The sequence below is a fragment of the Pongo abelii genome, chromosome 1 (genome assembly GCF_028885655.2).
Source record: "Pongo abelii isolate AG06213 chromosome 1, NHGRI_mPonAbe1-v2.0_pri, whole genome shotgun sequence".
Taxonomy (NCBI): domain Eukaryota; kingdom Metazoa; phylum Chordata; class Mammalia; order Primates; family Hominidae; genus Pongo; species Pongo abelii.
The window spans coordinates 100,310,364-100,449,276 of NC_071985.2; the positions used below are offsets into that span (position 1 = coordinate 100,310,364).

Below are 138,913 nucleotides of genomic sequence, written 5' to 3' on the forward strand. Positions count from 1 at the left end.
CCAGCTACTCGGGAGGCTGAGGTAGGAGAACTGCTTGAGCCCAGGAGATGGAGGATGCAGTGAGCCGAGATTGCACCACTGCACTCCAGCCTGGGCAATAGAGCAAGACTCCGTCTCAAAACAACAACAACAAAAATACCACCTTCATTACTGTAGCTTTATAGTAATTCTCAAAGTTGGGTAATGTCAGTCCTTCAACTCTACTGGATTTTTTTTTTCCTTGAGACAGGGTCTCACTCTGTCACCCAGGCTGGAGTGCAATGGTACTTCCCAGGCCCAAGTGATCCTCCCAGCCTCCCAGGTAGCTGGAACCACAGGCACATGCCACCATGCCCGGCTAATTTTATTTTTAAATTTTTTGTAGACGGGGTGCAGTGACTCATTGCTGTAATCCCAGCACTTTGGGAGGCCAAGGCAAGAAGATGACTTGAGCTCTGGAGTTGGAGACCAGCCTGGGCAACAAAGCGATATCTCATCTCTACAAAAAAATTTATAAAAACTAGCCAGGTGTGGTGGCATGTGCCTGTAGAGTCAGCTACTCCGGAGGCTGAAAGGTGGGAGGATTGCTTGAGCCTGGGACGTCAAGGCAGCAGTGAGCTGAGATCATGCCACACCACTCCAACCTGGGCAACAACGCGAGACCTTGTCTCAAAAAAAAAAAAAAAAGTTGCAGAGATGGGATCTCCCTATGTTGTCCAGGCTGGTCTCAATGATCTTCCAGCCTCGGTCTCCCAAGGTGCTGAGATTACAGGCATGAGCCACCACACCCAACCAGAACTGACATCTTTACAATACTGTCTTCCTACCATGAATGTGACATGCCATTGCATTTATTTAGTTTTTTTTATTAGAGTTTTGTAGTTTTCTTCATATAGATCTTATACATATTTAGATTTATCCCTAAGTATTCCACTTCCTTTTGGTGCTAATGTAAATGGAATTGCTTTTAATTTCAAATTCTACTTGTTTATTACTCGTATACAGGAGAGCAACTAATTTTTGTATTGTGACCTTATATCCTGCAACCTTACTATAATCATTTATTAATTCCAGCCAAAGAGTTTCTAAAACTCTTTCCAATGAAAATAAAAAATAAAGAAAAAAATGACTCTTTCCAAAACTAATAACTGCTGTTAACTAAACGTATTCAAAAAGGACTGGAAATAGGTGAAATTACCAAAATTCACAAAGTTTTTTTTTTTTTTTGAGACGGAGTCTTGCCCTGTCGCCTAGGCTGGAGTGCAGTGGCGTGATCTTGCTCACTGCAACCTCCGCCTCCTGGGTTCAAGCGATTCTCCTGCCCCAGCCTCCCGAGTAGCTGGGATTACAGGCGCACGCCTCCATGCCCAGCTAATTTTTGCATTTTTAGTAGAGACGGGGTTTCACCATGTTAGTCAGGCTGGTCTCAAACTTCTGACCTCGTGATCTGCCCGCCTCGGCCTCCCAAAGTGCTAAGATTACAGGCATGAGCCACCACGCCCGGCTTACAAAGTATTTTAAGTGATAACAGCATCCCCAGGTAAGAACTATCCTGAGAATAACATTCATTTGAAAGAACATATCTGTCCCTACCTCTTTATTGTACAAATGAGGCAATATACACTTAGTGGCTGAGTTTGGTCTGTACTCAAACAAATCTGGGTTCAAATTAAGCTCTACAACTTACTAAGTCATAACCTTGGGCAAATTATTTACTCTAAGCCTCAGATTCCTCACCTCTAAAATGCATATCTCTTGTAAGTTTGTAAGGAGAAATAAGGAGGTAATGCTTGAGAAAATTTAACAATTAACACCTGGAGGCACAGAGAGATGAGTTATATACTCAAGACAAGTTTGAGTCTCATGATGGGTACATTACAATAAACTATAGCATATTGTAATATAAATATTTCTTTTAGATCTTATGCAATCAATTCATTTTTGAAGTAGTGTGTAAATTATTTACACATATACTTGTAACAAATCCTTTAACAGAACAAAAACACTCATTTTTATGACAATTTTTCCCCTGCATTTGCTTAAATCAAGAAATACTAAAATAGCTAGTTCAATTCTCTAGCTCCCAAGTTTCACAGATATAATTACTAGTAAGCACTCAAAATCTTCATTGCTGTGTCCTGGTAAGCTAGAGTTATTTCAAAGATTTCATCCTGTACCATCCTTCAGATGATGAACCTCACTCATCTGGGTTAGTTTGCTTTTCTTTTTTTTTTTTTTTTTTTTTTTTTTGAGATGGAGTTTTGCTCTTGTTGCCCAAGCTGGAGTGCAGTGGTGCGATCGTGGCTCAGGGCAACCTCCGCCTCCTGGGTTCAAGCAATTCTCCTGCCTCAGCCTCCCGAGTAGCTGGGATTACAGGCATGCACCACCACGCTCAGCTAGTTTTGTATTTTTAGTAGAGACGGGGTTTCTCCATGTTGGTCAAGCTGGTCTCAAACTCCCGATCTCAGGTGATCCACTCACTTCAGCCTCCCAAAGTTCTGGGATTATAGGCATGAGCCACAGTGCCCAGCTGTGCTTATCTCTTTTTTTGGCTTTTTTTTTGAGACGGAGACTGGCTGTGTTGTCAGGCTGGAGCGCAGTGGCGCGATCTCGGTTCACTGCAACCTCTGCTTCCCAGGTTCAAATGATTCTCCTGCCTCAGCCTCCCAAGCAGCTAGGACTACAGGCGCGCGCCACAACGCCAGCTAATTTTTGTATTTTTAGTAGAGACGGGGTTTCTCCATGTTGGCCAGGATGGTCTCAATCTCTTGATCCGCCCGCCTTGGCCTCCCAAAGTGCTGGGATTAGAGGCGTGAGCCACCACTCCCAGCGTTTTTTTTTTTTTTTTTTTTTTGAGAAGGAGTTTTGCTCTCGTCGCCCAGGCTGGAGTGCAGTGACGTGATCTTGACTCACTGCAACCTCCGCCTCCTGGGTTCAAGCAATTCTCCTGCCTCAGCCGCCTAAGTAGCTGGGATTACAGGTGCCCACCACCACACCCAGCTTATTTTTTGTATTTTTAGTAGAGATGGTGTTTCGCCATGTTGGGCAGGCTGGTCTCGAATTCCTGACCTCAGATGATCTGCCCGCCTCGACCTCCCAAAGTGTTGGGATTACAGGCGTAAGCCACCAACCTCAGCTTGCTTATCTCTAAAAAAGGAGAATCCTTTGAGCTGGAGCTTAAAAAAATTAAAATCAGGCTGGGCACGGTGGCTCACACCTGTAATCCTAGTACTCTGGGAGGCCGAGGTGGGCAGATCACGAGGTCAGGAGATTGAGACCAGCCTGGCCAATATGGTGAAACCCCGTCTCTACTAAAAAATAAAAAAATTAGCCGAGTGTGGTGGCGTGCACCTGTAGTCCCAGCTACTCAGGTGGCTGAGGCAGGAGAATCGCTGGAACCTGGGAGGTGGAGGTTGCAGTGAGCCGAGATCGTACCACTGCACTCCAGCCTGGGCGACAGAGCGAGACTCGGTCTAAAAAAAAAAAAAAAATTAAAATTAAAATTAAGGAGAGAAGTTGCACTAGTTTTTCCTCAAAGCCCTGTGTGGTCCCCTATCTCTTCCCACCTCCTTGATGGTAGCGCTCCCTAATACTACCTTAAAGTTGGAACTCTGACCAGGACCTGAAATACAGATATTTTTTTAAAGGGAGTTAATTTTATAACACAGAATGTTTTAACTTCTTGTCAAACATCCATTCTCCAATACCAATTCACAGCATGCTCCACCTAGCAAGAAGGTATGGGAGCTCTATTGACTTGTTTGATTCATTCCCAACACAGGCAATATGAAACGGAAGGACAGGTATGGTAAAAATTTTGGACTTCAAATACTCCTAAAATCAAACCAGAAACATTAAATGCTGAAATAAAAACCACCCACATGTAGTCGGATTCATAGATAGAAAAAAAAAAAACTACACAATTTCTATTAGAAGCGGATTTTTAAACTAGTAAAAGACACAAAATGGGCTAAATTATTAAATCCTATTCCACTTTACAAACTGACCCATAGCATCCTCCTTGGACTTTCCCTGTATCCATTTCACCCACAACACACATTCCCACATATGCATCCCTTAGAGGAACTGATTTCCTGGAAAGACTACTTAGCCAAGTCCTGAGGTAATCTGTCTAACCTGGTGATTCTCTCGGTTAAGGGATGGATACTCATTTGTCCCTCCTTCCTCCCTTACCACTTTACACATCTCCCTGCTTCATTCTGCTCCAGGAAAACAGTATTTATCATTCTAGCTCCAGGATGAGATCAAACATTTCCACTAGACTTCAAAAATACACATCCATCTATCCATCCATCCATTCATCCATTTATATATATAAATAAATGTCAATGACAAAAAATGTTTTTTTTCCTACAGCAATTGCTAAAAGTCTGGAAAAAAGATCACCTGGAGACCCAAACTCTAATACTTACGAATGTGTGAAAAATATCACACCAAGTTTAAAAATAACTCTTTAATCATATGCACATAAGGGGAATAAAGGGCAACACCAGGCTGACTCGGGAGGGGAGCAAGATACTCTCCCTTTGTCCCAATGTCTGCTTGGCACAGTTCTGAGATCACACAAACAAGTGGGAGTGGGTTGGGAAATAGAATAAGTGAGAGGACTGAAGAGACAAAGGCAAGAGGGGAGAGGCAAGGGCTTGCAGTAGTCTCAATCAGTGGACTCTAACACAGATTCACTCAGCGCAAGGTCCCAGTAGTGTTCAGCCCCATGCTTTTTGAAATGCTCACGAGCCATGTTCTCTGTAGGACACTGTTTAAACTTCATCTCTCCAAAGCTCCGGTCTTTGGCTGTACCCTAGAAAAGAGATATGTAATAAAACACTTCAATTTCTTATTTAAATCAGATATAATATTCTTTTATAAGAAGACCTAGTAACATTTGTGAGACATGTGCCCAGCTGAACGTGATTTTATGGTTAAAAAAATTGTGACCTCCATTTCCTTGGATATGTGTTTTTTTCTGAGACAGAGTCTCGCTTTGTCGCCCAGGCTGGAGTGCAGTGGCACGATCTCGGCTCACTGCAAGCTCCGCCTTCCGGGTTCACACCATTCTCCTGCCTCAGCCTCTGGAGTAGCTGGGACTACAGGCGCCCGCTACCGCGCCCGGCTGATTTTTTATATTTTTAGTAGAGATGGGGTTTCACCGTGTTAGCCAGGATGGTCTCGATCTCTTGACCCCGTGATCCTCCCGCCTTAGCTTCCCAAAGTGCTGGGATTATAGACGTGAGCCACCGCGCCTGGCCTCCTTGGATATTTGTATGAGTTTTTACGAATTCATATGCATAAAACTTTTAGTTTTTTGAAATGAGGATGAGGAATTATTTGCTCTGGTGCCTGGGTGGAACAGCAAGTCAGGAAGAACTATGGAAGGTGGAATGAGATAAACATCTCCTACCAGACCTTAAGGACTAAATTTGGGCCTTCAAAAAAGCCCCAGAAACGATTTATACAAGCAGGAGGCTTTGGGGCCCAGCAACAAAGAACAACTGCGGGCGGGGAACAGAAGAAGAGCAGGTACCAGCAAAGAATTACAACAGAAAAAGATAGTACTGGGCAGAACGGCATTCCTGCCAAAGTTACCAGCAGCAATGGCAGTCATAAAGCAATACCTCAAGAGGCTTTCAGGGAGTAGACTCCAATAAGGAGGCTGGAGCAGAACTTGGCTTATTTCTGAACATGAGAGACAATTCCTGAAAACTAAATTCCTACAACATTAATACTGGTTCTCTAAGAAGCCGGGACTTTTTCAGTAAGTACTCTTCAGAGATAAATAGAAGAAAATTGAAAGATGAGGGCGCTGAGATATGTGAAGGTAGGGCTGGGCACAGTAGCTCATGCCTATAATCCCAGCAGTTTGGGAGGCTGAGGTGGGAGGATCACTCAAGGCTAAGAGTTCAAGACAAGCCTGGGCAACATAGTGAGATCCATTTCTAAAAAAGAAAAAAAAAAAAATTAGCCAGGCACAGTGGTGTGGACCTGAGGTCTCAGATACTTGAGAAGCTGAGACTGGAGGATTGCTTGTCTCTAGGAGTTCAAGGCTGTAGCGAGCTATGACTGCACCACTGCACACCAGCCTGGGCAACAGAGCAAGACCCTATCTCTAAAAAAAAAAATTGATTAAAAAAAGATAACAAATATGCAGGTGGGAACTTATACAACAGAGAACAAATACTATGGTTATTATCATCTAATTTGTATGCATAAATTGAAGAATCTGGGATAAGGCAGGATACATGAAAACCTTTTTTTTTAAATTTTTATTTTTTGATTGCTCCTTCAAAAGAAAAACTATTAATAGCAATTACCTATAAAGACTGGTCTGAAGAGATCAGCGAATAGGAAGAGACTTTTTTTTTGAGACACAGTCTCGCACTGTCGCCCAGGCTGGAGTGCAATGGCACGATCTCGGCTCACTGCAACCTCTGCCTCCCAGATTCAAGTGATTCTCCTGCCTCAGCCTCCCAAGTAGCTGGGATTACAGGCATGGCCACCACGCCCAGCTAATTTTTGTATTTTTAGTAGAGACTGGGTTTCACCATGTTCCAGGTTAGTCTCGAATTCCTGACCTCGTGATCCGCCCACCTCAGCCTCCCAAAGTGTTGGGATTACAGTCGTGAGCCACTGCACCCGGCCTGAGACTTTTTCTTTTTTTTTTTTTTAAGACAGGGTCTCACTCTGGTGCCCAGGCTGGAGTGCAGTGGCACAGACACAGCTCACTGCAGCTTCAAACTCCGAAGCTGAAGCAGTCTTCCCAACTCAGCCTCTCAAGTAGCTGGGACTACAGGCAGATGCCACCAGGCCAGGCTAATTTTTGTATTTTTTGTAGAGACAGGGTTTCGCCATATTGCCCAGGCTGGTCTTGAACTCCTGAGCTCAAGTGATCCAACCACCTCAACCTCCCAAAGTGCTGGGATTATAGGCGTGAGCCACTGTGCTGGGTCTCAGTAAGTACTCTTTTGTATAATTAGAATTTGTTTCTAATCTTAATAAACATTTACTATTTTTGTAATAATGTACCACTTTTATAATAAAGAATTCATTAATAGTAATAAGCACATTTTACTGCTTGCTTCAGCAGGACATATACTAGAAATAAGCACATTTTAAAAATAGAAGATATATGGCTGGGCGCAGTGACTCATGCCTGTAATCCCAGCACTTTGGGAGGCCAAGGCAGTCGGATGACCTCAGGTCAGGAGTTCGAGACCAGCTTGACCAACATGGCGAAACCCCGTCTCTACTAAAAATACAAAATTAGCCAGGCGTGGTGGCTCATGCCTGTAATTCCAGCTACTCGGGAGGCCGAGGCAGGAGAATCGCTTGAACCCAGGAGGCGGTGGTTGCGGTGAGCTGAGATTACACCATTGCACTCCAGCCTGGGCAACAAGGGCAAAACTCTGTCTCAAAAAAAAAAAAAAAAAAAAGAAATGGAGGGGCTGGGCACAGTGGCTCATGCCTGTAATCCCAGCACTTTGGGAGGCTGAGGCAGGCGGATCACCTGAGGTTGGGAGTTCGAGACCAGCCTGACCAACATGGAAAAACCCTGTCTCTACTATAAATACAAAAATTAGTTGGGCATGGTGGCGTGCGCCTGTAATCCCAGCTACTTGGGAGGCTGAGGCAGGAGAATTGTTTGAACCTGGGAGGTAGAGGTTGCGATGAGCTGAGATCACGCCACTGCACTCCAGCCTGGGCAACAAGAGCAACAAGAGCAAAACCCCATACCGCCCCCCGCCCCCCCCGCCAAAAAAAGATATACATGTACTATACCTAAAAGCAAACATGAAAACATTAATACTGGTTTTAATACTGGTTCCCTAAGAAGCCTTCAGGGGTTAAAGAACTAGATAACCATAAAAAATATTCCACTTGAAGAGTGAATTAGTCACATTTTATGAAGCACTATCACATAATTATCTAATTTCATTCTCAAAAACTTGACAATATAGAGAACAAATCATATCCACATTTTATAGCTAAGGCAACAGAATTTGACATTAAGTGTCTTGCCCAGATTGCACAGCTAATAAGCAGCACTGCCCAGCCTCCTAACTTTATATTCTTAAGTCTAGTACTTCCTTCGCTATATCCAAAGGTAAATCCCACAATTCATTCCTGTTTCCAAGTCTCATATTCATGACTGTGAAATAAATAATTTTCGGTAGAGAATTTGTATTCCTGCTACCAGCAGCACTGTCCACGCACTTCCCCAGATAGCATATACTAAATACTCACCAATTTAATTAAACAGATGATCAGGAAGAATTTACTGCCAACCATTTAAAAATGGATTCCAAAAAGAAACATAAATTATTTAAGGCATTATTCACTGATTAGATCTTACATTCCATTGCTCTACTTAAATAGTATAAATAATCAGGAGTTGGCTAAAGTTTTACAATGTTTTACAAAGGATCACCTACCTCCCAGACTAGTACACATTTGTTGGTTTTCTTCACAGCTTCCTCATCAGACTCCTCATCATCTGGAAGAGAAATCTTGTTATAGACTTAGACTTGAGATTCAGGTTCTAAACAAACAATATTCAAGTCTACCCAAACTCTCTAAAATATTGTCACCCTTTTTATGTTTTGGACCAAGTGTTTTCTTTTCTGTTGCTCTTTATTTTCCCCAAATTAGACCTGAAGCTCCAAGTAGGCAGTAATATTAATTGATACAATTAGCATTTACTTAGCACTTGTTATGAATCAAGAGCTCCACCAGGTACTGGGAATAAGGAAATAAAAGACAAGCAGTCAAGAATAAAAACTTGTCCTAGGCACTTTGGGAGGCAGGCTTCATATGTCAACGTCATATATTACTCTCAAAAAACTTTCGCCCAATGGAGGAGGAGGGCAGATATACCAAATCAAAATTATCAGCCAGCATGGTGGCTCACACCTGTAATCCTAGCACTTTGGGAGGCTGAGGTGAGTGGATCACTTGAGGTCAAGAGTTTGAGACCAGCCTGGCCAACATGGCGAAACCTCATCTCTACTAAAAACACAAAAATTAGCCAGGTGTGGTGGCAGGTGCCTGTAATCCGAGCTTCTCAGGAGGCCGAGGCAGGAGAATCACTTGAACATGGGAGGCGGAGGTTGCAGTGAGCCAAGATGGCGCCACTGCACTCCAGCCTGGGCAACAGAGCAAAGACTCCATCTCAAAAAAAAAAAAAAAAAAAAAAATGCACGTGTAAAACAAAATAAAGTATTTTTTATTCTCAGGTATCTTAAGATGAACTCTCTGCAGTTTTATTTATATTTTTATTTTTTTGAGACGGAGTCTTGCTCTGTCACTCAGGCTGGAGTGCAGTGGTATGATCTTGGCTCACTGCAACCGCTTCCCAGGTTCAAGTGATTCTCCTGCCTAGGCCTCCCGAGTAGCTGGGATTACAGGCACACGCTGCCATGCCCAGCTCATTTTTGTATTTTTTAGTAGAGACGGGGTTTCACCATGTCAGGCTGGTCTCAAACTCCTGACCTCAGGTGATCCACCCGCCTCGGCCTCCCAAAGTGCTGGGATTATAGGCATGAGCCATCACACCAGGCCTCTCTGCAGATTTTAAATGCTAATCCAGGTCTTCAAAGACGAGAAGAATGAACACTAATGGGAGTATGATGGCCAGAAGAATGTAAAATATAGACAGTCCTTGACTTACAATTTTTTGCCTTGAATATAGTGGGAAAGTGATAAATATTTAGTAGAAAATGTACTTCAAATTTTAAATTTTGAGATTTTCCTGGGCTAGCAATATGCAGTAAAATACTCTTACATGAGACAAAAATAGGCTTTGTGTTAGATGATTTTGCCCAACTGTAGGCTAATCTAAGTATTCTGAGAAAGTATAAGGAAGGCTAGGTTGTTATGATGTCCTGTAGGTCAGATGTATTAAATGCATTTTTTTTGAAATGGAGTCTTGCTCTGTCGCCTAGGCTGAAGTGCAGTGGTGCGATCACAGCTTACTGCAACCTCCGCCTCCCAGGTTCAAGCGATTCTCCTGCCTCAGCCTCCTGAGCAGCCGGGATTACTGAGGCCCACCACCACGCCCCGAATTTTTGTGTTTTTAGTAGAGACGGGGTTTCATCATGTTGGCCAGGCTGCTTACAAACTCCTGACCTCAAATGATCTGCTCGCCTCAGCCTCCCAAAGTGCTCGGATCATAGGTGTGAGCCACTGCGCCTGGCCTTAAATGCATTTTTGACTTAACAATATTTTCAACTTATCTTAGGTTTATTGGAACTAACCCCATCATAAGTTGAAGAGCATATGTGTGAGTATGTACATGTACATGTATGTGAGTGTATTGTGTATGTGTATGTGTGTGTGTGTACGTGTATGTGTGTATGTGTGTGTATGTATGTGTATCTGTGTGTGTATATATGTATCAGGCAAAAGAAATAGTTTGATCAAAGCAGAGCTTTTTTGACCTGAAGATCTTTTTGGCTTCAATCCTTAAAAAAAAAATCAAATAATAATATAATATAGACACTGTACACATGAATGTATAGCTTACTAGATTTGCTTTTTCTTTTTTTTTGAGACAGGGTCTCATTCTGTCACCCAGGCTGGATTGCAGTGACACAATCACAGCTTACTACAGCCTCGACCTCCCCAAGCTCAAGTGATCCTCCCACCTCAGCTTCCTGAGTAGCTGGGAATACAGGTATGTGCCACCACATCCAGCAAATTTTTGTACTTTTTGTAGAGATGGGGTTTCACCACATTGTTTGCCCAGGCTGGTCTCGAACTCCTGGCCTCAGGCAATCTGCCTGCCTCAGCCTCCCAAAGTGCTAGGATTACAGGCATGAGCCACCATGCCTAGCTGCCTGCTGAATTTTTAAATACTGAATAAATTAATGTAACCAGTACTCAGATCCAGGACAGACAAAGAAACCAGCTGGTAGAAAAGCCTTAAATGATAGGCAAAAAAATAACTTTCATTCATGCATATAATCATGTAGTAAATATTGTATGAATGTCTAGGAGGCTCAAAGTCTAAATGGGTCTTTCTAAAATTCCTGAACACTATCTAGTGTTATCAAGAGTGTCACAGGGAGGGAATAAGATGAACGGACAGATGCACCATCCCCACCTCCCACAGCTCTCCCACTTAATCCCCTCTAACCCCCATTCACCATCTCCCTTCGTGTTAGATGTCTGTTCATCCCACTTTATCCGATGCAGCATAAGACGCTTAAATTTCTTCTGGGCCTTGGGGCCTGGAAACAGAGAAGAAGAATTTTGCCAGAACTGTGGAAGACGATGGGGTAGAAAGAACCTCTGAGCTCAGACATTAATGTGGTAGTTGAAGCAATCTCAGGAACCACATCTTAGGGCCTTCTACTCCAAAAAACACAGACGCAGAGACCTAGCATATTATATCAGATATGGCACTAAAATACTATCTTTTTCTCCTTTCTCCCCACAATGCTAATCACTCTAAGCCTAGGGTTGTCTGGGGACAGTCTCCCTCAAGTTTTTCAGACTCACCCCCTTCCACTACTACCACGTTGACATCCTTGTGCAGTACCACCACCCCTGTCAGGTACAGTTGCCCAGCATTGGCTTCAATCTTGAACTTCTTGGCTGGGTTGCTCAAATTTCGAACTCTGGAGAAGGGAAAGTTTAGTTATGTCTTCCATTTTAGCATCAGCAGCTGCCTGAATGGAGTGGCAAGTAAAGAGATGAATCCAAAAAGGGTTCCTCTCTATAAACAAAGGCCTCTGGAGTAAACAAATAGATGAATGCTTAAAAGGTAGAGTTGATGAGTCTAGAAATATTTCCACACTCTTACATTTCTTCAAAGTCTAGCACTTTACATTAACCATTACATTACTAACCAAAGTTTACTCTAAGAATCAGGGAGAGGTATTTACTATCATCCAAAAATACTTACAATCTCATCGTTCTTGACAATGTAAAGACCTACAGACTTTTTGTCCTCTAGACCCTTAGACTCTTATAACATAGGGTTACTTGGCTGGGTGCGGTGGCTCACGCCTGTAATCCAAGCACTTTGGGAGGCCAAAGTGGGTAGATCATGAGGTCAGGAGTTTAAGACCAGCCTGGCCAACATGGTGAAACCCCATCTCTACCAAAAATACAAAAATTAGCCGGGCGTGGGGGTGCGTGCCTGTAATCCTAGCTACTCAGAAGGCTGAGGCAGGAGAATCGCTTGAACTTGGGAGGCAGAGGTTGCAGTGAGCCGAGATCGCGCCATTGTACTCCTGCCTGGGCAACAAGACTGAAACTCCGTCTCAAAATAAATAAATAAATAAATAAATAAAATATATATATATAGGATCACTATATAGGCATGAAAATTTTCTAGGACGATATGCGAAAAACTGTTAATAGCAATTACCTAAAGAGAGTGGTTCTAAGGGATCAGAGAATAGAAAGGAGACATTTTGAATAAGTGTTCTTCTGTGTTGTCAGACAATTTTTTAAATCTTAATAAGCATTCACTATTTTTGTGATAATGTACCACTTTTATAATAAAGAACTAGTTAATAGAAATAAGCACATTTTAAAAATAGAATATACACATGTACTCAACATAAAAGAATAAAAACATTAAATCAACACAAAGGTAGAAAAATATTTATAACATGTAAAATGCATTTTGGAATGAGGATGAAACACAGCAATACATCAGGGTAAGGATATGACTACTGAGGAAAGAAAATTTGTAATGCTTCCATGGATGTTGGAAGCAAACTCAGACCATTTAAAAAAAAAAAGATGAAAAAAAATAGAATGATATTTTATAGTTCTCAAAGGACATACAATCTTTAGCTCACATCTTGGCCTGAACAAGTACATTGATTTGTTCATTTTTTCAGAACTAATATTCCAGTTAAAAAAAAAGAAGACTTGAGAGGGAAGAACTGGGTAACCATAAACATAAGTCATTAACCCTCGCTATTTTACAAGATTTACTAGCTCTTGATCCACACTAGGGTCATTAAAAGAGAGTAGGAACTGGTGTTAGGTATGCTTTTAGGCCACAATGATTCTGCCTCAAGCACTTGGAAAATGTTTTAGTAATTCTAAGGGGAAGTTTGGCCCAGTATGGACACCTACCTATATACAGATATGTGTACCCCCTGTGAAATGTCTTCTTTAAGCTTTTTAATTTTCTTGACCTTTCTCTGTTCTGCTGTGAGTTTTCGGGCAGCATTGGCCTCTTCATGCGCTCTGTCGTGACAGGAAGGACATCCACAAGTGAGAAAGGCATTGAAGATCAGAGGCAGGGCTGAGGGAAAGAGAGAGCAACGGAGAACTCTCCCCTCCCTCCAAATATGGACCCCCCATAAGAGTTTGGGAAAGGTACTTGCCCGAGGTTTCCACCCAATCCCATGGCACTTACTTCTGTCTTTTTGCCATCTGAGCTCTGACGTGGGCTTCTACCTTCGTGGGGTCTTGAACAGCTTCTGTTCCTAATACTCGCATCAAATTAGAAATTCTCACTGCAGTGAAGAGAGGACAACAATCAATCTTTGATGTCACTTCTCCAGCTGGAGTAACTTGTTATTTCTTCCATACCAATTCACATTATTTACCTATTTCAAATCTCTGCTCTAAACTCTCTTCCTCCAATAACTCCTATCTTGAAAATCCCACCCAATCACTTCAGCATTTGCAGAAGTTCACACAATTAAGTTGAAGATTGGTATGCATTTACATTATCTGAAAATTTATGAAGATGTGGAACTTAATTTCTTTCATATTTTTCACACTGATCACAGCATCTAGTGAAAGAGCTTATACATAATAGTGCTCAGTCAAAATACTGCTGAACGAGAATGTAACTACAGGGGCAAGTTTTTTATCCTGTACTTTCATTGTAAAAATTAAAACATTAAGAATTATGTACATAAAAAGTCTACGCAAATACTGCAACTACTATCTCCATGAATTTGAAGACCTGTATTCTCCCAGGAAAACCAGAGTGTTGTATGATCAGTATGCTTAAAAATAAGCCATAAATAGCCTCTATAATGAATGTGTTGACCTATCTTAATATGAAAAGATGGTAGAAAACTTGGAGAAAAAAGACCCCAAGAATAATTCTTAGAAACAGAAATCACTCAAACAGAGAGAGATGTTAAAGTTCCTCCAGGATTAAAGACATAAACTTGCCACTCTTTTTAACAGCAGAGGCCACTGAGAAATGCACCTTTGGGTTCTGGAGGAGGCATCAGGCCCAGCCTGACTTTTTCTTGTAGTTCCTTCTGTGCTTCCCTCCTTGTTTGTCTCCGAAGTTTTTTCTGTTCCTTCTTGGTAAGATACACTCCCAGAGTAACTGGTGTGTCATTGTCAACTGTCAGGCAGAGATATTAGTATACCAAAGCAATAAGAATACATATATATATATTTTTTTCTCCCTCACTCTGTCACCCAGGTTGGAGTGCAATGGCACGATCTCAGCTCACTGCAGCCTCTGCCTCCTGGGTTCAAGTAATTCTCCTGCCTCAGCCTCCCGAGTAGCTAGGATTACAGGCACACGCCACCATGCCTGGCTAATGTTTGTATTTTTAGTAGAGATGGGGTTTCACCATGTTGGCCAGGCATGAGCCACCAGGCCCGGACAGCAATAAAAATATTTTAAAAACCTAGGTAAATATCAATATCATTAAAAGAAACTTTAGGCTGGACGCAGTGGCTTATGCCTGTAATTCTAGCACTTCGGTAGGCCAAGGTGGGAGGATCGCTTGAGCCCAAGAGTTCGACACCAGCCTGGACAACCAAGTGAGACCCAACTCTATTATAAACATTTTATGTAAAAAATATATTGATGCAAGGTGTGGTGGATCACGCCTGTAATCCCAGCACTTTGGGAGGCAGGGGCAGGCAGATCACGAGGTCAAGAGATCGAGACCAGCCTGGCCAACACGGTGAAACCCTGACTCCACTAAAAATACAAAAATTAGCTGGGCGTGGTGGCACACACCTGTAGTCCCAGCTACTCAGGAGGCTGAGGCAGGAGAATCACTTGAATCCGGGAGGTGGAGGTTGCAGTGAGCCGAGATTGTGCCACTTCCCACTGCACTCTAGCCTGGCAACACAGCGAGACTCCATTTCAAAAAAAATATGTGTGTGTGTGTGTGTGTGTGTATAAACTTTAAATAGAAAATGAAGAAAACTCGTTAATAAGGGATCAGTAAGATTAAAATCAGTTCAGGCCTGGTGCCCGGCAGTATGGCTATGTTTTTAAAAAACATTCTTATCTTTCCTGTTATTGAGATGGAGTCTCGCTCTGCTGCCCAGGCTGGAGTGCAGTGGCGCAATCTCAGCTCACTGCAAGCTCCGCCTCCTGGGTTCACGCCATTCTCCTGCCTCAGCCTCCTGAGTAGCTGGGACTACAGGCGCCCGCCACCACATCTGGCTAATTTTTGTATTTTTAGTAGAGATGGGGTTTCACCTTGTTAGCCAGGATGGTCTCGATTTCTTGACCTCGTGATCCGCCCACCTCGGCCTCCCAAAGTGCTGGGATTACAGGCATGAGCCACCTCACCCGGCCTCTTATCTTTCTTAAGTAGTGTTCTTAGTTGTTTTCCTTTAAGCTGTTAAACCCCCTCATTCAATGATACCTAGCAAATGTAGAAAACAAAATTAGGGCCAGGTGTGGTGGCTCACGCCTGTAAACCCAGCACTTTGGGAAGCCTAGGTGGGCGGATCACTTGAGATCAGGAGTTCAAGACGAGCATGACCAACATGGCAAAACCCTGTCTTTACGAAAAGTTCAAAAACTAGCCAGGTGTGGTGGCAGGCACCTATAATCCCAGCTACTCTGGAGGCTAAGGCAGGAGAATCGCTTCAACCTGGGGGGGTGAAAGTTGCAGTGAACGGAGATCGTGCCATTGCACTCCAGCCTGGGTGACAAAAGCGAAACTCCATCTCAAAAAAAAAAAAAGGCCGGGCACGGTGGCTCACACCTATAATCCCAGCACTTTGGGAGGCCAAGGCTGGCAGATCACTTGAGGTCAGGAGTTCGAGACCAGCCTGACCAAACATGGTGAAACCCTGTCTCTACTAAAAATACAAAATTAGCTCGGCGTGGTGGCACATGCCTATAATCCCAGCTACTCAGGAGGCTGAGGCAGGAGAATCGCTTGAACCCAGGAGGCAGAGGTTGTGGTGAGCTGAGATCATGCCATTGCACTGCAGCCTGGACCACAAGAGCGAAACTCCTTCTCAAAAAAAAAAAAAAAAAAAAAAAGAAGCAACTTTGTTTCCCAGTTTCAACTTTGGGAAACTAACAAAAAGCCCTTTAGAGTTAGCATCCCTCACAGTGGGTAGTGGAGCATATCACATCTAATAACACACCAACCCAAGAGTTTAGCTCTTGCATTTGCATTTAGCTGTGGATGCCACAACATGTGGATTCTATAAAAGGACCAAGCTGACGGCTGTTTCCTAGGAACAATCAGGGAACTGTAAATGTAAAGCTTCATGAAATTTTGGGGGTTTTTTTCTTTTTTTTTTTTCTGAGACAAGGTCTGGCAGTATCATCTAGGCTGGAGTGCAGCAGCACCATCTCAGCTCACTGCAACTTCCACCTCCCAGGCTCAAGCCATCCTCCACACCTCAGCCTCCCAAGAGGCTGGGACTACAGATACACACCACCATGTCCGGCTGATGTTTTATTTTTTGTAGAGATGGGGTTTTGCCATGTTGCCTAGATCTCGAACTCCTGAGCTCAAGCAATCTGCCCACCTCAGCCTCCCAAAGTGCAGTGATTACAGGCATGAGCCACCATACCCAGCCAAATTTTTTTTCCTTGAGATGGGTCTCACTGTGTTGCCCAGACTGGTCTTGAATTCTTGGCCTCAAGCAATCCTCCTGCCTTGGCCTCCGAAAGTGTTTGGATTAGAGGCATGAGCCACCATGCTTGGCTGTCTCATGAAATTCTAAGCACAGGAATATGCACTTAAAATGTATGTTCACTGGTCAAACCACAAACTATTGTCAGGAAAAAACTGAATTAAAAAAAAGAATTACACATGGATAGTGGCTATTGTATTGAACAGCACAGATACAGAACATGTTCCTCACTGTATAAATTTCCAGTGGATAATGCTGCTCTAGAGACTTGATTCAGGAATCTATACATTACCTGGAGGATTGAGCTGGGCTGGATGTTCAACAAGATTTGTGATTCCAAAATAATCTTCTCTCTTGGGATTTTCCTCTGTACTAAAATTGTAGGAAGAAAAGAAAACACGATACGTGGGTAGAGATGATTCTAAGAGAGGAGTCTCAGAAATACAATGAAAAAACCCATTCTCTATAATGGGTTCTTGTGCTTGATATACCTAAAATAGCACTTATGTACCTAAAATATATAGTTAAATTACACATAATTTTCATGATGAGAAAACTGAGTCCCTCTATGGTTGAACACACTCTCCACAGCAATCATTCTCAACCTTTTTTCTACCATGCCACAGCTGATAGACGCTATGTTCTCTCATTAGTGACAGTAAGTCCCTGGAACAGTGGCTGACAAAGAATGGGCAAGGAAAGGCTAAGACAAAATCTACTAAAGCCATGTATCAGAATGATGGAGCAGGGCCAGGTGATATGGCTTATGCCTATAATCCCAGCAGTTTGGGAGATGAAGGCAGGTGGATCACCTGAGGTCAGGAGTTTGAGACCAGCTTGGCCAAAGAGTGAAACCCTTGTCTACTAAAAATATAAAAACTGGCCAGGTGTGGTGGTATTTGCCTGTAGTCCTGGATACTTACGAGGCTGAGCTAGGAGAATTGCTTCAACCCAGGAGACAGAGGTTGCAGCGAGCCGAGATCGTGCCACTGCACTCCCAGCTCGGGCAACAGAGCGAGACTCTTAAAAAAAAAAAAAAAAAAAAAAAAAAAAGGCCAGGCGTGGTGGCTCACGCCTGTAATCCCAGCCCTTTCGGAGGCTGAGGCGGGCAGATCACCTGAGGTCGGGAGTTTGAGACCAGCCTGACCACCATAGAGAAACCTCGTCTCTACTAAAAACACAAAAAATCAGCCAGGCGTGGTGGTGCATGCCTGTAATCTCAGCTACTTGGGAGGCTGAGGCAGGAGAATCACTTGAACCTGGGAGGCGGATGTTGTGGTGAGCCAAGATCGCTCCACTGCACTCCAGCCTGGGCAACAAGAGTGAAACTCCGTCTCAGAAAAAAAAAAAAGATGAAGCAGATATATTTAAAGCTCTTCAAATGTGTCTTATATCCTTTTTTTTTTTGAGACAGAGTTTCACCCTGGTATCCAGGATAGAGTGCAGTGCTCATGATCAAAGCTAACTGCAGCACACACCCTCCTGGGCTCAAGTGATTCTCTCACATCAGCCTCCTGGGTAGCCAGGACTACAGGTACAAGCCACCATGCCCAGCTACTTTTTTTTTTTTTAATCTTTGTAGAAATGAGGTCTCACCATATTGCCCAAGCTGGTCTTTAACTCCCGGGCTCAAGCAATCCTTCAGCCCTCAGCCTCCCAAAGTGATAGAATAACAGGTGTCAGCCACCGAGCCCAGCCTTATATGATATATTTACTATTATCTCACCTACCAACTAATAATCCTTGCTCTATCACAATGAGATCTTTAGGAAAGGTAAACACCTATAATATGTAGCAAAAGAATGTAATTAAGGAAAATAATGCTAAAAACAGGCAACAATGTGTAACAGAGCAAAAAGAATTCTAGACTTTGCTTTTGTAGATTGTGTCCCTGGTTATCCTACATTAACCCCAAAAGCTAAAAACAGCCTATATGATACATCACTTACAAATGCAGGAGCTTGGCCAGGTGCAGTGGCTCATGCCTATAATCCCAGCACTTTGGGAGGCTAAGGCGGGCGGATCACCTGAGGTCAGGAGTTTGAGACCAGCCTGGCCAACATGGCAAAACCCTGTCTCTATCAAAAATACAAAAAGCAGATGGGCGTGGTGGCACACACCTGTAGTCCCAGCTACTCGGGGGGCTGAGATTCAAGGAGAATTCAAGGAGAATCTCTTGAACTCGGGAGGTGGAAGTTGCAATGAGCTGAGATCGTGCCACTGCACTCCGGCCTGGGTGACAGAGTGAGACTCCCTCTCAAAAAAAAAAAAAAAATACGGGACCTTGTGTACAGTTACTTATCTCTCTTGGATTTAAAAATTTTAATTAATGAATGAGTACCATCCTTCCCACTAAAACCATAGCTTTACTAAAAGGTATTAACTTGAATCTTAAACTCAGCTGATTAAAAACTGTTTTTTTAAAAAGGTACTAAAACAAACTCACAGATCAAAGCCATTGGGGATTATGTAAGAGTCCCACCACTCAATTTCAGGAATATCTCCTTCCTTTAGCTCCTTCTTAGGAGCAATGAGGGCAAGCCTAGTCGAAGTATGGATGCCTGTTTTTCGAGCTGCTTGTGAAATCTCTGCCTGTAGCTTCTCCAGTTGAGCCTAAAAACAAGATAATCCAAGACAGAAAGATAAATTGGAGTCATAGAAAACAGAATTTGTAGAATCTCCATTTTTTTTTTTTTTTTTTTTTTGAGACGGAGTTTCGTTCTTCTTGCCCAGGCTGGAGTGCAATGGCATGGTCTTGGCTAACAGCAACCTCCACCTTCCAGGTTTAAGCGATTCTCCTGCCTAAGCCTCCTCAGTAGCTGGGATTACAGGCATGTGCCACCACCCTCAGCTAATTTTGTATTTTTAGTAGAGATGGGGTTTCTCCATGTTGCTCAGCCTGGTCTCAAACTCCCGACATCAGGTGATCTGCCTGCCTCAGCCTCCCAAAGTGATGGGATTACGGGCATGAGCCACTGTGCCTAGCCAGAATCCCAGTTTTTTGTTTTTTTTTTTTTTTTTTTGAGACAGAGTCTTGCTCTGTCACCCAGGCTGGAGTGCAGTGGTGCGATCTTGGTTCACTGTAAGCTCCGCCTCCCGGGTTCATGCCATTCTCCTGCCTCAGCCTCACGAGTAGCTGGGACTACAGGCGCCCATCACCACGCCCAGTTCATTTTTTTGTATTTTTAGTAGAGAAGGGATTTCACCATGTTAGCCAGGATGGTCTCCATCTCCTGACCTAGTGATCCGCCCACCTCGGCCAAGAATCCCAAATTTTAAAACACTTCCGTGTTGAACTCTTTACACCTAACACAAGTTCATAATTTCTGAAAGCTTAGAAAGGAGTTGTTCTGCTTTATTTTATCCTTTATTTAGTTCATTTACATAGATCTCACCTTCAACCCCTCCCTTTACTCCACAGTATATGCCTGCAGTAAATACACAGAAATAGAATTTTATGGCTGGGTGTGGTGGCTCACCCCTGTAATCCCAGCACTTTGGGAGGCCGAGGCGGGAGGATCATGAGGTCAGGAGATCGAGACCATCCTGGCTAACACAGTGAAACCCCGTCTCTACTAAAAACACAAAAAAATTAGCCAGGCGTGGTGGCGGGCACCTGTAGTCCCAGCTACTTAGGAGGCTGAGGCAGGAGAATGGCGTGAACCCAGGAGGCGGAGCTTGCAGTGAGCTGAGATCGTGCCACTGCACTCCAGCCTGGGTGACAGAGCGAGACTCCGTCTCAAAAAAAAAAAGAATTTTATGAAAACCTCACTTTGAGAGGATAAAAAGAAGGCAAAGGTCATTCAATATACAATCAATTCAACTCTCCAGGTGCACTGTCTGCATTAAATTTTAACTATAGGCAAGCCTTCCTTAGTCACTCAGAATGTTTCAAATTGTTTCCCTCCACTTAGTTGTATGTGGAGAATTTTCAAACTCAATTTCATAATATTTCCACTTATGTAGAAACGAATTAGGAAGTAAAATCTGCTAAAAAAAATTACGTATTATAGAAATAAATATATATACATATTTTTTGAGACAGAGTTTCACTCTTTTGCCCGGGCTGGAGTGCAGTGGTGCGATCTCGGCTCACTGCAACCTCTGCCTTCCAGTTTCAAGTGATTCTCCTGACTCAGCCTCCCAAGTAGCTAGGATTACAGGCACCCGCCACCACGCTCGGTCAATTTTTGTACTTTTAGTAGAGATGGGGTTTCATCATGTTGGGCAGGCTGGTCTCGAACTCCTGACCTTGTGATCCACCCACCGTGGCCTCCCAAAGCGCTGGGATTACAGGCTTGAGCCACCTTGTCCGGCACATTTTTCAAAGTATTCATTGCTTTAAATCAGGGGTCCCCAACCCACCAATCTGTGGCCTTTTAGGAACTGGGCTGCACAACAGGAGGTGAGCAGCAGGCAAGCCAACAGAGTTTCATCTGTACTTACAATTGCTCCCTATTACCTGCATTATGGCCTGAGCTCCACCTCCTGTCAGATCATCCGTGGCATTAGATTCTCATAGGAGCGCGAACCCTATTGTGAACTGTACATGTGAGGGGGCTATGTTGCACATTCCTTATGAGAATCTAATGCCTTATGATCTGTCACTGTCTGCCATCACACCCAAATGGGACCGTCTCAGCAGGAAAACAAGCTCAAGGCTCCCAGTGATTTTATATTATGGTGAGTTATATAATTATTTCATCATATGTTACAATAAAATAATAATAGAAATAGGCCAGCACAGTGGCTCACGCCTGTAATCCCAGCACTTTGGGAGGTCAAGGCAGGCAGATCACAAGGTCAGGAGTTTAAGACCAGCTGGGCCAACATAGTGAAACCCTGTCTCTACTAAAAATACAAAAAATTAGTCAGGCATGGCAGCGCACGCCTGTAGTCCCAGCTACTCAGGAGGCTGAAGCAGGAGAATCGCTTGAACCCAGGAGGCAGAGGTTGCAGTGAGCTGAGATTGTACCACTGCACTCCAGCCCAGGTAACAGTGCAAGACTCCATCCCCCTCTCTGCCCAAAAAAAAAAAAAAAAAGGCGGGTGCGGTGGCTCACGCCTGTAATCCCAGCACTTTGGGAGGACAAGGTGGGCAGATCACCTGAGGTCATGAGTCCGAGACCAGCCTGACCAACATGGAGAAACCCCATCTCTACCAAAAATACAAAATTAGCCAGGCGTGGTGGCACATGCCTGTGATCCCAGCTACTCGGGAGGCTGAGGCAGGAGAATCACTTGAACCTGGGAGGCGAAGGTTGCAGTAAGCCGAGATCGCACCATTGCACTCCAGCCTGGGCAACAAGAGCGACACTCCATCTCGAAAAAAATAATAATAATAAAGTACACAATAAATGACAATAAATGTAATGTGCTTGAACCATCACGAAACCATCCTTACTCCAGGGGAAAAATTATCTTCCATGAAACGAGTCCCTGGTGCCAAAAACGTTGAGGACTGCTGCTTTAAATGACCTATTTATCTAATTTCCTAGAACATAGAGATTCAACAATGTTTTCTTGTCAGCTTCTTAACTTTTTCCAAATTCTGTGTTATACTCTAAGCCAGATACCTTTGTCCGTAATCGCTGAGCAATCTTCTCAAATTTGCCCTTGTCATGGAATTTAAAAGTGCGTCTCTGGCGCTGGGAAGGGGCAATGGAGACTCGGGGGTCAAAAAAGGTATTGGATTCCATGTCTTCTGATGGCTTTTCCTTTAGTTGTTGCTTGAATTGTTCCCTCTTCACAGCACGAATATTGGCTTTCAGAGTAGGCATGCGGTGTGTCAGCTCAATCTCCTTGCCTGTTGCATCTACAGTGCGCCCTTGCTCATCCAGGATCAGTGGTGTAGGTTTTGTTTGGTCTTTTAACTCCACCTTCCTGAAAAATAGCCCACAAAGAAATAAATCCTGTATGGAACACTAAGGCAAGCAAAAAACAAAATAAAGCCAGGCGTGGTGGCTCAAGCCTTGAACCACAGCATTTTGGGAGGCCAAGGCAGAGGGATCACTTGAGCCTGGGAGTTAAAGACCAGTCTGGCCAACACAAGGAGACCCCATCTCAACAAAAAATTTAAAATTAGCTGGGTGTGGTGGCATATACCTGTGGTCCCAGCTACTCAGGAGGTTGAGGAGGATCACTTGAGCCCAGGAAGTCGAGGCTGCAGTGCCTTCTCTATAAGAGTTATTTGGATGGACGGGCGTGGTGGCTCACACTGTAATCCCAGCACTTTGGGAGGCTGAGGCGGGTGGATCGCTTGAGCCCAGGAGTTCGAGACCAGCCTTGGCAACACAGTGAAACCCCATCTCTACAAAAAATACAAAATTTAGACGGGCACCTATAGTCCCAGCTACTGAACCTGGGAGGCAGAGGTTGCAGGGAGCCGAGATCACTGCACTCCAGCTTGGGCGACAGAGTGAGACTCCCTCTGAACAACAACAAAAAAAAAAAAAAAAAAAAGAAAAAAAAGGACAATAAAATAATTCTAGGGAACAATCTCATCAGTGAGTAATACCACCTTTTTTTTTGAGACATGGTCTCACTGTGTTGCCCAGGCTAAAGTACAGTGGCACAATCACAGCTCATTGCAACCTCAACCTCCCAGGCCCAAAGAAATTCTCCCACCTCAGCCTCCTAAGTAGCTGGAACTACAGGCATGCTCTACCATGCCTGGCTAATTTTTGTATATTTTAGAGAGATGGGGTTTTGCCATGTTGCCTAGGCTGGTCTTGAACTCCTGAGCTCAAGCAATCTGCCAGTCTCGGCCTCCCAAAGTGCTGGGATTACAGGTGTGAGCCACCGCGCCCTGCCAATAGTACCTTGATTAAAAATATCAAAGTGGATATTTCAGTAGACAGGACAACCGAATGAAATGAGTTGATAAATTATATGAATTTATAATCCTATCTTTCATTATCCCTGAATTCTTATGTCAGTCATGGGATGCCAGACCATTGACTAGTTGCAGAGGAACCTCAGATCTAATCTCACACAATGTGGTTTAATGGATAAATCTGAGTTTGAAACCAGGAAGGAAACCTGGCTCTACTCCTAGCTCCAATATTAGATTAATAACCTCAATCTCAGTTATATCAATCATAAGAAGATAATAAACCCTGCAACAGGGAAGACAGAGAAAAAATTCAACTGGTTAATCAATCACACCTAAGAAATATGAAACTGTGAGAAATGATCTAGGTTCTGTGGAAAAAGAGGATCAGTAATATTTTGTTTGTTGTTTTCTTTGAGCCAGAGTCTCCCTCTGTCACCCACGCAGTGGCACAATCTCAGCTCACTGCAACCTCTGCCTCCTGGGTTCAAGCGATTCCCCTGCCTCAGCCTCCCACGTAGCTGGGATTACAGGCATGCACCACCACGCCTGGATAATTTTTGTATTTTTAGTAGGGATGGGGTTTCACCATATTGGCCAGGTTGGTCTCGAACTCCTGACCTCAGGTGATCCACCTACCTCAGCCTCCCAAAGTGCTACGATTACAGGCCTGAGGCACCGCGCCCAGCCAGATCAGTAACATTCAAAGGTATTTATTGCTTCTCAAACTTCAGAAATGAAAAGGTATTCTATGAAATAGAAACTCACGGGGGAGCAATGCCCATGGCATGGAGATTAGCCAGGCCCACCATGTTGGCATTGCCGATGAGTCCTGGCTTCAGTGCCAGCTGGGCTTGGATTCGAGCTTGTAGTTCAGCTGCTTTCCTTGCCTTCTCAATGGCATCGTTCATGAAAGTGGCAGCCTGGGAGGGCTGAATAGTGTTGCCAATTGGAAGTCGCTCTGGTTGGGAGGAAGAAGGAGTCTTTGGCTGTGAAATAGAGAAAAAGAAATCAGAGGAATTAAGACAGGCAGACAAATACACATACATACACACAGATACACACACACATCGTGGTAGACTGTAGCAGATAATTATGAAGTGAAACATGCAGTCACCTCTTCTAGTCTCTCATTTTGAGTGGATGGCAAGAAATTCTGTGCCAAAGATTATTCTGTTCAGAGTAATCTAGACACAATACCTGAGGTGTAGGGGGGCTAATGAAGCTCAGCTGTTTTTTCCTCTCCTCGATTTGTCGTGTTGCTGCCTCCATCATCTGTTTGATCTGCTCTCCAGGAAAAAAATTGAAAAACTGTTATTTCTCCTTTTTACTTCTCCCATTCAGGTTTTTAAACCCATAAGGCTCTCAGGTCTAGACACTTAAAATTTTTTGAATGACTATACCACATTCTGCCTGCACCATAGTGCAAAAAATGTAGTCAAGATAAGTGAGCACTGGAATTTTTCAACCCATGTTCCTAAAGCAAGATTAGCATATTAAGTAGTAATACAGTGTGATGATTGAGACTCTGGAGTCAGAGAAACCTGAGTTTGAATCTTAACTCTGCCACTTAATGCCTTTGTTACCTTGGATAAGGAACTTAGTCTCTAAACCTCCTAAGTGTCTAGAAGGGGGAAAAAAACAGTACCTACCTTATAGGTCTAGTGTAACCACTTAAATAATGCATGCAAACCTAACAGAACCTACACAAAATATTATACTTAATTTTTTTTTTTTTTGAGATGGAGTCTCGCTCCGTCATCCAGGCTGGAGTGCAGTGGCGCGATCTCGGCTCACTGCAAGCTCTGCCTCCCCGGTTCATGCCATTCTCCTGCCTCAGCCTCCCAAGTAGCTGGGACTATAGGCGCCCACCACCACGCCCGGCTAATTTTTTGTATTTTTAGTAGAGACGGGGTTTCACCCTGTTAGCCAGGATGGTCTCGATGCCCTGACCTCGTGATCCGCCCACCTCGGCCTCCCAACGTGCTGGGATTACAGGTGTGAGCCACCACGCCCAGCCTATACTTAATTTTTTTAAAAAATCATGATATTAGTACTTGAACTACTAGTTTGGGAAACAAGAGACTATGGTGCAAAGACCTGCTCCCTAGTCTCTATAAACCCCTTCTGTCCTAAAGAAGTTCAGAATGATAAGCTTTGAGGGTATGGCCAAACAACTCCTCTTGCATTTTGCAAAACAGACCTGTTCTTAAACTGCTTCAAGATATTTTTAAACATTTGTCTTTAACATTTTTTCTTGAATAGGTGATATATTCAAAATTCAAAAATTACAGAAGGGTCAGGTATGGTGGCTCACGCCTGTAATCCCAGCACTTTGAGAGGCTGAGGTGGGTGAATCACTTGAGGTCAGGAGCTGAAGACCAGCCTGGCTAACATGGTGAAACACCGTCTCTAGTAAAAATACAAAAATTAGCCGGGTGTGGTGGTGGGCGCCTGTAATGCCAGCTACTCAGGAGGCTGAGGCAGGAGAAGCGCTTGAATCCAGAAGGCTGAGGTTACAGTGAGCCAAGATCATGCCACTGCACTCCAGCATGGACAACAGAGGGAGACTCCATCTCTAAATAAGTAAAGAAAGAAAATAAAAAAATTAAAAATTACAGGGCTGGGCGTGGTGGCTCAGGCCTGTAATCCCAACACTTTGGGAGGCCAAGGCGGGTGGATCATGAGTTCAGTTGTTTGAGACCAGCCTGCCCAACATGGTGAAACCCCATCTCTACTAAAAATACAAAAATTAGCTGGACATGGTGATGCACATCTGTAATCCCAGCTACTCAGCAGGCTGAGGCAGGAGAACTGCTGGAACCCAGGAGGCGGACGTTGCAGTGAACTGAGATCACGGCATTGCACTCCAGCCTAGGCAACAGTGCAAGAGCGAGACTCCGTCTCAAAAAATAAAATAAAATAAAATAAAATGAAAAATTACAGGCTGGGCCTGGTGGCTCACATCTGTAATCCCAGCACTTTGGGAGGCTGAGGCGGGCAGATCACGAGTTCAGGAGTTCGAGACCAGCCTGACCAACATGGTGAAATCCCGTCTCTACTAAACATACAAAAAAATTAGCTAGGCGTGGTGGCGCGTGCCTGTAATCCCAGCTACTTAAGGGACTGAGGCAGAAGAATAGCTTGAACCCGGGAGGCAGAGGTTGCAGTGAGCTGAGATAGCGCCATTACACTCCAGCCTGGGCAACAGAGTGAGACTCCGTCTCAAAAAAAAAAAAAAAGAAAGAAACATAACAAAAGGATATGTTGTGAATACGTCCATCCCCATTCTCCATAAAAAACATCATTGGGCCTGGCGCGGTGGCTCATGTCTGTAATCCCAGCACTTTGGGAGGCCGAGGCGGGCGAATCACGAGGTCAGGAGATCAAGACCATCCTGGCTAACATGGTGAAACCCCATCTCTACTAAAAATACAAAAAATTAGTCGGGAATGGTGGTACGTACCTGTAGTCCCAGCTACTCAGGAGGCTGAGGCAGGAGAATGGCATGAACCCGGGAGGCAGAGGTTGCAGTGAGCCAAGAACGCGCCACTGTACTCCAGCCTAAGTGACAGAGCGAGACTCCATCCCCCCCGCCGAAAAAGAAAATAATCGGCTGGGCGTGGTAGCTCATGCCTGTAAGTCCAGCACTTTGGGAGGCTGAGACAGGAGGATCACTTCAGCCCAGGAGTTCAAGACCTGGGCAACGTGGTGGAACTCTATCTTTAAAAAAAATACAAAAATCAGCCAGGCATGGTGACCTGTAGTCCTAGCTACTTGGGAAGCCAAGGTGGGAGGATCACTCAAGCCCGGGAGGCAGAAGTTGCAGTAAGCCAAGATCTCGCCACTGAACTCTAGCCTGGACAACAAAGTGAGACCTTGCCTGAAAAACAAAAACAGGCTAGGCACGGTGGCTCATGCCTATAATCCCAGCACTTTGGGAGGCCAAGGTAGGCAGATCACTTGAGGTCAGGAGTTCCAGACCAGCCTGGTCAACATGGTGAAACCCTGTCTCTACTAAAAATACAAAAATTAGCCAGGCGTGGTGGCAAACGCCTGTAATCCTAGCACTCTGAGAGGCTGAGGTGAGTGCATCACCTGAGATCAGGAGTTCAAGACCAGCCTGGCCAACATGGTGAAACCCCGTCTCTACTAAAAATACAAAAATTAGCCAGGCTTGGTGGTGGATGCCTGTAATCCCAGCTACTCAGGAGGCTGAGACAAGAGAATTGCTTGAACCCGGGAGGTGGAGGTTGCAGTGAGCTGAGATCACGCCACTGTATTCCAGCCTGGGCGACAAGAGCAAAACTCCATCTCAAAAAATAAAAATTAAAAAAAAAAATCCACAATAAATACAGACCCATGCACCTTTTGCCTCTTCAACTCACAAAACCACTTTGCTTCCAGTACCTAATTACTAACCTGGAGCTTAGTCAGCATGCCAGGGCTCTCTGATGGAGGCCCAGGGATCACCTCTGGCTCTTCTTCCACCTCCTCAAAACGGGGTATTCGTCGCTTCTTTACTCCTGATGATTCTTTAGAGATCTCAGAGTCATCACCAAACACCTCCTAAGGGAACCCAAGATGAAAGAAAAGCTGTATCCCTCCCCGTGGGGAGAAGGGAAGAATTATCCTAGCCCCTACCAGCATTTTCTGGCTATTCCCAGGGGAATATGACACAACCTTGCAAATAGCCACCTGCCAGAAGCAGGGTCTACTAGACTCTCCACCAAGTGGACCATCTCACCCAACTTCAACATTCTCCTAATCCAGTCAAACAAATTTCATTCCCATGTTCTTATAAATGTTCCCATCTCAAGGTCTTTGCAAATGCTACTGCCCACATTTATAATGATTTCTCTCAACTTTTCCACAACCCCTGTTCCAAATCCTGGCTAAAACTCACCTCCTCCAAGAAGTTTTCCTCATTATAACCTTATCCCACTCTGATTAAACTTTTGTTTCACATTCTCTTAGCATGTAAGAGTTTGGTTCATATTAGGTTAAATTACATTGTTGATATTCTGTTTGCCAAGTGTTAAGTATTTCAATGTTAGTATAGTTTTCCCAACTAAGTCTAAGCTCTTCCAGGACAGGGGCTTTCTCTTTCTTCTTCAGTAATCCCCATTAACACTTTGTTTTCATCAAACAATGGGAACTCAAATATGATGACTAATTTGCAAGGTGAATTTAACAGGACCGAGAGTGGCCAACTGGAAGGGACAATGGGAAAAAGCAAATGTACACACCGGTGGTAGGCTTTGGGTGACATCCCCTCTTCACTAGGAGGGCTCGTGTTTTGCAAGGACATATCCTCGGCCAGGGGCGAGCGCTTCCTGGAACTCCTACAGTTCAAGAAAAAGGACTCTCCCATAATATATTGTGTGGGGTGGGGACCTGAATGGACCAAAAATGGGACCCGTATCCCAAGGCTATCTAGACACCTCCTTCAAGAAGCCATTTTTATTAATCCCACCCAATGTAGTCACTTCATTCACAGCATGCCCTCAAGCACTCATACAGAAGTATGCCCTACTGGCCAGGCGCAGTGGCTCATGCCTGTAATTCCCGCACTTTGGGAGGCCGAGGCAAGTGGATCTTGAGGTCAGGAGTTCGAGACCAACCTGATCAACATGATAAAACCCCATCTCTACTAAAAATACAAAAATTAGCCAGGCATGGTGGCATGTGCCTGTAATCCCAGCTACTCAGGAGGCTGAGGCAGGAGAATCGCTTGAACCTGGGAGGGGGCGGTTGCAGTGAGCCGAAATTGTGCTACTGTACTCCAGCCTGGGCAACAGAGTGAGACTCACCCTCAAAAAAAAAAAGAAAAGAAATATGCCCTATCGTGATATAATCTTCACTGTACAGATCTGTGTATACTGTGGATCAATCATTCCACCTTAAATATAACACAATTCAACATAGGTCTGAAATTCTATAACCAACCCTAAAATTTACATGAAACTGCTACTTAGATTTTTTAATACGTGAATATATATTTTGTGATACCCCTGCCTCTTCTAAATTGCAACTCCTGGGCCCAAGAGATCCTCTTGCCTCAGCTTCCCAAGTAGCTAGGATTACAGGCATATGCCACAGTGCCTGACAAATTACAAATTGTTTTAAGGCAAGGACTATCTCTCCTTCTCTGATCACCCTACAGTGCTCCAAACACAAAGGGCACAAATCTCTCTGTTTTTTTTTAGCTCCATAGCCTGGCCAGGGGACCAAGCAGACATTACTTATTCATTCTTTTCTCTCAGGAAAAGTAATGGGATAGCCAAGGTATCAAAAGAACTTTGGAAGGTTTGATAGGAGTCACAGAACATTTTTGTTTTCTAAAGAGAGATACTGGGAAATGAGTAAAAAGATAGGCTACTTGATACTGCTAATACTGAAAGAGGCCAGGATCAGTCGGCAACTACAGAATAAAAAGTGTAGTAGTTAAGGGGGTACTGACAACTCCTCCAAGTGTTTCACTCATGGCACCAGAGGACCAGCAATATGCCATAGAGCAAATGGTAAGCTCTCAAGAATATAATAAATAATAGTTATTTTTTGGTATTCTATCTACAAGTGCATTGCAGAGAAACCTCTACAAAGAAGCAACAATGAGGTCTACAGCTCAGGTACCAGTGGAGTCACATTCTAAAACAACTTATTAGGCCTCAAATAAATCAAACATAAAATCTTAGAGCAGTCAGTTTATAAGTAACAGCAAGAAGGAAAAAAGGAAATATGGAGAAACATGAGAACCAAAACTCCTGTTATCTAAAAAAAGACAAAGCTGCCAATTATTTCTTTGGATATTTCAACCCATGAACTTAGAGGTAGTTCAGATGGTGATGACACAAATTCACCTCTCCTACTTCAATGTCTAAGTACCTCTCTTGAACATTTGCTGCTCTAAATAGAGGATATCAACGTGTGAACTGGTAAGCTCAGCAACTCTGTTACCATTCAAAACAGTCCTGAGCTCATTAGACAGTAAATTATAACCTACCTTTAGCTCTCGTTTTCTGCTCCTGTCACTGCTAGACTTGGAATGCCTAGAGCTTCGGCCTTCCTCCACAGCCTCAAACAGTTTGTCCACAAATCGGAGAGTAGAATCATCAAGAAAAGGTTTCAGATGATCTGACAGGAAGAAAGGCGGTGGTAGGGTTGGAAAGGTAAGAGTACATAGTCTAATACTAGGCCTATAACAGGTACCAACACTGGAATTTTATTCCCAGGAGTGAAACAAATTTTAAATTTTTTGTAGGATTCCCATCTCTCCTACATTGAATGACCTTGCCCTGTGAGATGAAAATAGTTATAATTTTTTGAAATGGGAAGTGGTGCAGTCAGAGCAACCTGTTTACGTTGAACATCAAGTTTAAGATGAATAACCACCCTCACCTTTCCCAAATAGCAAGTTGTAGAAGACTACCATTAACAAAATCTACCTCCTTCAAGCTTTTTCATGTATTTCGTAAAGATTTTTATATGTTGAGATGTTCAATCTGAATCTGAATATGCCTATCTGACTTAAGCATACTTCCTAAGTAAATTTAACTTAGGTGACTTAGTATGGTAGCCAAAGGAAGATTTAAAATCTATCACAATAACATAAAAAATAAGCAATAAAAGAAAAAGCAAATTATTATTTAGCCTATTTTCACTATAATACAGGTGAAAATAAAATATGGCCTGCCCTTTTTTTAGATGTTCCCAACAGAGAGAACTTTGGGGAAGTTCAAAGCAGTGTTTGGGGTCACCCTATATGTTAAGACAAAAGATGCAGAAAGGTACATACCGGCTGCCTTCTTCTTGTCCATGCCCTTCCCCACACAGTTCAATGCTGCTGTGACCACTGTAGGCTCTGAGAAACCCAGGACCCTCTTCACTGTCTTCTCTATCCATGGTTTCAGCTCATCCAGCTCCCTCTTTGACAGTGCCATTTTTCAGGAAAAAGAGAACAATAGCTCAAACAGGACTCAATACTATACCTAAAAAAAAAAAAAAAAAAAAAAAGTTAGAGAATAAGAAAAGACTAAAGTGGGCTCGGTGCAGTGGCTCATGCCTGTAATCCCAACACTTTGGGAGGCCAAGGTGGATGGATTGCCTGGGGTCAGGAGTTCGAGACCAGTCTGGCCAACATGGTGAAACCCTCTCTCTACTAAAAATACAAAAAAATTAGCTGGGCGTGGTGGCATGTGCCTGTAATCCCAGCTACTCGGGAGGCTGAGGCAGGAGAATAACCAGGGAGGTGAAGCTTGCAACAAGTCAAAATCGCACCACTGCACTCCAGCCTGGGTGACAAAGCGAGACTCTCTCTCTCAAAAAAAAAAAGACTAAAGTGATCCAGGGAAATGGTTAGTACATCAGGAATGCATTCCCCACCCCTATTCTCAATCCCTAGACAAGTTTTTCCAACTCATTTGAAGGCAAATATTTTCCCCAAGAACCATATCTCAAAGCAGAAAGAGATCCCATTTGATTTTTAATTCTAACTCTTAAGTTGATCAATGAAATCTGCGGAATAAACAAACTTTGTGAATAAGCTAAGTCTGAGAAATTAGTTCTAGCTTCTTTCTTGATCCTGTCATATCAACAAGGACTTGCAAACCTAGTAACACTAAAACAGAACTAAAAAAGCCAATCCAGAGGCCAGCTTTTCCATTCTTCCTACTTCCAGGCAGGCATTCCCTAACCCAACCCTGACTTATGTAGGATTCCCTTCTTTTAAGGTATGCAAGTAAAAGAGGGTTTATCTAGGTCAGTCATCCTAGATATTAAATTAAATCTCATGATCTTTAAGAATGTTCTGGCCGGGCGCGGTGGCTCACGCCTGTAATCCCAGCACTTTGGGAGGCTGAGGCGGGTGGATCACGATGTCAGGAGTTCAAGACCAGCCTGGCCAAGATGGTGAAACCCCATCTCTACTAAAAACTACAAAAAAAAATTAGCTGGGCATGGTGGCAGGCACCTGTAATTCTAGCTACTCGGAGGCTGAGGCAAGAGAATCCCAGGCAGCAGAGGTTGCAGTGAGCCGAGATCACGCCACTGCACTCCAACCTGGGTGACAGAGTAAGACTCCGTCTCAAAAAAAAAAAAAAAAAGAATGTTCTGTCACATTTCTCTGTGGTCATATTCATCCCAGTGGGAATTCTGCATACAGGTAATTATCATGTTCAATCTACAGGGTCTCCATCAGCTGACTTGATGATCCTTCAGCTCAGAAAAGAATACCCTCATTTTTCTTTTGAGACAGAGTCTCACTCCGTTGCCCAGGCTGGAGTGCAGTGGCGTAATCTTGGTTCACTGCAACCTCCATCTCCTGGGTTCGCTTGATTCTCCTGCCTCAGCCTCCCAAGTAGCTGGGACTACAGGCATGCACCACCACGCCTGGCCAATTTTGTAGTTTTAGTAAAGACGCGGTTTCACCATATCGGCCAGGTAACTCCTTACCTCAAGTGATCTGCCCACCTTGGCCTCCCAAAGTTCTGGAATTACAGGCGTGACCCACTGCACCTGTCTCTACTAAAAATACAAAAATTAGCCAGGTGAGGTGGTGGGCACCTCTAATCCCAGCTACTTATAAGGCAGAGGCAGGAAAATCACTTGAACCCAGGAAGCGGAGGTTGCAGTGAGCCAAAATCATGCCACTGCACTCCAGCCTGGGTGACAGAGTGAAACTGTGTCTCCAAAAAAAAAAAGCCAGGTGCGGTGGCTCACGCCTGTAATCCCAGCACTTTGGGAGGCCAAGGTGGGTGGATTACCTGATGTCAGGAGTTCGAGACCAGCCTGGCCAACATGGTGAAACCCCATCCCTATTAAAAATACAAATATTAGCTGGGCGTGGTGACCTGCACCTGTAATCCCAGCTACTCTGGAGGCGGAGACAGGAGAATCCCTTGAACATAGAAGGCAGAGGTTGCAGTGAGCTGAGATCGCGCCACTGCACTCCAGCCTGGGCGACAGAGCAAGACTCCGTCTCAGGGAAAAAAAAAATGTGCGTAAATGGGAGTCAATAAATTGACTGACCTCAATTTCCAAGCTCAGCTATTCCCAGCAGTGCCACTTATCAAAGATCTGGTCTTACAAGATGTTTTAAGACATCTTTTCTCCAAAAAATCCAGTCTGATTAACTTCTACATTCTTGGTAGGTTTAGCCTCTATACTAGAGTCTGTAAGACTTGCTGCCAGATAGACTCACTTTTGGTATATCCAAAGGAAGCTAGTAGATTGAAGTGATGAAACTAAGACTGAAAGATTTTCTGCCTCAGTGACAAGTTACGTGAGTAATTCTATGGTGGCTCTATTACCCCACAATGAGTAGACAGACATACAGCCTACCACTTTCTACATATTACACATGTATTGCACAAAAGCGGCATATCCAGACGCCATAGAAAGTGAAAACAAGAGTTCACACAGAAACAGCTGGGACACTGAGCTCCACCATTTACAAGCCCTTGGGCAAGTTAATTAATTCTTTGGAGCCACAGTTTACTCATCTTACAAAATGAGGACTGCCATATTTACATTTTAATTCATTCAATAAATAGTTATTGAGTAACTAAGTGTCAACCAATGTACTAGGTGCGGTGGATACATAAAACAGTGAGCAAAACTAACAAGAATCCTCACCTTAACTGGTCTTATATTCCACTAGAATTGAATGATAGGCTAGAAAGTATAGGCAATTTGAAAGCCCAAAGCAATAAATGAGGTGCCATTGTTACCTCCATAAGATGATGTGCAAACTAAACAGCCAATGGACAAAAAAGTTTCAAACGGTAATTAGTCTTGTCACTAATCAAATGCTCAACAATAACTGCGAGGTGCGGGGGTACTGGGGGTGCGGAGGGAGAGCGAGGTACAATGATCTCTCCTCTTAATGAACAGGCAGCAGAATCCAAATCCAGTCTTCTGAAGGAATTCCTTACTCCGTGCTCTTGTTTGCTACAACCTGAGTTTCCCTCTGCAGCACCCCCCAATCTTCATTTTTACTCTCTCCGTCACTCCAACCAGTCTCTTACTCTACCTTGTTCTACCTAAACTCCTCACCCCAGAGCTGGTCTCCCCCACCCGGTCTCCTTCCCGCCCCCGCCCTTTTCCTCTCAACAATCTCATTCCAACCTCTTCTCCCACCAAACCAGGTACTCCTTTCACACTCCTTCCCGCTGAACCCTCCCGCTTCGGTCCTCCCCTTGGACTGAGCCCCCGGCCACAGTGGAGCGGACTGGAATTACCCTCTCTGGGCCCGGGGCCACTACTCACCTCAAAAACTTCAGCCCCTGAGACGGAGCTCGAACGTTACACCGGAACCGGAAACCTTCTGACCGCCCTACGGCCTGCCGTAGCTACCGCCACCGCCGCCGCCACGCCGCTGTCTCCCAACACGTGACCAAGGAGGGCCGGGCCGCCAATTCGCGCAGCCGTATTTGCCACTTTCTTGGAGGCTGAACGCATGCGTCGCAGAACCGAAAAGTCTCCCTGAGCAAGTTCCTTGCTTTCTGTTTCCCAGGCTAAACCTATTAGCTAGATTTCTGCCAAGGTTTAATTTTTTTTTTAATTTTTTTTTTTTTTTTTTTTTTTTTTGAGACGGAGTCTCGTTCTGTCGCCCAGGCTGGAGTGCAGTGGCGCGATCTCGGCTCACTGCAAGCTCCGCCTCGCGGGTTCACGCCATTCACCTGCCTCAGCTTCCCGAGTAGCTGGGACTACAGGCGCCCGCCACCACGCCCGGCTAATTTTTTTGTATTTTTAGTAGAGACGGGGTTTCACCATGTTAGCCAGGATGGTCTCCATCTCCTGGCCTCGCGATCCGCCCGCCTCAGCCTCCCAAAGGCTGGGATCACAGGCGTGAGCCACAGCGCCCGGCCGATTTCTGCCGAGTTAATGTCTTTAACTACCTGAAGCGGAAATTGGGCTACTTGCTGTTTTCCTCATGTGGAGAATAAGTGCGCAAAAGTAAACTCAGGCTAGAATGAAGAGCGAGGCTTCTGCGTTTGTGTTCAAACACAGCCTTTCTGGTAGAAAGTAAACCCTTTCACAGTCGTGATCACTAGAATTAGCCATCCCTCCTTAACCTTTCTCCCTAATTTAACAGTGGTGTCAGGCGGGGCGCCGTGGCTCACGCCTGTAATCCCAGCACTTTGGGCTCAATAAATGACAAGTGAGACCTACCAGTATTGTTTTCTCCATTCTATCAATAGGTCTATGTATTAACTTTTCTCCAAAATGAGGCTCGAACCTACTGACCCTTTATTTTTTATTTATTTATTTATTTTTTTTGAGACGGAGTCTCGTTCTGTCGTCAGGCTGGAGTGCATTCGGCTCACTGAAAACTTCCGCCTCCCGAGTAGATGGGACCACAGGTGCGCGACCACCACGCCCAGCTAACTTTTGTATTTTTAGTAGAGACGGGGTTTCACCATGTTGGCCAGGATGGTCTCCATCTCTTGACCTCGTGATCCGCCCACCTCGGCCTCCCAAAGTACTGGGGTTACAGGGTTGAACCACCGCGCCCGGCCCCTACTGACTCTTTAAATCAATGATTCATAACAACATGTGTGAGGGCAAAGATAGTTTGGAAAAAGAATGTCCAGTATTATGACACAATTTCTTATATGAGAAATGGAAAAAATTCCATTATTTTTATATTATAAACTATCCAAACTAAAGTTCCAAAATATCTTCTTGGTGGTAGGCTCACTAGAAGATGCAGTTGTTCTTCAGAGAGGTTATTCACATTCCCAAGATAGTAGGAGATTTTTGTATCTAAAGATAACAATGTACATACCAAGCCCCACCTTCCCTGATGGGGCAGCATGACATAACAGGATAAAGCCTGGCTCTGAAGGAACAAGTTGGGGGAGTTTGAACATGCTGCTCAACTTATTCACAAATCAGTTTCCCCACCTACAGCTTCTAACACCAATGTCTCACAAAATATTCACTCAAAAAGTCTGTTGAATGGGTTTATGAGTTTCAGCGTTGCAGGGTTGTTGTAAATTTATTTTGTTTTAGTGCTTCTAACGGTCTGAGTTCAATTCCCTGTGGAGAAATGTGTTTCTAGAAACTGATTTTAGGCCAGGTGTGGTGGCTTATGCCTGTAATCCCAGCACTTTGGGAGGTCGAGGCGGGTGGATCACTTGAGGTCAGGAGTTTGAGACCAGTTTGCCCGACATGGTGAAACCCCATCTCTACTAAAAAAATGCAAAAATTAGCTGGGTGTGGTGGTGGGCACCTGTAATCCCAGCTACTCAGGAGGCCGAGGCAGGAGAATTGCTTGAACCTGGGAGGTGGAGGTTGCAGTGAGCCAAGATCGCGCCACTGCACTGCAGCCTGGGTGACAGAGGGAGACTCCATCTCAACAAAACAAAACTGATTTTATTTCCAGTTTTTAGAATTGGATACATTTAAACTGTAGCCTTCTGGTTACTAACTGTGTTTCCTTCAGGTAATTTTTTCTGAGATTGTTTCCTCAATTATAGAATAAGAATCTCTACTTCAAAAAGGTATCGTGAGGATTAAATGTAATGTGTAAGACACAGTGTGGTACTGGCATAAGAACAGGCAGGTAAACCAACAAAAGAGAATAGAGGATCCGGCGCGGTGGCTCCCGCCTATGATCCCAGCACTTTGGGAGGCCGAGGCGGGCGGATCACGAGGCCAAGAGATCAAGACCATGCTAGCCAACATGGTGAAACCCCATCTCTACTAAAAATACAAAAATTAGCCGGCCGTGGTGGCATGCGCCTGTAGTCCCAGCTACTCGGGAGGGTGAGGCAGGAGAATCACTTGAACCCGGGAGGTGGAGGTTGCAGCCAGCTGAGATTGCACCACTGCATTCCAGCCTGGCGACAGAGCGAGACTCTGTCTCAAAAAAAAACAAAAAAAAACAAAAGGAGAATAGAGAGCCCAGAATAAACACTCACATATATGGTCAGCTGATTTTTTTTTCTTTTTTCTTTTTTTGAGATGGAGTTTCGCTCTTATTGGCCAGGCTGGAGTACAATGGCGCGATCGCGGCTCACGGCAACTTCCGCCTCCCAGGTTCAAGCAATTCTCCTGCCTCAGCCTCTGGAGTAGCTGGGATTACAGGCAAGCGCCACCACGCCAGGCTAATTTTGTATTTTTTTTCTTCTTTTTTTTGAGATGAGTCTCGCTCTGTTGCCCAGGCTGGAGTGCAGTGGCACGATCTCAGGCTCACTGCAACCTCCGCCTCCTGGGTTCAAGCGATTCTTCTGCCTCAGCCTCCCGAGTAGCTGGGACTACAGGTGTGTGCCACCACGCCCGGCTAATTTTTTGTGGTTTTAGTGGAGACGGGGTTTCACCATGTTAGCCAGGATGATCTCGATCTCCTGATCTCGTGATCTGCCCACCTCAGCCTCCCAAAGCACTGGGCTTACAGGCGTGAGCCACCACGCCCGGCCTCATTTTGTATTTTTAGTAGAGATGGGGTATCTCCATGTTGGTCAGGCTGGTCTCGAACCCTCGACCTCAGGTGATCTGCCTGCCTCGGCCTCCCAAAGTGCTGGGATTACAGGCATAAGCCACCGTGCCCGGCATTTTTTTTTTTTTTTTTAAGACGGAGTCTCCCTCTGTTGCCCAGGCTGGAGTGCAGTGGCACAGTCTTGGCTCACTGCAACCTCCGCCTCCTGGGTTCAACCAATTCTCCTGCCTCAGCCTCCCGAGTAGCTGGGACTACAGGCGCATACCACCACACCCAGCTAATTTTTTTTGTATTTTTCTTAGGGGTTTCACCATATTGGCCAGGCTGGTCTCAAACTCTTGACCTCGTGATCTGTCCACCTCAGCCTCCCAAAATGCTGGGATTACAGGCATGAGCCCCTGCGCCTGGCCATGGTCAGCTGATTTTTGACAAAGGTGCCAAGACTATTCAATGTGGAAAGGACAATCTGTTTAACAAATGATGCTGGGAAAAGCAGATATCCACATACATAAGAGTTAAGTTGGACCCCCTACCTCATACCATATACAAAAATTAATTCAAAATGGATCTAAGACCTAAATCTAAGAAATATACAAAAACTAGAGGTCGGGCGCAGTGGCTCACCCCTATAATTTCAGCATTTTGGGAGGCTGAGGCTGGAGGATGACTTGAGGTCAGGAGTTCAAGACCAGCCTGGCCAACATGGTGAATCAATCCCTGTCTCTACTGAAAATAGAAAAATTTACCAGGTGTGGTGGCACACTCTTGTAGTCCCAACTACTTGGGAAACTGAGGCAGGAGAATCGCTTGAACCCAGGAGGCAGAGTTTGCAGTGAGCTGGGATCACGCAACTGCACTCCAGCCTCGATGACAGAGGGAGACCCTGTCTCAAATAAGTACATACATACATAAAAGTAGGGCTGGGCGCAGTGGCTCACATCAATAATCCCATGCAACTGCACTCCAGCCTGGATGACAGAAGGAGATTCTATCTCAAATAAATAAATGTAGGGCTGGGCGCAGTGGTTCATATTTGTAATCCCAGCACTTTGGGAGGCTGAGGTGGGTGGATCACTTGAGGCCAGGAGCTCTAGACCAGGCTGCGCAACATGGTGAAACCCCATCTCTACCAAAAAGACAAAAATTAGCTGGGCATGGTGGTGCATGCCTGTAATCCCAGCTACTCAGGAGGGAGGCACTAGAATCTCTTGAACCTGGGAGGCAGAGGTTGCAGTGACTCAAGATCGTCCCACTGTACTCCAGCCTGGGCCACAGAGTGAGACTCTTTTTTTTTTTTTTGGAGACACAGTATCGCTCTATCCCCCAGGCTGGAGTGCACTGTTGCGATCTCGGCTCACTGCAACCTCTGCCTCCCAGTTTCAAGCAATTCTCATGCCTCAGCCTCCCGAGTAGCTGGAATTACAGGCGCCTGCCATCACGCCCAGCTAATTTGTGTATTTTTAGTAGAGATGGGGTTTCGCCATGTTGGCCAGGCTGGTCTGCAACTTCTGGCCTCAAGGGATCTGCCTGCCTTGGCCTCCCAAACTGCTGGGGTTACAGATGTGAGCCACTGTGCCCAGCCTGGGGTGAGACTCTTGTCTCAAAAAACGCCTAAAACTAAGGAGCAATAACTGTAAAACTCTTAGAGGAAAACACAGGAGAACAGGAGTGTATCTTTTTGACATTGGATTTGGCGATAATTTCTTGGATGTGATGCCAAACATACAGGCAAACAAAGGAAAAACAGATGAATTGGACTTCATCAAAATTTAAAGTTTTGTGCATTAAATGACACTATTAACAGAATGAAAAGGCAACCCACAGAATGTGAGAGAATATTTGCAAGTCATATATCCGATAAGAGATTAATATCCAGAATATATTAAGAACACTTACAACTCAACAACAAAACAACCTAATTCTTTTTTTTTTTTTTTTTTTGAGACAGAGTCTGCTCAGTCACCCAGGCTGGAATGCAGTAGCACAATCTCGGCTCACTGTAACCTCTGCCTCCCAGGTTCAAGCAATTCTTCTGCCTCAGCCTCCCGAGTAGCTGGGATTACAGGCGCATGCCACCAGGCCTGGCTGATTTCTGTATATTTAGTAGAAACAGAGTTTTGCCATGTTGGCCAGGCTGGTCTCGAACTCCTGGCCTCAAGTGATCCACTGGCCTCGGCCTCCCAAACTGCTGGGATTATAGGCATAAGCCATCGTGCCTGGTCAAAACAACCTAATTCAAAAACAGGTAAAACACTTGAATATACGTATGTTCAAAGAAGACAAAAAATGGCAAATAAGCACATGGAAAGATGCTCCACAGCATTAGTTATTAGGGAAATGCAAAGCCAAACCACAAGGAAATACCATTTCACATCCAGTAGGATGGCTACTATAAAAATAAAATAAAAGAGATCAGGTGCAGTGGCTCATGCTTGTAATCCCAGCACTTTGGGAGGCTGAGGTGGGTGGATAGCTTGAGCCTGAGAGATCAAGGTGGCAGTGAACTGTCATCATGCCACTGCACTCCAGCCTGGGTGACAGAAAAGGAAGGAGGAAGGATCCAGAGGGAGGAAGGGAGGAAGGGAGCGAGGGAGGGAGGAAGGAAGGAAGGAAACAAGTTGGAACCCTTGTGCCCTATTGGTAATAATATAAAATGGTGCAGCTGCTATGTAAAACAGTATAGTAGTTCCTCAAAAAATTAAAAATAGAATTTTCAGATGACCCAGCAATTCTACTTCTGGGTATGTACCCCAAAGAAATGTAAACAAGGTCTCAAAGAGATATCTGTACCCCTGTGTTTATAGTAGCATTATTCACAATAGCTAAATAATGGACCCAACCCAAGTGTCCATCAACAGATGAGTAGATAAACAAAATATGGTATATACATACAATGGAATATTATTCAGCCATAAAAACAAATGAAGTACTGATACATGCTACAACACAGATGAACCTTGAACATCATATGCTAAGTGAAATAACCTAGACAAAAAGGGCAAATATTGTATGATTCCACTTTCATGAAGTAACTAGAATAGCCAAATAGAGACAGAAAGTAGAATAGAGGCCACCAGGGGCTGGAGAGAGATGAGTGGGGAGTTAATGCCTAATGAGTACAGAGTTCCTGTTTTGGGTGATGAAAAGTTTTGGAAACAGTGGTGATGATTATACAACATTTACTTAATGGTACTGAATTGCATACTTAAAATTATTAAAATAGAAATTTTGTGTATGTATATTTTATCACAATAAAACAAAACATATTTAGGACTGGGCCTGGCACATATTAAGACTTAGTAGATCGTATCTGTTGTCATAGATTCCTTCAATAAATATTTACTGAGCATTTAAATGTTGGGCATTATACAAGGCACTGGGAATACAGTGGTAAAAAAGGCCAGGCATGGTGGCTCATGCCTGTAATCCCAGAACTTTGGGAGGCCGAGGTGGGAGGATCACCTGAGGTTAGGAGTTTGAGACCAGTCTGGCCAACATGGTAAAACCCTGTCTCTACTAAAAATACAAAAATTAGCCAAGCGTGGTGGTGGCATGGGCCTGTAATCCCAGCTACCTAGTAGGCTGAGGCAGAATAATTGCTGGAACCCAGGAGGCGGAGGCTGCAGTGAGCTGAGATCTCCAGCCTGGGCAACAGAGCAAGACTCCATCTCAAAAAAAAAAAAGAAAGAAAGAAAGAAACTGTGCTATTATAGAAGTAAACTTATAAAGGTAAACTCAAGACATTAAAAAGATAATACAAAGTTGGTAAAGGCATCAAGGAAGGCATGTTAGAAAACATTCCAGGGTCAAGCGTGGTGGCTCACATCTGTAATCTCAACACTTTGGGAGACGGAGGTGGGTGGATCACTTGAGCCCGGGAATTCAAGACCAGCCTGGGTAAAATAGCAAAACCTCATCTCTACAAAAAATAAGAAAATTGGCTGTGTGTGTTGGCATGCGCCTATAGTCCCAGTTGCTTGGGGAGGCTGAGGTGGGAGAATCACATGAGCCCAGGAGGTCAAGGCTGCAGTGAGCCATGATCGTAGTACTGTACTCCAACCTAACGAACAGAGTAAGATCCTGTCTCAAAAAGAGAGAGAAAAAAAAAAAAAAATCCAGCTGAGAGCTGGTGGACTGGGGAGGAGAGAAAACAGCATGTGCTGTGATCCAGAAGTGCATTTGAGGGGAAAAATGGGTAGAGAGAAAAGCAGGGTTCAATCACGAAAAGCCTTAAATGCCATGCTAAGTGGTTTAAAGTGGTTTAGATTTTGTTTTGAAAGCAATGGGAACCAATGGTCAGTTTAAGCAGGAAAGTGAAAAGATCAGAGTTGCATTTTAGAACAATCACTCTGGCCATAGCGTGAATAGATTGAAGCCAGACAACACTAAGGTAAGCCGATAGTCAAATAGCTGTTGTAGTAATCCAGAAGAGTCATGATGGTAGCTGGGAGTAGGGTTGTGTCATTTAATCATAGAGATAGCCAGAAGGGATTAAACACATGCTAGTCATGGCTGAATGGGGAGGAGGAATCAAGGATCAGGTATCTGGGCTGGGCACAGTGGCTCATGCCTGTAATCACAGCACTTTGGGAGGCCGAGGCAGGCAGATCACTACAGCCCAGGAGTTCAAGACCAGCCTGGGCAACGTGGTGAAACCCCATCTCTACAAAAAATACAAAAATTAGCCAGGTCCAGTGGCGTGCGCCTGTAGTCCCAGCTACCTGGGAGGCTGAGGCAGGAGAATCACTTGAGCCTGCGAGGCAGAGGTTGCAGTGAGCCAAGATCAAGCCATTACACTCCAGCCTGGGTGACAGGAGTGAAATGCTGTCTCAAAAAAAAATAAAAATAAAAATAAATAAATAAATAAATAAATAAAATCAGGTGTCTGGCTGGCACAACTAGGGGACTATAATTAATTGCTCACATCCATTGTGTTCTGTGTGCCAGACACTGTGCTAAGTACTTGACATGCATTCCATTATTTCATCCTCATTAAAAAGCTATAGATGCTGGCCTGGTGAGGTGGCTCATGCCTGTAATCTCAACACTTTGGGAGGCCGAGGCAGGTGGATCACTTGAGGTCGGGAGTTCGAGACCAGCCTAACTAACATGGAGAAACCTTGTCTCTACCAAAAATACAAAATTAGTCGGGCATGGTGACGCATGCCTGTTAATCCCAGCTACTTGGGAGGCTTGAGGCAGGGGGCAGAGGTTGTGGTGAGTCGAGATCACACCATTGCACTCCAGCCTGAGCAACAAGAGCAGAACTCCATCTCAAAAAAAATAATAAAAATAAAAATAAAACATAAAACAAAAACTATAGATACCATTATCCTTATTATTACTATTATTATTTTTCAGACGGAATCTCACTCTGTCACCCAGGCTGGAGAGCAGTGGCACGATCTCGGCTCAATGCAACCTCCACCTCCTGGGTTCAAGCGATTCTCCTGTCTCAGCCTCCTCAGTAGCTGGGACTACAGGTGCGTGCCACCACACCTGGCTAATTTTTTGTATTTTTAGTAGCGACGGGGTTTCACCGTGTTAGCCAGGATGGTCTCGATCTCCTGACCTTGTGATCTGCTCGCCTCGGCCTCCCAAAGTGCTGGGATTACCGGCGTGAGCTACCACGCCCGGCCCCATTATCCTTATTTTACAGGGGACACAACGGTTTATGTTAAATAAGGTACCAAGATCATGATGGAATCCAGATTTTTTTGACTAAGTAAAAATTATATATGTAAGGTAGCTGACACATAGTGGAAGTTCCAACATTTTCTTTTCTGTTCAATTACCTACGTAAACACTATTCCTTAACCTTGTTAATATACAGTGAGTGATTATTCCTTAGCATTCTCACTTCACATACAAACTCTTATTTTGTACTTGGTGCACTTCTGAAAACTTGAAAGTGCAGTGTCAAAATTACTCAACAGAGCCAGACACGGTGGCTCACGCCTGTAATCCCAGCACCTTGGGAGGCTGAGGAGTGGGGATCACGAGGTCAGGAGATGGAGACCATCCTGGCTAACACGGTGAAACCCCGTCTCTACTAAAAATACAAAATATTAGCCGGGTATGGTGGCAGGCACCTGTAGTTCCAGCTACTCGGGAGGCTGAAGCAGGAGAATGTTGTGAACCCAGGAGGCGGAGCTTGCGGTGAGCTGATATCGGGCCACTGCACTCCAGCCTGGGCGACAGAGTGAGACTCCGTCTCAAAAAAAAAAAAAAAAAAAAAAAAAAATTACTCAGCAGAGTCCCAATTTTAAAGGGGTAGCTGATTCCAGAGCACTAGATTACGAGATCTTTAAATTATGATTGGAGCAGGCCTGTCAGAGGCACTTCACTAAACAGGTAAGAGATTTCATAGGTGCCCAAGTTTAGGGTAGGAGGTACTTATCTATCATCCTGTAACTGGGTAAACAGCAAACCACCCCTCCTCTGAAACCAATGCAGGGATTAAAGGATTAGTGCAACCCCTACTCATTAAACTACCATGCAAATTATCTTCTAGCTTCCCAGAGCAAGGAGTGGAAAGTTTTTCTCCCTATCATCACAGCATAAGCAGTGGAACTTTATCCAGCCACCTATCGCATTTATGAGGCCTCTCAACTGGCTAGCTGCTAAAACCCATCATTGTTCACTGCTCTAGGGGAGCACGGGCAATAGGACTGAAGATTAAAACAAGCGGGGGATAATTTTTAGAGACAAAGAAAATTTCAAATCTCAGCCACCTCGTAGTATTTTGGAGGGAGCTCAGAAGCAACTTTAGCCCCAGGAGAATAATGCCAAGTAACAGGCCTGATTCTGCTATCACAAACATGCCTTACCACTGTGGTAGATGACACTATGTTATGGCTCAATATCATTAAAATGTACTAAAGACCAAATTCAGATTTATTTTATTTTACTTATTTATTTTTGAGACAGAGACTCGCTCTGTCACCCAGGCTGGAGTGCAGTGGCGCCATCTCGGCTCACTGCAAGGTCGGCCTCCCGGGTTCACGCCATTCATCCTGCCTCAGCCTCCTGGGCGCGGTGGCTCACGCCTGTAATCCCAGCACTTTGGGAGGCCGAGGTGGGTGGATCACGAGGTCAGGAGATCAAGACCATACTGGCTAACACGGTGAAACCCCATCTCTACTAAAAATATTTTTAAAAAATTAGCCGGGCGCGGTGGCGGGCGCCTGTAGTCCCGGCTACTCCGGAGGTTGAGGCAGGAGAATGGCGTGAACCTGGAAGGCGGAGCTTGCAGTGAGCCGAGATCGTGCCGCTGCACTCCAGCCTGGGCAATAGAGCGAGACTCCGTCTCAAAAAAAAAAACAAAAAAAGAAGAGACGGGGTTTCACCGTGTTAGCCAGGATGGTCTCGCTCTCTTGACCTCGTGATACACCCGCCTAGGCCTCCCAAAGTGTTGGGATTACAGGCGTGAGCCACCGCGCCCGGCCTCAAATTCAAAGGTGACTCAGAAGTGTCGTATCTTGTTTGTTAAGACTAGGTTGTATAAAGGGAACAAAGTTGAAGGCAGCCTGTATACAGATTTTCTCCAAAATGAGGGAAAGGAGCAGATCTATTTCTTCCCCCCCCCCCGCCTTTTTTTTTTGAGACGCTCCGTTGCCCAGGCTAGAGTGCAGTGGCGCGATCTCGGCTCATTGCAAGCTCTGCCTTCCGGGTTCACGCCATTCTCCTGCCTCAGACTTCCAAGTAGCTGGGACTACATGCGCCCGCCACCATGCCTGGCTAACTTTTTTGTATTTTTAGTAGAGACGGGGTTTCACCATGTTAGCCAGGATGGTCTCGATCTCCTGACCTCGTGATCCACCCGCCTCGGCCTCCCAAAGTGCTGGGATTACAGGCGTGAGCCACTGCGCCTGGCCAGCACCAACTTTTTTATTTTGAGACTGAGTCTTGCTCTGTCGCCAGACGTGATCTTGGCTCACTGCAACCTCCGCCTCCCGCGTTCAAGTGATTCTCCTGCCTCAGCCTCCCAGGTAGCTGGGATTACAGGCGCCTGCCACCACGCCCAGCTAATTTTTTTGTATTTTTAGTAGAGAGAGGGTTTCACTATGTTGGCTAGGCTGGTCTCAAACTCCTGACCTCGTGATCCGCCTGCCTCGGCCTCCCAAAGTGTTGAAATTACAGGCGTGAGCCATGGCACCCGGCCTGGCACCAACTCTTAATAATAGCAACATGGCTGTCAGCCAACCAATGGTGGAGAAAACAGCAGGAGAAAAAGAAGAGCAGCTGATCTTCCCACAGTGGTCAGTTTCCTCAGCTGTCAAGAGTAAAATAATCAGGAGTGCCTGCTGGGTAGAGGCAGTGATGGTGGGAACGTCCACATGAAGTCTCTTTGAGTACTGCAAAGGGAAGTGGTTCTAACTCTAGCCGGCATCAGAATCACCTGCAAGCCTTGTGAAAATAGATTGCTGGGCTCCAACCTCAATTTCCAATATCGAAGACCTAAAGTAGGGTCCCATAATTTGCATTTCAAGCAATCCCTCTGGTGAAATTGATGCTGCTGATCTGACACTTTGAGATGCACTGCTTGTTGGGTATTTCTGGCTCTGTGCCGTTCTCTCTCAAAACTCCATTCCCTCTTTCCTACTATCTACTGAGTCCCACCCATCTATTGCTTTATTTCTTCCCCACCATCCCTCTCTTAGTCTCTGTTAGGAAAACTAAAAGGACAGAAAACAGGAATGAACATTAGGGTAGATTTAAGAATTTCTTTGGGCAAGGATTCCAGCACTCTAGTCTGGTTGATAGGTGTTTTCAGAAGCAGAATTTATTCCAAATACATACATGCATCTTCTCCTCTCTAACACGGAACAATTTAATAAAAAGTAACAGATGCTTTCTCAATAAGATTTTGCTTGGGGATTCAAAAAAATTGGGTAGGAAATAGTAGACGTATTTCACTACATTAAAAAAATTTTCCGGCCGGGCGCGGTGGCTCACGCCTGTAATCCCAGCACTTTGGGAGGCGGAGGCAGGCGGATCACGAGGCTGGGAGATCGAGACCACCCTGGCTAACAAAGAGAAACCCCGTCTCTACTAAAAACACAAAAATTAGCCGGGCGTGGCGGCGTGTGCCTGTAGTCCCAGCTGCTGGGGAGGCTGAGGCAGAATGGCGTGAACCCAGGAGGCGGAGCTTGCAGTGAGCCGAGATTGTGCCACTGCCCTCCAGCCTGGGCAACAGAGCCAGACTCCATCTAAAAAAAAAAAAAAAAATTTCCGGCCAGGTACGGTGGCTCATGCCCGTAATCCCAGCACTTTGGGAGGCCGAGATGGGCGGATCACCTGAGGTCAGGAGTTCGAGACCAGCCTGGACAACATGGTGAAACCCCATCTCTATTAAAAATACAAAAATTAGCTGGGCGTGGTGGCAGGTGCCTGTAGTCCCAGTTTCTGGGAAGGCTGAGGCAGGAGAATCACTTGAACCCAGGGGGCAGAGGTTGCAGTGAGCCAAGACTGCACCATTGCACTCCAGTCTGGGGGACAAGAGCAAGACTTCCTCTTAAAAAAAGAAAAAAAAAATTCCTTACTTCTCCTGGACTTTCAAAAAAGTTTTTATTGTAGTTAAAACATAAAATTTATCATCTTAACCATTTAAGGGTATAGTTCAGTGGCATTAAGTACATTTACCTTTTTGAGCAACCACCATCACCATTCATCATCCATCTCCGTTTTTTTTTTTTTTTTTTTTGAGATGGAGTCTCACTCTGTCGCCCAGGTTGGAGTGCAGTGGCATGATCTTGGCTCACTGCAACCTCTGCCTCTCCAGTTCAAGCAATTCTCCTGCCTCAGCCACCCAAGTATCTGGGATTACGGGTGTGCACCACCACATCCGGCCAATTTTTTTTTGTATTTTTAGTAGAGACGGGGTTACCACATTGGCCAAGCTAGTCTCAAACTCCTGGCCTCAAGTGATCCGCCCGCCTCAGCCTCCCAAAGTGTTGGGATAACAGGCGTGAGCCACCATGCTGGGCCATCATCTCCTGAACTTTTTCATCTGCCCAAACTGAAACTCTGTACCCATTAAACAATAACTCCTCATTGCCCCCTCCTCCAGTCCCTGGCAAATACCATTCTACTCCTAGAGTACTTTCAGACTCAGTTTCTTCTTTCACTTAATAAAAGACAGGGTCCACTGCTGACTATATTTGGAGGCCTTCTTGCAGACATGTGATTTGAGTTTATTGCAGAGAACGGTAATAGGAAATGAGATTGTACAAAGAAAAGAGATGGAGACAAAACTGGATGAGGGTTTCGCACTGGTTGTCCCATCCACAGGCCTCAGCAACCCTGCCACGGATCTGCCCGATTCTTTCGCATCAAGAAGTTGATCTTGCGAGCCATTTCCATGTTGTAGATCCGCCGGCACCTTTCATAGCTTTCCCTCTGTCGCCGGCGGCAAGGCTTCTCATAATACCGCCGATGCTTAATGTCCTCAATGAGCCCATCCATAGTGAGGATTCTGTATAAAGGCAAGCAATGAGGTTAGACATTTGGGATCATCATTATTCATAAATAGTCAGAAGTCGATTGGCCAAACAATTGGTATTTATAAAAATTACAGTGGGAAATGGTGGCAATAGAGCATTAACTGCCTACTTACAGAGGCCTCAATAAGAATCTGTGGGCCGGGTGCAGTAGCTCATGCCTGTAATCCCACCACTTTGGGAGCCCAAGGTGAGCAGATTGAGCCCAGGAGTTTGAGACCAGCCTAGGCAACATGGCAAAATCCTGTTTCTACAAAAAATAAAAATAATTAGCCAGGCTTCGTGGCGTGTGTCTGTAGTGCTAGCGACTCACGAGGCTGAGGTGGGAGCATCACTTGAGCCCAGGGGAGACTGAGGCTGCAGTGTGCCGTGTTTGCACCAGTGTACTCCAGCCTGGGTGACAGAGTAAGACCCTGTCTCAAAAAAGAAAAAAAATATTGTTCAGCATGGGCAACACGGCAAAACCCTGTCTCTGCAAATAATACAAACATTAGCCAGGCATGGTGGTACACGCCTGTAGTCCCCTCTACTCAGGAGGCTGAGGTGGGAGGATCAATTGAACCTGGGAGTTCGAGGCTGCAGTGAGCTGAGATCCTACCACTGCATTCCAGCCTGGACAACAGAGTGAGACCTTGACTCAAGGAAAAAAAAAAAAAAAAAGGCTGGGCACAGTGACTCATGCCTGTAATCCTAGCACTTTGGGAGGCCGAGGCAGGTGGATCACCTGAGGTCAGGAGTTCGAGACCAGCCTGACCAATATGGTGAAACCCCGTCTCTACTAAAAATACAAAAATTAGCTGGGCATGATGGCTGGCGCCTATAGTCCCTCCTAGCTACTCAGGAGGCCGAGGCAGGAGAAGTGCTTGAACCCGGGAGGTGGAAGTTGCAGTGAGCTGAGATTGCACCACTGCACTCCAGCCTGGGCAACAGAGTGAGACTCACCCTCAAAAAAAAAAAAAAAATTGGGGAAATAAAAAAGCAATTAATTACATGGCCCTTACTCTTGGAGAGTTTATAGTCAAAGTTATGTTCTCAAACCTATTCTACCACAACACACCTGAGGGATATGATACAGTACCTTAAGAACATGTCTCCCTACAGCAATGATTCTCAACTAATGGGGCATTTCAGAGACGTCAACTGGGGAGAGCCATTTTCAGTAAGAACAGAATCACTAGGTGTGATTCTTAAGGTGATTCTCTTACTTCAAGTTTCATCCTGTCAGGCGCGGTGGCTCACACCTGTAATTCCAGCACTGTGGGAGGCCAAGGTGGGTGGATCACCTGAGGTCAGGAGTTTGAGACCAGCCTGACCAACATGGAGAAACCCCGTCTCCACTAAAAATACAAAATTAGCCGGGCATGGTGGTATATGCCTGTAATCTCAGCTACTCGGGAGGCTGAGGCAGGAGAATTGCTTGAATCCTGGGGGCAGAGGTTGCGGTGAGCCAAGGTCGCGCCATTGCACTCCAGCCTGGGCAACAAGAGCGAAACTCCAACTCAAAAAGATCACTTGAGGTCAGGAGTTCGAGACAAGCCTGGCCAACATGGTGAAACCCCACCTCTACTAAAAATACAAAAATTAGCCAGGCGTAGTGGTAGGTGCCTGTACTCAGTAGGCTGAGGCAGGCGCCTCAGCCTTGAACTCTTGCACTCTTGAACTCGGGGTGGAGGCTGTAGTGAGCCGAGATGGTACCACTGCACTCCAGCCTGGGCAACAGACACTCTTGTCTCAAGGAAAAACAAAACAAAAACAAACTCACAGGAGGCATTAAACCTGAACTTGAGAACAAGAAAGTGGTTGTGAAGGGATCCTAAAGAACAACTCATCTGAAATGTGAATAAGTAGGTTGCCCTATTTTCCACTCTCTTTTCCTACACCAATTATTGTCCTAAAACATAAATCAGATCATGTCACTCTGGTGCTAAAAAATCTTTCCTAATGTACAGAATGGCCTAAGCCACTAAAGTTCCCAGAATCATCTGCACATCAGAACTGCCCAGGGATCTTTTAAACATTCCGAACCCTGGGCCACACCCCAGTCCAATTAAATCACAAAGGAGAGGGAAAGGGACATGAGCAGGTTTTTAAGTTTCTAAGGTGATTCCAATGTACAGACAGATTTTGGAACTACTAGTCTAAGCTCAAAGCCCAAACAATTGCACCCTATATATATATCTTTAATAACCTGCCCTACTGATCACTTGAGGTCAGGAGTTCGAGACAAGCCTGGCCAACATGGTGAAACCCCGTCTCTACTAAAAATACAAAAATTAGCTGGGCATGGTGGTGCCCACCTGTAATCCCAGCTACTCGGGAGGCAGAGGCAGGAGAATAGCTTGAATCTGGGAGGTGGAGGTTGCAAGGAGCCGAGATCAAGGCACTGCACTCCAGCTGGGCAAAAGATGGAGCTTCCGTCTCAAAAAACAAAAACAAAACACCTGCCCTATAATGTCTATGCTCTAGTCACACTTAAGTATATGCAGTTCTCCAAGCATCCTACATACTTGTTTTTTTCTTTGCTCATGATGTTCCCTTTACTTGGAATATCATTATTTTCTTTTTCTTCCCGATGAAATCCTACTTGTTCCTCAAAGGCCCAAATCAATTGTTATCACATCTGTAAACTAGTTCAGGTGAAATCAAACTTTGGCATGCAGTAGTCATCTGGAAAGCTTGTTAAAACAGGGATTGCTGGCTGGCCATGGTGGCTCACACCTGTAATCCCAGGACTTTGGGAGGCCGAGCTGGGAGGATCGCTTGAGCCCAGGAGTTTGACACTAGCCTGAGCAACATAGTGAGACCCCCATCTCCACAAAAAATAAAAAATTAGCCAGACATGGTGGCACACACACCTGCACTCCCAGCTACTTGGGAGGCTGACGTGGGAGAATGGGAGAAATGCTTTATCCCGGGAGGTTGACACTGCAGTGAGCCATTGATTGTGGCACTGCACTCCAGCCTGGGCAAGCAAGACCCTATTTCTTTCTTTCTTTTGAGACGGAGTTTCGCACTTGTTGCCCAGGCTGGAGTGCAATGGCGCAATCTTGGCTCACTGCAACCTCCGCCTTCTGGGTTCAAGCGATTCTCCTGCCTCAGCTTCCCAAGTAGTCGGAATTACAAGCACCAGCTAATGTTTGTTATTTTTAGTAGACACAAGGTTTCGCCATGTTGGCCAGGCTGGTCTCGAACTCCTGACCTCAGGTGATCCACCCGCCTCAGCCTCCCAAAGTGCTGGGATTACAGGCGTGAGCCACCGCAACCTGCCTTTTTTTTTTTCTCAGACAGAATCTCGCTCTGTTGCCCAGGCTGGAGTTGCAGTGGCACAATCTCGGCTCACTGCAACCTCCGCCTCCCGGGTTCAAGCGATTCTCTTGCCTCAGGCTCCCGAGTAGCTGGGACTACAGACACACACCACCACGCCCAGCTAATTTTTGTATTTTTAGTAGAGACAGAGTTTCACCATATTGGTCAGGTTGGTCTTGAACTTCTGACCTCATGATCTGCCTGACTTGGCCTCCCAAAGTGCTGGGATTACAGGCATGAACCACTGCGCTTGGCTGTGAAACCCTATTTCAAAGAACAACAAAGACTGCTGTGCCAGTTTCTGATTCTGTAGGCCTAGAGTAGGGGCCAAGAATTTGCATTTCTAACAGTTCCCAGCTGATATTGCTGCTGATGGTCCAGGGACAACCAACACCATGGCACACTTAATGTCTCCCTTTTTCTTTTTTTTTTTTGAGGCGGGGCCTCGCTCTGTTGCCCAGGCTGGAGTGCAGTGTCACCATCTTGGCTCACTGCAGCCTCCACCTCTCAGGTTCAAGCAATTCTCCCGCCTCAGCCTCCTGAGTAGCTGGGATTACAAGGGCGTACCACCACACCTGGATAATTTTTGCATTTTTAGTAGAGTCAGGGTTTCACCATGTTGGCCAGGCTGGTCTAGAACTCCTGACCTCAGGTGATCCACCCGCCTCGGCCTCCCTAAGTGCTGGGATTACAAGCGTGAGCCACCACGCCCGGCTGATGTCTCTTTTATAGCACTGATCAAACAGTATTACATTGAACCCCTCATTGGGTTGTGTCTTTTCTAAGGTTAGAGATCAAATCTGTATTCACTTTTGCACATAACAAAATACTTGGCGAAGAACAACTAGGAAATGTATGCCAAAAATGAGTCCTCTAGATGACTAATAAATGTCCATAGCACAAGGGATTAAGTGACCTTACAATATATACAGTTATTGGGGATATTAGCTCAGAAAGCCTCAATAGTATGACCTTTACTACTATGGCATATTAGAGTTTAGATAGCATTTTTACATCCATCATCCTAACTACACTCCTATGAAATTGTTTAGGCAAATAATGTCCTCTTTTTATAGATTAGGAAACTGAAGTTCAGAGAGGCTGACCCACCCAAGATCACAAAATGGAACTATAAGCAGAATTCAGGTCTTTAGTAAAGTGCTCTACAACAGTATTCTGCTTCTCAAACAAAAACCACCAATTTCAGAAGACAAACTGTTGCAGTATACATGGGTAAAAGAGGGAGTGAAGAGCTGGGCTAAACTCTTCAATCAGAGTAAAGAGGAAATGGAAGCCGATATGGTACACTTGGAGAAAAGAATGATCTAAACATGTAAACATTTATTTCTGCTGAGACTTGTGTTTAATACTGTCTAATGAAGGTTGCTTTTTGGACTAGAAAGTAGTATATTGGAGAAAATATAGAAAAAAGCCCCTGAAAGAAAAAGATTGGATACACAATGTAAAAAGTACACGGAGACTGGATTTGAGAGAATATAAAAAGGACAGAGACCCTGAATAAATATGACCTAGGAAGACGAACCTATTGGAATGACAAAGACAGTTTAAAAGTAGGATGAAACAACACTGCAAGAGGAGGAAGGGGTTGAGTATGACTCAAGGAACCGTACTGGAGTTCCAAAAGGCTTCTAAAACAAAGGTGATCATCTTACCAAGGAAATGCCTGTACTGTCAGGCAAAAGGGCAAAACAAGGAAAAAGAATAACAAAAGAACATAAGAATGGTGAAGGGAAAAGAAAGAATATAATGATGGGGGTTGGTAAATGGCATTCCCTGGATGTACTACTTACTTCCAAAACACAGACCAAATAAATTCCAAGATGCCAGGTGAGGATTCCCTCCCTTACCCGGCATGTTCTAGTCATACTAAAAAAGGCACAGATTATCTTCAAATGCCCCAGAGTCCCTATAGTAGAGGTATCTACTCAACTTTACCTCTAACAGAAAAGGATGCAAGAAAAGCTTTGTAAAACACAAGAATAGAGGGGGTGTTACTAATGATGCTTCCTTCTGCTTCCAAAAGTAGTTCAAGGACTAGCACATCAAGAGCTTTAGAGTAAACAGATCAGCCTGGAGTTCGGGCGCCTGGCAACCTAATACTGAAGGAGAAACCAGCTGCCAGTTTTAGTGAAATTCAAATGATTATGTAAAAGGAGCCAAGCTGCCTGGAGCGGGGGGAGTTGCGGGTGGCAGACTCACATGTCGGTGTAGCCAGTCTATGTCAGGACAGATGTGTATGCAGAAGGACTCAACGGACCCAGAAGGTAGCCCACTAGGAGTAAAAGGAGTCAACAGGGCACGCTTCCAGTGTACTCGCCTTTCTTTGCTTGGGGGCCAGCCAATCATGCAGGACTTCCTAGCAACCCCCACTCTCCACTTCCTCATCCCGGGCACCAGTGAGGGCCCCCAGTTATATAACAGGCATTTTGTGGTGGCCTCACTGGCCAGACACATAGGCTGTTTCCTTTGTAAGACTCTCTCTGTACTCCAAACATGGTAAAGCTTTAATCACCTCCCTCTAGGCTCATTTGCTCTCCTACCTATTGTTGTAATTAGACCACAGAACAAGCAAATTATTTTTAAACTACCAGCTATGAGAAAGCTGAAAGAGATCAGGAGAGGCCTGGAGTGTGAGAAAGATATACAGAAAAAGTGGCCAGAGAGAGGACATTTGGGAAAAGCAGAGAAAAAGAAGAAACAGAAAAATGCATCAGTCAGAAAATGTGTTTAACAGGCAGCGGAAAACAGAAGATTGGATCACTCCAAAATCAGTCTGCTCACATATGCAAGCTTAAAAGTCCTTACCTAGAAAATTATTCTAAGAGGTTGGGCATGGTGGCTGATGTCTGTAATCCCAGGGCTTTGGGAGGCCGGGCGGGCCAATCATGAGGTCAGGAGTTTGAGACCAGCCTGGCCAACATGGTGAAACCCCGTCTCTACTACAAAAAATTAGCTGGACATGGTGGCAGGTGCCTGTAATCCCAGCTACTCGGGAGGCTGAGGCAGGAGAATCACTTGAACCCGGGAGACAGAGGTTGCAGTGAGCTGAGACCACGCAGTCTGGGCAACAGAGTGAGACTCCGTCTCAAAAAAAAAAAAAAAGAGAAAATTATTCTAAGGCTGAAATATTTGTTCATTTCCCCCCTCCCCCTTGGAAGCTATAATACAATTTATGGGACTCTGAGTCTATGGGACTTGAATTTCTTTTTTTTTTTGAGACAAAGTCTCACTCTTGTCCCCCAGGCTGGAGTGCAACGGCGCGATCTCGGCTCACTGGAACCTCCGCCTCCTGGGTTCAAGCGATTCTCCTGCCTCAGCTTCCTGAGTAGCTGGGATTACAGGCACCTGCCACCATGCCCGGCTAATTTTTTTTCTTTTGAGACAGAGTCTCGCACTTTCGCCCAGGCTGGAGTGCAGTGGCGCTATCTTGGCTCACTGCAAGCTCTGCCTCCCGGGTTCACATCATTCTCCCGCCTCAGCCTCCCGAGTAGCTGGGACTACAGGCGCCCGCCACCACGCCCGGCTCATTTTTTGTATTTTTAGTAGAGATGGGGTTTCACTGTGTTAGCCAGGATGGTCTCGATCTCCTGACCTCATGATCTGCCCGCCTCAGCCTCCCGAAGTGCTGGGATTACAGGCGTGAGCCACCGCACCGGGCCAATTTTTGTATTTTTTTTAGTAGAGACGGGGTTTCATCATGTTGGCCAGGCTGGTCTTGAACTCTTGGCCTCAGATGATCCACCCACCTTGGCCTCCCAAAGTGCTGAGCTTACAGGGGAGCCACCGCGCCTGGCCAAATTTATTTTTCTAACCACTCCTCTTCTTTCTTAAAAAGAAAAGAATATAATTCTTTTCTTTTTAAGCAACATAAATTGCTTTTTTCCAAATCCTACTCCTACTTTGGTGTTTTAATCCCTGAAGAAAAAGTAATACTGTGCTTCTTAACTAGGGTACTTAACAGAATGCCAAGGGATACAAAAGTTTCTGGACAAATTTGATGCATCTGCCTGGAGCACCAATTTTAACTCGAGGGAGTGGGGGTGTTACCCATAAAACAGATGCAATGGCAACGAATACGAAGTTCACGTTACATTTTAATTTAGGGAAGCTTCAAAGAAATTCCATGTTTGCTTGTAGTAGCAGAACCCCTATAGTTCATTCACTCTCCTCTGCTGTTAACGACACTTCAGTAAAAAAGTTTGACAAACATTAAATAAGTGACAAAAAAGATAAAGGAACATTTATGTTCATTAAGTAGACATTTAATGAGAGCTTTGGATGTGCTAGACACTTTGGTAAATCCAAGAGATATACAAATGAAAAAGCATAGGTTTCTGTCCTTAAGGAGGCTACAAGCCTTTTTTTTTTTGAGACAGGGCCTCACTTTGTCACCCAGGCTGGAGTGCAGTGGCGCGATCTCGGCTCACTGCAACCTCCACCTCCCAGGTTCAAGCGATTCTCCTGCCTCAGCCTCCCGAATAGCTGGGATTACAGGTGTGCACCACCATACCCGGCTAATTTTTATATTTTCAGTAGAGACGGGGTTTTACCATGTTGGCCAGGCAGGTCTCGAACTCCTAACCTCAAATGATCCACCCACCTCAGCCTCCCAAAGTGCTGGGATTACAGGCATGAGTCACTGTGCCTGGCCAGGAGGCTACAAGTCTATTATAATAATTTTCAATCCTGGTGAAATCTCATGGTATGTTTTTTAAAATGCTGCCATCCAGGTGCCAACCCCTGGAGATTCTGATTCATCTCAGATTGGGCCCTGGCATTAGTTTTGTTTTCTTGATGGTTCGTTCCCTAGGCAATCCTAATAGGCAGCCAGCGTTGAAACCACAGGGTGTCACACTGACCACTCTCCGGCTGTCTAATATTAACACTTCGACCCATGAAATAGGTTTGTGTGAAATGCCAGTCATCAATAAAAAGAGAACCATAAAAGTAGTATGTGGGTTGGGTGTGGTGGCTCATGCCTGTAATCCCAGCACTTTGAGAGGCCGAGGCGGGTGGATCATCTGAGGTCAGGAGTTCGAGAGCAGCCTGGCCAACACGGTGAAACCTGTCTCTACTAAAAATACCAAAACTAGCCAGGCGTGGTGGCAGGTGCCGGTAATCCCAGCTACTCGGGGGGCTGAGGCAGGAGAATCACTTGAACCTGGGAGGCGGAGGTTGCAGTGAGCCGAGATCATGCCACTGCACTCCAGCCTGGGGGATAAGAGCGAGAAATCGTCTCAAAAAAACAAACAAACAAAAAACAGAAAAAAAAACAGGAAAAGCAAAAACTGAGTGTTGATTTAAATTAAAAATATAGTGGCTGGGCAAGGATTTTTAAAAGAGGCAGATAAAAAGGGGTATAGACAATCTTAGACAAAGAAATAAGAAGAGTCTTCTCTCAAAAGATAAGAGCTGGCCTTATATTTTCTGCAAACCTGGTATCAATGAAGAGATGATCAGGAAGGAGATTAGAAATATTTTGTTTCTCAGATTCTGTTTCAAATTTTAAGTGTAAATGGGGATGCATTCCATATATGATACGGGGCATCACTGCAGTTTCTGCCTCCCGGGTTCAAGTGGTTCTTCTGCCTCAGCCTACCGAGTAGCTGGGATTACAGACCTGTGCCACCATGCACAGCTAATTTTTGTATTTTTAGTAAAGATGGGGTTTCGCCATGTTGGCCAGGCTAGTCTTGAACTCCTGGCCTCAAGTGATCCACCATTCTTGGCCTCCCAAATTGCTGAGAATACAAGAGTGAGGCACTGCACCCAGCCGCTACTCTCTTGATACAACTGTAACAAATGGTTCAGCTGGGCATGGTGGCTCACGCCTGTAATCCCAGCACTTTGGGAGGCTGACGTGGGCAGATCACGAGGTCAGGAGATCGAGACCATTCTGGCTAACATGGTGAAACCCCGTCTCTACTAAAAATACAAAAAATTAGCCGGGGTGGTGGCATGCGCCTGTAGTCCCAGCTACTTGGGAGGCTGAGGCAGGAGAATCGCTTGAACCCGGGAGGCAGAGGTCACAGTGAGCTGAGATTGTGCCACTGCGCTCCAGCCTGGGCGACAGAGGGAGACTCCATCTCAAAAAAACGGTGGTTCAATAAATAATACTGTACCACAAATTTTGTTGTTCTTTGTCAAAGTAGCTAATTTTCTAAAAACAAAATTCTTGCTTCTGTGTTATCTATACTTTAGGAATAAGGGAACTAAAACTGAGCCTTTTGGAAATCTGTTTTACCATTAAGTAACAGCTATCCTTTAATCTTTCAATAACATAAACATCTCAACAACCATGGCCAGAAGACCCATCTAAATCTACCAAAATCACACAGAAAAAGATTTACAGGGAGAAGTCAGAAACGTAATACATGCCTTTTCCCAAATTCAACATTCATCTCACTAGCTAACTCACTACAGGGTCTGGATGTTACCTATAAAGACGTTCATTTTAGGCCAGGCGCAGTGGCTCAAAACTGTAATCCCAGCACTTTGGGAGGCCAAGGTGGGTGGATCACGTGAGGTTGGGAGTTCGAGACCAGCCTGACTAACATGGAGAAACCCCATCTCTAGTAAAAATACAAAATTAGCTGGGCGTGGTGGCGCATGCCTGTAATCCCAGCTACTCAAGAAGCTGAGGCAGGAGAATCACTTGAACGTGGGTGGCAGAGGTTGTGGTGAGCCGAGATGGCACCATTGCACTCCAGCTTGGGCAATAAGAGCAAAACTCTGTCTCAAAAAAAAAAAAAAGTTCATTTTGTACTTCCAAGATAGCAAAATAGGGCCAGAAAAAGGTCATTAGACATAATATACTTCTCAGACATGCCACCAGAAGGTCTGAAATAGGAGAGTTGGAAATGAGGAGAAATAGAGAAAAATGAAACAGGATACCTTACAACCTAGTACTTATCTTTACTCTCAGCATAGGTGACAATGTAGAGGGAACAGCTTCAGCCCAAGGATATAACTGCTATGCACACAGAATGAAGTGATGCGGCTGACCCCAGACCAGATTTTTTTTTTTTGAGTCTTACTCTGTGGCCCAGACTGGAATGCAGTGGCATGATTCTGGCTCACTGTAGCCCCTCTTTCCCAGGTTCAAGTGATTCTCCTGCCTCAGCCTCCCAAGTAGCTGAGATTACAGGCGCCTGCCACCACATACGGCTAATTTTGGATTTTTAGTAGAGACGGGGCTTCGCTATGTTGGCCAGGCTGGTATTGAACTCCTGACCTCAGGTGATCCACCGCCTGAGCCTCCGAAAGTGCTGGGATTACAGGCATGAGCCACCATGCCTGACCCTAAGACCAGATCCTTTTAAAAGACATAGAAACCATTCTGAGCCTGCAACTGCTTCTCATTTGCACAGCTTCTGACAGCATTTTTTTCTTTTTTTTCTTTTTTTTTTTTTGAGACAGAGTCTCGCTCTGTTGCCCAGGCTGGAGTGTAGTGGCGTGATCTCGGCTCACTGCAACCTCCGCGTCCCGGGTTCACGCCATTCTCCTGCCTCAGCCTCCCAAGTAGCTGGGACTACAGGCGCCCGCCACCACGCCCAGCTCAATTTTTGTATTTTTAGTAGAGACGGGGTTTCACTGTGTTAGCCAGGATGGTCTCGATCTCCTGACCTCATGATCCGCCTGCCTCGGCCTCCCAAAGTGCTGGGATTACAGGCATGAGCCACGGCGCCCGGCTGACAGCATTTTTTTCCTCACTAACTGTGGTCTTCTGCCATCCGGCCTTCCACACCTAAAACTCTCTGCTTTGCTAAGAACTACGTTCCCTTTCCTTTGCCCTCTCAGTCCTCAAGAACCCTACCAATATTTAAACCCAATCAGATGAGGATTCTGTTTTTTTTTTTTTTTTTTAAAGCGACACCTGCTGAAATGAGATGATAAGGATTCTAAATTGGAAAATGAACCACCATAAGTCTCTCCATTTCTAGTAAGACTAGTAAATAATTATTAAAGAACATTGCACTAAAAAGATGTGCTTTAGGCTCCTCTCCACCATTCAATAATTGCATAACTCAATAAAGATAATCTGATCTTCCAAGGCTTCCCTTACTTGTGAAATAAAGCTACCACATTAAAGGCCTTAGCGCAGCCCATGCAATATCTTTCCTACATTTTTTTTTAAGAGACATGGTCTCACTATGCTTCCTAGGTTAGAGTGGAGTGGTTATTCACAGGCACAACAAGAGTGCACTCACACTACAGTCTTGAACTCCTGGGTTCAAGCAATCCTCTTGCCTCAGCCTCTGGAGCAGCTGAGACTACAGGAGCCCCTTCCTTACAATTCTTTGATAATTCAACTCAACAAGTGTTTGTTTCTCCAAAAGTTACTTCACATTGGGAAAAGAAAATGACGAGTGAGTCATACCAGAAAGTCAAAATCCAAACAACTGGTGAGAAGGGAAGGCTAAGAACTTTTTGCTTGAGAATTCAGTGGTAAAGTATTACTAGGGCTGGGTCGGATGCAGTGGCTCACGCCTGTAATCCCAGCACTTTGGGAAGCCGAGGCAGGTGGAACACGAGGTCAAGAGATTGAGACCATCTTGGCTAACGTGGTGAAACCCCGTCTCTACTAAAAATACAAAAATTAGCCAGGCGTGGTGGCGGGCACCTGTAGTCCCAGCTACTCGGGAGACTGAGGCAGAAGAGTCTCTTGAACCCGGGAGGCAGAGGTTGCAGTAAGCCCAGACTGCGCCACTGCACTCCAGCCTGGCAACAGAGCAAGACTCCGTCTTAAAAAAAAAAAAAAAAAGTATTACTACGGCTCTTCTACATCTCTTAGCCTGGCATTCAAAAATTTTCAATAAAGCTATAAAGCTCCTCCACCCCAGCTAGTTCGTTTGCATTTATGTATTTTTCCTTATGCTGTATCTTTCCTCAAAACTTGTAAGCTTTCCCATCTTTTTTTTCCCTTTCTTCTTAATATTTTTAGAAATGGGGTCTTGCTATGTTTACCAGATTGGTCTTGAACTCTTGGCAACAAGTAATCCTCCCCACTAGGATTCCCAAAGTGCTAGGATTACAGGTGTGAGTCATCCCACCCAGTGAGCTTTCCCATCTTTTGCCTGCTTCTCTAGCATGCCAATCTGAATTCACCTTTTCCTTTAGCTTTGTCCCACACCAATCACTCCCTCAGCTTTCTATTTATCATACTATGTTCCTGCTTCCTAGCAACTTCACATCTTGATTTTCCCTTTGGGCTCTTTTCTAAGTCTTCTAAAGAATTCAGGTTCCTCATAAAAGGAGTCATTACGCTCGGGCAACATGGCAAGACTCCCTCTGTACAGAAAATACAAAAATTAACTGTGGTGGTGGCGTGCGTCGCTAGACCCAGCTACTCAGGAGACTGAAGCAGGAGGGTTGTTGAGTGACACAGCAAGACCCTGTCTCAATTTTTAAAAAGCGGGGCCGGGCGCTGTGGCTCACGCCTGTAATCCTAGCACTTTGGGAGGCAGAGGCGGGCAGATCACTTGAGGTCAGGAGATCGAGACCATCCTGGCCAACACGGTGAAACTCCGCCTCTACTAAAAATACAAAAATTAACCGGGCGTGGTGGCAGGCCTGTAGTCCCAGCTGCTCAGGAGGCTGAGACAGGAGAATGGCGTGAACCCGGGAAGCGGAGCTTGCAGTGAGCCGAGATCGTGCCACTGCACTCCAGACTGGGTGACAGAGCGAGACTCTGTCTCAAAAAAATAAATATTAAAATTAAAATTAAAAGCGGGGAGGTGCTGGGGGTGATTACTTGTTGAATACAATTCATACAGTTAGGTTTGAGGAAGAGCTTTTTTTCTTTCTTTTCTTTTTTTTTGAGACAGAGTCTCACTCTTGCCCAGGCTGGAGTGCAGTGGCTCGATCTCGGCTCACTACAACCTCTGCCTCCCGGGTTCAAGCGATTCTCCTGCCTCAGCTCTCGAGTAGCTGACATTACAGGCGTTTGCCACCACGCCCGGCTAATTTTTGTATTTTTAGTAGAGACAGGGTTTCACCATGTTGGCCAGGCTGGTCTGAAACTCCTGACCTCATATGAACCACCCGCCTCGGCCTCCCAAAGTGCTGGGATTACAGGCGTGAGCCACCGCGCCCGGCCCAGAACTTCATTTTTAAGATAATAAACTGAGGGGCTGAGACGTTTTAAGAGACTGTGAACACCTGGGCTGGCACTGTTTTGAAGACAATCAACGAAAGGGGAAGGGAGAGAATAACCACCGCACTTCCCAGAGAGTCTAGGCATGATTCTGGTCCCTTAACAGTTACCTGTTTAGGGTCCTGTATGCGCTTTCCACGTTCCCTTCCTGCACCATCACAGTCCTGGCGATGAACTTCAGATGTTTTGCCATGACCTTGGATTTAAACCTTCACTCTGCAGAGCCTAAGGGATGACGGAGAAAGGGCGAGGAAAGTATAAAGAGAAACGCAACATAATACAAACTACACCGATTTGGACATTCAACATGCTCAGGAACGCGCGAGATGGAGCACATGGAAGTCATCCTAGAAAGCAGACGCGAATCGTTATCTCTTATTCTCACTGCCAATCCAAATCCTCGCATAGAGAAGAAAAGAGATGGCAGCAGGGCGTTACCACAAAGACGCGTCGCCAGGCATGACGACAGGAGCGACAAGGAAGCGCCACAGGGTCCCAACCACCACACATAGTTCCAAAAGGGGTTGAGTTGGGAGTTAGGGAAGGACTCTTTGTTGGTCTTTGGAAAAAGGGGCGAAAGCCCGCAAACCTGCCCTCTCGCCAAGCCAGCCTTCCTTTCCCCAAACCCTGCACAACTCACCTGGCGCGCTCAGTACCCAGCCGACCGGAATGGTTCTCACTACCGGAAGCGGAAACTACGGAATCGCCAGCGCCGCGCAAAGGAACAGGCTGAGGGAGACAACCAGCGTGGAAACCATAGCAACGTCCTTTCTGGCCTCTCTTGACTGCCTCTCTTCCCCGGGCCTGGACTCTACACCTGACAAAGCAAAATACTCATGGACTTAAATTCCCCCGAAACACGTTTCTCGCCCTCTCATGGAGTCGAAGTCCTTCGGCCTCTGAGAAGGTCAGCCCAATTTCATACCCCTTAATCCTGTGAAATCCTTGATAAATATTTGAGCCATTTCTTTCTCGATGGAAAACAGGAGAAGTAGGCACTTCCTGAGGATGCTTCCTGTTTTCTCTTCGGAAAGGACAGACTCTTTGAGATCTGCTCTCCGGACAAAAAATAGATTGATTAATACACGTCATCTGCCTAAGTGCTAAGGAAAAGAAATAAACATACTGTGAGTTTCCTATATCTTCCCACTAATTTAACTACATAAAGTGAAATCAATAAAGATATGGGAAACACCTGCAGGGTTTAGAATAAAAAATTATGTCAGCTTCTATGCCTTTTCGTGCTAGTGAGACCTACTGAAAAACCTCCTTTTAAATTTCTTCTTCACTGTGGAGACACCCGTCCTCTTATTTGTATGCTACCTGTACATATCCATTTATGGTTATTCACGTAAGTTAACATCTAATGGCTGTAGGAAAACGTACCTCCCTGAGAGAGACAGTGCACGCGCACGCGCGCGAACACACACACAGACACAGACGTGTGCATCCTCATCAGTTGATGCTAATAACTTACACTAACACTTAAGCCCACCTCAGAGTAAGCCAGGTCCAAAGTAACGAAATAGAACTAGATTGGGACATTATTATGCTTGTCAACAAACTTCCACTGAATGACTACTCTGTGTCAGATACTGTTGATACCACTCTAGTGCCTCCTGGACCACTAGGACCACATAAAAGATACTAAAACGAGGTAGTATATAATAAATGCAAAATAAATTATATGGGCTGGGCGCGGTGGCTCACACCTGTAATCCCAGCACTTTGGGAGGCCAAGGCAGGCGGATCACTTGAGCCCAGAAGTTCGAGACCAACCTAGGCAACAAAGCAAAACTCCGTCTTTACAAAAAATATAGAAATTAGCTGGGTGTGGTGGCATGGCCTATTGTCCTAGCTACTTGGGAGGCTGCGGGGGAGGATTACCTGAGCCTGGAAGGTCAAGGCTGCGGCGAGCTTTGATCACACCACTGCACCCTGGCCTGGGCAATAGGGTGAGAACCTGTCTCAAAAAAATTAAAAATAAATAAATAAATAAATAAATAGGGCCAGGCGCGGTGGCACACGCCTGTAATCCCAGCACTTTGGGAGGCTGAGGAGGGTAGATTATCTGAGGTCAGGAGTTCGAGACCAGCCTGGCCAACATGGTGAAACCCTGTCTCTACTAAAAATACAAAATTAGCCAGGTGTGGTGCCGCATGCCTGTAATCCCAGCTACTTGGGAGGCTGAGGCAGGAGAATCACATGAACCTGGGAGGCAGAGGTGGCAGTGGGCCGAGATCGCACCATTGCACTCCAGCCTGGGCAACAAGAGTGAAACTCCATTTCAAAAAATAAATAAACAAACAAATAATAAATAAAATATGCCACAGCATAAGGTGGTGAAAGGCACTGGCTTCAAGTTGGGAGATCTGGATTCTATCCCAATTCTAATACTCATCAGGCCTATAACCTTGAAGAAGTCATTTAAAACCAGGGGTCTGGAGACTACAGTCTACAGGTCAAATCCTGCTCCACCTGTTTTTGTAAATAAGACTGTTGAACTACAGACATGCTTGTTTGTCTGTGTGTTATGTATAGCTGCTTTGGGCTACAATGGCTGAGTTGGGTAGTTGCAATAGAGACATAAAGCCTACAAAGCCTAAAATATTTACTATCTGGCCCTTGCTAGACTCACTCTATTTCCTCATCTCTAAAATGGGACTAATTTTGCCCTGTTCAGTCTCACAAAATTTGTCATGGGAATCAAATAGAATAAAATATGAAGATATGCCGGGCACGGTGGCTCACGCCTGTAATCCCAGCACTTTCTGAGGCTGAGGCAGGTGGATCACCAGGTCAGGAGATCGAGACCATCCTGGCTAACACAGTGAAACCCCGTCTCTACTAAAAATACAAAAAATCAGCTGGGCGTGGCGGTGCTCGCCTGTAGTCTCAGCTACTTGGGAGGCTGAGGCAAGAGAATCACTTGAACCCTGGAGGCAGAGGTTGCAGTGAGCCGAGATGGTGCCACTGCACTCCAGACTGGGTGACAGAGCGAGACTGTCTCCAAAAAAAAAAAAAAAGAAAAAGAAAAAAAAATATGAAGATACTTTGAAAGAAAGGAAGGGAGCAAGGAACTGATGTTAATAACTTCTGTTAACCACTACCATTGGATCAGCTGGAGAGTAACATTTTTGAGAGCCTACTATATACTAAACCCTGTACTAGGTGGGTGTTTTTTGTTTTTGTTTTTGTTTTTCTGAAGCAGAGTCTCACTCTTGTTGCCCAGGCTAGAATGCAGTGGCATGATCATAGCTCACTGTAGCCTGGACCTCCTGGGCTCAGGTGATCCTTCCACCTCAGCCTCCCGAGTAGCTGGGATTATAGGGACATGCCACCACGCCTAGCTAATTTTTTGTATTTTTAGTAGAGACTAATTTTTTGTATTTTTAGTAGTTTCACTATGTTGCCCAAGCTGGTCTCCCAAAGTGTTAGGATTACAAGTGTGATCCACCCCACCAGGCCCCAAACCCTGCACTAGGTATTTTATGTACATGATTCCATTTAATGGAGTAAAGGGCCAAACACTGAGTGTATAGATCATGTTTAACAGAAAGAATGATAGGATGGACTTGAGTTAGTCATTGAAAGAGGGCAGGGTTTAGATAACAGAAGCAGGAAAGGTTTGGCAAGGTGAACAGCATGAACAAGAGCTTAGGGGCAAAAAGGTGTAGTGTTCAGGAGTCAAAACAAAACAAAACAAAATCTGCAACAGAGAGATCATGCAGGGGAGCACAGGGAAAAATAGAGACTGTGACTAAAGATTCTAGACTTTCTTCTCAAAGCATTGGACAGCCATTGAAGAATTTGAATAGGATATGATATGCAAAGCACTGTTCTAGGAAAATTAACTTGGTTATCAGTGAAAAGGGATTAGAAGTAAGAGAGACTATTGGTATAGTGAAGTCTAGACCAGACTGGTGGCAATGGAATGGATAGGAAGAAATGGATTTTAAGAGATACTCCAAATAAAGAATAAAAAGGATTTGGTGAGTAGATGGCACCAAATTTTAAGCCTAGTTATCCAGAAGAAAAACAAAAACAAACAAACAAAAAACTATGGTACTTAGTGATACCACAGGTAGCACTAACAGAAGAAGAGACTGTAAAAAGTGGTAGCTGGCTGGGCACAGTGGCTCACGCCTGTAATCCCAGCAGGTGTGGGATTGGGAGGCCAAGGTGGGTGGATCATGAGGTCAGGAGTTCAAGACCAGCCTGGCCAACATGGTGAAACCCCGTCTCTACTAAAAATACAAAAAATAGCTGGATGTGGTAGTGGGTGCCTTTAATCCCAGCTACTCAGGAGGATGAGGCAGAATCATTTGAACTTAGGAGGCGGAGGTTGCAGTGAGCCGGGATCGCACCATTGTACTCCAGCCTGGGTGACATGGTGAGAGTCTGTCTCAAAAAAAAAGAAAAAAAAGTGGTAGCAGGACATGTTTTCAGGAAAGAATAATTTGATTGGTGATTACTGGAAAACACATCAGACTGGAAACCGAGTTCTGTTCCACACATTGTGTTGTTGTCCTACATAAGTCTCCTAAGTTTCGTTTCGTTTCTTTTTTTTTTTTTTTTTGAGACAGAGTTTCACTCTTGTTGCCCAGGCCAGAGTGCAATGGCTTAATCTCAGATCACCGCAACCTCCACCTCCCAGGTTCATGGGATTCTCCTGCCTCAGCCTCCAGAGTAGCTGGGATTATAGGCATGCACCACCACGCCCAGCTAATTTTTTTTTTTTTTTTTTTTTTTTTTAATACAGACGGGGTTTCTCCATGTTGGTCAGGCTGGTCTTGAACTCCCGACCTCAGGTGGTCCACCTGCCTTGGCCTCCCAAAGTGCTGGGATTATAGGCGTGAGCCACTGCACCTGGCCCTAAGTTTCTTTATGTATCAAATGAGGAGTTCGGGTTGAATTGGATATACAAGAGGCATTTTTTTTTTTTTTGAGAGGGAGTCTTACTCTGTCACCCAGGCTGGTGTGCAGTGGCGCATCTCAGCTCACTGCAACCTCTGCCTCCCGTGTTCAAGCAATTCTCGTGCATCAGCCTCCTGAATAGCTGGGATTACAGATATGCACCACCACTCCCAGCTGATTTTTGTACTTTTAATAGAGACGGGGTTTCCCCATGCTGGCCAGGCTGGTCTTGAACTCCTGACCTCCAGGGATCCGCCTGCCTCTGGTGTGGGATTACAGGCGTGAGCCACAGCGCCCGGCCAAGAGGCATATGTTGGCTCTAAAACACTGAAAGTTTCAATAATGTTTAAGTATCAGCAATATGTAAATAAAACTGTCCAACAGAGATTTAAACAGTATGCCATCTCAGGGGAAAGACTGGGACTAGAGATAAAGCTGTAGCAGTCTTCTAAATTGAAGCAATAATTAAAGCCATGAAAGGATGTAGTCAGAGAAAAGGGCCAAGGCCTGAGTCTAGGGGAACGCCCACACTTTGGAGTAGGTTGAAGTGGGGCCCTTAAGAGACCTAGACATTGCTGCCAGATAGGTAAGAGGAAGATTAGGATAGTGTGCTGTCATGGGATCTGAGGGCGGAGAGTTTGAGTAGGCAGCATCGAGTGTCAAATGATACAGAGAGCATAATGTACATAGCCTTTGTAAAGGGTATAGCTGTTGATTAGGTGGAAGCTAGATTATAATACTGGTTCTGTGGGCTCATTAGTGACCTTGGAAGGTGCAACAAGGTGAAAGCAGCAGAAGCTAGGCTGCAAGGGGTTAAGGACTGAGTGGCAGAAAGGAATCAGAAAGAGTATAAATAGACTACATTGTCAAGAAGTATGGAGAAAATAAGAGGACAATCAGCCTTAAGAGATGTTTTCAAGGAGGAAGGATCTGATCATATTTGTGATCAAACCATTCCATTGCCACTACTCTGGTCTGATCATACTTGTGATACTTGGACAAATAATTATTGTTGGGACAAACTGAAGTTACAAGATAAAGAGGGGATATGTGACACAGCAAAAGTTCCAGAGGTGAAGGTAAGCAGAAGCACAAATTGATAGGTTTGCCTTTAAAAGGAGGTCATACTCTCTGAAAATAAGGCGAGGCAATTATTCACTGAGAACAGAAGACTTGAGAAATGGGGGAAAGATGTGTAACTACTTATGAGAAACACACTAAAGAGCCAATAAGCGATGACTAAGTTGTCAGAGAAGCCTGATGCCCTACAAAGGATTAGGTTGGGAGAGGAAATGGTTTTGGTGGAAAGTGAGACAAATCAGAAAGAGGATAAAATACAAAGAAGGGTAGTTACAGATCCATTCATGGTCTTCATTTTTACCTCCTTCTAACGCTGAGTTGCCTCCCTTAGTCTAGCATACATCTAGCACCTGCAGCTTTTTTTTTTTTTTTTTTTTGAGACAGAGTCTCACTCTGTCATCCAGGCTGGAGGGCAGTGAACCTCCACTTCCCAGGTTCAAGTGATTTTCCTGCCTCAGCCTCCCGAGTACCTTGGATTACAGGCACCCACCACCATGTCCGGTTCATTTTTTTATATTTTTAGTAGAGACAGGGTTTTACCATGTTGGCCATGGCTTGTCTCAAACTCCTAACCACAAGTGATCTGCCCACCTCAACCTCCCAAAGTGCTGGGATTACAGGCATGAGCCACTGCGCCTGGCCTAGCTGCAGCTTTTTGAGCAAGTATGAAGCTTAGTGTCTTGAGGTGTTCCCACATCTGACAATTCTAAGGAGCCCTTTCCTCTTTAAAACTGGCAACCACAGTGGCTGTTTTGGCTCTTGTGTTCTTCCTCTGGCAGCAGAAACCTACATATGCATTTACCACGGGCATCAACAGCTCCCATCAAAACAAATAGCTAGCCCGGAGCAGAAGAACCTGCAAGTCTGGGCCAGCTGGAAGATTACAAAGGTGTCAAAACAAGGGGAAAGGTAGAGTCTCTGAGCCCTGAATGAAAACATAAACCCGGCTGGGCGTGGTGGCTCACGCTTATAATCCCAGCACTTTGGGAAGCTGAGGTAGGTGGATCACTTGAGGTCAGGAGTTTGAGACCAGTCTGGCCAACGTGTAGTGAAACCCCCTATCTACAAAAATATAAAAATTAGCTGGGCATGGTAGCATGTGCTGTAACCTCAGCTACTCAGGAGGCTGAGGCCTGAGAATCGCTTGAACCCAGGAGGTGGAGGTTGAGTGAGCTGAGATCGTGTCATTGCACTCTAGCCTGGGAAACAGAGCGAGACTGCATCTCAAAACACAACAACAAAAAACCCCCATAAACCCAACTCTGAACTCTGTAACTGTTTCAAGGATGTTCCCTAGGAAAACAGCAGCAGAGTCCCCTTCTCCCACAAGTCTTATATTGTCATCCAGACTCTAACTTGGTAGAGCTCATGTTCACAAACATCCCCATCCCTTTTCTACTTTTCTGCAGCTCAGAGGATAAGGATTGGTTTTGGAAGCAGAAAGTTTTCTATTTCCCCCAATCAGCAAACTGTTTAGGTATAAAAAAATTTCTTTAATCAGAAAGGATTTGTCTTCCCTCAACACAAATGCACACATTAAAAGTAAAAATACATATATACATAAATATTTACACAAATTAGAAATCACAGTGGACAGCTGTATGCCCTGGGCTAGAGGTTGAGAAGATGAGCATCAGGAGCAACTGGAGGATGGCTTCTCTGCTGCTCCCGGTGTCCTATGGTCATCTTTCTGGCCAAGGTGGGTAGACTGGGAGGGGATAGGGTATAGCTCCACTCTGATGGCAGAGTTACTGGCAAACTGTAGCAACGAGGACCCTCTCCAGATAGTTTCATAGGCTTACCAGGGATAACAGGAGATGCTGTAGTAGGTGGGACTGGGGTGGTTGGGGCAGAGTGGGTGAAGGGTTGCACTCCATGCTGGAGGAAAAGAATGACGCCAATGCCGGTTCCAGTGCCTAAAGGACCATGGCTAAAGGAGATAGTACCTGGGGAGCTGAGAGGGGGGTTGCAAATTGGGGTGGTGTGGATCCAGGTGAGGTTCATAGCTGGCCATTCTGTGAGGTGCCAAGGCTGCTTTGGTTTTAAAGCTAGATATCCTAGCTGTGTCTGGTCCATCTTTTCCATAGGAGATGCAGGAGAGGAAGCAGCTGAATCACTATGGTGGCTTGGAAAATGCTACGGAGGGGAGAAATGAGAAAAAAAGAAATGTGGAGAACGCTTTCAGATGAGCTCCACCTGGCTACTTAAACCTTTGCATTCCTTGGGGACTCAGTTTGCAATGCAAACATACCTCATTTTATGCAACAGATATGATCTTGCCAGGCCATGATTAAGTAAAAGTTTTGGTAACTAAATTATACTTTCATTTATTTAAAAAAATGGCCTACTATGGACCATATACTATATTAGACACTGGATATCCAGAGATGAACAAAAAACAAACAGTTCCATAGGTTCTCACTATTTATAAAATAATCCCTTTTAGAATTTCTTTGAAAAGAAGTCTATTTTTAATTGGAATCATCATTTCCCAAATTCTGTATTTAAATTCGAATATGCTATCTTGAGTTCTTTAAGAAGTGTAAATTAATATTCAGGCAAGATCCTCCAACTGTTTTTTTAAAATTTTATATTTGAGACAGGGTCTCACTCTGTCAACCAGGCTGGCACAATCATGGCTTACTGCAGCCTCGACCTCCCAAGCTCAAGAGATCCTCCCACCTCAGCCTCCCACCCAGCCTCAGCTGGGACTACAGGTGCACGCCACCATGCCCGGCTACTTTTCATATTTTTTGTAGATACCGGGCTTCACCATGTTGCCCAGGCTGGTCTCAAACTCCTGGGCTCAAGCAATCCTCCTGCTTTGGCCTCCCAAAGTGCTAAGATTACAGTGAGCCACTGTGCCTGGCCTACTTATTTTTTAATAGATTAGTCACAGCAATAATAACCATGGCTGATTGAAAATTAGGACTGGTGATTATCTACAGGAGACTCTCCTTCTCCATCATTTGAATGCCCTCTACATACCCTGTTATTTGAGGACAGAAAATAGGTCACTTCCTTTTTTTTTTTTTTTTGATGGAGTTTCACTCTTGTCTCCCAGGCTGGAGTGCAATGGCACGATCTCGGCTCACTGCAACCTCTGCCTCCCGGGTTCAAGCAATTCTCCTGCCTCAGCCTCCCAAGTAGCTGAAACTACAGGCGTGCGCAACCACACCTGGCTAATTTTTGTATTTTTAGTAAAGACGGGGTTTCACCATCTTGGCCAGGCTGGTCTCGAACTCCTGACCTCATGATCCACCCGCCTCGGCCTCCCAAAGTGCTGGGATTACAGGCGTGAGCCACTGCTCCTGGCTGAAAATAGGTCACTTCAATACCAGGTCTAAGAAGCTATCAACATTGCTGCTATTGGTGCCCCCCTCCCCCACTTCCAGTGAGGGACCAGTCCTTGAAACCCAGTGTAGACTCAAAAACTGTCAAAGGGTTTGGCACAAGGATACGTGGGCAGAAATGAAAAGAAGGAGAGGGGAAGGGTTTGGGGGCAGTAGGGAAAAGAGAGAAGCTGAGGTGTCTTCCTGCATGAATCATTTGGCCAGGTAAAAAGCCTTTTGTATCTATGCAGAAAACAGATAAGCTGTGGCACAAGGGATAGGATTAAACTTCATGGAGTTCCTCCCAGTGATTCAAACAAAACAACAACAACAACAAAAACATGTAGGAATCAAGACAATGCAGAAAGTTTAGGAATTTTCTTCCCTGAAAAGAAACTTGAAGAAAAGATTCAAAAGAAAATGGCAAAAGGGGCCATTTCTGCATGCACATTTCATTTTCTTGGCTATTTTCCCACCTCTTCCTCGTGTTCTTAAGTTCTTACCTTGGTCAGCTGATGCTTGTCACCACCCAATGATGACTTCTGGGCAGCTATATGTGGAAACCAAGTCTTTAACATCCCTTCTACCTGTAGCAAGGTTCCTAGGTAACGTTCCCTGTGAAAATGACATTGCTTTAAAAAACCAGCAACAGGATTAGAGAAATCTCCTTTTTATGAAGACCCAAGCAAAGAACCAGGGGGACTTACCCCATCTGTGGCTTCTGCAAAACACCTACAATACGCTGGATCCTGTCCATTGCCACACTCTGCTGAAAACTGCTTAATCCTGGGGACAGGGACAGAGAGACATTAAGGATTGAGATTCAAGCATGTAGTCAGGTAAAGGAAGAACAGGAGGGGGTTAAAATTGATTGATCTAAAAAAATTAAGTCGGGCCAGGCAAGGTGGCTTACGCCTGTAATCCCAGCACTTTGGGAGGCTGAGGTGGGCGGATCACCTGAGGTCAGGAGTTTATGAGACCAGCCTGGCCAACATGGCGAAACCCCATCTCTACTAAAAATAACAAAAATTAGCTGGGCGTGGTGGTGGGCGCCTGTAATCCCAGCGACTGGGGAGGCTGAGGCAGGAGAATCGCTTGAACCCAGGAGGCGGAAGTTGCAGTGAGCCGAGATCGCGCCATTGCACTCCAGCCTGGGCAACAAGAGCAAAACTCCGTCTCAAAAAAAAAAAAATAATAATAATAATAATAATTAAGTTATAGTAACAAAAAAGGAGTAATATAGGCCCCAAACAAGAACTTAAGAGAAATACACGTCAAAAGAGGGAAAGAGAAAGAGAAATGAACCCAGCCCAAATGAATGCAACAATGAGATTACCTCTCTCAAAACGACCCATCTTCAGCCCATTGAGTAGGTCTGTGAGAGGAGGTATAAATCCTTGGAGTTCTTTACACTGTAGGAAAACAGGACAAAGGCTGTGAGAAGACCAAGAACTGCCCACACCAGCAGTGGCTCTTCCTTCACCTCCAAATCTGGGAGTCAATACTGTCCTCATAGGGTCCTTATCAACCAGCTGGGTGCTAACCCACTCCAGGAGAGTCTCCTTTCACTTGCTTTCTCTTACCTTCTGGGCAAACAGCAGGTCTCCCTCTGTGGTACAACCTTGGATGTTTAGACTGGTCTCCAGTTCACCATCTCTTGATCTTTTCGCCCCAGATCCTGCCATAGGAGAAGCCGAACCCCGCTGTTCCGGATGAGATGGTGTATGCTGGTTACCGGAAACCTTCGATCGATGCCTGCAGCGGATAGGACCCGGGCTGGGCCGTGAACCTCCCCTCTGCCCAACAGTGTCTGGCCTGGGCCCATGGGCCCTCTTGTCCTCCCTCTCACTATCAGAGGGGAAGCCAAAGTCACTGTTCACTGGGGAGATGGGAAAAGACGAACAGAGAGAGTAGGAGGAATAGGAAGAAACGCTAGATGGAGAATCCATAGGTCCAGAAGCAGGGGCTGTAGAGCAGCTCCTGGAGTACCCAAAGATCGGAACCTGCAACTGAAGAGCAAAGTGAGGGAGTTTGAAACCGGAGTTTAAGGATTAGGAAATGGACTGGGAGATTGGGGTGTACTGCGTGGGATAATACTTGTTCTCCCCCTCCCCAATATTACCCGTCTCAGACACAATAGAAAAAGACATTTCTACCGCCACCCCGCCCATTAAGAACCTGGGATCCCCTCTCTGGCCGCCGCAGAGCAGCTCTCAGCCTGACGCGGCCTCCGTTCTTTTCTTCCCTCAGTTCAGAGTAAATACCGACTTGAAAGACATCTTCCCCTCCGCCCGTTGTTCGCCAGGGCTGTTTGCCAGCCTGAGTCCGCAGCAAGCCTCTCCACCTGAGGCCATGCCACCCACAAGCAGTCAATCTGGGCACGCGAACCCACCTGGTGATCCTACGTGAACTGCCCCCATAGAGACTGGCCTCCTGCCCTCTCCCAATCTTTCAAGATCAGGATCCCTGCGCGGGTCTCTCTGGGCTCGCACCTGCCACGTGATGCAAACCCTCCCAATACCAAGATCTGCATTCAGCTCCCAAATACTCCCTAACAGCTCGCTTTGTCCTCCGAATCTCCTTACCTGTTGTCAGCCGGCTCAGCCCTGGCTCGGTTTCCAGCTCCTTCTCGGTCTCTCCGGGTCTGTCTACCCACCTCCGCCTCTCTCAGCGGGCCCCGCCCCTTCCCCCCTCCCAGACACGTGCGGCCCGGCACGTGCCTCCCCCTGCTTACATAGATCTCGCGCCCTCATTGGTTGTGTCGCCGGTAACACGTGACGCTCGTTACTGAAGTCCATAGCCCATTTGCTACAGTACAAAGGGGCTCAGCCAGTAGAGCGGCAGCCAGGTGATGATTGGCTGTAAGGGAGGCATTCCGTGCTCCTCCCCTACATGCGGCTGCTGGAGAGGACCCGGTGATGAGAAAAGGAGGAGGATGGAAAAAGAGTGGAAAAGAAGAGAGGGGAGGAAAAGGGCGGAGCCCGTGGCCTTAAATAGGATGGTGATGCGCCAGAGATGCGCGGTTTGAGTGTTCAGAGATTGGTTGTGCTACTGAAGGCGTGCGCCTCCAGACGTGGGACCCCGGGTTCTGTCTCGGGAAGTAACTCATCTGCCCCCTCTTTGAACACCTCCGCTCACGAGCGCAACACGTGGAAACCATCAGTGATTTGTGTCTGCAACGTGTGTGAGAGAATGGAGGTGTGTGACACGGTATATTCTCCCGCTCTCGGCGGCCCAGCCCTCGTGACTCTCCGGTCTCTGTTTCACCTCCCCCACCCCTTTCTCCTCCAAGTTGGGTGCCTCCTGCCCTGCTGGGTGAGGAGGGTGGGGATTGCAGCCGAGAACACCGCGTCCTCTCTGGCTCCCGCTGGGTCGGCTCCTCCAGCCCTTTTCTTACATAACCTACCACGCACGTTACCAGCTCAGATGCCAGCCCGCCACGACGCTAGAGGTCAAAACGAAACTCAGTTCTTCCTGACTTTTTTGTCCAGGCTTCTCGGGCTCGGCGTCCTGAATTATCTGATTCCAAGCACGGGGAACAGAACGGGGTAGGTCCCTGATCTAGGTTATGGTTTTGTCCAGCTTCAGTCCCTTCATTTGTCCCCTGGAGAAGATTCGAAAGACTTTGAAGGAGGGGAGGGAGGCAAGTCCAGAGTTTAGAGAGTCTCAGAAGTAACTGGGACGTTACTACTGTCGTTGCGCCTTGCATTTTGAGAGTACAATGGAGAGGAGAGCAGGGCCCAAGGACTGTGAGCTGGTTGAAGATAGGACGTCGGAGAGACCGCAAGGGGGCAGCCCAATTCTGATTAGGGTCCCGAGGATAGCGAATTAAAAAAAAAAATTTAAGTGAGTTTGTCCCTGCCATAATTACCAACTGCAAAAGGCACATTGTTGGACAGAGGTGTGGGTGGGGGTGGGTAGGTGTGAATATTTTAAATCTATTCTAAGTAGTTTTTGATATTTTACCTTATGTTTTAACAATGTGCTTATTCTTATAAAAAGAAAAAAAGATTCTAAAACCTCAACGTCGTTTCCCCAATCACACTGTTTTAACACCATACTTAATAAAATAAAACAAGAGAATTACCAATATGGACTGAGAATAAACCTGTCGTCTGTGGGTGCCCTTCTCCAGTCTTCTCCAAACTGCAGGTTTATTCAGTCCATAATGCCCTCTAATTCAATTGTCACCCGACTCCCCTTCCAATCTACGCTTGCTGCCTCTAAATCCTGGCGCTCTCTTTAGTTGTGACTTTAGAACAGACTCATGAAGGAGTAGATGGTAACCAGATTATTTCACTTATTATTTATTTTATCTTCCAATTTCCTCTTGCCAGACTCCCATCCAAAGAGTCATAGCAGCCTTCTCCCACCTAAAAAAGGAGAGAAAGAAAGAAAGAAAAGAAAAAGAGTCAGGAGACCCGAGAAACCCCTTCATGCCCCCCACACTCTATGGAAACTCCCCAGATACTCTGAGCTGGGATTGCTCTGTGATAGCTCCTGGGAAAGATGTGTGTGTACCCCTCTCCTCCGCAGTCCTTTCGCCTCCTGCTGAATCTCTCTATGCTCGATGGTTATTTAGCATCCCAATTTAAAAATTCTCTTCCTATAATACAGCTTTCTCTTCCCTTCTCCCCCCTCCCCGTACATCAGAGAACCACCACCTGTTCTGCCTCTGAACTTTGCCTCTTGACTCTACCAGGTTGTAAGACCCACCCACTTTGCCCTCTGGCATTCGCTATGACTTGAAACGTGGCCAGGCTGGAACTAGCTTTGATTGTTCCAGACATTTTGGAAGCTTGGAGAAGTATTCCCCCAACCCCATCATCTACCTGCTCTAGGAGATCCTGAAGTTCTCTTAGTTCAGAAAAATTAATGACTCATCACAAAAGTCTGCCTCAGCATCTCCTAAACTTCTTTAACACTGAATAAGATTTTTCTAAATGTGATCCCTCTTCTTTCATTTTACTTGTTATTTTTTGAGACAGAGTCTCACTCTGTTGCCCAGTGGCAACAGTACAGTAGCCAGATCATGGCTCACTGCAGCCTCCGATTCTTGGGCTTAGGGGATCCTTCCATCCCATCCCCCCCAATAGCTGGGACTGCAGGCCTGTGCTACCACACCCAACTAATTTTTATTTTTAATTTTTTTAACCTCTTGTAGAGGAGTTCTTATTTATTTATTTATTTTTAATTTTTTTGTAGAGACTAGGTCTGTTGCTCAGCCTGGTCTCAAACTATGTTGCTCAGCCTGGTCTGCAACTCCTGGGCTCAAGTGATCCTCCCACCTCAGCATCCCAAAGTGCTGGGATTATAGGGATGAGCCACCATGCCTGAATCTCTTCCTTCAGTGGCTGATAATTGACCAGGCTGGAAACACTAGCTAGAGATACTGGTAAGAATTACTTCGGTTTAGTGTGGGAAGTTAAAAAATATTATTTCACAGACTCCCCCAAAGCCAGTGGCCACACTCTTACCTTCTACATGAAATACATCCCCGCCTGAACAAAGGCACACGACAGGAGGAGGGGAATAGGACTTCGCAAACTGGACACGGCATCGTTCAGATCTGGACTCTGCTAAAATACAGACATCCCCACACAGTAGGCTGGTGTCATTCCTCTTACCACTTCTCTGTCCCCACCCTCTGTCCACCTCTTTACAACAACCTCTGTCTTCCTTTCCTTTGGGCTTAGAGAAAGATCCATCCTTCCCCATCACTGTAAGGAGTCCTTTCTTCTGTGCCTTTCAGCTATCTCTGACCATACCAGGGAGGGCAATTCAATTCAATTATTTCTATTTTTTATCTATTATGTGCATTATACTATACTAGTCACTGTGCTAGGTGCTATAGAGAGGGACATAAATATGAATAAGACAAGATTCCTGTCCTCAAGGAATTTACAATCTAAAGAGAGTCTACTCTATATTTTATTTATTTGTTTTTTTATTTATTATTATTTTTTGAGACAGAGTCTTGCTCTGTCGCCAGGCTGGAATGCAGTGGTGCAATCTCAGCTTGCTGTAACCTCCACCTCCAGGGTTCAAGCAATTCTCCTGCCTGCCTCCCAAGTAGCTGGGATTACAGGCACCCGCCACCACGCCTGGCTAATTTTTGTATTTTTAGTAGAGACGGGGTTTTGCCATGTTGGCCAGGCTGGTCTCAAACTCCTGACCTCAGGTGATCCGCCCACCTCAGCTCCCAAAGTGCTGGGATTACAGGCGTGAGCCACTGCGCCCAGCCTACTGTATACTTCAAAAAGAATTAACTGCCCTTATTGTCGATCTTTCATTTCCATTCTTACTGGCTTCTTTCATCTGTGTTCAACTATGTGCAGGCTGCTCTTTGGTCCTATTCCCCTTTCCAGCTGTTGCTTCTCTTTTTCATTACCAGATTTTTTAGATGGTTGGTCTGTACTCACCTCCCTTTCCTCATAATGTACTCCCTCTTTAACTCCACAAAAATCTAGCTTTTCTCCAAGCACTCAATTAAAACTACTTTCTTGAGAGTTATCAGTGACCTCCTTCTCCTTGGCCTCTTGGTAGCTTTTGATGGATTATATTAAACTTTTTCTTCTAGACTCTATAATACAAACTTGGCTATCTGCCTATTTCTCCAGTCAAATCCTTCTCCATTCCATTCATTAATTTCTCTTCCTCCCACTCACTACAGGCACAGTCACTGGCCTTCTGAGCTTGTGTGTACTGGCTCTGTTGAGCTCATTTACTTTCATATCTGTGACTTTGCACTTAGAACTCTAGCCCTGATCTAGCTAGTTCAGTGACCTTTAGGACACCCTCATAGGGCTGTCACCATAAACTCAGCTTGGCCATTACCAAATTAATAACTTCTGTCCTAAACCACTCTGGCCTCCCATAGTTCCCACTTTGGTCAACCATTTTCCCAGACATCCGTGTTTAAAACCCATGAGTTATTTTAACTCACTCCTCATTTATACTTCATATAAAATTATCACTCAAGCAAGGTATTTTCTTCATAATATTTATTTTTCTCCTCTCCATTCATAATGCCAGAGTACAGATTGTTTCTGGAACAACGCAAATCTCATGAGTTGCTTTCCACTAAATTATTTACATCCTGCATGCAACCCGATGAGTGGTTTTTCTTTTTTCTTTTTTTGAGATGGAGTTTCACTCTTGTTGCCCAGGCTGGAGTGCAGTAGCGTGATTTTGGCTCACTGCAACCTCCGCCTCCCAGGTTCAAGCGATTCTCCTGCCTCAGCCTCCCAAGTAGCTGGGATTACAGGCGTGCGCCACTACACCCAGCTAATTCTGTATTTTTACTATAGACGGGGTTTCTCCATGTTGGTCAGGCTGGTCTCGAACTCCCGACTTGAGGTGATCAGCTCGCTTCAGCCTCCCAAAGTTCTGGGATTACAGTCGTGAGCCACCACACCTGGCCGGTTTTTCTAACATATCACTTTTCATCGTGTTTTTACCATAATGAAGAACTTACTAGGTTCCTTGTTGATTATGAGTCCAGACTTCAGCCTGACACCTGAGACTCTCTGAAATTTGCCCCTATGTTGCCACATGTGAAATTACCAAGCAAGTATTAGGAGCCTTGTAAATTTTACATTTTTCTTAATTCCCACTGTTCCCTTCCTTATACCCTCGCCTTTAATCATACCCTATTTGCTAAACATATTATGCTTGTTCTATTCCCCTTTCCTGTGCAGGTCTTTCACTCTTTTTTTTTTTTTTTTTAGATAGAGTCTCTCACTCTGTCGCCCAGGCTGGAGTGGGAGTGGAGTGGCGTGATCTTGGCTCACCGCAACCTCTGCCTCCCAGGTTCAAGTGATTCTCATGCCTCAGCTTCTCAAGTAGCTGGGATTACAGGCACGCACCACTACGCCTGGCTAACTTTTGTATTTTTAGTAGAGATGGGGGGTTCCACCATGTTGGCCATTGAACTAGCCTTGAACTGCTGACCTCAAGTGATCCGACCACCTTGGCCTCCCGAAAGTGCTGGGATTACAGGCATAAGCCGCCATACCTTGCCTCTTTCACTCTTGGAATAACTATTCTTCCTCCTAATTGCTTCTGTCCTTCCATAACTACCCACCAATCAAAAGCTCATCTATTCTTCAAGGTGTATCTCAAGCACAAATGCCTCTTGAAAGCTTTTCAGACAACTCTAGCCTGTACTAATCTCTCTTCTTACACTGGCTAAAGCACTGCCAGTATCTTCTGCTTTCAAATTTATATATAATTTAACATTGTAACATACCTTTTCATTTTGTTCTAAGTGTTTTGTAAATGTAAACTTGAATTTTATAAATTCCTTGAGGAGAGTAACATCATAGATTTCTTTTTTATCAGCATCAGTTACCTTAGCAGCCTTAGGCATAGATTACATACATATTGAATACTACTGAACTGAAATTTAACTGTACCATATCTTCCCAGTGTTCTGTATACGGGGTTAGTATTAAATCTTAGTGAAACATGGCCAAGTTGAGATGAATACCTGCATTGAAGTACTAATTATTTGGTTCCCCATCCACCAAAGCCTGGTATTCCAGCCCTCTATTTATTCCATGTCACTAGGGATGTCCTGTCTTCCCCCAGCCCCCAGTCCCCAATCAACTCACAGGTTCCGTTGTTACTGGTTTCACAGTTACAGGCTTTGGATGGTCTGCACGTGCTGTTTCAAGACTAATGGTAGTCTCTACTGCTTCTGTTATGTCCTTATCCAACCTGTTCTACCCTCAGTAAGGTTTGGGAAACACAGAGTTATCAGTTTTTCCATCCAACATCTTCATAGATTCTCTATTTAAAGTTCTCCCCTTCACCACCTCCACCCAGCCCAAAGACTTAAGCTCAGGGATTCCCCCCTACCCTATGCTTGCATAGATTTGTACCCATCTCATTCAAAAGTCCCTTAATGCCCCTCCTCAGTGTCTTAGCAAACTTACTGAGGACAATTTATAAAGTTCTGGCTTTTTTCTCCTTCCCAGATAGGTTAACAAATCTGTTTTGGGCCTACTACTTAGTTTCTCCTCATCAAACTCATTTTTATTCTTGTTAATCAGATACATTTCAACATTGCCCAGTTTCTTTTCTTTTCTTTTTTTTTTTTTTTTTTTTTTTTTTTTTGAGATGAAGTCTGGATCTGTCGCCCAGGCTGGAGTGCAATGGAACGATCTTGGCTTACTGCGTCCTCCATCTCCCGGATTCAAGTGATTCTCCTACCTCAGCCTTCTGAGTAGCTGGGATTATAGGCATATGCTACCATGTCCAACTAATGTTTTTGTATTTTTAGTAGAGACGGGGTTTCACCATGTTGGCCAGGCTGGTCTCAAACTCTTGACCTCAAATGATCCACTCGCCTTGGCCTCCCAAAGTGCTGGGATTATAGGCGTGAGCCACTGCGCCCGGCCACTTTCTTTTTAATTGTTACTTATCCTAACCCTTTTAGATGTAGAGTTCACTCACCAGCCTGTCCTCTGACTCAAATATGGAGTAATCAATGGTGAAATCTGCACTAAAGTCATCTGCAGAGGAGAAAGAAAATCAGTAATAATAAAAAAAAAAACGTAACTCTAGATCTGGAAATGAAAAGGGAAGAAATTGCTCAGAATAGTTTAACTTAAGTTGTAATATTTATTGGTATAATCCAATTTTATTTAACTAATGTTAAAAATGACTGTGAATGTGTATCCATTTATATTTTCAATCTAGGTATCTAAAATAATTTACAAATTTGAAAAATTTTCAAGTTCTTTTTTTAGAGTCAGGGTCTCACTCTGTTAACAGGCTGGAGTACAGTTGGTTCAATCATAGCTCACTGCCACCTCCAGCTCCTGAGCTCAAGTGATCCTCCCGCCTTAGCCTCCTAGTAGCTGGGACTACAGCCATGCGCCACCATGCCCAGCTAATTTAAAAAAAAAAAAATTTTAGCCGGGCACGGTGGCTCAAGTCTGTAATCCCAGCACTTTGGGAGGCCGAGGTGGGTGGATCACGAGGTCAGGAGTTCAAGACCAGCCTGGCCAACATGGTGACAACCTCGTCTCTACTAAAGATACAAAATTAGCTGGGCATGGTAGCACACGCCTGTAGTCCCAGCTACCTAGGAGGCTGAGGCAACAGAATAGCTGGAAGCCAAGTGGCAGAGGTTGCAGTGAGCTGAGATTGTGCCACTGCACTCTAGCCTGGGTGACAGAGCGAGACTTGGTCTCAAAAAAAAAAAAAAAAAAAAAAAAAATTTTTTTCTATAGGGACAAGGTCTTGCTATGATGTCCAGGCTGGTCTTGAACTCCTGGGCTCAAGCAATCCTCCCATCTAAAAATCACTATCTGGAAAAATAACATCATGAGTCTTTTTTTTTTTTTTTTGAGACAGAGTCTCACTCTGTCACCTGGGCTGGAGCGCAGTTGCATGATCTCGGTTCACCACAACCTCTGCCTCCCAGGTTCAAGCAATTCTCCTGCCTCAGCCTCCTGAATAACTGGGACTACAGGCAGGTGTCACCATGCCAAGCTAATTTTTGTATTTTTAGTAGAGACAGGGTTTCACCATGTTGGCCAGGCTGGTCTCAAACTCCTGACCTCAGGTGATCCACCCACCTCAGCCTCCCAAAGTGCTGGGATTACAGGCATGAGTCACCACGCCCAGCCCATCATAAGTCTTTTTTCAATTTTTTTTTTTTTGAGATGGAGTCTTGCTCTGTCGCCCAGGCTGGAGTGCAGTGGCACGATCTTGGCTCACTGCAACCTCCACCTCCCAGGTTCATGCCATTCTCCTGCCTCAGCCTCCCGAGTAGCTGGGACTACAGGCACCCGCCACCACGCCCGGCTAATTTTTTGTATTTTTAGTAGAGACAGGGTTTCACTGTGTTAGCCAGGATGGTCTCGATCTTCTGACCTCGTGATCCACCCACCTCAGCCTCCCAAAGTGCTGGGATTACAGGTGTGAGCCACCACGCCCGGCCCCATCATGAGTCTTGATAGGTTTTGTTCATAGCCAGATTTTTCTCTGACCCCGTTGCTCTGCTTCAAAGTGAAGAGCAAAATCTCAGAACTAAATATCCTGAAGCCTCTCTCCAGTTGGCTAAGGGCAAGAGCCTTTCATGTACTCACCATAACTGGGGGTGACTGTATAATAATAGACCACCTGATAATATTCATCCTCTCCCAGTCTTTCTTCATCCTCATATTCTTGTCCTATGGGGACAAGGACTAGAGGTCAAGGGACATCTGGAACACCTTACTAACAAAAGGACACCTGGAGTTGACCTCAGCGCTCCCAGCTTTCTTGCTCTTTCTTTTTTTTTTTTTTTTTCTCTCTCTCTCTCCTCCAATAGTCATACTCCTTTCCTGCCTGTGCACCTCTACACCCCTCTCAGCCTTCTGGGATCTATATCTGTAATGAGGCCTATTACTCTGTGCCCTTTCAATCCAGGAACTCCTAAAACAGAAAACAGTCCTCTTCACATACTATAAACCCAAAGGGAGAACCAGACCTAAAAAGGTAGGAAAAGTAGAGACCAGGCATTAAAAACGCCAAATCTTCTATTTAGTATGCTCCAGATCGTACTGTATTTGTGAGAGATCTTTTATCAGTATCTCTTACAAATAACTAACATACACCCTTACGCTTTGGATTTGAGCTTTAGTTCCACCTTCACTGCTAACAGAATAACCCTGAACAATCCACTTAACATCCGCTGTCTTAAAATGAGTCAGCTGGACTAAAATGACCCATCTCCCTTAGTTTTTCTTCCCTTTCAGAACTAAAAATATGTGGCTTTGATATGACTGGATCAAGAACTCCAGGCCTCCTGCTAAACACTTCCCTGAGCTCCTTGAATGCTTTCCCTTCAACTCCAAGCTAATGACACAAGAATCTAGAGGAAAAGGAAACAATGAGACACACCTGGCAGACTGGGGAACAAAGGAGGGAAGGAGCCAAGCTACTCTTGGGACCCTGTCCCTGAAGACAGCCAGTTTTCCACTACCCTAAAGGTCACCCCACTTCTGTGTCTTTACTAATAGCAGGTTTTTTCCTCCAATTCTCTGGGAAAGGAGATACTCTAACTACTAGTTTCAGACCGTGACACCTTCCAATAATCCCTCCTTCACCCTTACTTTAGCCCCTCTCATCTTGTTCCACTTCCGTGGTGATGGAAAACTGAGCTCAGTGTTGCTAGGGCCTCCTTGTGTCTGGAGCTCCATCCTCCTCCTTTGACAGGACTCCGCTTTTTTCCCCCTTTCCTGGTTCTGCCTTCCAGATCTCCATTCTGCCCTCAACACCGGACCCCAGCACAATGAGAAAACTCTATCGCTCCCCATTGAAATGTACCTCTCACCCACTCCTCATTTTTTTTCTCCCACCCCATTTATGGTAGAAGACCTGGCACAAAAGCTCAGAGAGAGGAGTGGACTTACCCAGGATAAGTGGCACAGCAAGGATGGCTACAAAGAGGACATCCATTCTGGATTCTGCACTATTGCTGTGAAAGTAAAAAAGGAAATTACAGAGTTTCCCACCAAACTTACCCCGCCTCCCCTCCTCCTCCAAAGCAGGGAAGGAGCTGCAGCAACTCTTCTCCTCCCAGGGGGCAGAACTCCCCGCCTACTGGCTGACTGACTAGATCTCCAGTTACTGCTGGTCCCCAGCCAGAGCTGCCCAGATTGAGAGGCAAAAGGGGGTTTTGATGCAAACATGTTTCTTAAGCTCCCCCTGCCCTAGATTAGATCCATTCAGGACTCCCACTGTCACTACCAAAATAAAAATAAAAAATAAAAAATAAGCCTACCAAGAAGTTTCCCCACTCCCGGCTTTCCTTCCTTCCTCCAAGGCCTCATAAAAAGTTCACCCTCCCTCTCACTGTCTTTGACTTACCATCACCACCCAGAGTTGCCTTTCTCTCTGAGGCTTCATCAGTCTCTTTTCATCACAGTGGAAATATTCTGAGGAAGGGGTGAGCATTTTTCTAGACTGAAAAGAGTCCCTTTCTTCTGTCTGTCTGGAGCTATAGAGAATAGGAACAATATTTACCCATCATTGTCTGACTTAAAGCACCTGCTGCATGGTTTCATCTAAAAGTCTCTCAGCCACGATCAGTTATTTCCTTTCTGGTAATACTGACCTCACCTCACCTCTTTGTTTTTTTTTTTTGAGACGCAATCTTGCTTTGTCACCCAGGTTGGAGTGCAGTGGCACGATCTGGGCTCACTGCAACCTCTGCCCCCCGGGTTCCAGTGATTCTCCTGCCTCAGCCTCCCCAGTAGCTGGGACTACAGGTGCGTGCCACCATGCCCAGCTAGGTTTTGTATTTTTAGTAGAGACGGGGTTTCACCATGTTGGCCTAGGCTGGGCTCGAACTCCTGACCTCAGATGATCCACCTGTCTTGGCCTCCCAAAGTACTGGGATTACAGGCATGAGCCACCGTGCCCGGCCTCACCTCATCTCTTTCTCAACTTCCAGGATGCAGGTTGGAAGAAGGGAGAAAGCAGATAGTCTCTTTCCCTGCTACAGGTGCCACACCCTCCCTCCCACATTCAGTCACTTGGTATGTTCCCTTCATTCAGTCCTACAGGAGTAGAGTTTTTATCCTTTCCTCTGCTTTTATGTTTCCCATCGTTCATTCAGTTCAGAAACCCTTAGCAACATATGTGCTAGGCACAGTGTGCTAGGCCTAGTCTGATAGGCAGTTGAGAGCTTATAGGCAAGGGAATAAGAAAAGACAGTTTTGCTTTGTTCTTAAGGGAAGTTAATAAGTATCTGCTCAACATCTACTATGAGTCAGGCACTATGCCAAGTGTCTGTGGAACCACCCATGAACAAGATAGATTTACAGCCTCTTGTCAATGGTCAGAAGATGCTGTGGTCACGGCTGAATGGAGAGATGAAGCTGGCCACGGTGGCTCACGCCTGTCATCCCAGTACTTCGGGAGGCCTAGGCGGACAGATCACCTGAGGTCAGGAGATCAGCCTGGCCAACATGGTGAAACCTTGTCTCTACTAAAAATACAAAAATTAGCTGGGCATGGTGGTGGGCGTCAGTAATCCCAGCTACTAGGGAGGCTGAGGCAGGAGAATCACTTGAACCCGGGAGGCAGAGGTTGCAGTGAGCCGAGATAGCACCACTGTACTGCAGTCTGGGCAACAGAGTGAGACTCCATCTCAAAAAAAGACATGAGAAGAATTGTCTCATTCCTATCCACCTTACTCTGCCTGCTGGGCTCAGAAGCAGGACATACTGGAGTCTTGAACACAGGTCATGTTAACGCTACCCTCTTAATCTTTTTTTTTTTTTTTTTTTTTGAGACGGAGTCTCACTCTGTTGCCCAGGCTGGAGTGCAGTGGTGTGATCTCGGCTCACTGCAAGCTCCGCCTCCTGGGTTCACGCCATTCTCCTGCCTCAGCCTCCTGAGTAGCTGGGACTACAGGCGCCCGCCACCACGCCCGGCTAATTTTTTGTATTTTTAGTAGAAACGGGGTTTCATCGTGTTAGCCAGGATGGTCTTGATCTCCTGACCTCGTGATCTGCCCACCTCGGCCTCCTAAGTGTTGGGATTACAGGCGTGAGCCACTGCGCCCGGCTACCCTCTTAATCTTATTAGGGAATAATTTGCCTGGTGACTTTCCATGTAAATCTTTTCTTTCTTTTTTTTCCGAGACAGAGTCTTGCTCTGTCGCCCAGGTTGGAGTGCAGTGGTGGGATCTCAGCTCACTGTAACCTCCACCTCTCAGGTTCAAGCTATTCTCGTGGCTCAGCCTCCTGAGTAGCTGGGACTACAGGTACGCACCACCACGCCTGGCTAATTTTTTGTATTTTTAGTAGAGACGGGGTTTTACCACGCTGGCCAGGCTAGTCTCAAACTCCTGACCTCAAGTGATCCAGCCGCCTTGGCCTCCGCAAGTGCTGGGATTACAGGCATGAACCACTGTGACCAGCCTCCATGTAAATCTATACAATCTATTCCTCAGTTCCTTTCCAGAATTTCCTGGAAGACATGTGAAACACGTATGTGAGTGTGCACATATGGATTAAATCATAAATCACTTCCAGGAAGGAAAGGAAGTCTGGTTATGTTTAAACAATTTCTGTGGGGTTTTTTTTTTGGTACTTTGATTATGCTTTCAAAAACAATATTGCAGATTCCTTTCCTCTTTTCCATTCTCAGATTCCTTTGCCTAACATCTTCCCTAAGGACTAACCTCTCCCCATCCAAATGAGATTACAATACCCTCCTCTCCTACTTTAACTTTCTTTTTCTTTTTTGAGACAGAACCTCACTCCGTTGCCCAGGCTGTAGTGCAGTAGCGCAATCTCAGCTCACTGCCACCTCTGCCTCTCGGGTTCAAGCTATATTTGCCCCTCAGCCTCCCGGGTAGCTGGGATTACAGGCGCGCGTCACCACACCCGGCTAATTTTTGTATTTTTAGTAGAGATGGAGTTTCGCCATGTTGGCCAGGCTGGTCTCAAACTCCTGGCCTCCCAAAGTGCTGTGATTACAGGGGTGAGCCACCGCGCCCAGCCTACTTTAACTTTCGTTCACTCTAATATACAATCCCTCTCCCCAGCCTGAGGAAAACGCACCACTGAGGTTCATTTTTCAGAAAATAAATAGAGGAAGTATGACATAAAAGGAACTTGGGGCGGGGGTGGGGTGGGGGTGTCGTTTTCCTTCAACCCCATCGCTCTAATTGCTTTTAAACTCCCGGACTCTTTCAAAATGCCTTCCTAACATTTCTCTCCAGGCTCCTTTTGCTTCTCTCCGATTCTCTTGTCATTACAGATGAAGGCTTCATTAGCGATATACTGTATTCCATGTTTATTATACTAGTCTGTCCGAAGAGCTCCTACTTTTTAATGTAATCTTCATCCCTTAGGCAGCAGCTCTAGCCCATTTCCTCTCATTCAAGTAAGAACAATACCCGTCCCTATCTCCCTGCGCCCCATCCTGTGCTCTCTTTGTATTTGTCCCTTAGATTCAAACAGGATCTACCCCCTCTGCAGCCCTTCAAGAAGAGGCAAGATTGCTACCACTTTTCCCCACAAAGTGACGAAAGGAAACAGCGACGGAGGCGCAACCGAACCCAGGAATCGGTGTCTCGACTGGTCCATTCCCGGCCCACCCCTATTAACCGGCTCGAGCCACTCCCTGGACGAAGTCAAGGCCTCGGAAGGCGACTACAACTCCCAGCAGGTCGAGCAGCTCCGCCCGCGCTGATTCTCCATTGGCCTTCCGGGGGTGGGGATTAGATGGGAGGTGGCCTTGGGGCTGCGGCCGGGATTTGTCCCCTCTTCGGCTTCCGTAGAGGAAGTGGCGCGGACCTTCATTTGGGGTTTCGGTTCCCCCCCTTCCCCTTCCCCGGGGTCTGGGGGTGACATTGCACCGCGCCCCTCGTGGGGTCGCGTTGCCACCCCACGCGGACTGCCCAGCTGGCGCGCCCCTCCCATTTGCCTGTCCTGGTCAGGCCCCCACCCCCTCCCACCTGACCAGCCATGGGGGCTGCGGTGTTTTTCGGCTGCACTTTCGTCGCGTTCGGCCCGGCCTTCGCGCTTTTCTTGATCACTGTGGCTGGGGACCCGCTTCGCGTTATCATCCTGGTCGCAGGGTGAGTAGAGGGCCCGGGAGACGGCGGGAGAGCGTCGAAGAGAGAGGTGCGGAAGGGGCTGGAGGAACTGGGGCGAGCCTGGGAGCCTGAATTGGGGACGATAAGTCGGAGGTGAAGTTTGGGCGGAGGTGAGGGGTTGGGTCTGGGAGATTTGCCCTTTCCCGCAGTTGGTTTCCACCTTCCAAGGATCTCACAGATTCCTCCTATATTCCTCCCAGCGACGTCAGAGAAGGCCCAAGGCCGAGACTCGTGAGGGGGCTGTGCTGACCTAGGCTGGCCGAGTCAGGTGCCTTAGGGGAGGATCCAGGAATGGATACCTCGCCCTTCCGTGCTCGCACACTCTGGCTCTTATCGCTCTGAAGACTCTTTAATTAGATTTCTCCCCTTTCCAATGCGTTCACTTTTCTACAGATGAGTCTCTTGGTGGAGACAGTTACCCTACCTGGTCCATGTCTCCCTAACCATCCGGAAGGCTAACTTCCACTTTTCAAGCAGCTTTGGCTGGTTTCCCTCCTTGATTTCTCTGGCTGCCCCTACCATTGCTTGTCTCACTGCCCCTGTCTTTTCTTAGGGCATTTTTCTGGCTGGTCTCCCTGCTCCTGGCCTCTGTGGTCTGGTTCATCTTGGTCCATGTGACCGACCGGTCAGATGCCCGGCTCCAGTACGGCCTCCTGATTTTTGGTGCTGCTGTCTCTGTCCTTCTACAGGAGGTGTTCCGCTTTGCCTACTACAAGCTGCTTAAGTAAGAAGATGGAGTGGTCTGGAGGGGAGAGGGGCAAAGGACTGCACTATGGGAAGTGGGGCAGCCCCTGGGTGCTGGTTTGGAAGAGGAGGCACTAAGGGAGGACATTAGAGGGAAAGGAGCATCCCTGCCCTCCCTCATGTTTCCCCTACCCCACCCCACCCCAGGAAGGCAGATGAGGGGTTAGCATCGCTGAGTGAGGACGGAAGATCACCCATCTCCATCCGCCAGATGGCCTATGGTGAGCCAAGGGAGAGGGACTGGAGGAGGGAGTTGGACAGCCCCCTCCTCTAGGGAAGTCTCTAAATATCCACATGTTCTAAGTGGCTTCCTACTTTCCTTCATCCGTCACTTCCAAAGAAAGTTGGTCTGGAGGGAGAGTAGATGTGAAAGAATTGTAACCGGGAATGGGGCGGGGTCAGTGGTGAACAGGCAATAGTGTGATCTCTGACATTGATGAGATCCTCCCTTCCCCCAGTTTCTGGTCTCTCCTTCGGTATCATCAGTGGTGTCTTCTCTGTTATCAATATTTTGGCTGATGCACTTGGGCCAGGTGTGGTTGGGATCCATGGAGACTCACCCTATTACTTCCTGACTTCAGGTAAGATCCACCTTCTATCTAGCCTTTACCCCCCATCCATCCTTGTCCCTGATGTGATTTATTGGCCTTCCCTGGGAGACTTCTTTGGCTCAACATCTCAGGAGCCTGGGAGATCAGGGATGTATCTCCTCCCCATCTCCCTCCCTGCAGCCTTTCTGACAGCAGCCATTATCCTGCTCCATACCTTTTGGGGAGTTGTGTTCTTTGATGCCTGTGAGAGGAGACGGTACTGGGCTTTGGGCCTGGTGGTTGGGAGTCACCTACTGACATCGGGACTGGTGAGTTGGAGACAGGGGCCTGAGTTAGGGAGAAAAGCATTTAATGGTGAGTGGGATGTGGGGGAAAGGGTATCCTTACTTCTTAACATTTTTAACTTACCTGGGAGGAGGAGGAAAGGTGAGTCTTTCGAGGTCTCTCACCTCGGCATCATTTCTATCACCTGCTCTGGGGAGGAGGTTGAATGGATTAGTCGAACTGTAATGCAGAGGGCCTGAGGTGAGCAGGAGCGGCAGAAACCTTTGAGTTTCTGAGGAGCTGAAAATCAAAAGTCCCCTTAACCACAAGATGTTGGTGCTCTGAAGGGAAAGACTGGGGAATTTGAGAGAGATATCTGGGAGTCAAAGGTACAGAGAGAATATGGGGATTAGGTTGAGGGAGAATCTAATCTCTTTCCTACTCTTACCCTCCTTCCTAGACATTCCTGAACCCCTGGTATGAGGCCAGCCTGCTGCCCATCTATGCAGTCACTGTTTCCATGGGGCTCTGGGCCTTCATCACAGCTGGAGGGTCCCTCCGAAGTATTCAGCGCAGCCTCTTGTGTAAGGACTGACTACCTGGACTGATCGCCTGACAGATCCCACCTGCCTGTCCACTGCCCATGACTGAGCCCAGCCCCAGCCCGGGTCCATTGCCCACATTCTCTGTCTCCTTCTCGTCGGTCTACCCCACCACCTCCAGGGTTTTGCTTTGTCCTTTTGTGACCGTTAGTCTCTAAGCTTTACCAGGAGCAGCCTGGGTTCAGCCAGTCAGTGACTGGTGGGTTTGAATCTGCACTTATCCCCACCACCTGGGGACCCCCTTGTTGTCCAGGACTCCCCCTGTGTCAGTGCTCTGCTCTCACCCTGCCCAAGACTCACCTCCCTTCCCCTCTGCAGGCCGACGGCAGGAGGACAGTCGGGTGATGGTGTATTCTGCCCTGCGCATCCCACCCGAGGACTGAGGGAACCTAGGGGGGACCCCTGGGCCTGGGGTGCCCTCCTGATGTCCTCGCCCTGTATTTCTCCATCTCCAGTTCTGGACAGTGCAGGTTGCCAAGAAAAGGGACCTAGTTTAGCCATTGCCCTGGAGATGAAATTAATGGAGGCTCAAGGGTAGATGAGCTCTGAGTTTCTCAGTACTCCCTCCCAAGACTGGACATCTTGGTCTTTTTCTCAGGCCTGAGGGGAACCATTTTTGGTGTGATAAATACCCTAAACTGCCTTTTTTTCTTTTTTGAGGTAGGGGGAGGGAGGAGGTATGTTGGAACTCTTCTAACCTCCTTGGGCTACATTTTCTCTCCTCAAGTTGCTCCTCATGACTGGGCTCATTTCGGTCCCTTTCTCCTTGGTCCCAGACCTTGGGGGAAAGGAAGGAAGTGCATGTTTGGGAACTGGCATTACTGGAACTAATGGTTTTAACCTCCTTAACCACCAGCATCCCTCCTCTCCCCAAGGTGAAGTGGAGGGTGCTGTGGTGAGTTGGCCACTCCAGAGCTGCAGTGCCACTGGAGGAGTCAGACTACCATGACATCGTAGGGAAGGAGGGGAGATTTTTTTGTAGTTTTTAATTGGGGTGTGGGAGGGGTGGGGAGGTTTTCTATAAACTGTATCATTTTCTGCTGAGGGTGGAGTGTCCCATCCTTTTAATCAAGGTGATTGTGATTTTGACTAATAAAAAAGAATTTGTAATTGTGGGGGAACTTGGCTTTTAAGGGAGGGGATAGCATGTTAATTGAGATTTCTGTCCTCAGATCTCTTGTCCAGCCACTTTCCTAACCTGGCAACCACTGATCTCCAAGCATAGCCTTGGTGCAAGGGCAGAAATCTGGGCTAGTGGCTTAACATGTCTGAAACTTTGGGTTAAGTGTTTTCCCAGAAGCTAATGTTTCCTTCCAGGGGTGGGATAAAAGGAGTTAATCACCCATGCTGCTTTTCCCCATCCTTTGCCCATCTTTACCACCTGAGGGATTCAGGAACTTGCCCACCCTCAAGAGCCTCAAAGGATAGGCCAGAATTAAAGTCAGAAACTTTAATTTCCAAATATATTGATCAAAAATATACAACTTCAACAGCAACTCTTTATCCTAAGGAGAGATCCAGCAGTATATCTAGGGAAAGGGCCATAAAAGTGAGGGGGTAGAGGACTTTGGGGTATATCCCAAACTTCCCCTGCAACTAAACAGTTTGTTCTCTGCATTAACAACAGCGATTTCCTCATTTCCCCCTACATGTTTGGAGAGGCTGAAGGCTCTGCAGTTCTTCCTCGAATGACAGCCTGGGTCCATTCCTCTCTGTAGGAGATGTCCAGGGGAAGGAGGACATCTGCCTACTACTCTTACAGTGTTTCTGGCCAGATCCTACACCCCATTTTAGAGGCTTCCTGATAGGCATGAGGGGAAGTCATCCACATCCACGGTATCTGAGAAGGAATTTATGCCTCAGTTGTGTCTTGTGCTGAGGTGAAGCCCACACTCTTTCGGTTTTCCAGCCTCTTCTTCCTGGAAAGGGGAATAGCTCATGAGAATGACTGCTATCTAAGTGAACCAGATTAGAGGTGAAATAGGAGAATGCTTTTTAATAGAAAAGAGGGCTGGGCAAGGTGTTTTACGCCTATAATCCCAGCACTTTGGGAGGCTGAGGCGGGCGGATCACTTGAGGTCAGGAGTTGGAGACCAGCCTGGGCAACGTAGTGAAAACCCGTCTCTGCTAAAAATACAAAAATTATCTGGGCATGGTGGCACATGCCTGTAGTCCCAGCTACTCAGGAGGCTGAGGTGGGAGGACAACTTGAACCCGGGAGGTGGAGGTTGCAGTGAGCTATGATAAAGCCATGCACTCCAGCCTGGACAACAGTGAGAACCTGTCTCAAAAAGCAGGTGGCTCACGCCTGTAATCCCAGTACTTTGGGAGGCCGAGGCGGGCGGATTGCCTGAGGTCAGGAGTTTGAGACCAGCCTGGCCAATATGGTGAAACCTATTCTCTACTAAAAGTACAAAAATTAGCTGGGTGTGATGGTGCATGCCTGTAGTCCCAGCTACTCGGGAGGCTGAGGCAGGAGAATTGCTTGAACCCAGAAGGCAGAGGTTGCAGTGAGCTGAGATTGCACACCACTGCACTCCAGACTGAGTAACAGAGCAAGACTCTGTCTCCCTCCGGCCAAAAAAAAAAAAAAAAAAAAAAAGAAAGGACTGGAGGAATGGAAAGTAAGGCCTCACCGAATCTTTCTAGCAATGAAATAAACAGCCAGGAGAAGGCAGAGACAGCCAACCAAGATTCCTACACCTAGACTCAGCATTTCACCTGGGGGAGATAAAGGTAAAAGGTGTCAGCCTAGGACTAACATAGATTTTGAGCCTTTCCCCCACTCGGTGAGGACGCCTCCCCTCCCCGCAGTATCTTATAAGGCTGCCTTACCTGTGGTATACGAGGATCCTGCTGTAAGAGAAGAAAATGGGTCAGTGGGACTTCAGATCCCCATCCCAGCTGGGAGCAGCACTCTCTGCTGCTGTGCCTGGGAGAATCCCCCGGGGGCACCCTGGGGTGGGGGTTGGTTCCCAGTCCAAGCAAGTCCCGGAAACCCCCTCCCCTTTTGGCCTTTTCTTCCCATTGGCTGCCTAGTTCCTGCCATTGTGTCCCCTTCAGTTTCCCATCTCTTCTGAGCCGTGCAGAATCACCCTGGATGAAAGAAGCAAAGACCATGCGCTGATTGAGAGGCTGAGGGGCTCGGTAGTTCTGTATCAGAAGCTTAGAGGGCTCCTCTTCTGTGGAGAACAATGTCCCCTGAAGCTTTTCCAGCTGAGGAGCAGAAGCGTGGGAGAGGTGTTACTTTGGGGAGTGGGAAGGGGTCTGAAGTTAGAACTGTATCTCACCTCACCTCGTTTCTTCACCACTTACCTGTTCCATTGAAATCTGGGACCTTCTATAGAAGACTGTCCAGAGCACACTCTGGTAGCAAGGGGGAGTTGTGAGCGAGCCATTGTAGCGGAAGTACTGCCCCAGCTGTGGGGGGAGCAGCTCTCTCAGGTTGAAGGGAGGCACTGAGGTCTTCTGATCTGGGGAGAACAGACTGGGACTCATCTTCCTTTCAGTGTGCCCTAGCTTACCGAGATAGGGCTCCCAGAAGCAAAATTCCTTGGCTCTATGTAATTGCTTCATCCCAAGGCTTTTAAGGATACTTTTTGAAAGTCTAATCTTACTTCCTGCTATAGATTTTTAAGGCTCACCTTTATGCCTGACTTCATGCAAGTGACTCAGAATGTGTTCATAAGCTATATTCTTAGTCTCACCCACCTGGAAGAGGAGGAAAGGGAGAGAGTTTGGAATGAGTCCATGTTTGGAATAAGAAATTTATGTACAGAATAAATGGTCAGGGTGGGCTGCTGCCTGCCATAGGAAAGAGGCCAGCAACAGAAATAGGTTTGCAGAGGAAGTGGAGAGAAACCTGGAAGGGACTGGGGGCTACTGACCTCAATTAGGATGCCTAGGACAGCCAGGCCCTGAGGCCTCTCAGCAGCCTCACTCAAGCTGTCATAGGAATCAGAGTCATAATGTACAATGTGGAGCTAAAGGAAGGAAGAGGGAATTGAATCATGGAATGTCCCCACCCCCTTCAAGGCCTTGATCCTAGCTGCCACCATCCCCCTGCTGTCCCTGGCAGGCACTAAGTCTGTCCCTCAAAGATTGGCCTTATCCCCCCAGCATGACTTTTCCTAAGGTCCAGATCCTTTCCCCAGGACCAACCATCCCTGTTACTTTGTTTGAGTCCCAGCTCTTTGTTCCCTGGTACCTCTGCAACTGTGGCTTCGCTGTTGATCTGGTGTTCTGACCCCTCTGGGGATCCTTTCTGACCCCAGTGCAGGTGGAGTTGGGCAGCTACATATTTTCGGGGAAGTCCACCCAGATACAGGGTAGAGGGCAGAGAGAGTTGCACTGTGAGGAAAAGAGCAAACTCGGATTGATGGAGGCATGTGGATACATTCCCACTTCCGGGTTGCCACCACTTCTTGAGAGACTTGGCCCTCTTCCAGTTTTCTCCCCCAGTAGCACCCAGTTCCTCCCATAAGCCAGTGCTTTTCTAGCATGTCTTCCTTTTTCTTGGTGAAGATCAAGTCAGTGCAATGATACCTACCTTCTGAGCTTGGTTATAAACATTTCGATTCCCGCTTTAGCTACAGGATCCTGATCCCCATTCTCATATCTCCAAATTCATGGACAAAGGTTTTTGAGAATTCGCAGGTTAGGAGAATGCTGCTTTCCTCTCACTCCTGAGGTTATTTGTTTGTTTATTTATGTCAGATGGGTAATGTGCCAACATCTTGACAAGATTCGAGGGTGGCACATCTTACGCATGCTCATAAACACCGCATCATCATGCTCACGAACTACAAAAGGATCTGACTCCTAAGATCTGAGCTGGAGCCTACAACTCCTTGGAGCCTGTGCTTTTACCTGTGTGGCCATTGTTGTGCAGGTCCAAAGGCTCGGTGCCAGGAAGGTCATATCCGTGGGGCTGCAGAGCAGGCAAATCAGGGTCAAATGTCACACTGTCTGTCTGAATATCGATGGGCGACTGGGCATTGTTTCCACACTCAGGGTAAGAGGCTGGCCAATGGTCCTGACCATGTGGGCCTGGTGGGGGTTACCAAAGACATTGGTCCTGTCCTCCAGCTCTAGCTACCGTTCAACACCGCCCCCTCCCTTTGACCCTTCCCCTAACCAAGCCGTACATCTGTGTGGAGGTAGAAATGGACTTCCCTCCACCCAGGTTAAGACCCCAGTTGTACAGGGATGGGTGAGGTAGGAGTCCTGTTGAGCCTCACGCTGCAGTTCCCCTTCCCTACCCAGAGGCAGTGATGATTCCCCAACTATCCTGATGAATGGAGAGTGGTAGCTCTTTTACTTACCTGTATTTTGAGGACAAGAAAGCTGAATGAGGGGAGAGGAGATGCATAGAAAACCTGAATACCCTGAGAGATGGGATTAGAAAGTAGGAGTAGAAAAATAGGAGAAATAAAATGATCCTAAATAGGCCAGGCACAGTGGCTTATGCCGGTAATCCCAGCACTTTGGGAGCAGGTGGATTGTTTGAGGTCAGGAGTTTGAGACCAGCCTGGCCAACATGGTGAAACCCCATCTCTACTAAAAATACAAAAATTAGCCAGACGTGGTAGGCACCTGTAATCCCAGCTACTCGAGAGGCTGAGGCAGGAGAATCACTTAAACCCAGGATGTGGAGTTTGCAGTGAGCCCAGATTGCGCCACTGCACTCCAGCCTGGGTGACAGAGCAAGACTCTGTGTCCAAAAAAAAAAAAAAAAAAAAAGATCCTAGAGAGATAGGGTCTCCTGGAGGCCCCTATCAAGTGGCCTTGGGATTCAGATATCCTGACTTCTCGTCATTCACTTCTTGCTGTCACACTGACCGTTTGTCATGGACTTGAGTTCGGTTAAGTCATTAATCAGTAGTTCATAGGAACTGAGTTCCACCTCCCCCAGGGTCAGAAACTATCCTGCCATCCTCTTCCTCACCCCCTGACCTCCAGCTCTGTCCCAATTGCAGATGCAGGTTAGGGGTAGGACGGATTAGGATAGACAGAGCCAGAAGGAGACCTGGCAGCTAAGCTCAGAGTTCCCACCCAGCTTCCTTTCCACCCCAGCTCCCTCACTCCTACACGATTTACTGAGGACTTAACTAGCTTTTCTGCCAAATCAGGACGTGTAGGATTTGATGATTAGAGCAGGATGTAGGAGCCATATATGTGAAACTCAAGGCAGGAGGAGATCCAGAAGGGAGGAGCTAGGGTGAGAAGCTAAAGGAAGTCTCCTCCCACCCGCACAGTGTGTCTTCCTGCCAGGTGAGGAGGTCCCAGTGTGAAAGGGTTGTCGGGAGGCCTCGAGATCTACTCACCCTCATATGTCCAGTGTTGACCTGCAAGGCAGAATGGTTTGGGTTACAGCCAGCGCAGCCTGGGGCAGAACCCTGGCCTCCACACTCCCCTCCCTCCGGCATTCTGTACTGCTCCACCTCCTTCTCTGCAGTCTCTCCTCCCTCTGCTCCAGCACTTTGCAAAGGAAGCCCTGAAACTGGACACCTCTGTGGAAAGGTCGGGGGGCCTATTTAAAATCACCAGCCAGGCTGTGCTGGTGCCTGCCGAGTAAAAGGGGAGGAGGAAGGAAAAGAGGTAAAGCCCAGAGACTAAAATTAACCTGGATCCAAATGTGCGATTGGCCCAACCCTTACTTATTCTGTAACCTGTGCCAAGTCAATCTAACACTTAGAAGACTGGGGTGGGTGGGGTGAGGGTGTGGGCAGAGGGTTGGAAGGATAGGGACTAGAAAGCGGGGAGGAGAAAGGAGTTTAGAGTGTGTGTGGGTTGGGGGGTGCTACTGAGGGGAGAAGGGGAGATTATTCCTTTGCTTTAAAAAATTGCGTGAATAAAGGTACTGAGCTGTAAACTCATATGTAAATTCTTCCTTTCTGATCCCATTAGCTCTAGAGGAAACCCATCACCAGGAGGCTCTGCTCCCTACATTCTGAGATGGTTAGGGAAGGGCGGGAGTCAGGGCAGGGTCTACTCTAGATTGAGGGTGGTGGGTGGGCACAGGCGGCCAGGCTGGCAGGGACAGGATGAAAGTGAAGCATTGTGTGTAGAGAAGAGAGCTGCCAGCTGGGTCACATGCCAGGCTCTCGTGCAGTCCTGTCTGACGCAAAGGCTGAGGGTCTGCAGGTCCAGCCCCTCCCTACGGCCAAACTGCCTCAAGAAGAAAACGAAGGGCTTCGTGGTTTATGCTGCAATATTCATACTACTAGAAACTCTGGAGAAAAATCCTAAATTCCTTCCTCTCTCTCTCTCTTATTCCCTTAAATTCCTCAAACTTGTGAGATGTCCTGCTCTTATCCTTGACCTATTCTGCTAGCCCAAGGGAGAGCTGGAGGCAGCCTCTTATTTACCATATCTGCGGGATCCCCCAACAACTCGAACTCCCTGGTCTGTAAAGGTGCCTGTCCGCTCTGGTCAGAGCCTCAACACACTTATTCTGTCTCTTCCTCCTCTTTCTCCTCAGATGAGATTTGTGAGTCTCCATTTGGCTGCCCGCCTGCCCCCATCCTCTCTGCATTTGCCTTCTGCTCTCTGGACACCCCCCTCACCCTGCTCTTTCCACAAACCTGAGTTACACACCTAGTATGTGCTGTATACTGTGCTAGGCACAGGAAACACAAAAATGAGGTCTAGAAGTTCCTGGGGACACTCCTGGAGTGCTTCAGCCTGTTCTCCCAAGAATCCCTCCTCATCTCCTGGGAGCTCCTGAAAGTCCTTTGTAAACTGTAAAGTGTCAAACAAATGTTGACTCTTACTGCCACTTTCAGAGGATAACTGGGGAGTTAGTCGCTCCACAGAATGAAGAGGGAATCTTGGCCAAAAGGGGATGAATTGGAGATCAGGGTCTGAGTTGGGCAGGAAGTATTCTTCCCCCCACTCCCATCTATCTATCTTTTCACTCCAGGCCTCTTTGACTCCCTATTTGGAGGAGTTTGTAAATAAAGAAGTCCAGGAGTCCTGCCTGGGACCAGGGCAGTGGGGGAAAGAGCTCTGGAGAAAATCTGTAGCCTGCAAAGGGATTCCAGCACTTGCATGTGTACACACCCTGCCCGCCGCTAGTTCTCCCCGACCTCCAATAACAACAAGGCTGGAGAGACAAAAGGTAAAGAAGGGAAGTGGTCTCCTCCACACCCCGCTCTTTTTTCCTCATCTCTGAGCCTATTATTCCAGCCTCTAGGCTTCCTTTCACACCTCTCCTCCCCCCATTAAGCACACCTGGCGACATGTGAACATCAGCACAAATCCACACACAGACATTTAGTTGTACCTACCCCCATCAGCAGCCAGGATCCAAATCACCTCCAGCAGGAGGGCGGAGAACAACATAGTGTCCCAGGAAGGGGTGCAGGGGACTGGGAATTTGAGGACTAGAGGACTAGGACAGGCAGAGAGAGAGGGAGGGAGGGAAGGGAGAGAGAGAGAGAGAGAGCGCTCCTGGCGTGACTGTATTTATCTCTGCTTCTCTTGCTGTCTCTGTCTCTGTGGGCTTCCAGGGGATTTGGTGTTCAGTAGGGTATCATGGGTTTCTGGATCCCCAGGACAAATCTCTTGCTGCCTCTTTGCCCTCTCTCTTTATCTCCCTCTGCAGTCTCCACTCCAGTAGCTGGCCAGCGACTTTACAACTGCCTCCTGCTTTTAAGGTGGCTCTGAATGGGTGTATGTGGGGACGGGGGGGCTGCCTGGGCTGCCGGCGAACAGCTCCTTAAATAGCCAATTAGGCATGCAGGATGGCCCCACTCGGAGCTGGAGTGCGGCAAGTTTCACTGGAGCCCTGGCCCTGGCTCAGGAGCCCAGCTGGGGAGAACTCTTCCTTCCTCTGCTAGTCACACAGATGCTGCTTAGATGGGTGTTCCCTGGAGCAGGCAGGGTCAAGGAAGGGGCTTTGGGGTTCAACTCAGCCCCCTCAAGAGGACATTGTATTTTCATCCCCCCGCCTGGCTTCTCCTCTGAGGAGCAGCTCCCTGGGTGTTATGGGGCAGATGGCGGGGGTACCTGTTCTTAATTCCCTGCATAATCTGAGCTGCCCTGGAATGGGAAGAGTCCAGAATTAGGAGATATATAACAAGAGGGAATTGGGGACTCAGGGTGCAGGCGAGGGGTGGAGGAAGTCAAGAACTAAAACCTGAGTTGTGTCCTAAGTTATAAGGAAGAGAAGTAAGATGAGGAGAACTCATCTGGAGCAATCTCTTCTGTGCCTGCCACCACCCCCTTCCCACGGTGAGGCCTGGGTCCACGTGCTTGTGTGGCCCGGGGCCGGGGGAGTGCGGGGAGGGAGCGTTGTTTGCTGGATAAAGCCCATTTGTATGCCCAGTGGGGGAGGGGTGTAGCAGCACCATGGAGAGACAGCGGCTGTAACTGCCAGACCAGCCACCTCCCTCTCCAGGGAGCCCAGATCTAGGGCGGCTTTTGTCACTGAAGAGGACACTGACCTCCGGCAGAGAGGCCAGGGCAGGAGGAAAGAAGGAGAGACTTTAGGAACAATCACTACCACCATCAGAAAAAGGCGGTCTCCAGAGAAAAAGAGGGGAGGGTCTGGAGAGACCACGTGATCCAGATGGAAGAGGGGCCCAGGGTCTTCTCTCCAGCCCAACAAAGGGCTGAGGCAGGACATGTGGCACTGAATGAAACCTGCCACCAAGGAGCTGCGCCCATGGAGCATGGAGGCTGCACGTCTCAGGAATGTGAACTGGTGTTTGCTCCCCACGGGACTGGAAATCCCGATTGGAATGTACATCCTAAATCCCTCGTTAGAGAATGTGAAACCCACAGATACTTTCAAGCCAGACATTGAAACCTCTTTCTCCTCCGTGCCCTTCACCAGAGGCACCAGCCAGGAGGATGCACCCATTTGAAGCTCCCTCTGCCCTTCTTGCTCCTGCCGAGTAGCAATAAATAGCCAAACAAAGGGAGCAGAAGCTAAATAAGGGAGCAGGATAAAAGCCAAATGAACAGAATAATGCATGTGCTGGATCATCAGCTCCTGCAGAGAAAGGAGCTCACTGTGCCTTTCTATCCTCTGTGATTGATCTGCAAAGCCAAGCCATTTTGCTGATGTCATTTCCCTTTTTCTTCTCCTATCACCCTCTGAATTATTTGTCCCCTTCAGGAAAGTTTTATGTTTTGAGGTTCCCCAAAGCCCCATCCATCCCATCTAAGAAGAGTAAAAGGCTTGAAGTATAAATTAGACTTCCCGGGAATCAGGGTACTTAACACAAAGAAACAAAAAAAGAAAGCAGAGACATCTTGGTATGAAAGAAGAGATTTAGTAGGAAAGAAGAGGTCTGAACAGAATGACCTCTGCAGGGGCAGAGTTCCCCTGGAGCGCTAAGCTGAGATTCCGATTCCCAAGGCAGATAGCGTGTCTTGCCAGGCGCCACCTCCTGGCTCGTCTATGAATTTTTAAATTTTAATTTAAAATGCTTTGTGTATGGTTCCTTCTGGGAGGTATTTCACTGCTGCTGGGCTTTGGGATTTTGCCTACGCAACTGAACATTGTTTCACAAAGATATCTTAGCCTGGAATCAACACTTCCCTGATCTTGGGTGAGCAACGCATCCAGGTGCTTGTGCTTCCCAGACGACAAAAGCCCTCCTTTCTAGGACAGAGGGAGCGAGGAGGCGAGCGCCATCCTCCAGGCACTTGACTTTATCTTGATCTTTGGCTTTACTGTGGATATTTCTTTTGTTGCTTTCTAGCTGTGCTGATTTGGAGTAGGTGTCAAGGGGACCCTTATATGTAAGTTAAAAAAAAAAACGGACACAGCTCCCTCTCCCCACTCAGTCTTAGTTTCCACTCAAACCCTGGCACCTTTATTTTTGTTCCGACCTGTGTCTCAAGCCCTTTCCTTGCTTGCATTGGCTAAAACCGTTAAAACCAAAACCAAGCATCCCACTGCCTTCTGGCGCCATCTCCTGTCCTTGTAGATATACTGAAACTTGACTGAGATGAGGCGTGGTGGCTCACGCCCGTAATGCCAGCACTTTGGGAGGCCGAGGCAGGTGGGCCAGGAGTTCCAGACCAGCCTGGCCAAAACATAGCAAAACCCCGTCTCTACTAAAAATACAAAAATTAGCCAGGCGTGGTGGTGCATGCCTGTAATCCCAGCTATGCAGGATTACAGGCAGCTGAGGCAGGAGAATTGCTTGAACTCAGGAGTGGGAGGTTGCAGTGAGTTGAGATTGCTCCACTGCACTCCAGCCTGGGTGACAGAGTGAGACTCTGTCTCAAAAACAAACAAACAAACAAAGAATTAAGTAATTTTGGAAAAAATGACCCTTTGGATAATTTTCTTAGTTTTCCAGTTCACATTACACAACAGATGCAGTATGAGAATCTTGTAAATTGAGGACTGGTAAAAGTTTGTGGTCTGAAAATTTGCAAGTCATTTAATTATAAACGATAAATTACAGTATTTCAGTTGCAATTTTGTGTCATACATTGATTCCATGAACAGAACAGCTGCTTGGTACATAATGTTGATTGAATGAATCTAGTAATTGCAACATTTATTTACTTTCACAGAATTTTAGAGCAGAAGGGCCCTCAGGCATCATTCTAAACCCCTTGTTATACCCTGTAAAAATGAGTTTTGAGAGATTTAGGGATTCAGCCATGGTTAGTCACATAGCTGCTAGGCTAAACCAGAACAAGGACACAGGCACCAGTGAGCTTTCTCCCACACCATTGATTCTCAAATGTCAATGTGTATCAGAATCACCTGGAAAGCTTTTTAAACTTGGAAAGCTTATTAAAAATACAGATTTCTGGCCAGGCGCAGTGGCTCATGTCTGTAATCCCAGCACTTTGAGAGGCCGAGGCGGGCGGATCACCTGAGGTCAGGAATTTGAGACCAGCCTGGCCAACATGGCGAAACCCCATCTCCACTAAAAATACAAAAAAATTAGCCAGGCTTGGTAGCGGGCGCCTGTAATCCCAGCTACTTGGGAGACTGAGGCAGGAGAATCGCTTGAACTCGGGAGGCAGAGGTTGCAGTGAGCCAAGACTGCACCACCGCACTCCAGCCTGGGTGACAGGAGCAAAACTCTATCTCAAAGATAAAATAGAATAAATAAATAGAGATTTCTGGACCTCACCCCCATAGTACCTGATTCTATAGTTCTGGGTATGTCCAAATCTACGTTAGCATTTCTCTTTCTCTCTCTCTTTTTTTTTTTTTGACAGAGTCTCAGCTGGGCGCAGTGGCTCACGCCTGTAATCCCAGAACTTTGGGAGTCTGAGGTGGGCAGATCACGAGGTCAAGAGATCAAGACCATCCTGGCCAACCAACATGGTGAAACCCCATCTCTACAAAAAATACAAAAATTAGCTGGGCTTAGTGGCGCACGCCTGTAGTCCCAGCTACTCAGGAGGCTGAGGCAGGAGAACCACTTGAACCTGGGAGGAGGAAGTTGCAGTGAGCCGAGATAGCGCCATTGCACTCTAGCCCGGGCGACAGAGCGAGACTCCATCTCAAAAAAAAAGAGTCTTGCTCTGTTGCCTAAGCTGCAGCGCAATGGCATGATCTTGGCTCACCGTAACCTCTGCCTCCCGGGTTCAAGCGATTCTCCTGCCTCAGCCTCCCAAGTAGCTGGGATTGCAGGCATTTGCCACCATGCCCGGCTAATTTGGTATTTTTAGTAGAGACGGGGTTTCTCCATGTTGATCAGGCTAGTCTTGAACTCCCTACCTCAGGTGATCTGCCTGCCTCAGCCTCCCAAAGTGCTGGGATTACAGGTGTAAGCCACCACGCCTAGCCTCTCTCTTTTTTTTTTGGAAACAGGGTCTCACTCTGTCACCTAGGCTGGAGTGCAGCGGCAGAATCATAGCTCACTTCAGCCTCAAACTCAAGTGATCCTCTTCTCAGCCTCCTGAGTAGCTAGGACTACATGCGCATGCCACCATGACTGGCAGGTTTTAAAAATTGTCTCAGTTTTTGTAGAGACAAGATTTTGTCATGTTTCTCAGGCTGGTCTCAAACTCCTGGGCTGAGTGATTTGCCCAGCTCGGCCTCCCAAAGTGCTGAGATTATAAGCATGAGCCACCGCAGCCACTTCTTTCTAGTCACCATGAATAAAAGCACTATAAGTATTTGAGTACAGGTCTTTGAGCAGACATATGTTTTTATTGTTCTTGAGTAAATACCTAGGAGTGGGAATACATAGATACTGAGTGCTGGATTGTACGGGAAGCGTATGTTTAACTTTGTAAAAAAACTGCCGGGCTGTTTTTCTTTTACTTTCTTTTCTCTTGAGATGGCATGGCTCTGTTGTCCAGGTTGGAGTGCAGTGGCGGTGATCTTGGCTCACTGCAGCCTTCCCTTCCTGGGCTCAAGCGATCCTTCCCACCTCAGCCTCCCAAGCACCTGAGACTACAGGTTCACGCCACCACGCCCAGCTAACTTTTAAATTTTTTTGTAGAGACAAGGTTTCACCATATTGCCTAGGTTGGTCTTGAACTCCTGGCCTCAAGTAATTCTCCTGCTTCGGCCTCCCAAAGTGTTAGAATTACAGGCATGAGCCACCATGCCTGGCCTCTTTTATTTTATTATTTATTTATTTATTTATTTTTTGAGACGGAGTCTTGCTCTGTTTCCCAGGCTGGAGTGCAGTGGCATGATCATGGCTCACTGCAACCTCTGCCTCCCAGGTTCAAGCAATTCTCCTGCCTCAGCCTCCCAAGTAGCTGGGACTACAGGCACGTGCCACTATGTCTGGCTAATTTTTGCATTTTTAGTAGAGACAGAGTTTCATTCACCATCTTGGCCAGGCTGGTCTCTAACTCCTGACCTCATGATCCACCTGCCTCAGCCTCCCAAAGTGCTGGGATTACAGGTGTGAGCCACCACACCCAGCCTATTTTATTACTTTTTTAATAGAGATGGGGTCTTGCCATGTTGCCTAGGCTGGTCTCATCTCCTAGTTTCAAGTGATTCTCCTGCCTAGGCCTTCCAAAGTGTTGGGATTACCAGCGTGAGCCATTGCACCTGGTCCCCAGACTGTTTTTCATAGTGCTTATACAGTTTTTCTTTCCCACCAGCAATGTATGAGTTCTAGTTGTCCTCATCTTTACAAGTGTTTGATATTGTCCGTTTAAAAAAAAAAAAAAAGTACAGCTGGGCATGGTGGCTCACACCTGTAATCCCAGCACTTTGGGAGGCCAAGGTGGGCACATCACGAGGTCAGGAGTTCGAGACCAGCCTGGCCAACATGGCGAAACTCCGTCTTTACTAAAAATATAAAAATTAGCCAGATGTGGTGGCTCACGCCTGTAATCCCAGCTACTCTAGAGGCTGAGGCAGGAGAATCTCTTGAACCCAGGAGGCAGAGGTTGAAGTGAGCTGAGATCATGCCATTGTGCTCCAGCCTAGGCGACAAGAGCAGGACTCCATCTCAAAAAAAAAAAAAAAAAAAAAAAAAAAAAAGTAGCTATTCTTCTAGGTGTATAATGGTATCTCATTTTGGTTTTAATTTAGGATATCAACTTTTTAAAGGGTTTTTGCTATATTTGTTACCATATTGCGTTCCATAAAGGTTATACTTCTTTGGGGAGATAAACAAAGGACTCTACAATTGGTGTTTCACACTAGGCAAAAATTCAATATTTTTCTTTCCCTTGTGACCTTTTAGCTATCATACAGAAATAAAATTCACTTATAACGTGGTTAAATTTCTGCACAGTGAATATCATCCTTTCATGGACTTTTAGAATAAAATGAGAGATATGTTCATTTGGAGGAAATTTTGGCTTAAAGATAAGTAAAGGCTACATTAGTGAGTGTAGCAAACTCTTCAAAAACACATATTGAAAGTAAACTCATTATTTTGTGAGAAAGTATAACACTAAAATAATATATACTAATGCAAAATACTGTTTGTCGAAATAGCTCAAATAATTAAGCAGGAGAAAATCATAATTAAATAGATCAGATTGCACCAAATAATCACCCAGTTTCTATCAAATTTCACTATATTTCAGTAGAATTACATTCAACTCTGATTACTTAGATTTTGTTTTTGGTGTTTTCTGGAAGCAATTGGCTTGATCGAGCTAAAATTAAATGGAAACACAAATACAACACTGGCAAAAAAATCTAAACTGTATTAATAAATAGAGAAATATACCTATTGAAACATGACAGATGAGTATAGCAAGGTCCTGTCAACAGATATTGTACATTGAATAAGTTTGAATTTGGCATGCTAAATTTCTATATAACAAGATATAGCCAGGTGTAGTGGCTCACACCTATAGCCTCAACACTTCAGGAGGCTGAGGTGGGAGGATAGCTTGAGCCCAAGTAATTTGAGGCTGTAGTGAGCCATGATCACACCACTGCACCCTAACCTGGGTGACAGAGCAAGAAAGACCCTGTCTCTAAAACCAAAAAATCAAACCAAACAAAAACAAATCAAAAAAGTTAAACAAACAATATACCTACATTCTTATCTTTCACCACAGAATAAAAAATGTTGATATCAGTTTAAAGACTGCTGGTCCACTCAATATGTTTCATTGTGTTTGTGGAAGGTCCACAAGTCAGTGGTTAGCTAACTCACATTATTATTGTTATTATTTTTTGAGACGGAGTCTCGCTGTGTTGCCCAGGCTGGAGTGCAGTGGCGTGATCTAGCTCACTGCAACCTTCACCTCCTGGGTTCAAGTGATTCTCCTGCTTCAGCCTCCCAAGTAGCTGGGATTACTGGCTCCCCCAACCAAGCCCAACTACTTTTTGTATTTTCAGTAGGGACAGGGTTTTGCCATGTTGGCCAGGTGGTCTCAAACTCCTGACCTCAGGTGATCCGCCCGCCTCGGCCTCCCAAAGTGCTGGGATTACAGGTGTGAGCCACTGCGCACAGCCTATTTTTAAATTTAGTTTTTATTTTTATCAAAGTAGAACAGGTACATAGTTTAAAAAGTCAAATAGATCAACATAGGTTATAATTAAACACTCTATTCTTCCCACATCTAATTCTTACTTCCCAGAGATAATTGCTGCAACTTTTTAACTTCCTCGTAGTATTCACCTCAAATTTCCAAAAACATATTTATACTGCTGTGTCTTGATTTTTTAAAGTTTCAGGTATTTGTGAAAGCTAATCCACCATGTTGGCTTCTGATTAACCCCAGTTCTGGGAAGGCCTCTAAGATTTCAAGTTTACCTATTGTTCCTGGTGTAAGAGCAGGTATTGCCATACATTCTGCCCTTAGCTCAAACAACCTTGATGTTATCATATCTATACATCCCTTCTGAATCACCCTTTCCCTGTAGTATAGAAGCCCCAGGTCTGCGGGTAATGGAGCAGGAAACCACTATCTCATCTCACCATTGCCCAAGACATGCACACGGCCTCTGTTCATAAGTCTCTATTAAATGTTTATTTCTAAGAAACTGGACTTGTCAGCCTCTTTCTTTGGCCTCTCAGCTTCCTTGGACTTTTGGAACAGGTTTGCATAGGCCTGCCCACTGCCACAGAATTATCTATTAACTTCCAACCATAAAAGATGCGGAGTTACTTCTTTTACATAATACTTCCTTCCCAAAAGACACTTCTGCCCCCAGCCCCTTGGAAATAACTATTATATCGTAATATTAGTTAAATTAACATTTAAGTTATCATCAATATTTACTCACAGCTTAGCCAAGAAGTGTATTATATTTCCTTTCTTGTATAACTTTTAATTTCCCTCAAATTAATAATGGCCTTATTTTTTTCTTTTGTTTTAGTTTTCTAGTTGCTTATTCATCTCCAAATTCACTGTTGAAAATCTAACTCTTATTTTATTATGTTCCAACCTGTCAGATATTCATTCTGTCATAACATTTTTAAAAGAAATATTCCTCTTGGAACCCTTTATCCTCCAGTTCTGAGTTCAACTGGCTCTTCTCTCTGGAAGCTTTTTAGTAATTTTTCTTTCTCCTGGGTGTTATATAATTTCATGATAATGTATATTGGGTTTTTTTTGGTGGGGGGGCAGGGTTTTGAGACAGAGTATCCCTCTGTTGCCCAGGCTGGAGTGCAGTGGTACAATCTTGGCTCACTGCAACCTCCGCCTCCCGGGTTCAAGCAATTCTTGTGCCTCAGCCTCATGAGTAGCTGAGATTACAGGTCACCAGTCCCAGCTAATATTTGTATTTTTGTAGAGACAGGGTTTCACCATGTTGGCCAGGTTGGTCTCGAACTCCTGACCTCAGGTAATTCGCCTGCCTCGGCCTCCCAAAGTGCTGGGATTACAGGCATGAGCCACCGTTCCCGGCCCTGCTAAGATAATTACTGGGATCTCTGAAGGGGACCCCAATAAAAGCATTCCTTCTTTGTTCTAAGGTCCTGAACACATTGAGAAATCAAGCAAAAAATAAATAGAGGTCAACATATCGCCTTTATTACTGTTTGAGACCAGATTGGAGGATGTGGGTTAGTATGGGAGTCAATGAGCCTGCTAACTGGCTGGGCACAGTTCACACCTGTAATCCCAGCACTTTGGGAGGCTGGATCACCTGAGGTCAGATGTTCAAGACCAGCCTGGCCAACATGGAGAAAGCCCATCTCTACTTAAAAAATACAAAAATTAGCTGAGTGTGGTGGCGGGTGCCTATAATCCCAGCTACTTGAGAGATTGCGCCACTGCACTCCAGCCTGGGCAACAGAGTGAAACTGTCTAAAAAAAAAAAAAAAAAAAAAAAAAAAAAAAAAAAAAAAAAAAAAAAGCTGGGCGCGGAGGCTCACGCCTGTAATCCCAACACTTTGGGAGGCCGAGGTAGGCTGATCACCTGAGGTCGGGAGTTCAAGACCAGCCTGATCAACATGGAGAAACTCCCGTCTTTACTAAAAATACAAAATTAGCTGGGTGTGGTGACGCATGCCTGCAATCCCAGCTACTCCGGAGGCCAAGGTAGGAGAATCACTTGAACCCGGGAGGCAGAGGTTGCGGTGAGCCAAGATCGTGCTATTGCACTCCAGCCTGGGTAACAAGAGCAAAACTCCCTCTCAAAAAAAAAAAAAAAAAAAAAAGAGCCGGCTAACTGTATCCCAGGAAGAGGCAGCTTGGATTGGGGCAGATCTCAGCATGGAGGAAACAAGCAGAAAATGTGTTCTGATGGGTGGGCTCCTCTTCCCAAGAGCAAGAGGATAGAACTGAGTGGAACAGTCCATTAAGAGTGGATGAACAAAGGCTGGGCACGGTGGCTCAAACCTGTAATCCAGCACTTTGGGAGGCTGAGGCGGGCGGATCACGAGGCCAGGAAGGAGATCGAGACCATCCTGGCTAACATGGTGAAACCCTGTCTCCACTAAAAACACAAAAAATTAGCCGGGCGTGGTGGCGGGCGCCTGTAGTCCCAGCTACTCACGAGGCTGAGGCAGGAGAATGGCGTGAACCCAGGAGGCGGAGCTTGCAGTGAGCCGAGATCGCGCCACTGCACTCCAGCCTGGGCGACAGAGCAAGACTCCGTCTCGAAAAAAAAAAAAAAAAAAAAAAAAAAGAGTGTATGAACAAAGGGCTAAAAAAGACATAGTTACATGAATTAAGTCTCTTGATAAGAAGGAAAACCGGCCGGGAGTGGTGTCTCACGCCTGTAATGCCAGCACTTTGGGAGGCTGAGGCGGCAGGCAGATCACGAGGTCAGGAGATTGAGACCATCCTGGCTAACACGGTTAAACCCCATTTCTTTCTTCTTCTTTTTTTTTTTTTTTCTTTTTGAGACTGATTTTCACTCTTGTTGCCCAGACTGGAATGGCGCGATCTTGGCTCACTGCAACCTCTCTGCCTCCCCGGTACAAGCGATTCTCCTGCCTCAGCCTCCCAAAATGCTGGGATTACAGGCGTGAGACACCGCGCCCAGCCAGTTAAACCCCATATCTACTAAAAATACAAAAAATTAACCGGGCATGGTGCTGCGCGCTTGTAGTCCCAGCTACTCAGGCGGCTGAGGCAGGAGAATCGCTTGAACCTGGGAGGCAGAGGCTGCAGTGAGCCGAGATCGTGCCACTGCGCTCCAGCCTGGGCAACAGAACGAGACTCTGTCTCAAAAAAAAAAAAGAAGGAAAACCTCAGAAGTAAAGAAGCGTATCTGAGCTACGTTGTTCATCAGCTTTACAGATTCCAAAATTTTGTTGAGGTCTCTCCTGAGTTGTCTTCTTGCTCATTCTCTTTGTCTTTTGCATTTAGATCTTATTCTTTCAAAGTCATTAAGATTTGGGAGGAAATACAGGTAAATATAGATATTAAATTCTCCATATTAACCATAAGTTTCCAGTTTTTATTGATTGATTTCAGTGGCAAAATGATAGCTCACTGTAGCCTCAACCTCCTGGGCTCAAGCGATCCTCCCACCCCAGCCTCCTGAGTAGCTGGGACCACAGGTGGGCACCACCACGCCCAGCTAATTTTTTATTTTTTGTAGAGACAGGGTCTCCCCATGTTGCCCAGGCTGGTCTTGAACTCCTGAAGCAATCCTTCTCAGCCTTCCAAAGTGTTGAGATTACAGGTGTGAGCCACTATGCTTGGCCTTTTTTTTTTTTTTAATTTGAGATAGAGTTTCGCTCTTGTTGCCCAGGCTGCAGTACAATGGCACGATCTCGGCTCACTGCAACCTCCGCCTCCCAGATTCAAGCGAATCTCCTACCTCAGCCTCCTGAGTAGCTGGGATTATAGGCACCTGCCACCACACCCAGCTATTTTTTGTATTTTTTAGTAGAGACGGGGTTTCACCATGTTGGCCAGGCTGGTCTCGAACTCCTGACCTCAGGTGATCCACCCGCCTAGACCTCCCAGAATGCCGGGATTACAGGCGTGAGCCACTGCGCCTCCCTTTTTTTTTTTTTTTTTTTTTTTTTAATAGAGACAGGATCTTGCTATATTGCACAGACTGGTTTAGAACTTCTGGGCTCAAGCAATCCTCTGCCTCAGCCTTCCAAAGTGCTGTGATTACAGGTGTCAGCCACTGGGCCTAGCCTCAAGTTATGTTTTGAAGGTAACCTTGTTACCAAAATTACAAATTTGGCCAGGCACCGTGGCTCATGCCTATAATCTCAACATTTTGGGAGGCCGAGGTGGGTGGATCACTTGAGGTCAGGAGTTCGAGACCAGCCTGGCTAACATGGGGAAACCCCATCTCTACTAAAAATACAAAAATTAGCCGAGCATGCTGGTGCATGCCTGTAATCCCAGCTACTTGGGAGGCTGAGGCAGGAGAATTGCTTGAACCTGGGAGGCAGAGATTGCAGTGAGCTAAGATTGCCCCACTGCACTCTAGCCTGGGCAACAAGACCAAAACTCCATCTCAAAAACAAAATACAAAAATTAGCTGGGTGTGATGGTGCACTCCTGTAGTCTCAGCTACTCAGGAGGCTGAGGCAGGAAAATTGCTTGAACCCGTAGGCGGAGGTTGTAGTAAGCCAATATCACGCCATTGTTCTCCAGCCTGGGAGACAGAATTACTGTTTATCCAGTAGCACAGATGACAAAGAGTTGCCTTAAGATAAATTTGTAAATTTATTTTTATTTTTATTTTTTGAGATGGAGTCTCTCTTTGTTGCCCAGGCTGGAGTGCAGTGGGCAAACTCAGCTCACTGCAACCTCCACCTCCCAGGTTCAAGCAATTCTCCTGCCTCAGCCTCCTGAGTAGCTGGGATTGCAGGTACGTGCAACCACGCCCAGCTAATTTTTGTATTTTTAGTAGAGACCGGGTTTTACCATGGTGACCAGGATGGTCTCGATCTCCTGACCTCGTGATCCACCCGCCTCAGCCTCCCAAAGTGCTGGGATTACAGGCGTGAGCCACCGCGCCCAGCCAAAATCTCTAAATCATATCTATTTGATATTGCAATATGGATTTGTTTCTAGGAGACTTACTCTTCTAATTTTGTTTGACTTTGGCTAATGTTAGAACTTGTTTACACTCACTCCCTTAGCATGTAGAGAGGTGATTCAAACTGGGAAAGCTCAACCTAGAATTTTATATTTTTGCAGATATTCCACAGAATTTTGTATTCACACAGCAGTAATCAAGAGTTTACTGGCCGGGTGCAGTGGCTAACGCCTGTAATCCCAGCACTTTGGGAGGCCGAGGTGGGCGGATTACGAGATCAGGAGATCAAGACCATCCTGGCTAACACGTTGAAACCCCGTCTCTACTAAGAATACAAAAAAATAGCCAGGTATGGTGGTGGGTGCCTGTAATCCCAGCTACTGGAGAGGCTGAGGCAGGAGAATTGCGTGAACCCGGGAAACGGAGCTTGCAGTGAGCCGAGATCGCGCCACTGCACTCCAGCCTGGGCGACAGAGCGAGACTCTGTCTCAAAAAAAAAAAAAAAAAAGAGTTTACTGTAACAATATGCAATCTTCTCTCTTCACCATTTATTGACAATCTCTACAGAGAAGAGGATCCCAAATTAAAGAAAAAACTTGAAAAATCCTGGAAAATATAGGGTAGTTTGATCATTTTATAGTTTTCATGTTGCCAATCAGAATCTTTTCTAAAAATTATTTGATAAAGATATTCAACAAAGGTTTAATAGATTAATCAAGTTTACTAGGCTGGTTGCAGTGGCTCATGCCTGTAATCTCAGCACTTTGGGAGGCCAAGGTGGGAGGATCACTTGAGCTCACGAGTTCGAGACCAGCGTGGGCAACATGGTGAAACTCTGTCTCTACTAAAAATACAAAAAAACAAAAAGAAAAAACCCGAAACTAACCAGGCATGCCTGTGGTCCCAGCTACTCGGGGAGTTGAGGTGGGAGGATAACTGCTACTTGGGGAGGTGAGGTGGGAGGATAACTTGAGCCTGGGATGTATAGGTTGCAGTGAGCTGAGATCCCACCACTGCACCCCGACCTGGGTGGTAGAGCCAGACCCTGTCTCAAAAAAAAAAAAAAAAAAAAAGTTTACTTATTAGCCATCCTGGAGTTTTTGTATCTCAATGGGAGTCATAAGATTGAGTATCTATTTGTGGCATTTTGAGCATCAATAGGTAATAAGAATGATATTTTAGGGAGCAGAACTTTTTGTGCACCTATGAATTAAACAGGATTATATTGGTCACCTTTGGAAAAAGAGTTGAACTTCGAAAAAGAGGAAATAGAGGAAATGAATTTGAGTTTCATATTTACAAATTACTAATCACTACCTCTTGTTTTGGTTATCTTCTAGTTATCTATTGTTGCTATCGTTTACTTATTTATTAATAATTAATAAACTACCTTAAAAATGAGTAGTTTAAAACAACAACTATGCTTTATTTATTCAAGATTCTTTTGCTGTTGTTGTTGTTTGTTTGAGACAGGGTCTTACTCTGTCACCCAGGCTGGAGTACAGTGGCATGATCTTGGTTCATTGCAGCCTGGACCTCCATGGTTTAGGTGGTTCTCGTACCTCAGCCTCCCAAGTAACTGAGACTACAGGTATATGCCACGATGCCTGACTAATTTTTTGTATTTTTTGTAGAGATGGATTTTTGCCATGTTGCCTACAGTGGTCTCAAACGCTTGTGCTCAAACGATCCGCCTGCCTCTGCCTCCCAAAGTGCTAGGATTACAGGCGTGAGCCACCACATCTGGCCTTACTCAATATTCTTTTTTTTTTTTGAGACGGAGTTTCACTCGTGTTGCCCATGATGGAGTGCAGTGGCGCAGTCTCGGCTCACTGCAACTCTCTCTGCCTCCTGGGTTCAAGCGATTCTCCTGCCTCAGCCTCCTGAGTAGCTGGGATTACAGGTGTGCGCCACTGTGCCCAGCTAATTTTTGTATTTTTAGTAGAGACAGGGTTTCACCATCTTGATCAGGCTGGTCTCAAACTTCTGACCTTGTGATCTGGCCACCTTGGCCTCCCAAAGTGCTAGGATTATAGGTGTGAGCCATCACATCTGGCCTTACTCAAAATTCTTTAGGCCGGGCATGATGGCTCACGCCTGTAATCCCAGCGCTTTGGGAGGCTGAGGCAGGTGGATCATCTGAGGTTGGGAGTTCGAGACCAGCCTGACCAACATGGAGAAACCCCCATCTCTACTAAAAAATAAATACAAAATTAGCTGGGCATAGTGGTGCATGCCTGAAATCTCAGCTACTCAGGAGCCTGAGGCAGGAGAATCGCTTGAACTCAGGAGGCGGAGGTTGCGGTGAGCAAAGATCATGCCGTTGCACTCTAGCCTGGGCAACAAGAGCAAAATTCTGTCTCAAAAAAAAAAAAAGAGAGAAAGATTCTTTAATTTGGCCAGAACATAGTGGAATAGCCTGTCTCTACTCCACATGGTGTTGGCTGGGCAGCTTGACAAAAGGCTGGAGGATCCAAGTCAACTTCATTTGCATGGCTGGGGCCTGCACTGGTTGGCTGGGACAGCTGGGGGATGTCTGGGCTCTCTCTCCCTTCATAATCTCTCATTTCCCAGGTCCTCTGTCTACAATGAAAGATACATGGCCACTCTCTCCAATAGGGTAGTTAGACTTCTTTATACGAGAAATGGCTTCCCAAAGAGGAAAACAGAAACTGCCAGGTCTCTTAAGGAATAGGCCCAGAACTGGCACAGTGTTATTTCCACTACATTCTATTGGTGAAAGCAAGTCACAAGACTAGCCCAGATTCAAGGGGAAAAGAAACAGACTCCACCTCCTGATGGGAGGAGTGTGGTGTGTGCACAGGGACGGGAGAAACTGTTGATGACTATTTTTCTACTTTTGCAGACAATTTACCACACCACTTAACCTCATAAAATTCAGTGTTTTTTTTTTTTTTTGTAAAAGTAACTCACTTTAGATCTATAGATAGAATATAAATATATAGACATATATCCCCTAACTCTAAGGTCCTGTACAAATATAAAAACCTACATTGCCTTAAAAGGTGTTGACCTGGAAGGTTCTCAAAGCATATTAGCACAGTGGGCATCTAGAATTATTGGTGTTCTCTGGGTATTGATCGTCTCTCCTAGTGCTAAGGAGAGCAGTAGTGACCCTGCTGGGTGGTTTTCTGGGACAGGATTTCTCAGTGGTATGAGTGGGAATGATTTCTGGTGGTTCCAAGTGAGTTTAAACTCTGGAGAAAATGCATTAGTTGCACTGGCCTACCTTTATCTTTAAACTGCAAATTAACTAATTTGGAAAAGGGAAAGTGAAAAGGTTAAGAGAATAGCAAAACAGCAGTCTGTAGTTATTCTTTTTTTTTTTTTGGACAGAGTCTTGCTCTGTCACTCAGGCTGAAGTACAATGGTGCAGTCTCAGCTCACTGCAATCTCTGCCTCCCAGGTTCAAGCATTTCTCCTGCCTCAGCCTCCTGAATAGCTGGGATTACAGGCGTGTGCCACCACACCCAGCTAATTTTTGTAGTTTTAGTACAGATGGGGTTTCATCATGCTGGTCAGGGTGATCTCGATCTCTTGACCTCGTGATCCACCTGCCTCGGCCTCCCACAGTGCTGGGATTACAGGCGTGAGCCACTGCACCTGGCTTGTAGTTATTCTTAACTCCTACTCCATCACCTATTCCCCAAGAAAGCATCAACCAAATTATTTCCTAATAGAAGTATGAATTTAAAGGCAGGGCGTGGTGGCTCATGCCTGTAATCCCAGCACTTTGGGAGGCCAAGGTGGGCAGACCACGAGGTCAGGAGATTGAGACCATCCTGGCCAACATGGTGAAACCCCATCTCTACTAAAAATACAAAAATTAGCTGGGCGTGGTGGCACGTGCCTGTAATCTCAGCTACTCCGGAGGCTGAGGCAGGAGAATTGCTTGAACCAGGGAGTCGGAGGTTGCAGTGGGCTGAGATCGTGCCACTGCACTCCAGCCTGGCGACAGAGCGAGACTCTGTCAAAAAAAAAAAGTATGAATTTAAACTACTAGCTGAGACTTACTTGAGGTATAATCAATTATTAAACCTGTCTTAAATACCCACTCTGTGCTCAGCACTGTGCCCACTCCTATGAGTGATGCCAGAGAAAGCCAAGTTACTGACTTAATTTCCCTGTAGGAAATTCCAATCTAGTTGGGAGTAATCAGAATTAAATAACATATATGAGGCTGGGAATAGTGCCTCACCCCTGTAATCCCAGCACTTTGGGAGGCCAAAGTGGGTGGATCACCTGAGGTCAGGAGTTCAAGACCAGCATGGCCAACATGGTGAAGCCCCATCTCTACTAAAAATACAAAAATTAGCCAGGTGTGGTAGTGCACAGCTGTAGTCCCAGCTACTCAGGAGGCTGAGGCAAGAGAGTTGCTTGAGCCCGGGAGGCGGAGGTTACAGTGAGCCAAGATCTCACTATTTAATTCCAGCCTGGGCAACTGAGTGAGCTCTGTCTCAAAAAAACAAACAAACAAACAAAAAAAAACAAAAAAAACCCACCACACAAACATATATGAGATGTTGCAAGGCGTTACAGGGTAAATGCTAAATGAGTAGAACATTTAATAAGTGCTGAGAATTCAGAGGAGGGAAATTTGTTTTGTTTAAGGTAGAAAATAGCATAAGCAAAACTAAAAGGAGCAGAATGACTATCACCTGTCATCACAGAACAAAAAGGGCACTAGTGAGATTTTGTTTGTTTGTTTGTTTTTTGTTTTTTTTGAGATGGAGTCTCACTCTGTCACCCAAGATGGAGTGCAATGGCACGATCTCGGCTCACTGCAACCTCTGCCTCCTGGGTTCAAGCGATTCTCTTGTTTCAGCCTCCCAAGTAGCTGGGATGACAGGCGTCCACCACCACACCCGGCTAATTTTTTGTATTTTTAGTAGAGACGAGGTTTCACCATGTTGGCCAGGCTGTTTTCGAACTCCTGACCTCAAGTAATCTGCCCACCTCGGCCTCCCAAAGTGCTAGGATTACAGGCTTGAGCCACTGTGCCCGGCACACTAGTGAGATTTGATCAGAAAAATGTGTGCTAGGAAGTTGTTCTAATTACTATTGCTACCTAACAACCCCAAATTTAGATATTTAAAAGAATAATGATTATTTTATTATTTCTGGTGATTTCTGTGACACAGGAGTTTGGGAAAGGCTGAGCTGGCTGGTTCTGACTCAGGATCTCTCATGAGGTCAGACGGTAGCTGCAGCTGGAAATGTGGGTTGAAGAAGCTGGGGGCTTGGCTGGGCACCTGTCACTCTCTTCACATGGTCTTAAGGCTTCTCCAGGTGATTGCTTTTATAGGTTAGTTTGGGCTTTCTCAGAGGGTAGGTATTTGGAGAGAGCCACTGTTACATGTCCCCAGGAAGCAGACTGAGATGTCGGCACATTTGTTGTTGAGTGATATTGGGACCATTACCTGTGGGAGGGAGAAAAAAGAAGCAGGATTAAGTAGAGAGAGAAACTGAATGGCAATACCATCCTATCGAAGGCCTCAGCTGACCCCAACAGGGTGCTCTGGAGCTGGGATGACCCTTCTGAGTTTGTCTAAAACTGGGCAAAAGGGCAGGCTGGTCCTTTACACCTCTGTGTTAATCACTCATTGGATTCAGGCTTCCCCAAAAGGAGGTATAACCTTGAGTGAGGTAATCTTGAGCCAGGCCATCCCCTAAAAGGGCTGACAGTTTAGGGTCATCTTCCAGTAGTACTCCCAGCAGCAACAGGAACAAGTTCCTCATTCCTGAAGGAAAAGCTGGGTGGTACATCACAGTGTCCACCACAGTTCTGACACCATCTGTGGCTTTTCGTAGAGGGACTCAGCCATTTTGTATGGACCTGGCAGAGAGGAAGCTGGGGGAATAAATGTCCAACCTCACTTTCCTCCTGACTTGATTTCCTATCAGGACCAAGTCCAGGAAGCCACAGGACTTCACACAGTCCATATAGGTTCTGGGTTACAGAGCAGGGTGGAGAAGAGTGAAGAGTAGATCTAGAAGTGCAAACAAGATATTCAGCAGCAGTAGATGAGCTTGGATTTTGAATGTTAAAGGCATGTTGAATTTAATAATATCCTGAAGGGCCAGGTGTGGTGGCTCACGCCTGTAATCCCAGCACTTTGGGAGGCCGAGGCGGGCGGATCATGAGGTCAGGAGATCCAGACCATCCTGGCTAACACGGTGAAACCCCCTGTCTCTACTAAAAATACAAAAAATTAGCCGGGCTTGGTGGCAGGCACCTGTAGTCCCGGCTACTCAGGAGGCTGAGGCAGGAGAATGGCGCGAACCCGGGAGGTGGAGCTTGCAGTGAGCCGAGATGGCACCACTGCACTCCAGCCTGGGTGACAGAGCGAGATTCTGTCTCAAAAAAAAAAAAAAAAAATAATAATAATAAATATCCTGAGGGAGCTTTCTTACTGGTGGATTAAAGGAGTTTCTGAATCACTCTCTCACCTGCTCCACTTAACTTGGTTATTTTTTTTTTTTTGAGACAGAATCTTGCTTTGTCACCCAGGTTGTAGTGCAATATCGTGATCTCGGCTCACTGCAACCTCCACCTCTTGGGTTCAAGTGATTTTTGTGCCTCAGCCTCCCAGGTAGCTGGGATTATAGGCGTGTGACACCAAACCCGGCTAATTTTTGTATTTTTAGTAGAGATGGGGTTTCACCATGTTGGCCAGGCTGGTCTCGAACTCCTGGCCTCAAGTGGTTTGCCCACCTCAGCCTCCCAAAGTGCTGGGATTACAGGCGAGAGCCACCGTGCCCCACCTTAACTTGGTTACTTAACCTCACTTTTCATTTTGCCATTTAAACCCTACCTAATTACTTCAGCTTAAAGAGTGATCTGATCTGGTACATGCAATTGGCTTTGGCTTTTCTCCTGGCTAAATTTCACTTTTTTTTTTTTTTCTTTGAGACGGAGTCTCGCTCTGTCTCCCAGGCTGGAGTGCAGTGGCGCGATCTCGGCTCACTGCAAGCTCCGCTTCCCGGGTTCATGCCATTCTCCTGCCTCAGCCTCCTGAGTAGCTGGGACTACAGGCGCCCGCCACCACGCCCGGCTAATTTTTTTGTATTTTTGGTAGAGACAGGGTTTCACCGTGTTAGCCAGGATGGTCTCGATCTACTGACCTCGTGATACACCCGCCTCAGCCTCCCAGAGTGCTGGGATTACAGGCGTGAGCCACCGCGCCCGGCCAGTATTTACATTTTAAATGTAATCCTCTTTGAGGAGCAGTGTGTCTCTGTCGGGGGTGGAGTAGGGAAGGTGGAGTTGTGAGGAGTCTGTGTTGGAAAGTCAAACATCTCTAACCTGAGAAATAGGAAAAATAGCAACCAGTTCTGGGAGGCATGGGACTAATTCCCCCACTTTCCACTTCCTTCCCCAAATCATTTGGAATTTATTTGGTTATTTATCCTGAGAATGGTGTAAGGGAATAAGAATGATATAATTTAAGCAAGAGCTAAGAAAAAAGTTAGACCCTCGAGACAAAATTTTAAAAGATAATTCTTTTTATTTTTGAGACAGAGTTTCGCTTTTGCTGTCTAGGCTGGAGTGCAATAGCACGATTTCGGTTCACTGCAACCTCCGCCTCCCGGGTTCAAGCAATTGTCCTGTCTCAGCCTCTGGAGTAGCTGGGATTACAGGCGCACGCCACCACACCCGGCTAATATTTTGTATTTTTTGTAGAGACGAGGTTTCACCATGTTAGTCAGGCTGGTCTCCAACTCCTGACCTCAGGTGATCCAACCGCCTTGGCCTTCCAAAGTGCTGGGATTACAGGTGGAAGCCACCATGCCCGGCCAAAAGATAATTCTTATCCCACTCTTTTATATCCCATCCCACATAGACAGACTGGTTTTTTTTCCTTCTTATGTTTTGAACACTAAATTTTAATCCCGAGGGGGTGCACTGTTCCTGGAGGTACTGTAATACCAGGTCGATGCGTGAAGTGAACAAGCAAGCTCCTGTTCCGTCTTCCTGCTCCCCAAATCCATTTAATATGTTGGACTCGGATAGAAAATATATCAGATATTAAACTGTTAAGAACAGATTGAGAACTGTTAAGAACTGTTAAGAACACTTGATCTTAGCCAAAAGGCAGAGAAGCGATAAACACTTTTAAAAGCACACTTTACCTACAGATTTCCATGGAAACCAACCAAAGGGAAATTAGAGAGGCATCGCGGTGCCATTTCTAAGCTAATTAATGTCTGATTTTCATTAGGCCAGCGTTGTTTTTCCTCCAAGGTCTTAGTGTTTATTACAGCAACAATTAACTCAGTAACAATTCCTCCAGGATAGTTTTATTTAAATATTATTAACTTACATACTTCACCCAACTGCTTTCAAAATTGTTGTCTTTTATGGTGTTAAACTACCATCTTTAAAATCTTGGTTCTAGCTCTGCATCACGGAAGGTCAGTCTCTGTGAAGAGCCTGACCCCAGCAGGACAATGCCACGAAGGCATCTTTTTAATGTGATGCGCACGTTGCTGTACACCTTGGCTGCAAAGCAGAGGCTATGCTTTTAAAATGGCCAAGAGCCAGTGCGTGCCGTGTGATGAATTATCAGTATCGCAACTTGGGCACGGAAGGATGCTTTCTCCCTCTTTAACACTAACAACAGAATAAAAAACCAAAAACTAAAAACCAAATCCAACAGACAACGAAACTGTCCGAGTGCCCAGGGAAAGCGCGCCAACTACATAAAGAAAAGTAGGGGGGGTACTGGGATTCAAAATCATTTCTCCGGGACGTACACCCTCCTGGACCTATCAAAATTAACTGCGCGCTTGATCGTAGCCAATAGGTAAGGAGTTTCTGGTCCAGGGCCTCCCTGAAGACTGATAGACATTTACCTAGCCCAATGAAGTAATGCGACGCTGAAGAATCAACCAACACGTTTGGGAGGTGGGTGGAGTGTAGGCCAGGGGGTTGGCGGTGCCGTGTCATGGAGGCTCAGTCTCTCAGCAGCCATTGAAGGGGAAGGAACTGCGGGTGTGTGTGTGTATGTGTGTGTGTATGTGTGTGCGCGCGTGCGTGCGTGTGTGTGCGCGCGCTAGTGTGTGGACAAGGAGGTGGGGGCAGCTGAGTTAGAGTCCCAACTCTTGGACTCCATTTGCTATTCTCTTCTTTCTCCCCCACACCTATCTGGTGGTAGTGGGCGTTTATATTTGCGTTCCTTTTCATTCATTTCTAAATCTCTTAAAAATTTTGGGTTGGGGGTATTGGGGAAGGCAGGAAAGGGAAAAGAAGGAGCAAGAGGAGGACATGGAGATGAAGAAGAAGATTAACCTGGAGTTAAGGAACAGATCCCCGGAGGAGGTGAGATGACTCAGCCCCCACCCCTTCTCCATCAGTCCTATATTCTGAGGATCGGATTTCTGGTGGTCCTGGGTGGGTGTGCGGGGATGGAGTAATAAGTTAGCCCCCACCCCCCCGGATTAGGGTTGGGGAAATGTTTAATTTTAAGTTTTAAATCATTAAAATCTTCTACTTAAAATGGCGAAGGGTTGAAGTTTCTAGGGGCGTTTTTGTGTGTGCATGGGGGCTTAGCTCCTTTCGGCTTTCATCGAGTCGGGCGTCCTGGCCTCGTGGGGGCGGGAAGCGGGCTGGTGGGGGCGCTCCGCCGCTTCGCTCCCGGCACTCCTCCTCCTGGGGGCCGACGGCGTGGGCGCGACCCCCCAGTCCCACTCGGCCCCTGCCGCAGCCATAGGCGCCTGAGAAGTTAGTCCAACTTTTCTGCAGTGCGGCCAACTCATCTTTTTAGGGGGTGGGCTCCCCCGGCCTGGAGGCCCTGGGCGTCCGACGTCGCGACGGGCGCGGGCTGGGGTCGCTTGCAGGGTTCGCCCACTGTCTGCTCCGGCGGCGCCCACTCCTCCGGGAAGCCGCGCGCGCCGCCCTCTGCCCTTCGCCCGGCGGAATCTGGGTCAGCGGCGGGTTCTCCGACCGCGGGTGAGTTTGGGGACTTGTCGCAGTGACCGGAGGTGGGGAGGGGACGGGAGGCGTAATCCGCTTCTTCCCCCGCCGTGTAACGATATGTGGCACGTCGTGTGGCCGCAACTCTGAATTTGATCCCTGGAGACGGTTTCACAAAACTCAACATAAGGGACGTAGTAGTTTCGTGCTTTAAAGATGGGTTCGCCGAAACTAAATGATGCGCTCTCACTGCTGTCGCCTTAAAGAGACGAGACGGGGTTGGGAGGGGCCACGTGAGGCGGGGTCGCGGTCAACTTTTCGGGGGTCGGGCAGGAGGCGTTTCCGCCTCCTTTTCGCGGTTGCCTCCTCGGCCTCACCTACCCAGGGCGAAGGCGCGAGGACAACGCGGGTTGGGAGACGACCCCTTTTTTCCTTGGGGAGTCCCCGCCCCGTGTGGTGTTTCCCGTCAGTCGGAGCGGCAGGTCGCGAAAGCGGGGCTGGTGGCCAGCGGGGAGCCTCGCAGAGGAAAGCATCAGTCTTGCTGAAATAAACCTACAATTGGAAAGTGAGGGAGTTGTCTGTAGCTGGATCGACCGATTGATAGAAGGATATAACTGGGGTGGTGTCTGTGCAGATCGGCATAGAGGATGAGCAGGGTCTGTCTGGGCTTTCGCGTCCGGCGTGTGGAGTGGCAACTAAGACTTTTTTTTTTTTTTTTTTTTTTTTTTTTAAGTGCCTGTTTTCTGAAATTGGCAGGGGCCAGGGAGAGTAAACAGTTGCTTGCTATCAGGATCATCCCGGAGAGAACTTGAAGTTTCTAGAGCTTATTCTTAGAGGCTTCAGGAAAAAGAAAAAGCAAAATCAAACTTTAAAAGCTGTCTCTCACAAGCACACGTTTAGAATACTTTTTGGTGGCTTGGGTTGGAAAATTGAATCCCGCCCCCTCCTCCCCCGCCAGGATTCTTTCACTTAGTGATTGTAGTAATTTCTTTGCCAGTTTTGGGGAGTGCGAGACGTTGCCTTTTTTCAGCTTCTTCCGCTGTGTTGTAATAACGGTCTCTTATATTTGTATAGACAGTTTACAAAGCACTTTTCCCGTTTGTTATTTACTTTCCTCCTTACATACTTGTAAGGTGGATTGTGTTGTTCTAGAATCCAAATTAGCAGACAGTCTCAGGGCAGTGAAATGATTTACACAAGTGGAGGAACTGGTTTTCTGACACCAAATCTAGTAGCCCCCACTCCTCAGCTAAACGGGGAGTCTGAAGACAACCAATTCACGGTCCTGCCGCAAACCAACTGTGACTCTAGGCAAGCCTTTCTTGATCTCTGGGCCATAGTTTCCTCTTCTTCAAAACGGAGCTGAGGATGCTCTCTCTGGCCACAGAAATAATTATGTCAAAATCATATTCAAATAGAGAAGGTGGCATTCCTTGTTGCCAAATTTTAGCCCTCGGGTACCTCAAACAGGTTTTCACATTGGGTATAGAGAACCAGGAACTTCGACCTTTCCCTTAAAGATTAAGTCCATTCAGGCCCACACCAGAAAGTTTGTTACTACAACTCTTACCTAATAGGGAATTCAGCCCCACTCCTTGAGGAATGGGGAAAAGTGCACAGAAATGCTATTATACCAGAGTGGTAGGGAGAAGTAACATTTTGTTAAGAATGTATTGTTCTGGGTGATACTGTTTGGCCTGGATGTGAGAACCAATAACACCCTCTGGGCTGTTCCCAGAGGAGCTTTCTAACATTTCTTCATAAAGGGTAAGGAGGTTTTTTTGAGTTATGATGGTTTTATGAACCAAAGAGAAGGAGGTTTAAACTGAAAAAGTGATTAAACAGTTTCTTCTCTTTGTAGGTTTTTTTTTTTGAGATAGAGTCTCGATCTGTTGCCCAAGCTGGAGTGCAATGGTGTGGCCTTGGCTCACTGCAACCTCCGCTGCCCGGGTTCAAGTGATTCTCCTGCCTCAGCCTCCCGAGTAGCTGGCATTACAGGTGCCCACCATCACGCCCGGCTGATTTTTGTATTTTTAGTAGGGACGAGGTTTCGCTATGTTGGTCAGGCTTGTCTTGATCTCCTAACCTCAAGTGATTCACCTGCCTCAGCTTCCCAAAGTGCTGGGATTACAGGCGTGAGCCCCCGCGCCTGGCACTCTTTGTAGGTTTTAGGGCAGCTCACTTGAATCTTTTCCTGGTAGCTCAGGTACCCGCTCCTTGCATAAATATATTCTCTGATGTTGAGGGTCCTCCTTATCAGGGTCAGAAACAGGTTTCACATGGGAACTTCTTCAAAGTTTGTTTCTTATGCATCAGTGATTTGAAGCAGGCATTGAACTTTAGTACAAGTTTAAATTTAAAAAATGGCCGGGCGAGGTGGCTTATCCCTGTAATCCCAGCACTTTGGGAGGCCGAGGGGGGGGCGGATCACCTGAGGTCAGGAGTTCAAGACTAGCCTGGCCAACATGGCGAAACCCTGTCTCTACTAAAAATACAAAAAAATTAGTTGGGAGTGGTGGCATGCACCTGTAATCCCAGCTACTCGAGAGGCTGAGACAGGAGAATTGCTTGGACCCAGGAGGCGAAGGTTACAGTGAGCCAAGATCATGCCATTGCACTCCAGCCTGGGTAACAGAGCAGACTCCATCTCAAAAAACAGAGAAAAAAAAGAAATTTAAAAGATTACTTATAGTGATGACTTTAGATCGTATATCAGTTTTGGGGGGAAATGAAAAGGATCCGTGTAAGGGGATTGGTGGGGTTTCTGTTGTGTTGTGTTTTGTTTTAACTGACGGGCAATCAAACTGGAGATTGGTGGTTTTAATAGTTACATTTCCAGAGTGTCAAGACCCAGGTCTCTACCTAAACAGATTACAAACTAAAGAATCATTAATTAATGTTTTCCCCTCTTACAGGTGACAGAGTTAGTCCTTGATAATTGCCTGTGTGTCAATGGGGAAATTGAAGGCCTGAATGACACTTTCAAAGAACTAGAATTTCTGAGTATGGCTAATGTGGAACTAAGTTCGCTGGCCCGGCTTCCCAGCTTAAATAAACTTCGAAAAGTAAGTTGGCATTTACATGAAGCATCATGATTTCAATGCCACGGCCATTATGTCTAGTGTTTGGCCAAATGGAATGACCATTCTGCTTGCTAATTAGAAGTTTTAAGTTTCTAGAGATAAGAAAAAGTTATATAGGATTTTGAGAATCAGCTCTAATACTGCTTTTATAAATTTATTTATTTATTTATTTTTGAGACAGGGTCTTACTCTGTCGCCCAGGCTAGAGTGCTGTGGCGAGATCTTGGCTCATTGCAGCCTCTGCCTCCCAAGCTCAAGCATCCTACCACCTCAGCCTCCCGAGTAGCTGAGACTACAGGCATGCGCCACCACACCTGGCTAATTTTTGTATTTTTTGCAGAGACAGGGTTTCACCATGTTGTCCAGACTGGTTTCAAATTCCTGGGCTCCAGTCATCCTCCTGCCTTGGCCTCCCACAGTGCTGGGATTAGAGGAGTGAGCCTCTGTGCCCGGCCTAGAAATTTAAATCTAATAGTGGAATTGCCTTATAATATGAATTTGGATTTAATATATACCAAATATTTTTCTCTACATCATGAAATCCAAATGTAGTACAACTGGAATCCAAGCTGGGTTAAGAGCCCATTATGTAGGTGTTCTAATACATTATTTGGCAGATGTAGAAAGGGATTTGGAAATTAATGATCTGTAGTGATAGTTTCTTGAAGCCAGAGAGAATGACAGTTTTTTTTCCTTCAAATTGATATACTTTAAAAATCTTTGATATGCCAGGCACGGTGGCTCATGCCTGTAATCCCAGCACTTTGGGAGGCCGAGGCGGGTGGATCACCTGAGGTCAGGAGTTCAAGACCAGCCTGGCCAACATGGTGAAACCCCATCTGTACCAAAAATACAAAAATTAGCTGGGTGTGGTGGCGGGCACCTGTAATCCCAGTTGCTTGGAAGGCTGAGGCAGGAGAATTTGCTTGAACCCAGGAGGCGGAGGTTGCAGTGAGTGGAGATCGCACCACTGCACGCCAGCCTGGGCGACAGAGTGAGACTACATTTCAAAAAAAAAAAAAATGTTTGATATGATACTTTTACCATTCTTTGTTTTCTTCCTTTGTTGAATGTATAGTTGGAGCTTAGTGATAATATAATTTCTGGAGGCTTGGAAGTCCTGGCAGAGAAATGTCCAAATCTTACCTACCTCAATCTGAGTGGAAACAAAATAAAAGATCTCAGTACAGTAGAAGCTCTGGTAAGTGGAATGGTTTTGTCTCTGGACTTGCTTTTTTTGGTTAAATTTTCTGAGATTTGTTTGTGTCTATTAATTTCTATTTAACTCTTAAAACATGAATTTTTTGTATGTTGTGATCTAGGCAGTTACTGCTTTTGTTTCTTTTAGACTAAAATATTCAGTTGAATTTTTTAAGTCAATGAGAAATTTATTTTATCATCAACTTCAGGAGTTGACTATCTGGTTTTAACATTTCCAGTTTTTTTTTTTTTTTTTAACCTTCTTTCATTCTTTTTCCTTCCTTCTTGATTATTTTTTGAGTATTTTATTATTTGTCCCCTTCTTTCCTGGTTTGAGGGAAGCAAAAGAAAAAGTGACATGCTGAAAATTATTGTTCTGATTTTGAAAAAAGATTGGAGGCTGGGCACAGTGGTTTATGTCTGTAATCCCAGCACTTTGAGAGGCAGAGGTGGGAGGATTGCTTGAGTCCAGGAGTTTGAGACCAACCTGGGCAACATAGTGAGACCCTGTCTCTACAAAAAAAAAAAAAAAAAAAAAAAAAAATTAGCAAGGTGAGCTGGTTGTGCTTGATATAATAACCCTTCATTATAAAACTCGAAAAATACAAAAATCATTCTCAATTTCAAATATATATTTTCTGGATCATAAATTAAAAAGAAATGATGTGGTCGGGCACGGTGGCTCGTGCCTGTAATCCCAGCACTTTGAGAGGCTGAGGTGAGTGGATCATGAGGTCAGGAGATCGAGACCATCCTGGCCAACATGGTAAAACCCTGTCTCTACTAAAAATACAAAAATGAGGCCGGGCGCGGTGGTTCACGCCTGTAATCCTAGCACTTTGGGAGGCCGAGGCAGGCAGATCACCTGAGGTCGGGAGTTCGAGACCAGCCTGACCAATGTGGAGAAACCCCGTCTCTAATAAAAATACAAAATTAGCTGTGTGTGGAGGCGCATGCCTGTAATCCCAGCGACTCGGGAGGCTGAGGCAGGAGAATCGCTTGAACCCAGGAGGCGGAGGTGTGGTGAGCTGAGATCGTGCCATTGCACTCCAGCCTGAGCAACAAGAGCAAAAAGTCCGTCTCAGCAAAACAGAACAAAACAAAAACACAAAAATTAGCTGGGCATGGTGGTGCGCACCTGTAGTCCCAGCTACTCGGGAGGCTGAGGCAAGAGAATCGCTTGAACCCGGGAGGCAGAGGTTGCAGTGAGCGGAGATCTCGGCGCTGTATTCCAGCTGGCAACAGAGCTAGACTCCGTCTCAAAAAAAAAAAAAAAAAGAAAAAAGAAATAACGTGGTATTTTAAATCTTGAATGTAAGTTTTAACTTTACTTTTCCAGCAAAATCTTAAAAATTTGAAAAGTCTTGACCTGTTTAACTGTGAGATCACAAACCTTGAAGATTATAGAGAAAGTATTTTTGAACTGCTGCAGCAAATCACATACTTAGATGGATTTGATCAGGAGGATAATGAAGCACCGGACTCTGAAGAGGAGGATGATGAGGGTAATCATTCTTAATACTCATACGTGTGTCATAATTATAGCCTCTGCTGTAGCTGTTCAAATTAGATTGGGCCTGGAAATTTAGGTGTGAAAAAAAAAATCTACAACAAGATATTAGTAAGACAAGAAAAAATTAAAAACCCATAGCTCTAGCCAGTATTTCTTCTTTCAGATTTCCTATAGTTTTGGGGAATTTAATGACTATTATAACATGAAGCTCTGTGAAATTTTATATTTGTAGAAACCTCTTAAATAGTATTTTTTTTTTAAAAACAATACTTTTTTTTTTTTGGTTAATAAAAGTGGCAACCTCTTAAATAGTATTTTTTTTTTTAAAACAACCACTTGTAATAGCTGAAAAGTAGAAACAACCCAAGTGTCTATCAACTGATGAACAGAATTTTTTTTTTTTTTATGTTGAGATGGAGTTTTGCTCTTATTGCCCATGCTAGAGTGCAGTGGCGCAATCTTGGCTCACTGCAACCTCCGCCTTCCGGTTTCAAGCAATTCTCCTGCCTCAGCCTCCCAAGTTGCTGGGATTACAGGTGCCCGCCACCACTCCCAGCTAATTTTTTTGTATTTTTAGTAGAGACGGGGTTTCACCATGTTGGTCAGGCTGGTCTCGAACTGCTGACCTCGTGATCCACCTGCCTCAGCCTCCTAAAGTGCTGGGATTACCAGCATGAGCCACCACGCCCCGGCCCGATGAACAGATTTTAAAAATGTGGTTTATCTATACAGTGCAATATTATTCTGCCATGAATATGAATGAAGTAGTGATACATGCCACATGAATGAACCTTGAAAATGTTTTTCTACGTGAAAGGAGAGAGACACAAAAGGCCATGTATTGTTTGACTTCATTTATATGGAAAGTTCATGGGAAGCCGAGGCAGGAGAATTGCTTGAACCCGGGAGGCGAAGGTTGCAGTGAGCTGAGATCGTGTCACTGCACTGTAGCCTGAGTGACAGAGTTAGACTCTGTCTCAAAAACAAAATAAAAAAACAAACAAAAAACCATATATATACATATATGTATAAAACCATATATATATATAAAACCATATATATATAACCATATATAACCATATATATATATATATATGGTTCAGAATAGGCAGAAACTTCAGGATAGGCAAATCCATTGAGACAGAAAGTAGATTATTGGTTGATTGATGCTGGGGGAGACGAAAATGGGAGAGTGACTGCCTATGGGTATGGGATTACTTTTTGAGGGCTGAAAAATAATCTAGAATTATATTGTGAGCATACAGTTTTAGGTAAGTGGATGACTAACAGATGAGATGACAGAATAGCTGTTAGTAATGGGATACTGCTCGTTATTATTGAGTGAAAACTTCTTCATTGTAAAAAGAAATTTGACAGATAAATACTGTTATAAAATGATGAAATGATAGATAAGCAGATTTATTTTTTATTTTAGATTAAGGGGGCACATGTGCAAGTTTATTCCATGGGTGCATTGCATGATGCTGAGGTTTGGTCTTCTACTGATCCTCATCTCACCCAAATAGTGAACGTAGTGCCTAATAGGTAGTTCTTCAGCCACCCTCCTTCCCCTCTTTTGAAGTTTCCAGTGTCTGTTCCCATCTTTATGTCCCTGTGTCCCCAGTGTTTAACTCCTGCTTGTAAGAGTGAGCATGCAGTATTTGGTTTTTTGTTTCTGCATTAATCCACTTAGGATGATGGCCCCCAGCTGTATCTATGTTGCTGCAAAGGACATGATTTCATTCTTTCTTTATAGCTGTGTAGTATTCCATCATGTGTATGTTCTACATTTTCTTTATCCAGTCCACCATTGATGGGCACCTAGGTTGGTTCCATGTCTTTGATATTGTGAATAGTGCTGTGGTGAACATACAAGTGCATGTATCTTTTTGGCAGAATGATTTACTTTCCTTTGGGTATATACCCAGTAATGGGATTGCTGGGTCGAATGGTAGTTGTATTTTTAGTTCTTTGAGAAATTTCCAAACTGCTTTTCATAGTGGCTGAACTAATTTACATTCCCACCAACAGTGTATAAGCATTTCCTTTTCTCTGCAGCCTCTCCAACATCTCACAAGCAAAGTTTTGAAGTGTTCACAAAGTAAAACAAACTTTAGTGCATGCAATATTTTCATGAGAATCTAGATATATATTGGATACCAGTATTTAGAAGCCATACTTCTCGCATTTGGTTTGTAGGTATAACTAGAAATGTTGTGAAACAGAAATCTTAAAAAAAAAAAAGTATCGCTCTGAGTTACTTTCCACCTATTGGCTTACAAGTTTGAAGTGACTGGGCAAGGGTAAAAAGCATCAACATCCTAGGAAGAAACATTTACCCAGTCATTTACTCATCTTTAAATGATTTTTTAAAGATGGAGATGAAGATGATGAAGAGGAAGAGGAAAATGAAGCTGGTCCACCGGAAGGATATGAGGAAGAGGAGGAGGAAGAGGAAGAGGAGGATGAGGATGAGGATGAAGATGAAGATGAAGCAGGTTCAGAGTTGGGAGAGGGAGAAGAGGAAGTGGGCCTCTCATACTTAATGAAAGAAGAAATTCAGGTGAATACACACTTCTTACCTACACTGAAAATTAATTTCTAGGCATAGGACTAAGTACTATATAAAGTATGTTTTGTGGCAATCTGAGAGTTGTTTCTAAGTTGTGGGTGTGCGTATGTCTATCCACCTGTCTTTTTTTTCATTGTCCTCCACCCCAAACTATATCCAGATAATCATAAACACCTATTGATTTTACCTCCCAGATAACTTTCAAATCTGTTATAGCCTCAATGGCATGGTATGGTGGAAACATTTTACAAATGTCTGTGAACCTCAATTTCTGCATTTATAAAACAGATTAGGCCAGGCATGGTGGCTCACACCTGTAATCCCAGCACTTTTGGAGGCTGAGACAAGTGGATCATGAGGTCAGGAGTTCGAGACCAGCCTGGCCAACATGAGTGGGGAAACCCCGTATCTACTAAAAATACAAAAATTAGCTGGGCATGATGGCACACACCTCTAGTCCCAGCTAATCGTGAGACTGAGGCCGAGAATCACTTGAACTCAGGAGGCAGAGATTGCAGTGAGCTGAGATTGTGCCTCTGCACTCCAGCCTGGGCAACAGAGCAAGACTGTCTCAAAAAAAAAAAAAAAAAAAACCGGTTATATCAACCTCATAGGATTAAGGATTTAACAAAATAATCTATGTAAAGAATATAGTCCCTGGCACATTATAGGCACTCAAGAAAACTTAAGTTTCTTTCTCTTAATTATCTCTTGCTTATACTTTTGTAGTAGCTTTCTAAATAGTCTCTCTGAATACAGCATCACCACTTAGGAGTATTCTCCACAGTGCTGCCTGTTTAGTCTAATGCAAATGTGATTATACATCAGCCTTCTTGAAACCCTTTAATGTTTTCCTCTTGCCCCCAAGACATACAAGGCCTTTCATTTCTGGCCTTTGCTTCCTTCTTCTTCTTTTTTTTTTTTTTGACACAGTCTCACTCTGTTGCCCAGGCTGGAGTGCAGTGGTGCGATCTTGACTCACTGCAACCTCTGCCTCCCAGGCTCAAGCAATCCTCTCACCTCAGCCTCCCAAGTAGCTGGGACTACAGGCACACGCCACCACGCCTGGCTAATTTTTGTATTTTTGTAGAGACAGGGTTTCACCGTGTTGGCCAGGCTGGTCTTGAATTATCCACCCTCAAATTATCCACCCACCTTGGCATCCCACAGTGCTGGGATTACAGGCATGAGCCACTGTGCCCGGCTCCTGCTTTCTCCTCCAGCTTCATCTCCCTCGATTCCAAATTAAATGATCACACCAAGCTATTTTACCTTTATGGCTGTGTATGAATACGTTGTTCACTCTATCTGAAATGAGCCTCTGATGAACTTTTTGTTTTTTGCTGAGTGAAGCTTGTGAAGTGCACTGATTTTATTTACAACTCCATGGAATTTTACATATGCATGTACTTGTGCAACCACCACCCAAATCATGCTTTGTGAATTCTTATCTTTACAAACCTAACTCTGCAGTTGCCTCATCATTGAAACTTTCTATATTTTTTCTTAGGCAGTCACTCCTCCATCTGTTACCTCTGAATCGTGATCAGAATTCTATTGCCTACAGACACTTGTAAAATCATTTGGCCACTTCCTGCTAAGTGGTGAGCTCCTTAAGGGGAGTGCCACTCACCTTTGTATCTTAGCATCTAGTACACTGACTGGTACATGGTAGGCTCATGGGAAATGTCAGTTGACTAGAACAAGTTATCTGTAGCCCCTGGGAGTTTAGGTTAGTTATTTTCTCCCAATGTTAAATTGAAGTTTATTTTAAAAACTCATAATTTAAAGTATTTTTTATTATTAAAAATAACATCTCTTATTTAGACTGGGAATTGTTAATATTTGTTCTAATGAGTTTTGCATTGGTTAGATACATAATATAAACGATCAATGACATATTTTCTGATGAAACTAGTATGGAAAAAATAGGATTTATATTCATTTGGGGTCTTGGTGAGGTAGGAGCTATATATAATGAAGAACAGAACTTTAAGTGTTCTTTTTTTTTTTCTTTTTTGAGACGGAGTTTTGTTCTTGTTGCCCAGGCTGGAGTGGGTGGTGCAATTTCGGTTCACTGCCACCTCTGCCTCCTGGGTTCAAGCGATTCTCCTGCCTCACTCTCCTGAGTAGCTGGGATTACAGGTGCCTACCACCACACCTGGCTAATTTTTTGTATTTTTAGTAGACACAGGGTTTCACTGTGTTGGCCAGGCTGGTCTTGAACTCCTGACCTCAGGTGATCCACCTGCCTCAGCCTCCCAAAGTGCTGGGATTACAGGTGAGCCGCTGCTCCTGGCCCCACCTTTTCTTTTTTTAACGAACAAATTCTGCAACAAAAGCCACATTCAGTCTTCCCCTTTTTCTCTTGTCTTTCCTTCTTCAGTTTAGTCTGCAGTTTTTCCTGATTTTCATTGTGTTCCTTTTTATGCTTTTTGCTATCTCATCTATTCCTTTCGCTCCTTATAGCTTACTGGTATTCTGGTATGGAGATGCTTTATTTCAACTGATTGTATAAGAATGATTTCTGATACAAGAATTAGGCAGTTGGCCAGGTGCAGTGGCTCACGCCTGTAATCCCACCATTTTGGGAGGCTGAGGCAGGCGGGTCACTTGAGGTCAGGAGTTTGAGACCAGTCTGACCAACATGGAGAAACCTTGTCTCTACTAAAAATACAAAATTAGCTGGGCGTGGTGGCGCATGCCTGTAATCCCAGCTAATCGAGAGGCCGAGGCAGGAGAATCGCTTGAACCTAGGAGGCGGAGTTTGCGGTGAGCCGAGATCACGCCATTGCACTTCAGCCTGGGCAACATGAGTGAAACTCTGTCTCAAAAAAAAAGAAAAAAAAAGGAAAGAGAAAAAAAACTACAGATTTAGTTAGGTTTATTTATTTTTTTTTTTGAGATGAAGCCTTGCTTTTGTCTCCTAGGCTGGAAGCGGGATCTCAGCTCACTGCAACCTCTGCCTCTGAGATTCATGCGATTCTCCTATGTCAACCTCTCGAGTAGCTGGGATTACAGGCGCCTGCCACCATGCCTGGCTAGTTTTTGTATTTTTAGTAGAGATAGGGTTTCACCATGTTGGCCATGCTGGTCTGGAACTCCTGACCTCAGGTCATCCGCCCGCCTCGGCCTCCCAAAGTACTGGGATTACAGGTGTGAGCCACTGCGCCCGGCCCTTTGGTTAGGTTTTAAAAAGGACCTTTATAAGAATGGCAGAGGTTGTCAAAACACAGAATAACCATAGTTTCTTTGCTCTTGTTGGAATATATTACAAGAAAGAGTGAAAAATCCATATGATTTTTTAATTTTCAAACTGAATATTTGAATTTCAAGGATGAAGAAGATGATGATGACTATGTTGAAGAAGGAGAAGAAGAGGAAGAAGAGGGTGAGTTACATTAGCCATAAACAAATTCTAAAATTAAAGACATAGTCATTTTTTATACACTTTATTTATTTATATTTCATACACTTTAAAGAATGAGCCTATAATGCCAAGTTTTACTGATCCCTTTGATTTTGCTTTATCATAGAGTGCCTTCAAAGTTATAAAAGTTTTTTTTTTTTTTAAGAGTAATTGTCTTAGGGCACTCATTAATTCATAACTCATAAACAGCTTATAACATTTATTTTAAAAACAAATGAAGAGATGAATGGAACCTTGAGCTCAATTTATTATTTTTATAGAGTCTCATTTTGGAGAGAGTGAAGCCTTATCTTATAAGAGAGGAGCAGTTGAACTCCAGATAATTAGTGCTCTTTTTAGATTTGTTTTCTAGGCCTTTAAAAATTTATATATATATATATACATATATATATTTTTGTTTGTTTGTTTCTTTGTTTGAAACAGGGTCTTTGTTACCCAGGCTGGAGTGCAGTGATGCAATCACAGCTCACTGCAGTCTCAATCTCCTTGGGCTCAGGTGATCCCCCCATCTCAGCCTCCCAAGTAGCTGGGACTACAGGCACATACCATCACACCCGGCTAATTTCTGTATCTTTTTTTTTTTTTAGAGATGGGGTTTCGCCATATTGCCCAGGCTGTGTTGTTGAACTCTGGGTTCAAGCGATCTGCCCACCCCAGCCTCCCAAAGTGCTGGGATTGTAGATGTGAGCCACCATGGCCAACCAATATTTTTATTTTATTTTATTTTATTTTATTTTGAGACGGAGTCTCGCTCTGTCACCCAGGCTGGAGTGCAGTGGCGCGATATCAGCTCACCGCCAGCTCCGCCTCCCGGGTTCACGCCATTCTCCTGCCTCAGCCTTCCGAGCAGCTGGGACTACAGGTGCCCGCCACCGCGCCCGGCTAATTTTTTGTATTTTTAGTAGAAATGGGGTTTCACCATGTTAGCCAGGTTGGTCTCGATCTCCTGACCTCGTGATCCGCCTGCCTCGGCCTCCCAAAGTGCTGGGATTACAGGTGTGAGCCACCGCACCCAGCCTATTTTATTTCATTTTATTGTTTTGAGACAGGGTCTCTGTCAGCAGTGAGTGCAGTGGGGCAATCATAGCTCACTGCACCCTCGACCTCCTAGGCTTAAGCAATCCTTCCACCTCAGCCTCTTCCAAAGTAGCTGAGACTACAGGTGCCCACCACCACACCTTGCTAATTTTTGTGTTTTTTGTATAGATGGGGTCTCACCGTTGCCCGGGCTGGTCTTGAACTCCTGGGCCCAACTGATCCTCTTGCCTTGGCCTTCCAAAGTGCTAGGATTATAAATGTGAGCCACTGCACCCAGCCTCAAAATAATTTTTAAAATTTACTAACAATTGCATTGATGTCAAGCCCTTGGTTTCTTAATCTGTACTTCATGATGTGGCCACAAGGGTGCATAGCAAACTGTAATTATGGATTTCTAAGCCTGTTAAGTCTGTTTTCAACCTACTCAAATTTAAAGAAATTCAGAGAGGAAACTTGAAGTATAATTTCCTTCCTTCCTTCCCTCCCTCCCTCCCTTCCTTCCTTCCTTTCTTCCTCCCACCCTCCTTCCTTTCCTCCCTCCCTCCTTCCTTTCCTCCCTCCCTCCCTTCCTCTCTTCCTCTCTTAGCCTGCCCTCCCTCCCTCTTTTGAGACAGTCTCGCTCTGTCGCTCAGACTGGAGTGCAGTGGTGCAATCTCGGCTCACTGCAGCCTCCGCCTCCCGGGTTCAAATGATTCTCCTGCCCCAGCCTCCCAGGTGGCTGGGACTACAGGCGCCTGCCACCATACCCAGCTAATTTTTATATTTTTAGTAGAGATGGGGGGTTTACCCTATTGGCCAGGCTGGTCTCCAACTCCTGACCTCAAGTGATCCGCTTGGCTCGGCCTCCCAAAGTATTGGAATTACTGGTGTGAGCCACCTTGCCTGGCCAATTTTCTTCTGCCTTAACTTTTTTTTTTTTTTTTTTTTGAGACAAAGTTTTGCTCGGTTGCCCAGGCTAGAGTGCAGTGGTGCGATCTTGGCTCACTGGAACCTCTGCCTTCCAGGTTCATGGAATTCTTCCTCAGCCTCTGGAGTAGCTGGGATTACAGGCGCCCGCCACCACGCCTGGCTAATTTTTTGTATTTTTAGTAGAGATGGGGTTTCACCTTGTTGGCCAGGCCTCAAGTGATCCATCCACCTCAGCCTTCCAAAGTGCTGGGATTACAGGTGTGAGCCACTGCGCTAGGCCCTGCCATTAACTTTTCACTAAGATTCAAAACTTTGTAATGTAACCAATCCTAATTTGTTAAAATTAAGCATTTTGCATTTTTTCTTTCCACTCTTTAAGAAGAAGGAGGTCTTCGAGGGGAGAAGAGGAAACGAGATGCTGAAGATGATGGAGAGGAAGAAGATGACTAGATCATTCTAAGACCAGATTCTCTAATGTTTCTGGGTGTGCAATAGAGTGATCACATCTTTGTTTATTCATGTACGATAGCTATCCCTACAGAAGATAATGTGTAACTTTTTATAGGAAAAGTGTGGTTTTACTATTTTTGCCTTATCATTCCAAATAAGAACTAGTCTGTTAATGATCATATTGTATGTAGAGAAAAATTTTCATTGACTCCCATTGTGGAATTCCCTAGCAATTTATTTAGACTTAATTTTTTAAATTCAAGCTTACTGTATTAGTCATTTTTAGCCCATAATTAAAACATGATCACTTTTACACAGGTGTAGTATGGTGCATTTCATTCTTTATTTATAAATTAACTGAAATTACAGTTTGCTATAATATAAAATGACAATAGTCTCTTGAGTTGTAAGTTGGTTATTTTTTTAGAGGTGATCCAGGGATCTTTAGTTTGAAGGCAGTTACCTTTTTTTTTTTTTGACTAAGAGTGTTTGGCTGCTTTTTTGTCACAAGTAACTTGGAAAATAGAAGCAGAATAGTAAAGGTTCTATTCAGCAACATAGTTCACGGATTTTGTGGAGGTTCTATTCAGTAATATGGTTCATGATTTAGTGGTGACTGATAAGATTTTATTTTTGAAGGAAAAATTGCTTATACTAAGTCCAGAGACATGCAGGTGAGCCCTTTTGTCAGGCTGCAAATCATGACGTGCCGATGGTTGTTTATTTTGTTTTGTTTTTAGGTGTGCATTCTTTTTCTTCTTAGCAATTCCTTTATGATCACCTTCCCTTCTTGTTTCACTCCCTCCCGCTCTCTCAAAAGAAAGTTGGGAAACTTGTGAAACCCAGGAAAACCTTTAGTCTTATACCTCAACTACCTTTCAGTCCTGTCTGGGTTTTAAATAAGTGAAGTGGAAGAAATTGAGTATTTTCTGACATAAGAATATATTATCAATACAGTTTTATGCAGTAAGCTCTGCTTACCATAAATGTTTCTTGGTTGACAACATCTAAGACAATATTAGTAGGATGAAGAAAGAAAAGCAGGGGCGCTTTTGGAAGCAGTGTTAGTGTTCCTCAAAAGTCAGAACAATTGCCTGTTGATATATTAATAAGACATTAAGGTCAAATTTTAATGTTGGCCTCTCAAATGATTTGGATACCACTCTGCAAAGTATTTCTAACCTTTAATTCCCAGTTTTAAAGCAGATATAATAATAGCATTTAATTGGAATATACTAGGCAGCTGGAAAAGTATTTGAAACTAAATCAACATTAAAATTAAGATTTGTTTTCAAGTGGATGTCCATTAAAAGTAGAAAAATATTTGGGATAAGTGAGTGTGTGTTTCCTTACATGGCTACTAAATAAAATATAATGAGTATACAAGTATATTTCCTCTTTTGCTATGGAGGCTCCATGTTCAAGGCAATGGCTTTTTAAATCTTAGCTATCTAAAATTTTTTCCCTTTGTTTTGAATATTTGTAAGTTTTTAAAAAGTTAGTGTCAGCAAATTAATTGAAGTTATGCTTCTATACTGGGACATATTTAAATACTGAGTATAGTACTGCTGCTACTGCTTCTACAGTGTAAAATGTATGACTTGGTGTTTTAAAGTAAAAATTATGATGTTACTTGTGGAGAAACTAAAAATGTTGTACAACTGACTGAAATAAAACCCTTGGGATAAGTTTAGTGAGGGGATTGGAATCCCCAAAAAACTAACATTTTTCTTCTGCTTTTAAAAACTGAAATTCCCTGTTCTAGTTCCTAACAATTGTCATTACATACTATGCCAGATTACAAAATACTTATTTTTAAAATGAAATCTATATATTGACTTTCTTATCAATCATCTTACTGTGCAATCAAAATTAGAGTACTTTGGTTTGAAAACAACACTTAGAGCCTCCAGGTAACTTTTAAGACTTATTTAGCTTTGTGGGTGGTATTTTCATGCAAATAAGTAAGGGTGGGTTTTATATTTTGTAGAAGTTTTCGGTCCTATTTTAATGCTCTTTGTATGGCAGTATGTATATAGTGTGTTAAGTTCCTCAAGAATCTCCTTAAAAACTTTGAAGTTAATACTTTTGTGCAACTGTGTTTTGAATAAAGCCATGACAGTGTTAAAAACAAACAAAAAAATTTGCAGTACTCCTGATTATTCTTTTATTGTTTTTGACTGTTCCCTGTTTTTTTCTGTGACTGCTGTAACTTAAAGTTTTTGAAGCTGAATTGCTTCCAATAAATTGAAGATTTGTTATAATGATTAGTTTCAGTGTATAACATTCACTTTTTCAACAATACCATTAGCGGCTTCGAAGGTCTTTTTAAAAAGTAACAGCTTGAAAGTTAACTGATTTAAATACTTGGATGTGATATAAGGCATTACAATTTATTTATTTTTGAGATGGAATCTTGCTGTATCGCCAGGCTGGAGTGCAATGGCGCGATCTTGACTCACTGCAACCTCTGCTTCCCGGGTTCAAGCGATTCCCCTGCCTTAGCCTCCTGAGTAGCTGGGACTACAGGCATGCGCCACCATGCCTGGCTAATTTTTGTATTTTAGTAGAGACAGGGTTTCACCATGTTGGCCAGGATGGTCTCGATCTCCTGACCTCATGATCTGCCTGCCTCAGCCTCCCAAAGTGCTGGGATTATGGGCATGATCCACTGCTCCTGGCTGGCATTACAATTTAATAGTTTAACTCATCATCTTCTTTATTAACTTTTTTTTTTTTGAGACAATTTCGCTCTCATTGCCCAGGCTAGAGGGCAATGGCGCGATCTCGGCTCACCGCAACCTCCGCTTCCTGGATTCAAGAGATTCTCCTGCCTCAGCCTCCCAAGTAGCTGGGATTACAGGCATGCGCCACCACACCCAGCTAATTTTGTATTTTTAGTAGAGATGGGGTTTCACCATGTTGGTCAGACTGGTCTCAAACTCCCTGACCTCAGGTGATCCACCAGCCTCAGTCTTCCAAAGTGTTGGGATTACAGGCGTGAGCCACCACACCCGGCCTTCTTTATTAACTTCTTGTCCAAAAGGCAGAAAAAAAATTTGTATTCTCTTAATTTTCCTTTTGGGGTTGCAAATTGAACCAGTACTTTTTGCAGTTTGATTTTAAGTAATGTTTATTACCTATACTTGTATTATCTGTGGTTTATTAAAGTGATTATAAGACTATTGTATATCAATAGTTTTTTCTAAAGTGAATCCAGAGTTCTCCAATTATACTGTATGTTTATCTTCTGAATCTTGATAATATAAATGGAAATATACATAATACTTAAATGTTTACTAGAGCAAAATCAAACTTGAAACAATAGGTTTTTTCTGCTCTCTTTTTTTTGGTTTCTCTATGGTAAGTGATTTTTAACATGTTTCATATGTAGACAACTGGAATTTTATAGTCAAGGCACAAGTATAATTAGTAATGTTTTCATGATTGCTTTACAGTTTGATATTGAAAAGGTATTTTAATTATTGAACTCTGCTTCCTGAGAGATGGAAAATATTGAAGTATTTTCAACTAAAGGTATTATTTACTGAAATTAATATAATTTTTTGCAGGTATTATTATCTTTAAAAAATTCAAAGCCTTTCACGTCTTGGTTACAGAAAATGGTAGAACCACACAAAGTTCTTGATGAAGTTGTTAGATAATGAAGCAATTCAGTGAGAGATTGTGATTGAAGACACCTTTAAGTATAGTTTTTTCTATATTTTAAAGAGAGGCTTTGGAATGTGACAT

The 138,913-nt window shown here is 45.4% G+C and overlaps 8 protein-coding genes, 1 non-coding gene and 1 pseudogene across 25 annotated transcripts; 3 read left to right on the top strand and 7 right to left on the bottom strand.

Moving 5' to 3' along the window:
* Positions 1-4,438: 4,438 nt before the first annotated feature.
* Positions 4,439-34,982, bottom strand: PRPF3 (pre-mRNA processing factor 3). Of its 2 annotated transcripts, NM_001133309.2 has the most exons (16): positions 34,937-34,982; positions 31,467-31,659; positions 30,675-30,805; positions 28,091-28,237; positions 24,869-24,952; positions 24,437-24,657; positions 22,413-22,719; positions 19,283-19,449; positions 17,129-17,208; positions 14,189-14,332; positions 13,379-13,478; positions 13,093-13,206; positions 11,497-11,615; positions 11,142-11,225; positions 8,430-8,491; positions 4,442-4,801 (listed from the first exon to the last, which is right to left on the bottom strand). In NM_001133309.2, exons 2-16 carry the CDS (start codon positions 31,609-31,611, stop codon positions 4,655-4,657), a joined length of 2,052 nt encoding a protein of 683 aa, NP_001126781.1. In that variant the 5' UTR covers positions 31,612-31,659; positions 34,937-34,982; the 3' UTR covers positions 4,442-4,654. The 2 variants fall into 2 exon arrangements, with proteins under 2 accessions (XP_054403907.1, NP_001126781.1); XM_054547932.2 differs by lacking the exons at positions 31,467-31,659; positions 34,937-34,982 and adding an exon at positions 28,918-29,013 and having other exon boundaries at positions 4,439-4,801; positions 30,675-30,806.
* A 13,304-nt stretch (positions 34,983-48,286) lies between these two features.
* MRPS21 (mitochondrial ribosomal protein S21) lies at positions 48,287-62,744 on the bottom strand. Of its 3 annotated transcripts, none has more exons than XM_024249587.3 (3): positions 62,689-62,744; positions 62,210-62,324; positions 48,287-48,591 (listed from the first exon to the last, which is right to left on the bottom strand). In XM_024249587.3, exons 2-3 carry the CDS (start codon positions 62,290-62,292, stop codon positions 48,411-48,413), a joined length of 264 nt encoding a protein of 87 aa, XP_024105355.1. In that variant the 5' UTR covers positions 62,293-62,324; positions 62,689-62,744; the 3' UTR covers positions 48,287-48,410. The 3 variants fall into 3 exon arrangements, with proteins under 3 accessions (XP_024105355.1, XP_054409412.1, XP_024105358.1); XM_054553437.2 differs by having other exon boundaries at positions 62,538-62,744; XM_024249590.3 differs by having other exon boundaries at positions 62,693-62,741.
* A 6,824-nt stretch (positions 62,745-69,568) lies between these two features.
* On the bottom strand, positions 69,569-74,147 carry CIART (circadian associated repressor of transcription). 2 transcript variants are annotated; one of them, XM_009244827.3, is made up of 6 exons: positions 74,014-74,147; positions 73,012-73,183; positions 72,765-72,840; positions 72,136-72,214; positions 71,932-72,043; positions 69,569-70,232 (listed from the first exon to the last, which is right to left on the bottom strand). In XM_009244827.3, exons 2-6 carry the CDS (start codon positions 73,111-73,113, stop codon positions 69,708-69,710), a joined length of 894 nt encoding a protein of 297 aa, XP_009243102.2. In that variant the 5' UTR covers positions 73,114-73,183; positions 74,014-74,147; the 3' UTR covers positions 69,569-69,707. The 2 variants fall into 2 exon arrangements, with proteins under 2 accessions (XP_009243102.2, XP_009243093.2); XM_009244818.3 differs by having other exon boundaries at positions 73,012-73,437; positions 74,014-74,093.
* Positions 74,148-74,231: 84 nt separating this feature from the next.
* LOC129058782 (uncharacterized) lies at positions 74,232-87,666 on the top strand. Its single transcript, XM_054553460.2, has 2 exons — positions 74,232-74,976; positions 87,393-87,666. Exons 1-2 carry the CDS (start codon positions 74,444-74,446, stop codon positions 87,664-87,666), a joined length of 807 nt encoding a protein of 268 aa, XP_054409435.1. The 5' UTR covers positions 74,232-74,443.
* C1H1orf54 (chromosome 1 C1orf54 homolog) lies at positions 75,712-87,828 on the bottom strand. Of its 6 annotated transcripts, none has more exons than XM_054553473.1 (8): positions 87,550-87,828; positions 84,296-84,425; positions 83,839-83,903; positions 82,531-82,614; positions 80,888-80,946; positions 80,044-80,154; positions 76,906-77,007; positions 75,712-75,801 (listed from the first exon to the last, which is right to left on the bottom strand). In XM_054553473.1, exons 3-7 carry the CDS (start codon positions 83,882-83,884, stop codon positions 76,909-76,911), a joined length of 399 nt encoding a protein of 132 aa, XP_054409448.1. In that variant the 5' UTR covers positions 83,885-83,903; positions 84,296-84,425; positions 87,550-87,828; the 3' UTR covers positions 75,712-75,801; positions 76,906-76,908. The 6 variants fall into 6 exon arrangements, with proteins under 6 accessions (XP_054409448.1, XP_054409461.1, XP_054409455.1 ...); XM_054553486.1 differs by having other exon boundaries at positions 76,906-77,004; positions 87,550-87,705; XM_054553480.1 differs by having other exon boundaries at positions 76,906-77,004; positions 87,501-87,679.
* A 55-nt stretch (positions 87,829-87,883) lies between these two features.
* Positions 87,884-91,311, top strand: APH1A (aph-1 homolog A, gamma-secretase subunit). 2 transcript variants are annotated; one of them, XM_009244839.4, is made up of 7 exons: positions 87,884-88,022; positions 88,594-88,764; positions 88,932-89,005; positions 89,243-89,365; positions 89,516-89,643; positions 90,060-90,183; positions 90,520-91,311. In XM_009244839.4, exons 1-7 carry the CDS (start codon positions 87,910-87,912, stop codon positions 90,582-90,584), a joined length of 798 nt encoding a protein of 265 aa, XP_009243114.1. In that variant the 5' UTR covers positions 87,884-87,909; the 3' UTR covers positions 90,585-91,311. The 2 variants fall into 2 exon arrangements, with proteins under 2 accessions (XP_009243114.1, XP_009243125.1); XM_009244850.3 differs by lacking the exon at positions 88,932-89,005 and having other exon boundaries at positions 87,893-88,022; positions 88,730-88,764.
* CA14 (carbonic anhydrase 14) lies at positions 90,868-98,899 on the bottom strand. Of its 4 annotated transcripts, none has more exons than XM_024245771.3 (11): positions 98,493-98,899; positions 96,528-96,548; positions 95,071-95,250; positions 94,409-94,551; positions 94,089-94,184; positions 93,846-93,912; positions 93,517-93,674; positions 93,297-93,417; positions 93,037-93,057; positions 92,838-92,922; positions 90,868-92,120 (listed from the first exon to the last, which is right to left on the bottom strand). In XM_024245771.3, exons 1-11 carry the CDS (start codon positions 98,545-98,547, stop codon positions 92,054-92,056), a joined length of 1,014 nt encoding a protein of 337 aa, XP_024101539.2. In that variant the 5' UTR covers positions 98,548-98,899; the 3' UTR covers positions 90,868-92,053. The 4 variants fall into 4 exon arrangements, with proteins under 4 accessions (XP_024101539.2, XP_024101540.2, XP_024101567.2 ...); XM_024245772.3 differs by having other exon boundaries at positions 93,037-93,054; positions 98,493-98,840; XM_024245799.3 differs by lacking the exon at positions 92,838-92,922 and having other exon boundaries at positions 93,037-93,054; positions 98,493-98,841.
* LOC112131482 (small nucleolar RNA U13) lies at positions 94,912-95,015 on the bottom strand. Its single transcript, XR_002913547.2, has one exon. It is a non-coding gene; the product is annotated as a small nucleolar RNA U13 (small nucleolar RNA).
* A 20,046-nt stretch (positions 98,900-118,945) lies between the features above and the next one.
* Positions 118,946-119,157, bottom strand: LOC112130837 (U2 spliceosomal RNA; annotated as a pseudogene).
* A 757-nt stretch (positions 119,158-119,914) lies between these two features.
* Positions 119,915-137,424, top strand: ANP32E (acidic nuclear phosphoprotein 32 family member E). Of its 4 annotated transcripts, none has more exons than XM_024253492.3 (7): positions 119,915-120,371; positions 123,881-124,030; positions 125,127-125,249; positions 126,588-126,753; positions 129,137-129,324; positions 132,670-132,724; positions 135,090-137,424. In XM_024253492.3, the coding sequence occupies exons 1-7, from the start codon at positions 120,318-120,320 to the stop codon at positions 135,158-135,160; spliced, it is 807 nt and encodes a 268-aa protein (XP_024109260.2). In that variant the 5' UTR covers positions 119,915-120,317; the 3' UTR covers positions 135,161-137,424.
* Positions 137,425-138,913: the final 1,489 nt, after the last annotated feature.

What these genes read in the sequence shown, in the direction of transcription:
- C1H1orf54 (XM_054553473.1), bottom strand. Translation starts at nt 83,884, where the DNA reads ATGGATGTCCTCTTTGTAGCCATCCTTGCTGTGCCACTTATCCTGG. An exon ending in TACAGTCACCCCCAGTTATG is followed by an intron (nt 80,947 to 82,530) that starts GTGAGTACATGA and finishes TCTCCTCTGCAG; the next exon opens with ATGACTTTAGTGCAGATTTC. An exon ending in TTGAGTCAGAGGACAGGCTG is followed by an intron (nt 80,155 to 80,887) that starts GTGAGTGAACTC and finishes TACTGAGGGTAG; the next exon opens with AACAGGTTGGATAAGGACAT.
- CA14 (XM_024245771.3), bottom strand. Translation starts at nt 98,547, where the DNA reads ATGTTGTTCTCCGCCCTCCTGCTGGAGGTGATTTGGATCCTGGCTGCT. An exon ending in CTTTGCTTCTTTCATCCAGG is followed by an intron (nt 93,058 to 93,296) that starts GTGATTCTGCAC and finishes CTTCTCTTACAG; the next exon opens with CAGGATCCTCGTATACCACA. An exon ending in AGGATCCTCGTATACCACAG is followed by an intron (nt 92,923 to 93,036) that starts GTAAGGCAGCCT and finishes TATCTCCCCCAG; the next exon opens with GTGAAATGCTGAGTCTAGGT.
- APH1A (XM_009244839.4), top strand. Translation starts at nt 87,910, where the DNA reads ATGGGGGCTGCGGTGTTTTTCGGCTGCACTTTCGTCGCGTTCGGCCCG. An exon ending in GCCTACTACAAGCTGCTTAA is followed by an intron (nt 88,765 to 88,931) that starts GTAAGAAGATGG and finishes ACCCCACCCCAG; the next exon opens with GAAGGCAGATGAGGGGTTAG. An exon ending in ACCTACTGACATCGGGACTG is followed by an intron (nt 89,644 to 90,059) that starts GTGAGTTGGAGA and finishes CCTCCTTCCTAG; the next exon opens with ACATTCCTGAACCCCTGGTA.
- CIART (XM_009244818.3), bottom strand. Translation starts at nt 73,377, where the DNA reads ATGGATTCTCCATCTAGCGTTTCTTCCTATTCCTCCTACTCTCTCTGT. An exon ending in GATGGGTCGTTTTGAGAGAG is followed by an intron (nt 72,215 to 72,764) that starts GTAATCTCATTG and finishes CCCTGTCCCCAG; the next exon opens with GATTAAGCAGTTTTCAGCAG. An exon ending in TTGCAGAAGCCACAGATGGG is followed by an intron (nt 72,044 to 72,135) that starts GTAAGTCCCCCT and finishes TCATTTTCACAG; the next exon opens with GGAACGTTACCTAGGAACCT.
- PRPF3 (NM_001133309.2), bottom strand. Translation starts at nt 31,611, where the DNA reads ATGGCACTGTCAAAGAGGGAGCTGGATGAGCTGAAACCATGGATAGAG. An exon ending in CAGATGGCAAAAAGACAGAA is followed by an intron (nt 13,207 to 13,378) that starts GTAAGTGCCATG and finishes CTGTCACGACAG; the next exon opens with AGCGCATGAAGAGGCCAATG. An exon ending in ATCTAACACGAAGGGAGATG is followed by an intron (nt 8,492 to 11,141) that starts GTGAATGGGGGT and finishes TTTCTCTTCCAG; the next exon opens with ATGATGAGGAGTCTGATGAG.
- MRPS21 (XM_024249587.3), bottom strand. Translation starts at nt 62,292, where the DNA reads ATGGCAAAACATCTGAAGTTCATCGCCAGGACTGTGATGGTGCAGGAA. An exon ending in GCATACAGGACCCTAAACAG is followed by an intron (nt 48,592 to 62,209) that starts GTAACTGTTAAG and finishes GCCTTTATACAG; the next exon opens with AATCCTCACTATGGATGGGC.
- ANP32E (XM_024253492.3), top strand. Translation starts at nt 120,318, where the DNA reads ATGGAGATGAAGAAGAAGATTAACCTGGAGTTAAGGAACAGATCCCCG. An exon ending in GGAACAGATCCCCGGAGGAG is followed by an intron (nt 120,372 to 123,880) that starts GTGAGATGACTC and finishes CCCCTCTTACAG; the next exon opens with GTGACAGAGTTAGTCCTTGA. An exon ending in TAATGAAAGAAGAAATTCAG is followed by an intron (nt 129,325 to 132,669) that starts GTGAATACACAC and finishes TTGAATTTCAAG; the next exon opens with GATGAAGAAGATGATGATGA.
- LOC129058782 (XM_054553460.2), top strand. Translation starts at nt 74,444, where the DNA reads ATGCGCGGTTTGAGTGTTCAGAGATTGGTTGTGCTACTGAAGGCGTGC. An exon ending in AGCACGGGGAACAGAACGGG is followed by an intron (nt 74,977 to 87,392) that starts GTAGGTCCCTGA and finishes TTTGTCCCTTAG; the next exon opens with ATTCAAACAGGATCTACCCC.